At 34.6% G+C, this 144,179-nt stretch overlaps 9 protein-coding genes across 10 annotated transcripts; 5 read left to right on the top strand and 4 right to left on the bottom strand.

Annotated features, from left to right (window-relative positions):
- The first annotated feature begins 62,384 nt into the window (after window positions 1-62,384).
- LOC129944938 (diphosphoinositol polyphosphate phosphohydrolase 1) lies at window positions 62,385-67,156 on the top strand. 2 transcript variants are annotated; one of them, XM_056054597.1, is made up of 4 exons: window positions 62,385-62,483; window positions 63,577-64,074; window positions 65,748-65,903; window positions 65,970-67,156. In XM_056054597.1, exons 2-4 carry the CDS (start codon window positions 63,976-63,978, stop codon window positions 66,195-66,197), a joined length of 483 nt encoding a protein of 160 aa, XP_055910572.1. In that variant the 5' UTR covers window positions 62,385-62,483; window positions 63,577-63,975; the 3' UTR covers window positions 66,198-67,156. The 2 variants fall into 2 exon arrangements, with proteins under 2 accessions (XP_055910572.1, XP_055910571.1); XM_056054596.1 differs by having other exon boundaries at window positions 62,401-62,839; window positions 63,314-64,074.
- Window positions 67,157-73,381: 6,225 nt separating this feature from the next.
- Window positions 73,382-74,549, top strand: LOC129944936 (brachyurin-like). The gene is made up of 4 exons (XM_056054595.1): window positions 73,382-73,705; window positions 73,771-73,946; window positions 74,027-74,122; window positions 74,194-74,549. The coding sequence occupies exons 1-4, from the start codon at window positions 73,428-73,430 to the stop codon at window positions 74,499-74,501; spliced, it is 858 nt and encodes a 285-aa protein (XP_055910570.1). The 5' UTR covers window positions 73,382-73,427; the 3' UTR covers window positions 74,502-74,549.
- Window positions 74,550-75,145: 596 nt separating this feature from the next.
- On the top strand, window positions 75,146-76,236 carry LOC129944939 (brachyurin-like). The gene is made up of 4 exons (XM_056054598.1): window positions 75,146-75,447; window positions 75,507-75,682; window positions 75,744-75,839; window positions 75,909-76,236. The coding sequence occupies exons 1-4, from the start codon at window positions 75,146-75,148 to the stop codon at window positions 76,214-76,216; spliced, it is 882 nt and encodes a 293-aa protein (XP_055910573.1). The 3' UTR covers window positions 76,217-76,236.
- A 1,623-nt stretch (window positions 76,237-77,859) lies between these two features.
- LOC129944935 (brachyurin-like) lies at window positions 77,860-79,013 on the top strand. Its single transcript, XM_056054594.1, has 4 exons — window positions 77,860-78,189; window positions 78,249-78,424; window positions 78,488-78,583; window positions 78,657-79,013. The coding sequence occupies exons 1-4, from the start codon at window positions 77,891-77,893 to the stop codon at window positions 78,962-78,964; spliced, it is 879 nt and encodes a 292-aa protein (XP_055910569.1). The 5' UTR covers window positions 77,860-77,890; the 3' UTR covers window positions 78,965-79,013.
- A 466-nt stretch (window positions 79,014-79,479) lies between these two features.
- On the bottom strand, window positions 79,480-92,804 carry LOC129945216 (uncharacterized). Its single transcript, XM_056054875.1, has 8 exons — window positions 92,527-92,804; window positions 92,297-92,472; window positions 92,136-92,234; window positions 91,763-92,066; window positions 80,321-80,632; window positions 80,086-80,267; window positions 79,917-80,015; window positions 79,480-79,843 (listed from the first exon to the last, which is right to left on the bottom strand). The coding sequence occupies exons 1-8, from the start codon at window positions 92,793-92,795 to the stop codon at window positions 79,542-79,544; spliced, it is 1,743 nt and encodes a 580-aa protein (XP_055910850.1). The 5' UTR covers window positions 92,796-92,804; the 3' UTR covers window positions 79,480-79,541.
- A 4,618-nt stretch (window positions 92,805-97,422) lies between these two features.
- LOC129948471 (brachyurin) lies at window positions 97,423-98,568 on the top strand. The gene is made up of 4 exons (XM_056059478.1): window positions 97,423-97,730; window positions 97,794-97,969; window positions 98,035-98,133; window positions 98,200-98,568. The coding sequence occupies exons 1-4, from the start codon at window positions 97,462-97,464 to the stop codon at window positions 98,505-98,507; spliced, it is 852 nt and encodes a 283-aa protein (XP_055915453.1). The 5' UTR covers window positions 97,423-97,461; the 3' UTR covers window positions 98,508-98,568.
- A 401-nt stretch (window positions 98,569-98,969) lies between these two features.
- On the bottom strand, window positions 98,970-108,937 carry LOC129945214 (uncharacterized). Its single transcript, XM_056054874.1, has 7 exons — window positions 108,612-108,937; window positions 108,368-108,543; window positions 108,203-108,295; window positions 107,835-108,128; window positions 99,836-100,232; window positions 99,591-99,766; window positions 98,970-99,469 (listed from the first exon to the last, which is right to left on the bottom strand). The coding sequence occupies exons 1-7, from the start codon at window positions 108,890-108,892 to the stop codon at window positions 98,970-98,972; spliced, it is 1,917 nt and encodes a 638-aa protein (XP_055910849.1). The 5' UTR covers window positions 108,893-108,937.
- Window positions 108,938-112,551: 3,614 nt separating this feature from the next.
- On the bottom strand, window positions 112,552-113,673 carry LOC129948472 (cathepsin G-like). The gene is made up of 3 exons (XM_056059479.1): window positions 113,392-113,673; window positions 113,153-113,322; window positions 112,552-113,044 (listed from the first exon to the last, which is right to left on the bottom strand). The coding sequence occupies exons 1-3, from the start codon at window positions 113,628-113,630 to the stop codon at window positions 112,635-112,637; spliced, it is 819 nt and encodes a 272-aa protein (XP_055915454.1). The 5' UTR covers window positions 113,631-113,673; the 3' UTR covers window positions 112,552-112,634.
- A 588-nt stretch (window positions 113,674-114,261) lies between these two features.
- Window positions 114,262-115,503, bottom strand: LOC129948473 (uncharacterized). The gene is made up of 2 exons (XM_056059480.1): window positions 115,346-115,503; window positions 114,262-115,278 (listed from the first exon to the last, which is right to left on the bottom strand). The coding sequence occupies exons 1-2, from the start codon at window positions 115,414-115,416 to the stop codon at window positions 114,579-114,581; spliced, it is 771 nt and encodes a 256-aa protein (XP_055915455.1). The 5' UTR covers window positions 115,417-115,503; the 3' UTR covers window positions 114,262-114,578.
- Between the last annotated feature and the right edge of the window lie 28,676 nt (window positions 115,504-144,179).

Below are 144,179 nucleotides of genomic sequence, written 5' to 3'. Positions count from 1 at the left end.
GAAAAACAAACAAAACAAATTACAAAAAAAAGAGTGGTGTCTGAGGTGGTTACGCTACTTGAGGAGGCGTTAATGTAATTTGAGAATTGAGATTGTTTTTTTTTTTGTTAATTTTTGTTTGGATAATGTACAGAATTTCAATTGATAATCTAAAGGTACAATGTAATTTACGCAGGTACCTTGGTACATGAACCATGCCATATTAAACTAATTTGACAAATAAACTTCTTTTTGTGGAACTTGCCAGTTGTAGTTTTAATATTAGGGCTTTTTATACTTGACGGATTTCTTGTCACTGCAAAGGTATGTTTAAATAACTACAGGTTATAAGATCAATATATATTCTAGTAGTAGGGTTTACATTCTAGCAGTTACATAGGCTAGGAGATGAATTGGGTCGGATCCACCCTAATAGGTTTAAAATTCTCTGTTTTAGATTTCCATAATTAATAAATAAATGCAAGCAGCTTGGTTTTGTCACTTAAATTGCTGTACCGTGGTTTCAAAAGATTGATTCTAGCAGCCAAATTCTAGTAGATACATAATATCCGTTACATATTTTAAGAAAAGATTATATCGAGTATTTTCTAAAACCAAATTTTCTAGCAGCTATAAATTCTAGGAAATAAATACAATATTGCTGATTTAATTTCGGGAATAATTTGGTTCTAGCAGCTTATGCGTTACATATAAATTCTACAAGCTGATTTGTACCAAGTATAAAGAATCCAGTATGTAGATTTATTTATTTAATTATTTATTCATCAAGCTGTGACACAGCTCTTAAAGACTACTTAGAACAATAGTAAGTTTATATAAATAATAATAAATAAAACAAAATAAAAAAAGAATGTACAATTAACATTAACCACCGAAGTTTATTATTAATAACAATTTTTTTTTAAAAACAGTTCCTACTTAAATATAAATTAAAGTCGATAGCATTACAAACAGAATTAGCTTGTCTTAAACAGCGAGTTAAGGGTTCATTGATTCCATAATTGACCCTATAAAAGGGTACACAAAATAAACGATTATTACGTAATTCACGACAAGGAACATGATAACCAATCAACGAAAGCAAGTGAGGGCAATTGATTTTATAATTTATTAAATCTGTGACAAGCATTACATCGAAATAAATACGTCGTGATTCTAGGGATAGAATACCCAACAACAAACACCTGGTGCTATATGAAGGCATATCCGTGTTCCAACGCAATATCCGAATTGCAATTCTAGTAAAGCGTTTCTGAATTCGTTCAATTCTCGCCGAATAAGTTTTATACATAGGTTTCCAGGTAGATGAGCAGTATTCTAAAATTGAGCGAACATATGAAAAATATAAGGCTCTAAGAGTATATGGATCAGAGAAGTCTTTAGCGTTCCTGGAAATAAATCCAAGCATAGAACTGGCCTTAGAAATAATATAGTCAATGTTATTAGCGAATTCGAATTTTAAATCAAAGATTACACCCAAATCTTTTTTCTCAGTGACTTGTGTTAAGGTTGACCCAAAGAAAGAAGAAAACATAATTGGAGAGGTTGTTAGAACACCAAACGGAAAGATTATTAAGATCATTTTGCAGCTTTATACAATCGGAAATAGAATTAATGAGCAATAATAATTTAAGGTCGTCAGCATACATCAAACAAGAACAATTTTTAAGACAACTAGGAATATCATTGATAAACAAGAGAAAGAGGAGAGGTCCCAACTGACTTCCTTGTGGGTCACCGGAAGTAACAAAAACAGGGTTGGAAGGTAAGGTAAGATTTGAACTATGTAAATAAATTGGAATGAAAACCGATGCTATGCAATTTGGAAATTCATATTGAGTGATCAACTTTGTCGAACGCTTTCGCGAAATCAGTATACACCACGTCACATTGTTTTCCTTGTTCTAGAGCTTTGAGTACATAATTAATAAAAATTATAAGATTAGTTGTAGTTGATCTTCCACTGATAAAACCATGCTGCAAAGGCGAGATTATTTCTTTCACAGAAAAAGTATTATTTTATAAATAATTTTTTCGAATAGCTTAGGGCTCACAGATATTTTGCAAATTGAACGATAGTTGGTTACATCATTTTTGGATCCTGATTTAAAAACGGGATAAATAAAGGAGAGAACGGTTGAAAATATTTCAAGGGAGATTGCTAAGAAAATAGAGCATTTTTTTTTTTAAACAATAGAAGCATTTCCATCATACCCAGAGTGTTTTTCTTCATGTAACTTTAAAAGTTCAGATAATATCTTCTTTATCAACTGATAATTGGATTATATTATTCAATTGAGATGAAGACATGAACCAAGGCCTCGTTTGATTATAAGAAGGATCAAAGATGGATTGAAAAAAGTCAGCAGAAAAATTGCAGATTGTGGACGGATCACTAGATGTTTGACCATTATAACGTATAGAATTCGGAATTCCGGTGGAACTTTTTTTGTCATTTATAAAATTAAAGAAACATTAACTATTTCTTTTTACTTTAGATTCAACACTTAAAATATATTGGTTGTATAAGAATTTATTGAGAAAATTGAATTCACGATTACACCGAAGATAAATATAATAAAGATAAAGTTTGAAAGCTTTATTTTTTCGATTATTCAAATTAATAAGCTTTTTCATGCAACATTTTCAAACATAGAGAACCAATCAACCCTATTTAAAAAATTTGAGACATTAAGAAAGTTACATTTATCATAAATAAGAAAAGAAGTAGTTTCAGAAATTTGCTTTATATATTCTAAGAATTCAAATGATATGCAAAGTACAAGATGATTTTCGGAGTTAGGTAAAGGAGGTGGAGTAGGGCTGTCAATACTCACACCGAACTCAAATCAAGATAACGATTAAGTTTATTACGAAAACAATTAATTTGTTTGAGCCCAAATCCAGCTAGAGTATAAACAACCACACTCTCGCAATCACTAATAACATTAAATAGTATTAAATATTTATCATCCGGATCAAAGACCCAATTTACAGCAGGTAAATTAAAGCTAGAGATTTTATAGGATTTTCAGCTGCGGGATTCTTATGGTTTGATTTAAGCAGTTGAATATTCAATTAGATAAATAAATTGGGTGGCGTAACAGTCCGTTCGAAAACAAGGGCCTGGTGACTGACAACTCTCAACCAATTATGTGTGCGACTACTGTTGTCAGGGATGGAAGGGACCTACAGTTTTAAGCTAAATCCGAACGGCAACAAACAACAAAACTCATTTAAATATTGGATACATTGTAGCTGCGAGATACTGAAATGGATTCTAGCAGTTAAATTTTTTTAGCAAATAATATTCAGATTCCGCGTTAAGTTTTTTTTGCAAATATTTGTCAATACTCAGCTTTCCAAAAGGTTAATATGAGCTGATATTTGAAGCATCCTAAGACACTTTCATCTTTCTTTGACAAAATCCAGGCCTCAGCGTCATAAATGAGAACTGGGATGATGAGTGTATTATAGATGGTGATTTTAGATGCTCGAGAGAGGACTTTACCTCTTAATTGCCTTCTAAGTCCAAAGAAGCAGCGATTTGCAAGAGTTATTCTTCGTTTGATTTCAGCGCTGGTGTCGTTGTCTGTGTTTGTAGTGGTGCCAAGGTAGACAAAGTCCTTAACTACCTCAAAGTTATAGCTGGCGTGACGTTTTGTCCAAAACGTCGTTGTTCAATGTCCTTTTGTGTTGAAAGCATATACTTGGTCTTGCCCTTATTGACCACTGAACCCATCTTCTTCGCCTCCGTCGCAATGATCAAAAACGCTCCACTGACATCAAGCTTTGATCTTCCAATTATGTCAATATCATCTGCGTATCCTAGTAGTTGGATGGAGCTTTGGAAGATTGTGCCTATAGTGTTGACGGTTGAGTTTTGCACAATTCTTTCCAGAACGATATGGTGAAGAAGTCGCATGACAGTGCATCGGCTTGTCTAAAACTTTTTTTGACATCAAATGCATCGGTGAGACCTTTTCCGACTTTGATAGAGCAGCGTGCATCCGCAAAAACGGGTTAGTTTGACAGGGATGCTAAAACTATACATTGCTCTGTAGAGCTCTTCCCTATGGATGCTGTCATACGCGGCTTTAAAATCGATAAAGAGATGGTGGGTATCGATTTGAAGTTCCTGAGTTTTTTAAAAGATCTGCCATAGTGTGAATATTTGGTCGATAGTGGCCTTTCTTGGTCTGAAGCCACACTGATAAGGACCAATCAGGTTGTTGACGAACGGCTTCAAACGTTCACATAATACGACAGAGAGGATTTTATATCCAAAGTTAAGGAGACTGATGCCTCTGTAGTTGGCCCAATTAAGAGGGTCTCCTTTCTTGAATTCGTCGAGTTCGGGTAGGCGTAATTGTTGATCTGCGTCGACGAGGTTGAGTGGTTATATCTCCCTTACAGCGGAGTTCGGTTCGTCATTGCCGTTATATAACTTGGATAAGTGGTCTTTTCATACTCTCAACAGCAGCTGCTATATTGGCACTTAAAAATTCAAGCATTTTGAAAATCTACCAATATTTTCAATATTTAAATTCTAGCACTTAGTTTTTCTTACAGAAAAATTCTAGCAGTCAATAACAATTATACGAAATTGATTGTAAGCTATTAATGGTAACTTGTTGATGGATTCTAGGAGTAAGAGATTCTAGCACATAGTCTGGTTAGATTGATTCTTAAAAGGATAAATTATAGCTGTTAAGTTCTAGAATTCTGTTTCTTCTTACCAACTAATGTCTTTCATTTGATATTTTTCTTGTTTGAAGCTTAAGAAATATATCCAATTATAAAAAGGTACAATATCTTAAAAATATTTATAATTCTTGTGATTAATTAAATCGAACGTACATATTATCACCCACTTGACTATCTGCACACAAATGGTATCATCATAAATTCATATGTTTGCGTAATGAGCTTGCTCATATAAAAATAACAACAAAGACAACAGCAACAAAACGTTGATTTATTTATCCATATTGCGGCGGCGTCCTTAACAATTATCGTTATAAATTCGATTCGCAAATGAACACTGCAACATTAAAATTGAACTCATTAATTAGCTTCTTTATAGAGGCAACAACAACAACAATAATTGCAATGCCCTACACTGCAAGTAGTCATCATTAAAATGTTGTTGCTTTATAATACTGCCACTACTGGCACTGCTGGGGTGGCGAAGGAGTTTACATATTTATGAATCTTATAAGCAGAGTGTTAAATTTAAAAGAAGAAGAAGGCTATGTTATGCCATCATATGGAACATGATGGGACCACTGCCAGAATGCGTTGCGGTACACAAATCTCTCACCAAGAGTATGCTTGTGCTTCGTGCACGTCCGCATCAAGTGAGCCAACAACCCACCCAGACTCTCTGACTACAAAACGCTCGATGAAATTAATCTAATTGCTAGACATGTCATAATTCTGTCTGACAGCTTGAGAATTTGTTTGCGTGCATCTTTGGGAGGTGCACGGTCTCAAAAGATGTCAACACCCAAAAACAACATCACGACCAATGATCCAATGCAGTGACGACACAACGCGACGCGAAGGACGTCCACGACGGGAAATGATGCAGTATATATATTACAATAATTATAAACATATAATCCTCGCTTTTATACATACACATAACGATGGTGCAGTATGGTGCGTTTATATACTTTAATGATGAGATGCCAATTTACACGCTCGTTTATACACTGCACGTCGGATTGGACTTTCTTAATTGGGTATAAATTAGAATGGTCTTTTAAGAAAATTAAGTACAATTTTTAAAGGTTTTAGAATCTTTATAAAATATGATATTTATTTGAATATATGGATGTTTTGGATGGTCCAGAATAGTCTTCGAAAGAATAGTACGAAGGAAAATAGAACTATTTATGAAGTAAATAAATATTTCTTTAATCTATCTGATTCCAATTTAATCTCTTAATCCGGTCATAAAAACTAAGTTGTGCAAATCGAACAAAACCTTTATAATGAACTCATTCATTTATTTTGTTTTCCTATATTTTTAATACAATTTTTATTTTATAAACTGGTTTCAAATTTATGATTAATTTCATAAAATCTTGTATTGTTAAACAGATTCTCAGTTGAAAACAAATCTTTACTTATTTAAGTAGCATTTCTTAAATTTGTACAAATTGGATGAATGAAATTAATTTGAGAGATATCAAAAACCGAACATCAATTTTTACAAAATTTGCGTACTATTTTTTGTAAATTTAATTTTTTTTATAAAAAAAAAAACGAATTGTTGGATTTTTATAATAAAAACTACTGAATATCGAAAACAATATTTTCTGTGAAATAAAAAAGTTTGAAGACAATATTTTTAATTTTTAGAAAGCTATTTGAGTCAAAAGTAAATTTTTACCAAGTTATAGTATTGTTTTTTTTTTAAGTTTTTTATTTTTTGTAGGAAAACTGTCAATTAGATTTTCTCAAAATTTTACTGAATGTTGACAACAATATTTTTTAAAAGATAAAAGTAGTTCAAAGCTAATGTCTCAAAGTTTCGAAAAGATATATGAGTCGAAATTCAAATCAATTCGATTTTCTCAAAATTTATGAATATTGCAAACAATATTTCTTATAAGTGAAAATTACTTTTAAGCCATTATCTCAAATTTTTGAAACGATATTTGTGCCGAAAGTCAATTTTTACCAACTTATGTTAAAATTTCTTTTAAGTTATTAATTTATAAAAAAAAACTGTCAATTCAATTTTTCTGTAATTTGAACTCAAAGTTGCTCGGAGTTGCCAAAAACAAACTTCCATGAACATTTCATAGAAACTTTTATTTACGGTAGGCCTAAATGTGCTGTGCAACCAAAAAACACATCCATTTTAAACATTTGTTAATACCTTTCATATTAGGTTGGTTCCCGACATTTTTGGGCTGTTTTGATGGGTTTTTGAACAGTGGGGAGAGTCTGAGAAAGATGAAAACTGCCAAAAAAAGTATGGACAGTTTCTTGGCAAAAATGGTTTGCCAGCCTAAAAATGTGGAGCAAACCGAACGAACTGCAATTGGCAAATCAATAAATTCTACAAAACAAATGTCTTGGGCCGAATTTGTCAGTTAGGGGAAATTATTTTACCATCTCGTGAGAGAACACTTTTGCCCAAAACTAACAAATGTTTGAAGCGTGGAACAGCATTTCGGCAATAACTGTTGTCAATAATTGACAACTGCCAGTTTTGGACAAGGTTGGGAACAGACTTGTAATAGTTTAGTTTGATCTCTACACGAGCTAAAAATAAAATGACCGACCTAATGAGATACAAATCTGAACGCAAATCCACTTGACTTCCATATGTTTCACGTGACCCAGCCATCTTAGTCGTTGGACTTTTACCCTTCTTGCTAAGTCTACGTTGCTGTACAGCCCTTACAACTCGTCGTTCCATCTTCTCCTCCACACCACTTCGATGCATACGGGACCGTAGATCACACGAAAAACTTTTCTCTCGAAACGACCCAAGGTGCTTTCATCCGCTTTTGTCATAGCTCATGCTTCTGTGCCGTATAGCAGGACGGGGATGATAAGGGTTTCATGTAGCGAAACTTTGGTCCCTCGAGAGAGGACTTTTCTACTCAATTGCTTTCTAGCCCAAAGAAACAGCGGTTAGCAAGAGCTATTCTTCATTTGATCTTAGCACTGGTATTGTTTTCTACATTCATATATTGGAGCCTAGGTAGACGAAGTCCTCACCTACCTCAAACTTACGTCTACCGATGGTGACGTTATGACCGACAACGGTGTCGGTGTTGTAAGTCTTTTCTTGTACTTTGTCTTGCCCTCATTAACCGTTGAACCCATTTTTGCCGCCTCTGCCTCAATACCCACAAAAGCCCCATTAACATCACACTGAGTTCTTCCGATTATATCATATGCTAGTAATTGGACGGACTTTTGAAAGATAGTGCCTCTAGTGTAGAGGTGGGAGCTTTGCACTATTCTATCAAGTACGATTTTAAAAATATCGCGCATCACCTTGTCTAAAACCTTTTTTGACATCAAAAGGTTCTGTTAAGTTGTTTCACACCTTTATGGAGCATGATGCCATGGAGACATGGTCATCCTGCACAACCGAACGAGTTTGGCTGGGATGAAATCGATGAAAAGATGGTGGGTGTTGATTTGATGTTCTTGGGTTTTTTGAATCGACTGTGGACTTTCCTGGTATAAAACCACACTGATAACGACCTATCAGGTTGTTGACGATGGGCTTAAAACATTCAGACATTATGGCAGAGAAGATTTTGTAACCGATGTTAAGTAGACTGATTCCTCTATATTTGGTGCAGTTTATAGGGTCTCAATAATGAGGTTCCATTCTTCGGGCATACTTTCTTCCGACCATATCTAACAGATAAGTTGGTGCATGCTCCTAACCAAATGCTTTATGAAAAGCTCGGTTTTCAAGTCATCTGCTCCAGCAGCTTTATTAGACTTCAGCTTAAATATGGCAATCTTTACTTCGTCTAAGTCGGGAGGACGAGATTGTTGGCTTTCGTCGTCTATGTTGAATGAATCATTCTGCCTGACAGCGGAATTCGGTTCGTCTCCGCCGTTAGACAGTCTGCAGAACTGGTCCCTCCATATGATGTTTCCACTTTCGGCTTTGCAGCTTTCGGTTCATTTACCTGTGAATTTTGTTTCACCTGTTTATAAAACTTTCGAACTTCATTCCTGCTCTTGAACCTCTCAACATCCTCGAGCGCACGCTTCTCATACTCTCTCTTTTTCCTTCTGAGAAATCGGTTTTGCTCTCACCTCTTCTGCTCATAGAGCTCATGAGCAGCTATCGTTCTTCTATGCAACGTCACTTTGCGTGCCTGTTGTTTGGCTGCATTTGCCTGCCGACATTCCTCATAAAACCAGGGGTTCCTTGTTGGTAGCTGCCTTGAAACCCAGTTCGTCAGAGGCGACTTTTCTGATTTCAACTTGGCAAAGTTGCCACTGGTTTTTGATACATTGTGTTGGCGGCAAAGAACTTTGAGAAAGGTTACATGTAACTCGGTCGGAGAATGATTTGGCTATATCTTGCGATTGTAGCCGGTCGACGTTGTACTTTCTGCCAGCATCTTCCTATTTTGCCTTGGGTCTGGAAACGCGAACTGCTACCTTGGCTACAACGAGATAGTGGTCCGTGTCGATGTTAGCTCCTCGGAAAGTTCGTACATCCATGATGTTGGAAACGTGCCTCGCCTCCATCGCAATATGATCAATCTGATTGACGGCAGATTGATCTGGAGAACTCCAAGTTCCTTTGTGGATGATGAGGTGTGGAATATGCGTACTGGCTACCATGACGTTTTGCCCTAAGACCACTGAGCATTATGTTATATTTATTTATTATATATTTTGAAACTAATAAATTTTGTGCTGTTTTCGTGTTGAAAGTTCTAACAAGGAGCGTGATTGAGATTCTAAAAATAAAAACATTATAGCGAAACTTCTATAAGTGACAGTTTGGCATCTTACATTTTATCTTACAGATGAACTTCTCTCACGGAGAACTATCTAGGGATAGAAATCATATTCGTAAAAGGGGTTTATTGGAACGGTTCTTGTCAGCTTTTGAACTTTCCGAAGCATCTACCGACTATCTTCTGATTTGAAGTGTTTTTTCTACAATCAGCACTGAATAATTGAAAAAAGTGCAAATTTCTTTACAACAAGATTGTGTGTAATTATATTAACCATTACGAGCACTGTCAAATATTGCTCAGTTTTAGAAACAATCGTTTGATAATATATAACAGCCAAATAATATTTCATCATGATTCATAAAATCCCTATCTATAAAACGTATAATAGACTTATTTCTATTGTGAACTGAGCGGTCTTTCCATTTTGAAATATTCGATTAAAGTTCAACCTAAAAAAATACCTACCTTTTTTGTATTCATGTTAAAATATTTTCTTTCCTACATAAAAGTCACTTGTCATCTTCATTTCCTCCTTCTTTTCTCAAACATTGACTGCCAGTATATGTCTTCATTCCTAGATATACTATGAACTCCACAAGGATTACAATTTCTTTAAGAAGGATTTCAAAAAAGTAAAATAAAAAAAGCTTAGACCCAAGGACAAATCACCATGAGAATAAGTTGAATATGTCTTCTATACAAATTCAGCGGGGGATTTGGTGTGCCATGGAGTTAAGGATACGTGCTTCAATATAAATCAATTTTATTCTAGCAAATACCCTTTTGTGAATACGAAAATAAGGATACACTGGGATTGCTTTGGCAAATATTGCATAAACTCTACGAGTCTATACAATACGAGTATATAAATCTAAAACCTGTACCTATATTTTTGTAGCCCTGTTCCAAGCTAGCTGGCTGGCTGGCTAGCTAACCTCCTGGATGACTGGGATGATTTGAACAGGAAAAAGACGGAAGGAGGTGTGGGAATATTCTGTCTTACTTGGCAATTGCAGGGAATATAAGTCATTCCCACATCCATTTATGGTTGAAATAGCTTACAACACGTTTTACGAGAACGACACATTCTTGTGCATATTATTTTTTTTCTTGTCCTGCCGGAATATTCAGTGTGTTGTGTATAGGTATGTTTTCTATAGGATGTAAGGATATGGTAAGATTTTTTACTTGCTTGCCTGTTTTATGTGGAATCTCTTCTGAACACGAAGTAGATTTAATTTGTTCGCATGAAACTCTAACCAAACAATATTGCCAACAAAAATAGGATGAAATAAAAAAGACTTACACTATTCAAGTGAATTTTAATATTTAGCGCAATATTTTAAGACTTGAAATCGCCGGTATCGACTTAGTTTTAAAACTTAAACTTAAACTTAAACTTAAACTTAAACTTAAACTTAAACTTAAACTTAAACTTAAACTTAAACTTAAACTTAAACTTAAACTTAAACTTAAACTTAAACTTAAACTTAAACTTAAACTTAAACTTAAACTTAAACTTAAACTTAAACTTAAACTTAAACTTAAACTTAAACTTAAACTTAAACTTAAACTTAAACTTAAACTTAAACTTAAACTTAAACTTAAACTTAAACTTAAACTTAAACTTAAACTTAAACTTAAACTTAAACTTAAACTTAAACTTAAACTTAAACTTAAACTTAAACTTAAACTTAAACTTAAACTTAAACTTAAACTTAAACTTAAACTTAAACTTAAACTTAAACTTAAACTTAAACTTAAACTTAAACTTAAACTTAAACTTAAACTTAAACTTAAACTTAAACTTAAACTTAAACTTAAACTTAAACTTAAACTTAAACTTAAACTTAAACTTAAACTTAAACTTAAACTTAAACTTAAACTTAAACTTAAACTTAAACTTAAACTTAAACTTAAACTTAAACTTAAACTTAAACTTAAACTTAAACTTAAACTTAAACTTAAACTTAAACTTAAACTTAAACTTAAACTTAAACTTAAACTTAAACTTAAACCTAAACTTATTTTAAGGCATATAAAGGCTATATACAGAAATGGAAAGTTTAGTAAAATATAAAATGCTTTTTAACCTTTTTTGAAGTATGCAGCAAACTTAAGAAGTAAAACTCCACCAAAATAACAGAAGTTACATTTCCAACTTCATCGGACACCAGTGCGAGAGTCAGAGTCCATTTGGCTAAAACAAACGCAAAAAAGAAAAGAAATATAAAAACTATAAAGGATTCCAAAATGCCACCCCCAATGCGCGCAAAACGAAGCGACAAATATGCTGATTCTATGTGACTGAGTGTCCTGCCTCAGGATCGCCCTCCTTCTTGATAGTTCTTATAGTTAAATGTTTTTTTGTACATGTAACTGCAGCATGCGGGTGCAATGCAGCACTACACATATCTTCTGGCAGAAATCGCTTAACCCAACTTTCCCAGAAATGCGCCAGCCCCAGGGTAGAGCTTTTTAGTACTTAGTCGTAGTTGTTGTATCACGAAAATCTATGAATAACTCAGAGGCTCCATGGTCCTGGCATCGTTGTGCATTTTAACTTTAAGCGCTGCAGATGGCTGTGCCATTGGGACTCCCCCATTGGGAGCAATTCTTGCAATAAGATGTTTCGTTTTTAAGGCAATCCTTTAGCTTTCACCAAGACCGACCGACCGACAGACCGGGAAGATGTGTATATTTTCTTAGGCTAGAGTTGTTGCAGTTGAACGGATTATATGGTGATGTGATGATGTTGGTGGTATATAGAGCTTATGCGGTTAAAGTTTGGCCTGGGTGATGTTGGGCAATGTCAGTACTGGAATTTTTTAGCTTATGGGCGGGTGTGTTAGTTATGAGGTTGGAAGCGAGGTATTTTGCAAATTTACTGCACATGAATTTTAACCACCTCAAAACACACAATGTCAAATGGTTCTGATCCTGTCCCCATTCTGGATCTCTAAGGTTGGTTAGGTCGGTCGGTCGTTTTCATATTCCAAATATAAGGAGACAAATTGTGGTGGAAACTGTTGGCAGCTTCAGTAAATAGGTGCCATGCCACAAAGAGGCCAACCATCAGGATGCTAAATAGGGAAGGTTGTGTGCAAATATGCAATGTGGTGTGGATTGAATATTAAAATGTCCAAGAAACGATTTGTTAAGCATATTCGATTCACTTTAGAAAGTATCTCTTGGTACATCGGATATGGAATTGATTTGAAATTTTGTGGATATTTTAAGTCAATTAAGGGCATTATGAGTTCTATAAGGTTTTCCAAATCAATATCAACTTAATAGTTTAGGTTGTTTTACACAGAACAGAAAATTGAATATTCTTACAAATGTTTTAATAGTTAGTTTTAGGTGAGAACAGCCTTGTACCTTAAATGAGTAGTAGAAGTGTTCTCACATTTGAAAACCAAGAGTTATACAATATACATGTTTTAATTCTTCGAAAATTAAAAATTATATTGTAAATTCAAAACTTGTTTATTTTTTTTATTAGCAAATATTTGATTTGTTGCTTAATTGGGATCCGTAGTCACTAGTTTTTGGCGAATCCGAACAGATTTTTTGAGAAACCATCATTCTTCATTACAGTAGTACGCGTGGCACGATAGTTAATTCGTTGGACTGTCATGCCAGAGGTCTTGGGTTCGATCCCTGCCCTTGCCATTTAAAGTTTTTTCATGGCAATGACTATGGAGAGGAATTGACAAATCCTCCAAAACTGCTTCTTGTCATGACAAGTGCTTTCTCAAATTTGCCGTTCGGATTTGGCTTAAAATTGTAGTTCCCCTCCATCCCTAACAAAAGTACTCGCACACAGGAAGGGTTAAGAGCTGTATAAGTCACTAGGCCCTAGTTCTCAGCGGGCTGTTATGCAATCCAATTTATTCATTACAAAATTGACTTTCGAGAGTCTGTCAATTCCTCGCAAGAGACAGTAGCTGTGAAAAAATCTTTACGTGGTGCAATCCCGCATGACAGTCCAACGAACTAACCATCACGCCCGGTGAATGAATTGTCTAACAACAAAAAAAGTAACAGCAATAATTAAACTACAAAACAGTCAAATACTGACATTTCGGGTATCACTGTAAACTGTCACTAAAAACTGAACATATCTGGAAATAATATTGCCTATTAGCATTTTCACTTGACGCTTCTTCGTTGTGAATGAACTGCCTAACCTGGGATGCGACCCACACTGATAACTTCCCATCCCGTCTGTCGAATAGTCTTGCTTAAAAGTTTGTAGGTTTTCAAGTTGTGTTAAAAAAGCCGTCAGTTGAATTATTCTTACAAATTTTAAAATTACCAACAATATTTTTCATATAAAGAAATAGTTTAGTATGAAAATCTAGTTTTGTTAAATAGTTTTTTAGTCGAAAACGAATCTTTACTTATTTAAGTAGCATTTCTTAAATTTTTACAAATTGGATGAATGAAATTAATTATTAATTAATTATCAGGAACCGAACATCAATATTTACCAAATTTGCGTACTATTTTTTGTAGATTTTTTTTTGTTTATGAAAAAACGGACAATTGGATTTGAAGACAGTATTTTAAATTTTTGAAAAGCTATTTGAGTCGAAAGTAAATTTTTACCAAATATTACCATTTTTTATCTTAGGTTTTTATTTTTTGTACAAAACCTGTTAATTTGATTTTTCCCAAAATTTTACTGAATATTGACAACAATATTTTTTAAAAAATAAAAGTAGTTTAAAGTCCATGTTCTATAGTTTTGAAAAGATATTTGAGTCGAAAATCAATTTTTACCAACTCTTGTTAAATTATCTTTTAAGTTTTTATTTTTTGTAAGAAAACTGTCAATTCGACTTTTCTCAAAATCTTAGTTTTAGAGATAAACTTACTTACTTACTTAAGGTGGCGCTTTAGTCCTGTGTGAACTAGGGCCTCACCCAACAAACTTCTCCATCTAGCTCGGTCCCAAGCTAGATGTCTCCAGTTTCGCGCTCCAAGTTGGGTGAGGTCACCTTCCACTTGTGCCCGCCACCTGATTTGGGGTCTTCCTCTACTGCGCTGTCCTGTGGGTGCGGATTCGAAGACTTTCCCGTCCGGAGCATTGGTTTCCATGCGCTCTACGTGACCCAGCCATCTAACTCTTTGGACTTTTACTATTCTGGCTAAGTCCACGTCGCTGTACAGACCGTACAGCTCGTCGTTCCATCTTCTCCTCCACTCCCCTTCGAAGCATACGGGAACGTAGATCACACGAAGAACTTTTCTCTCGAAACGACCCAAGGTGCTTTCATCCGCTTTTGTCATAGTCCATGCTTCTGCACAGTATAGCAGGACGGGGATGATAAGGGTCTTATACAGAGTTATTCTGCGTTTGATCTCAGCGCTGGTGTTGTTTTCCTTGTTTACAGCGGAGCCAAAGTATACGAAGTCCTTGACTACCTCAAAGTTACGTCTGTCGATTGTGACGTTTGACCAAAACGTCGGTGTTGTAGGTCCTTCCTAGACGACAGCATGTACTTTGTTTTGCCCTCATTAACCGTTAAACCCATTTTTGCCGCCTCTGCCTCAATACTCACAAAAGCCCCATTGACATCACTCTGAGTTCTTCGGATTATGTCAATGTCATCAGCATATGCCAGTAATTGGACAGACTTTCGAAAAATAGTGCCTCTAGTGTTGACGTGTAAGCTCTGCACCATTCTTTCAAGTACGATGTTAAAAAAATCTGATGACAGCGCATCAAGTTGTATAAAACCTTTTTTGACATCGAAAGGTTCTGTTAAGTTGTTTCCAACCTTTATGGAGCAGCGTGAATTCTCCATGGTCATCCTGCACAAACGGACTTGTTTGGCAGGGATGCCAAAACTAGACATCGCTCTATGCAGCTCACCCCTGTAGATGCTGTCATATGCGGCCTTGAAATCGATGAAAAGATGGTGTGTGTCGATCTGCCGTAATATGAATATTTGATCAACTGTGGACTTTCCTGGTCTAAGACCATACTGATAAGGACTTATCAGGTTGTTGACGATGGGCTTTAAACGTTCACATATTACGGCAGAGAAGATTTTATAGGCGATGTTAAGTAGACTGTTTCCTCTATAGTTGGTGCAGTTCTTTTCAGGATCGGGCAAACAATACTGAGGTTACCATTCATCGTTCATGCTTTCTTTCGATCATGTCTTACAGATAAGTTGGTACATGCTCCAACTTATCTCCAGCTGCTTTAAAGACCTCGGCATTCAAGCCATCCACTCAAGCGGCCTTATTAGACTTCAGCTTAGATATGGCAATCTTTACTTCGTCTAAGTCGGGAGGACGGGATTGTTGGCTTTCGTGGTCTATGTTGAATGGATCATCATCCTGCCTGACAGCGGAATTCAGTTCGTCGTCACCGTTATACAGTCTGCAGAAGTGGTCCTTCCATATCCTCAGCATTGACTGCGGTACCACTATGATGTTTCCACTTTAGTCTTCGGTTCTAGGTTTATGTACCTGTGAATTTCGTTTCACCTGTTCATAAAACTTTCGAACTTCATTCCTGCTTTTAAAACTCCCAACATCTTCGACCGCACGCTTCTCATGCCCACTCATTTTCCTTCGGCGTTTCTCTTGCCTCTTCTGCTCATAGAGCTCATGAGCAGCTCTTGTCCTTTTATGCAGCGCCGCTTTGCATGCCTGTTGTTTGGCTGCATTTGCCTGCCGACATTCCTCATCAAACCAGGTTTTCCTTGTTGGTGGCTGTTTGAAACTCAGCACGTCATAAGCTGCTTCTCTGATTGCATCTTGGCAATGTTGCCACTGGTTTTCGATACATTGTGTTGGCGGCAAAGAACTTCGAGAGAGGTTACTGGTAACTCGGTCGGAAAAGGATTTGGTGATCTCTGGCGATTGTAGCCGTTCGACGTTGTACCTTCTCCCAGCACCTTCCTGTTTTGCCTTGGGTCTGGAAATCCGAAGTGCTACCTTGACTACAACGAGGTAGTGGTCCGAGTCGATGTTAGCTTCTCGGAAAGTTCGTACATCCATAATGCTGGAAGTGTGTCTGGCGTCGATCGCAATATAGTCAGTCTGGTTGATGTTGAGGTGTGGAAAACGCGTACTGGCTACCATGACGTTTCGCCCCGCAGCAAAATCTATGAGCCTGAATCCGTTGTCGGAACTGTTGTCGTGCAGCCTGTTCTTCCCGATTATTCCAAAAATTTCTTCCCTTCCTAGCATTAAAATTGCCCAGGACTATTTTAATATCGTAGCTAGGGCACTGCTCATATGTTTTGTCTAGGAGCTCAAAGAACATATCATTGGTGTTGTCGTCTTTCTTTTCTGTGGGGACGTGCGCACATATGAGGCTAATGTTGCTGAATTTAGCTTTGATGCGCATGGTCATCAGGCGCCCATTGATGCACCTATAGCTCAGGACTTCTTGCCTAAGACTGGCTCCAATGACGAAGCCGCATCCGCATTCGTGGTAGCAGTCACCATAGTAAATATCGCAGTTTTTCATCCTCTTTTCGCCCGGCCCATCCCATCGTATTTCCTGGATGGCGGTGATATCTGCTTTATAGCGGTCTAGGGCCTCCGCTTATTCTTCGGCCGCACTTGGTCTGTTAAGGAACCTAACATTACACGTGCATACGCGAAGTTCGTTGTCCTTTATTTGTTTGCGTTGGTTGTCAACAGTAAATCCGTCCGTATCCGAGGCTTGTTGGTGCTTCGCAACTATGAAAGCTTTTACGTGGCCAGGAAGTCACCCCGACGCACAACCCCCAACCTGGAGGGCCAGATCCTTAGTATAACTCCAAGGAAGGGGAGCCGGATAAACCGCTCCTTACAGGCCTGGGCTTCGAATATGTCAAAGAAGCCCTATAAGGTGTTCACTAAGTAGTTCAACCTAACTGGAACTGTAGACGCCACCGTTGATTCCATCTCGGGAATTCCTCTGCTGCCGTCTGGATAAGGAGAGGTGCCTCTCTCGTTTGCTGCCCCCAACAACTTTCCTAGGTACTAGGCACCCGATGTTCACCACGGGGAGGTGAGAGTAGGAGTTGATAGATAGAGGTTGGTTTTGAAAAAAACCTGTGGACGCTTATGTGTCCTCTTGAATCCACATGTCTACCATTTAGAGATAAAATCATTTTGTATTCGTAAAATTTTCGAGTTGACAATTTTTTTTTTTAATTTTTTTTTTGATTTATAAAAAAACCCTCAATTGGATTTTTTTTTTCAAAAAAATATTTCTTTGGTATCACGTTACAATGTATCATATAAATTTTAATTCAAGTCTCTAGCGTTTTAAGTTCGCCACTCAATTTTCTTGAGAGCACTTTCTGCACCTTTCTGCCTTATTATCTGTATAACAAAATGTATTTCAAGTCGATATCTCTTCTGGTTCTTGAGCTATGGACGACGAAAAAACGCCGCCTACGTACGGACGTGCACACGCCTAGACATCTCTCTAAAAATCCCTATAGACCCTGAAACGTCGAGAAATGTCAAAATGTTCAATGTTTTAGACCGCATCCATTACTATAACTTCCTATGGAAAGTTAATAAGTGCTGCCAAATTTATAGTTTCACTTCTAAGAAAACGCATTTAAATCACTATTAGCAAGAATTTTTCAGGATTTAAAGCATTTAAGAATTTCAGTTCAAGACTCACACATACTTCGGACCAAACGTAAGTATATTTCACTGGCGCGTTATCCTGTCAACTTGAACGCATTATCATTCTGCGATAATCCCTTTTGCACAGATTCCCTATCTCCAAAATAACTACTTATAAAAAAAACAATCACAAAACAAAGCAGAAAATATATACTTAAGTATGTACAATGTAAATATATTTATTTCCAACTTCACTATAATACCAAAAACATCAGAAAAGAGAAAAGAATCCACCATCAGCCCCGCACTGAGATAAATTGGCTCAGATAAAGCGACAACATAAATGTTACGTCGCCGTAATTAAATGTCGTCAATTAATCAAAAGCTGTAGTTGTCTCTAATTTTTGTGTTTTTGCTTTTGGGGGACAAATTTAGGTCCTCGTACCTCGTTGTCGTTGTTGTTGTTGTCTTTCGTTGGATTGGATGGTCTGGTCAGGCTATATAGACAAAAGCTATAGGTATGTGATCTTCGGAGAAAAGAGAGTGCCAGAGAACAAGATTTATACGTGTGCACATGTTCATTTGCGTTGCGTTGCGTTTGTTTGAGCTCTGAGGTTTTCAGTCTGTCCTACAGGTCCATTCCAATTCTGAGAAAGTCGTGGGAGCAATTATAATAAAAAAATATTTGAAAAGCGAACCGGATACCGTGCGTCGTCGTCTCCTTACCGCCGCTGTTGTCGTCATCGCCGTCGTTGTTGGTCGTCCAGCTTTGGTATGAAGCCCGATGGCGATAATTCTTTCTGGAAACAGCCCAACATCCGTGCAACAGTAACCTCCTCAGAAGTAAAGTATCAGAAACTGGTCAGTCAGTTGAGTACAAGTTCGCCATCACCACCATAGCAACCATTTGGAGGAACATGTAAGAAGATATCATAAGTCCCATCATCGGATAAAATTTATAACTCATTTCGAGAATACATGACCATGTAGCGCCGCTGCTGGTTTGGGCTGCCGCGCTATATTGCCGAGAAGTCAGTGCGCGACAACGACTGGTGGCTGCTATCTTGCTGATACTGTCGCCACCGTCGTTGGTCGTCTGCTGCTGTTGTTGCTGTCACATGCGCTGGAGCAATATGTTGGGTTAGTGTTTCTGCGGTTGGGTTCTCTTGACTTGGATTGGAAGCGTTTCGGCTTCGCAGGAGATTCCCTTTTCTCGGGAATATGTTGTCGAGTGAATTTTAACAAATTTTTATGAGATTCCCAACTGAACCCTTTGGGCGCGTATAGCGCATTGAATCTTCTTTCCTTTCAGATGACAAGAACATGACTCAGTCGTAGATGACGATGATGATGATGATGACGACGATATGGCGGGACGGCTGAGGGTGCGGGAGCGGTCATAGCAGGTGATATGGAGGTCTTTCCATAACTACACTTTTGTATTCCTCCTCCATATAGGTAAGGTACTCAAGATGAGACGAAGATAAGCATCTTCGAGGGAAAAAGGATCTCTATAAAGCATTTGTGTTAATTGTGTCGCATTTCTCAAGTCCCTTCTAGGCAAAGCTATAAGAATATATCTCCCCCGCCTGAACGAAGCGAAAGGGGCAACTTTTATGGGTTTTTCGTCTTGTTGAGTTGAAACTCTTTCTCTGTTAGTCTGGTGGAGATCGGGACACTGGGACTGATGAAAGATGGTCATGATGTGTTGATCGTGATGATAGTCATGTGATATTGCAATATGGTGTGGTCAGAGTTACAGGAAAGTGATCATCTCGGGAAACTTATACGGTAGGCAACTAATTGTCACCCACTGTGCGTGGGTTGTTGTTTGTTTTTGCTTTGTCTGAGCATAAAAATCTTAAAACTATGATAAGAGGCTTTTTGTTCAAAGTTATTTTTATTGCTTTTAATTTATTAACATACATAATTTAGAAGGAATTTGTAAATTCTTTTGATGGATGTTAACGATTTTGTGTATAGGTATATCATGCACTGAAAATAATTGTGATTCAGACGATAAATAAAATGGTTTTGGTGCGCAGTTTAAAAACTAAGCACAATGTGGAAAATTAATTGGAGAAACTCTTTGTAGAGAATTAAATTCTATATCAAAATATGTAGTTTACGAATTTGTAAATAAGTTTAAGCACATAAATATAATCATGCAAAATTAAGAGGGCATAGATGTTCACTAAAAAGATAACCTTAGTTCTTCGAAAATTTAAAAATTTAGCTCACTCTAAACATGATATCATCTATTTCGAAAAAAAAAATATTTTCCTTAACAAATTATGAAGTTAAGACAATTGTTTATGTTTTTATCCAATCTTTCATTTTACTGTGATAATTGTCGAAATAATATCTTTGTCTGGGCAATCATTAACAAAACTATAAGAGGGCAATAAACTGTTTTATAAAAACATATGAGACAATTCTGTAAAATGGTCGAATTTAATAAATCGATCGAAGGTTAATATATCGTTAACTAACTAAACAATAAATGTTACTCCTCCAAATTGGTTGGTATCGAAATGAACCTCTCTTATTTATATTATGCTATGGCTAATGTTAATTTAAATGAACTTTTAAATATTCACTTTAAATTTCTAAAACCAGACATATATTTTTTATTTTCATCCGTATCTGAAACGAAGTGTAGTATCTGTGGCGTGATGGTTAGTGCGTTGGACTGTTCTCTTATTAGTGACGAAGGTTTAATATCAGCTCATTTTCTATTCAATAATAACAAAAAGTCAGCAGATGTCGATGGTATATCCAACGTTGTACATCTCCCGAAAAGGGGAAAGGACAACTCCAACCCATAACATCTTTGGTCGATAAATCTTCTTTCGAGCATCGGCAAAGTTTTCGAGAAGATCATAAATAGGGCTCCGACTAATTGGGCTGCGGACAACAAAACAATTCCGGAATTTGAGTTTAGTGCTGATATCCAATGGAATAAAAATGCACAGGTGCTGTTTTGGTTGATTTGGAAAAGGCCTTTGACACCGTATGGTTAGAGGGTCTTTACCTAAAACTGATCAGGCTTGGCATAAGGAAGCCATTGTTGTATATACTTTATGATATGCTTAACGGTAGAGAGTTTGTTATCAAAAGTGGCAATGTAACTTCTACCACAACATTCTCAATCAAAAATGGTCTTCAACAGGGAGCCGTGAATTCGCCGATTCTCTTCATCATTTATACCAGCGATCTGATAGGTAGTCTTACAAAGGCAATTGCGTACGCCGACGATCTAATTGCGTACAGAACGGCCTGAAAGGTTGAGGCTATGAGAATTCTCTTGCAGCGTGATTTCAACAAGCTTCAGCGATATTGCGACGACTGGAAACTGAAAATAAATGTCCAGAAGTCGGAGACAATTCTGTTTTGGACTTCGTTTGGCTAGGGCCACGAGGGATACGTGCAAGAATTGGGGCAAGATGGTCAGCGAAGATCTTCACTGGCAGCGATTAGCGAGCAAAAGTGTAGTGAAGTACCTCGGTATCTGGTTAGATCAGTATTTATATTTCGACAGACATATAAATGCTGCTCTGACCAGGGCCAAAGGAGCCTTCGCTCTGACGAAACGGTTGTTTTTTAGCAATCGGCTTGACCCCAGAGTGAAGGTAATTTGCTACATGGCCCTCATACGGCCAATGATCGTTTATGGTTGTCCTGTGTGGTTTAATGTTGCCCCTTCCCACATCTAGAAGTTTCGGGTGTTCGAACGGCAGTGTTTACGACGCTGTACCGGCTTATATCGAAAAGTCGAATCTTCTTACGTGCATTCCTATTCCAACGAGATCCTATACAACGGGGTTCGAATCAAGAAATTGACAATTTCGTGATGAAACTCGTTCGAGGTCTATGTCTTCAACCAACAATTTAATTCTCGGGGCGTTTTATCCGAAGGACGAGTATTTTGAGAGTGCACGCTTGAGCGGCTTCTTTCCACCAGAGGCATTCCTCTTTTTAGAGAGATGCCGTCTGATACAGGATAGATTGGCAGTTCCGCTAATCTACCACGTCTAACGACGAACCGTGGATAGGCGACTCCTGTACAATCGGGTTGTCATACCACAAGACGGAGCAGAGTTCCTTCGGTTCAGTAGGGCTGTGTCCGAACTGCTGAAATACGATTAGTCAAATCACAAACTTTCTCTCATCAGCTTAGTATTTCATTGAACGGCGACAATTGTGGAAGAACTTACGCAACATTGGTATTTTAAAGTCAAGAAGTGTTGCCATATCTTACGTTCGCTTTCAATACGATTTTAATGTCGGGAGTGTATCCTGACCTGTGGAAGGTAGCCAAAATCATACCACTCCCAAAAAACGCAAAAGGCGTTGAATTCAGGCCTATCTCAGTCCTTTCCTACTTGTCGAAAGTCTTTGAAAAAATTTTGCAGAAACAAATCAATATTTATCTTACGGCGAGTTCTATGCTTACACCTAAACAGTCTGGTTTTCGTTAAAAGCACAGTTGCATCACAGCACTTTTGAACGTCACTGAAGACATAAGGCAAGCGTTGGATAAGGATGAGGTAACATTTTTGGTTCTGCTTGATTTCTCAAAGGCTTTCGACACAGTTAACCATCTCAATTTATGTAAAAAGCTTATCCAGAAGTTTGATTTTTTACCATATGCTGCGCAGCTTATTTATTCTTATTTAACTAATAGAACACAAGCAGTTCAAGTTGGTGATACCTTGTCTAATTTTTTGCCGCTTGCTTCTGGTGTTCCTCAGGGGTCCATATTGGGTCCTCTATTGTTCTCTGTTCACGTCAATGAATTTCCATCCTTGGTTGATAATTGTTCTTGTCAAATGTATGCTGATGACGTTCAGCTGTACCTAAGCTGCCCACTTAGACTCATTGAACATGGAGCTTTCAGTTTCAATGAAGAACTTGACAAAAATTTTAAATTGGTCCCAATTAAATGGTCTTATTTTGAACCCAAAAAAATCAAAATGTGTAGTTATATCTTGAAAGAGTCTAGATCTTGATTATTTTCCGCCGATTATGTTGAGCAATGCTCCAATCGAATAAAAAAATATTGTTTTCGAAATTCGGTACAATTATGAGAAAAATCGAATTAACAGTTTTCTAAAAAAAATAAAAACTTAAAAGAAAATTTAGAAAAGATGGTAAAAATTGAATTTCGACTCAAATATCTATTCAAAAATTTGGGATTATGATTTCCAACTAATTTTTACTTAAACAAAAAAAAAATTCAATGTTCAGTAAAATTTTGAGAAAAATCTAATTGATAGTTTTTTTATAAAAAATATAGACTAAAAAAATACAATACTAAATACTTGGTGAAAATGCACTTTTCAAAAATTAAAAATGTCGTCTTCAAACTTTTTTATTTAAAAAAACATTGTTTTTGATATTCAGTAGTTTTTTTTTTATAAAAATCCAACAGTCGGTTTTTTCATAAAAAAAAAATACAATCTACAAAATATAGTACACAAATTTTGTAAAAATTGATGTTCGGTTCCTGATAATTAATTAATAATTAATTTCATTCATCCAATTTGTAAAAATTTAAGAAATGCTACTAAAATTGGTAAAAAATTGTTTTCGACTAAAAATCTATTTAACAAAATTAGATTTTCAAACTAAACTATTTCTTTATATGAAAAATATTGTTGGTAATTTAAAAACGATTAAGAATAATTCAATTGAAAACTTTTTTAGCCCAACAAGAAAACATATAAACTTTTAATTAAGACAAATGGACAGACGCGAAGGGCAGTTATCAGTGTGGGTCGCATAAAAACCTCTTTTTTAATTAATTTTTACCTGAAACGAAGTCGTAAATTGTAATGGACATTCTACGGTCCTTAGCACTTCTTGAAGATGCTGTCGGCTTGTTGAAAATCAGCAGTAAGGAACTGTTGGAATCTCGATTCATCTTTGGCCAACTCTTCGAAGAACTTTAATCGGCATCGTATGAGATAGACAGAATATCGAACAAATGACAATACCCTCAATCGTTAGCATTTTTTAAATCTATTTTTTTCGGAATAAAAATGTAATTGACTACTTTAATTGACCAATTCACCATCCCTAGCTACTGAATCCAAAAATACTATTCCTGTAACACCTCCTCATCTAAGACGAACGGCTTAATCTTCAAAATAAGCAAAACCAGTAGCGCAGTTTTTAAAATTCAGAATTACTTGGGCAGAATTGGAATGGACTAGCAACTGACAGTAAATTTATATTTGTATTTGAACACAAATTAAGATCTGACTTGAAACTTTTTTTTGGCGAGACAGGCACAGCCCTGAAAACCAAAATCCCGAAAACCCAACATCCCAAAAATCCGAAATCCAGAGAACCCCAAATCCCGTAAGTCCAAAATACCGAAAATGAAACTTATTATCTTTGTTCTGAATTATGGATATTTTCCAAAAATTTTCATTTTATAAATATACATTTTCGGGATTTTCGAATTTCTTGATTCTGCATTTTCGGGATTTTCTGTTTTTCACATTTTGACTTTTATAGATCTTGTGTTTTCGGGATTTTGTCCCCAACCCCAGTTTTGATTTCTTGACAATAAAAGATAATTAGCACATGATTTTGGGTCGCGTCGCATACTCTCCTTTTTTTTATTCAGGATAAAAATTGTAACTTAAAGTTGCAATATTTACTTTCTTATTGCCAAATAAAACTGTACTTAATATTGAAATTCAAATGCTTAAATTCATTACATATGTTGAATGAACTGTGAGGAATTGTAAAAGTATTTGGCAAACTTTCAAGAAACCATATCTACTACCTACTTTGATAAATTTTAAATCGAGTAAAAAAGTAAACAGGCAAATTTTATTTTTGTTTACAAAAAAGAACACTACACAGGGGGGTTTGTCATCTCCATAAAGAAGCTACAGAACAATACATTGAACCTCCCCCATCTCCAATATTCCAATATTATGTACATACGAATATATGTATAATGTATATAACATATACATATTTATTTGTCAGGAACATATCCCACATTTTTAAATTGGAATCTTAAGTAGCCAAATTGTGTGTGTTTTATTGTTTTCTCATAGTCGAATGACATCCTGTCCAGTGCCAAAATACAAACACTAAACTCCAACGTCCGTCTGTAAAAATATAGAAAGAGAAAAAATGAAGGCAACATTGTCATTTCTGCCATTCTTCCTTTCACCATAAAAAAATAATGTTGAACTTTTATTTTAAAAAAAAATAATAAAATCAAAGAGTATTGCATTGTAACAGCAAATCCAAATGTCATATATCCTTTAAACTCACCCAAAATGCCCAAACTATCATCTCATAAAAGGATACCAAATTAAATCTTCCATGGAAGGATTAAACAAAAAAGGAAACAAAAATCCAACACTAAAACAACCCAATGAAGGAGTAAGAATAAAAAAAAACAACCCCCTCAATTGTTGTCAAAAAGTCTGGAAATTTAAAATTTCCTAAAAAAGAAACAAAAACCTATCGATGGGGTGTCCTGATGCTCCCCTGCATCATCCTTTTACACTAAGGCCCAAACATCGTTTCATTTTTTTGGATGTACAATTGAAAGTTCTTCTAGGTACCAAACGAAGAACAAACGTATACAACTTGTGTAGTTAGTTGGCAAATATTATCGTCGCACGGACGGACTTTCGTCGTCGGACGGAACTACCGAAATCATGAACTCTTCCAGGATCACACAGCACAACAAAAAAAAGAAGATACATACATAAAAAAGAAAGGATGAATGTAAAAGAAAACTTTTTGGCACCCATTGTGCGATTTTGTGGAGAGATTTGTTTCCACTCGACCCTCGCTTCGACAACGACTTTGTATAGCTTTAGCATAAGAATATTAGTGGCAACATACTGCAACTTGCACTTCCTCTTCCATTCACAAGCCCATAACCCAGGATCATTCGATGTATAGCACGAGTTTGTCCTTTTTTTCCTTTGGTATATCGTATATAGGCTATAAAGCTATAGGAGGAGGCTTCTTTTATTATGTGACCATGACTATACACACTGACTATGGTCCATGATGGTGGGTTCCGATGTGGTCATTTTAATTTGTCTACTCAATGTGCAGTAAAGCACAGAGCACACACTTTTAAGGAGCCAGAGGAGTGTCCTTTTTAAGGATATCTCATTTAAAGTTGTGTGTAGAGTGAATGTATGCGAGATAGAGATGAAGTTAGTGTTTTCGGGTTCCACTTGAAGTTCGAGTAAATCTTTTTGCTCTTTAGGTTGATTATGTAACTAGAAGGTACATATATCCATAGGTATATATTGGACTTTTCGTTTTCCAATGGAATCCTGCATAAATCTAATTATTTAACGGTCGTAAAATGTTAGCCAAGTCGCGCCAACCACCGACGCCATCATTTGTCATTTAGTGGAATAAATTTGCTAAGTAGAGTGTGCGGACGTCCTCTGGCTGTGAAATTGAGAATCAAATGAGATGAAACTAATAAGGCGATGTACACTTATCATTTTTTTGGATGTGTACTTACATTTAAAAAAAAGTTTTCATTTAATTTAGTTGATTCTACAAGAGGTATTAATCATGGCAACAGAAACTGATTTTTTTAATTTTTGTTTTACTAAGGGCAATTTTTCGTGCTTCGTGCATAATGGCAATGAAAAGTGAGTCGATTTTTATAAATAGTGGCATTATATTGAATCACAGCAAATGGAACGATTATAAGAGCTTAAGTTTTGTAACGTTATTTGGACAGCTGTCACTTTAAGAATAAATAAAATAGGTTACGCAACAGTCTGTTGAGAATAAGGTCCTTTAGTGACTTATAATTCTCAACCATTTCTGTGTGCAAGTAATTTTGTCAAGGATCTAGGGGACCTCCAGTCCTTTAAATCGAGTCCAAATGACTATTTGGAGAAAGCACTTTCCATGAAAAGAATTAGTTTTGGAGGATTTTTCAATTCCTCGCAAGAGACTTTTCAGCTGTCATATTTTGACATTTGACAACAAAAAACTACCATATTTTTCTAAAACGGAAAAATTGCTAAATTTCACTACAAGACATTTTAAAAATTTCGCAGTCAAAGTTTGCAATTTGAAGGTTTGGCAAAACTCTGGAATATCTTCAATGGATAGCTTCGCAGTTTCATTCATGATTCATGATCATTGAAATATTCCAACAATCATCACATCAAAAACACCAACAAGCAACTAAGTGCAACAAAACACAAAAATAGGCACAATAATTACCGTAATTTCACCACCTCCACCAAACACGTGTGGGTTTTCTCTTTTGTCTGGCTGTCTGGAGTGACGTGTGAGGCGCATCACATCAGGCATAATATTAGGCACAGGCACACAAGCACCTACTTTGCATACCGTTTGTTGTGCCAATATTGCACTCTGTGGGAGGAGGATATAAAGTGCAACAAACTCATGTTCTTCGCTTGAAGACGTAATTTGTCATCGAGGCAAATGAAAATCTCATGCAAACTTTGACAAATAAAAGCAAGAAAAAAAATAGTTATGAAGCCTGTCATGGTCCATTAAGAAAATTTCATGGCCATTGTAGGCGTACGCGACAGTGAATAATTTGTGATGTCTTAAACGTATCCCCGGTATACCTTTAACTATTCCTTTTGGCTTCATCATGGCTTACGGGTGTTGAAAATCCGTTGTTGCCTTATTTTGGTCTATCATGTATGAGTTTGTTCATCAACAGAGCTCTTTAAGCCTCATATCACATAGACTGATGCTTATTATGCTACTCCATCAGATTGAGTTGTGCTTCAGCAGCGATAGTGACACATGAGACTCCAGTCGATTTGAGGTTCTTAATGTGAGCTTGTCACACATATAAGGCATGCAAAGGGTGGTAATGAATAATTTTACGGTAATCAACTTGCTCTTGACACAAGAAAACTGATGAATGAAGCGTCTCGAAGACGTAGAAGACGATTTATGAGGACCTTAAAAAAACATTTTATCGAATCAACAATTTTACGGAGGTGGCATCAGGGTTGAAAATTATTTTAGAAAAGAAGGCAATGAACTTAATTCTAACACTAAGTATAAATGTTTACCCCAGACTTATGGGCTAGGTTAGGTTAGGTTAAAGTGGCTGTCGATAATGGAGTATAGGACACACTTACGCCAGTTTAATGCCTCATGAATCTAGAGGCCTTCTCCTAAGCTCAATGAAAACAGTTTGAGTCCTTTACGAAACGTGAGAGACACCTATTATTGAGCTTATATGTGATCTGCTTAGAGATAGCAAGTACCTTGATCGCTTTATATCTAGTGTAGGCCAGATGTTTTTTGATTTATTGAATTAGTTAAACGAACTAACGTTAGAACTTAAGACTAATATAACATTTATTCTTAGATTTATAGATTTACAATGCGTTAAGCAATTTGCAAACAAAAAACCCTAAACTGAAGTATTGAACAAATTTACTTTAAATGTTTTACTTTTAAAATCATCGCTTACGGAATATACCAAAAACTAATACTTGTTGTAAGCTGAAATCAATTGGTTAAGGGGACTGTTTTTACCATAATTCGATCTCCTTGATAAAGGACGTAAAGGAACTTGTCTTCTAATACTTGAACTGCTAAAAAATTTTAATTGTTCCAAAATTGATGGTGATATGAATGACCCAATGATTAATTTTATAATAAATCACAGCTGAATGTACTCTCTTTGTTTAGAAAGCGATGGAAGATTTATGAGCGTGAGCCTATGATTGTACGGTGGAAGTTTGAGCCTATTGGACCATGGGAGAAAACCGAGGCAGAATCTCCCTTGTACTCCTTCTATTCTGTGTATATGGACTGAATAAAAAGGAACCCATATTATTCAGCCATATTCCAATGTTGGCCCTACAATTGATCTATAAAAAAATTTAAGAATATAAGGGTCGCGAAAATCATGTGAAAACCGTTTTATAAGTCACAATTATTTGTAAAAGTTAATTTTAAGTCAAGAATAATACCTAGTTTAAAGAAAGTAGAGAGTTTAGTCAAATAAGAAGAGTCTGATTGATAATTGAAAGTCAAAACATTTTGTTTGCTACAGGCATTGATTTACACTTTTCTATGTTTAGTAAAAGCTTATTTATAAAACACCATTCGCGAAAACTATTTAGATCATCTTGTAGGAGTAAACATTCGTCAAATGAGTCAATTCGTTTGAAAATTTTAATGTCATCAGCGTAAATTAAAATAGAAGAGTGTTTTATAATAGAAGGTAAGTCGTCAATGTACAAAATAAACAGTAAAGGTCCTAAGTGGCTACCTTGTGGTACACCAGAGTTGGTATAAAAATATGATGACCGCTCATTGCTAAAAACTATGCTGTATGATCTATTATATAAGTACGAAACCCAACTAACAAATTTATCGTTAAAGCCTTGGGATTTAAGTTTGAAAGTTAATGTTTCATGGCCCAATTTATCAAAGGCCTTACTGAAGTCTGTAAAGACACAGTCAACTTGTTTTCGCTTTTCAAACGAATCTAAACAAAACAAACTGAAATGAAAGAGGTTAGCAACTGTTGACTTGCTTTTAACAAAACCATGTTGACTATCACAAATTATAGACTTACAATTAAACAATATGACTTTACAAATAATGGACTCAAATAACTTAGGTATGACGGACAGTTTTGCAATGGGACGATAATTTGTATTTCATTTTTACTACCCTTTTTATGTATCGGTGTTATGTACGAACTCTTCCAAATTTCAGGAAAAATTGAAGGTTTGAGTGATTAGTTAAAAAGAATATAAAGAGGATAGGATAAATAGGATGCACATTTTTTCAAAATATATGAAGGTACACCACCTGGATCAGGGCTATAACAAACGTAAAGTTCTAAAGCTTTGCGAATGATTTCATCTTCAGAGATCCAAAGACTAATTGAATACAAATAAGGGAAATTTTGTGCGAGGCCAATGAATCAGACGTTTGACAGGAGTTCGATACCTCTAAAGTATCTTTGAAAAAAATTTGCAAACATATTTTAATTTCTTTCATGGTCATGGCTAAGTTCGTTGTTGGAAGACATGCAGTTTGGATACCCGTCAGTATTTCTCTTACTACTAACATACCTCCAATAGTTTTTTGGGTTGTTTTTAATGTCGGTTTCAGTATTTAAAATAAAGTCATTATAAATAATATCTGCATAGTCAATAAACATATTTCTTAGCTCATTGTATATTACCAAGGCATTATCAGCTTTTGTTTTATTTTATTTAATCCAGGCCTTGTTTTTTTTATTTTTTATGTTTCTTAGGCAAGAGTCAAACCATAGAGGAGATTTAGAAATATTGCGCGGTTTTCGCAATGGTGCGGTCTCATAAAAAAGTTAAAGAGAACACAGTAGAATTTATAGCGCATAGCATTAACGTCACAGTTCTCAAACAAATGATTCCAGTTAACATTACATAACAGGTTGAAAAGTTCATTAAGTGTGCATTTTTTAAAGTCAAATTCAAGATTTTCTTTGGAGCAATTGGGAACATTACATACATTTAAATTGAAAGATAGGTCTAATGCTGGGTGATGTCGGTCTTCTTCGACAAGAACGGTATTGGCTGTACAGCAATATCAGCATTGTGTGTGTCCGAGAACAATATAAGGTTCAATATTTTGTTGAAGTTGTTGGCAATCTCATTAAACTGGCTTAGTCCACATGAGGAAAGACCGTCAATTGTCAAGAATTCGTTGGTAGCCGAGATGTTTATAGGAGATAGATAGTTCTCATGCGTCTGTTTAGTCCAGATCAAGTTTGGAAGATTTAAATCTCTTAAGACTAGTAACTCGTCTTGTGGCCCAATTTGATCGTCTATTTTATCTATGCAATTAATTAAGTTTTCATAAACGTTGTTAGGAGAGCTTGGAGGTATATATGAGTGGCGATAATGTAGCAGTCCTGTCACAGTTTTAACTTTTATGCAAATCATTTCTATATTTGATGAAAGTCGTCAACCACACTTGATAATTCGAATAGAAGAGTTCCGTATCCAAGAATGTATTGTTTAGCCAAAATAAAAAAAAGTTTCAGTCAAAATGATTATTTCGTGTGGTAGAATTGTTATATTTTTGAAGACCTTACTGATATTTGTCCGTAGTCCGTTGACATTTTGATAATAGATTAGTATTTCTTGAAGCTGCTTCTTTGATGATGTGGCATTGTCTGGATATTCCGAAAATGGTTAGAGGATGACCTTAAACGTGGTTTGCCTTCTCCCATAGTGTTCTGCATTAGCAATAGTTAACATGTAGCGTTTGGTATGCCAGCATTTGCCAAACGTGGAAGAATGGGTCGTGCTGTATCGTTCCTGGCCGTTCTGCCTTACACTTAGCTGGAATGTCGCTATGGAACGGCACCCAGCAAAGGTGAATATTAGACTGTTGTGCCAAATTCCATTAAAAAAGATGTACAGTTATGGAGTTTGAAGAGACAGAGTCCAGAGATTTGATAGCGGCCTGCCTGTCTGAGAAAATACGAATATCAGATGTTGATATCACGTTTTTTTAAGCCAGGACAAGAATTTGTTTATCTTCAAAAGTTCCTCCTGGAACGCTAGAATAATTGGGAAGGCAGAATAAGAGACTTAATTTCAGTCATTCAAAATACACACCTCTACCAACCGCTTCTATTGTTTTTGATCCATCTGTATAAAAGTGGACTAACTCGTCTTCCCGGAATGCGCTATCCCATCAGAAAGATCTGGAATGTATAGAAGCTTCTATCGAATTGCAGTTTGGGGGGTGGGTTTGTAGCCTGTGTACTTGAGAATTATGGGTGCTCATGTGAAAAATATTTGTGTGTAATTTGTGACAAATCATTCATGCAAGTCATCTTTGTATCGAAAAATAGCTATAAAAAAAGCAATGCATAGGGTCTTACAATAAAAGTATTTATTTTGATATTTAAAAAATGTATTGCATTGTAAGACGACCTTAAAAAGGGAAGACGATATCAAGCAAATTGCTGCAACAACGGTTACAGCGCCATATCCTTTTCATGAAATTTTCAATGACCGTTCACTCATTTCTTGTTGTATGTCTTCTTTAACTTCACGAATTTTACATAATTATAAGTTCTTGCATCGTATTTGGAGCATTGCCAAAAAAGTCTAAAGATGTTAAATTTCTCAATCGTCGATAATGATCACTTCTTCGAAAATTAATACCATGAGGAAACTTTTCATTTTTCACTTCTTGAAATTCAAGAATATCAGTGCGTTGTTAAAGCATAAATAAAATCAAATGTCTAAATGTTACAGTTTTAAAGCTTAAGCTGCCCAAATAGTTTAAAATTAAACTATTTTATTAATTTCTTGCAGTGAGAGTAGTTCAACTGATGAGTGTAAAGTTCGAAAATAACTCTATTTCAAACGAAAAACACACAAATCCTTTAAATGTATTTTCTAACCTATACCATGAATGACTCTCAAGAGTTTATACAATCGTAAGGTTACTCTGCAATAAAAAAAAGTTCTTATTACAGGCTTTAGTATTAATATTCCACATTAAAAATAAATTTCCCAAACGTAACGCGAATGCTACCGACAATAAATTTTTAGAAGCGCTTTTGTCAAAAACTTCTAAGAAAATATTTAGGCCGACCTCTCAAATCCAACAATATTCTAAAATTTTTCCCATAGACCAAATATTGCGAGTATTGTAGAAAAACAATTTTCTATGTGAAAAAAGAAAACCAGACCAATTCTAAGCTAAAAGTTGTAACTTAATACAATAGAAATTTAAAAGATAAATAAACTTATGTATGCCTAAGCATAAGCAATAAAAACCATTCAAAGTCACGTCCTCATATCATTTAAACCCATAAAATTGTTCACAAAAGTTATTTCGTTAACCACTTAATAAGCTATTCTCTTGTCTCATAGAATTGCTCAATAAATTGACCTGAAACTTAACCTAAATTTGAATTTCCACATTTTTGTTCGTGTAGGTTACGGTATGTAAATATATTTAAGGAAAACCCATTCAAAAATGTATAACCAACAAAAACCAAACATATGCCTATATAGTCAGTAAGTCACAGTTACTTATGTCAAGTCAAATCATTGATCGGAACCTGATATCATCGATCTAACAGTCTATATGGTTCTTTTCAGAGTTCCATTAAGTTAAACAAATTCTTTTGTTCATACTCGTATATCCACCAAAAAGACAAAACCCCCAATAATTTCCCGATGACAAATCAGAAAACCAAACCTAGAATGTCACCCGTCATGTCACCCATGGACCATGAGGCAAGTTTCAAGCGCCCCCAACATTTTTTTGTTTTTGTTTGTTTATTTGTTTGGAATTTAAGAAATTATGTGAGCTTCATGTAATAAAGTTAACTCACAAAATCGACTGTTTAAGTTAATTCAGTCATGTTGTGCAGTTATTTATTTGACATTTCAATGAGTTTGACAGTTTATTGCTTTATTTAAAAGAATCACACAAATTGGAATGGATATTCAAAAAAAATGGAATGCATTTTATTCAAATTGTTTGTTTTGCTTTGTTTTTTTTTTGTGTTTGAGAAATTCTAGAAATTCAATCACTTAGGGTATGATAATCAATTTGACATTATGGTGAGCTTTATATTTTGAATTGATTTTTGATTTTTTATTCACCACACTAAATGCTTTTATAAATTTTATCGATTTTATTGACGTTTTATGAAAATTGAAAATAAATAAAATTAATGTATCTCTATAGTTTTGTCTTATAAGTTGTTAAGATGGTTGAACTATTAGAAAGGTTTTTTTGTAAGAAATCGATGATCTTTAAAAAATTAAAATAACTTGGCATTAAAATAACTTAAATATGATACATATTACAGTCGTTTAAAATCTACTTTATTTTAAGCATGTTTTAAATTTCTCATGAAATTTCAATTGGCCTGGGAAATAACACAAAACAACATATTTTCAAAGATTTCATTTAAGAGTTTTGATCAACACATAGAATATGGGACCATTAGACTTAAACAAAAACATTTTTTTTTCGCTTTTAACAGTTTTCAAATTGTCAATATGAAACAGGGAATGTAGAGAAACTTCAACAAAAATACTTTGAAGGCTGCTAGTTAGAGGAAAAACACTTTTGCCATTCTTTGGCACAATTTAGTGCATTTGCGGTTTTTTAAAAACTGTCAAAATAAAATACCGAAAAAAAAGGCTGTCAGTTGAATTATTCTTCAAAATTTAACAACAATATTTTTCATATCAAGAAATAGTTTAGTTTGAAAATCTAGTTTTGTTAAATAGATTTTTAGTCCAATTTTAGTAACATTTCTTAAATTTTTACAAATTGGATGAATTAAATTCATTTGAGAGATATCAAGAACCGAACATCAATTTTTGCCAAATTTGCGTACTATTTTTTGTAAATTTTATTTTTTTATGAAAAAACGGACTGTTGGATTCTTATAAAAAAAACTAGTTAATATCGAAAACAATATTTTCTGTGAAACAAAAAAAATTGAAGACAATATTTTTAACTTTTGGAAATCTATTTGAGTCGAAAGTAAAATTTTATTAAGTTTTATTATTGTTTTTATGTTTTTATTTTTGACAACAACAATATTTTTTTGAAAGATAAAAGTAGTGTAATGCCAATATCTCAAAGTTTTGGAAACATATTTGAGTCGAAAATCAATTTTTACCACCTTTTGTTAAATTTTCTTTTAAATTTTTATATTTTGTAAAAAACTGTCAATTTGATTTTTCTTAAAATTTTTCCGAATGTTGAAAACAATGTTTCTTATAAATTAAAATTAGTTGGAAGCCATAATATCAAATTTTTGAAAAGATGTTTCTGTCGAAAATCAATTTTTACCAACTTTGAGTAATGTTTTGATTGTCTATCAACTCCTACTCTCACCTCCCCGCCGTGAACATCGAGTGCCTAGTACCTCAACTGGAGATTGGGTTCTAACCCCAGTGGAAAGTTGTTGGGGGCAAAAAACGAGAGAGGGGGAGAAGTGTTTCCATTAAGACACCTTGCAGCCGACCAACTAGCGGAAGCCCCAAACTGTCTGCATTAAGCAAGGCAGATATTACCGCCATACAAGAAGTGCAATGGGATGGACCAGGCAAACGCAAACTAAAAGACTGCGAGATATACTACGGCGACTGCTACTCAAGGCTAAATTTGCCAACATAAGCCTAATATGCGCGCATGCCCCAACAGAGGAGAAAGATGAAAACACCAAAGACATACTCTTCGAGCTCTGGGACAAGACATATGAGCTGTGCCATGACTATGACATTAAAATTCTCTTAGGAGATTTTAATGTCAAGCTAGGAAGGGAAGACATCTTTGGTGGAATAATCGAGAGGTACAGCCTGCACGACACTATCTCCGACAACGGATTCAGGCTGATCAATTCCTCTGCGGGGCGAGAAAATCTGTTAGCTTGTACGCAGTTTACACATTTTAATATCCACAAGGGGACATAGAAATCTCCTGATCAATCAACCTTCAACCAGATTGACCTCATTGCACTTCCCCAGTATACAGGAAATCGAACATTCCGAGAGGCCAACATTGACTCGGACCATTACCTCGTTGTAGCCAAGGTACGTCTACGGTTATCCCGATACAAGCCAAAACAAGGAAGAACTATGAGAAGATTAGACTACAGACGGCTACAATCGCAAGAGACTGCCATGTCCTTTTCCGATCGAGTCTCTAATAACCTCTTAAGAAGTCCTATGCTGCCTGCATTAAGCATTGAAAACCAGTGGCAACATTGCCTCGCAGCCATTAGAGATGCCGCCTCTGAAGTGCTAGGTTTCACACGGCCACCAATTTTTATTTGACGTTGGAGTAAAGCAACGGAAGTGAGGTGTCTATTTACCTTACCATTGCAATTTGTCTTGATTTATAGACTCATCACTTTTCTTGGTAGGGTCAATATACGTTACTCGCGCGATCGATAAGATAGAAGGATGTCACAACAGGAATGAGGATCGTATATTTTACCAAAATGTAACAAAAATCTCCTAAGTGTACCAGCCACGAACTGAAGCCTGTAAAGACGATCAGGGGAATAACGTAATAGAACCGAAGTCTATATTGAGAATATGGAAAGACCACTTCTCCAAATTATATAACGGCGATGATGAACCCAATTTCGATGTAAGGAACCTAGACAACGCAGATCAAGAATTCCGCCTACCCGACCTCGACGAAATGAAGAACAAAGCTTCTGGATCTGACGGCATCGCTGTGGAACTATTCAAAGCACCAGGTGATGACTTGGTAGGGAGCATGCACCGGCTCATCTGCAAAATATGGTCGGAAGAAGGCGTGCCCGATGAGTGGAATTTCAGCATAGTGTGCCTGATACATAAGAAAGGAGACCCTTTAAACTGCGTCAACTACAGAGGCATCTTTCGTATAAGGTCCTCTCGGCCGTATTATGTGAACGTCTGAAGCCGCTCGTCAACAACCTGATAGGTCCTTATCAATTTGGCTTCAGACCAGAAAAGTACACTATCTTCCAAATATTCACACTACGGCAGATCTTGGAAAAAACCCAGGAGCTTCAAATCGATACCCACCACCTCTTTATCGATTTTAAAGCAGCGTATGACAGCATCTATAGGGAAGAGCTCTGCAGAGCAATGTCTAGTTTTGGCATCCCTGTAAAACTAACCCGTTTGTGCGGATGCACGCTGCTCTATCAAAGTCGGAAAGATATTACCGATGCATTTGATGTCAAAAAAGGTTTAAGACAAGGTGATTCACTGTCATGCATGCGACTTCTTTAACATCGTTCTGGAAAGAATTGTGCAAAACTCATCTCAAAACAATCTTCCAAAGGTCCATCCAATTACTCGGATACGCAGATGATATTGACATAATTGGAAGATCAAAGCGTGATGTCAAGGGTGCGTTTTTGAGCATTGCGGAAGCCAAGAAGATGGGTTTAGAAGTCGATGAGGGTAAGACCAAGTATATGCGGTCATCAAAAAAGGACATTGAACAACGACGTCTTGGACAAAACGTCACCATGGACAGCTATAACTTTGATGTATATAAGGATTTTGTCTACCTTGGCACCGCTACAAACACAGAATAACTCTTGCAAATCGCTGCTTCTTTGGACTTAAAAGGCAATTGAGAGGTAAAGTCCTCTCTCGAGCATCTAAAATCACCATCTATAATACACTCATCATCCCAGTGCTCATTTATGGCGCTGTGGCCTGGATTTTGTCAAAGAAAGATGAAAGTGTCTTAGGATGCTTCGAGAGAAAAATTCTTCCGTTGATTTTTGGTCCCGTACGCTTAGATGGAGAATGGAGGAAAAGATATAACGACGAACTGTACGGGCTATACAGCGACACTGACCTAGTTAGCAGAATTAAAGTCCAACGACTTAGATCTAGGTCATGTAGAGCGGATGGACATCAACGCTCCAGCCCGGAAGGTCTTCGAATCCAATTCCGAGGACGGCCAGTAGATTAAGACCGCGACTCAGGTGGCGAACTTAGGGTGGGTAAAGACCTCAACCAACTTGGCGTGCGAAACTGGAAATAGCTGGCTAGGGACCGAGCTGGCTGGAGACGCATGTTGGTTGAGGCCCAGGTGCACCCCTGACTGTAGCGGCACCTTAAGTAAGTAACTAAGATTGTTTATAAAAAAACTGTCTATTTGATTTTTCTCAAAATTTTACCAGATGATGGGAAAGTTCATTTTATGGGTGTAAGGCGCGTTTTCCAGTTGTAAAAATAAATTGCTTCCAATTAACGCAACTGTTTTGGAAAGTGTGGAAAGTTCAGACAAATCTCAAAATATAATCTGGAAGAAAATTGTTGTTTTTTTTTAATATGAGCTGAGATTTTTTTCCGTTTTTATACACTATGCTGCTGACCTATCTTTAATTTGTAAATACATTTTTAGTCCGGGAAAAGTTATTTGAATAGTAAATATAAAAGGTCGATTAAAACGTTTCTATGGTCGCTGTTACAACCTGAAAAGTAACATCCATTTTGTTCTATTTTATTGCAATACAATTTTTCCTATTCATGTAAACGTCATGTCGGCCGGTAAAAATGCTTTATAACTCCTTAAATCAATCATTATGTACTGTACAAGTGTACATAGGTACCTTCGAATGTATTTCATATTAACATAGTAATTTCAAAGCCACCTTCAGTAGGTATCAAAGTTAAAACAAGATCCAATGATAGACAGCCCTAATAAACGCAACCATTCATTACAGTTCTTGCTGCTGTAACTCTTAGCTTGAGGCTAGCTTTTTTTTCAAGCTGAGAAAAGGAACTCTTTATCAGATCTTTCTAGGTTTTGCGCTTACAAAATACATTAAATGTAAGGATTTTTTAACATAGCAGCAGCAGCCGCAGCATCATCATCATGTGTTCTCCACCGCCTACTACAGTAAACCATCTATGCCGCCTCCGGATTTGCATCTGTATGGCAAGCACCCACCTGCATCAACCATGATCTTTCCCTTTCTATGTACATAACAACAAAACACATCCAAACAGCAGAACTGTACACACCAAACAGTGAGTACCAGTGCAGTGCAATGGCAATGCAGTGCAGCAAGTCCGCAATGGCAGTCGACCGCAATAAATATCCTTCATGCAGTAAAATCGATCGGTTTTAATGACACGTTATCAAAACCGATCTGGCCATAATTTCCCCCTTTAAATAGGCGGGGATCGTGCATTGTGACCATGTGAACGTTTGGACTTCTGTTCGCGCGCATGCACGAGAGCCTCTCGCACTCATGTGGCTATCTATGAGATGCATTGCCACAGGTTGTGATTGCCCGATTCTGGAAGCCCATAAATGAAGTGTACGATTGTGTGTATGCAGTGCTTCCGCTTGTAGCAAGTGAGTTTTTCAAGGCGTAAAAACGCACTGCACTTTTACAAACATCTAAGCTATGCATCAAGACAGTGCACATATAAGATTTTTCGGGTTATTTTCTTGGTGATGTTGTATACCTTTTGCCTATATTGAAGGAGATCGTGGTCATAAATCGTTGTTGTTTTATTTTTTAGAGCAAGAAATCGAGCGAAAGTGTGGGATGCCAATTTTGGATTCTTCCAGACAGATAAACCACGTAAATTATTGAGTTGTATATTATAAGGCAGCAATGTTTGTGGATGTTATATGTGGGCTCTGAAGAAGTGCATATATTTTGTATAAAAGGGTTGAGAAAAACAGAACTTATACAAGCTGGATATACAACTTGTCACGCAAAGGATATTTCGCCCCCAAATTGACTTAAAATAAAATTGATGCCAAAAGATGGCAAAAATGAAAATGCAAATGACTGATCAAAGATTGTGCTAAAGACACAGTCTGCAGTCTGTATGCATAATAATTGGAAGAACATCAGCTTTCGAATGAATAAATAATTCACTGTGTACCGTAATAACATGCAGAGGCTTAACAATATATTAAAACAAGTTATTGCAAAATGTTTTTAAGACAAAAATACACTCGTAAGTAGGGACCTGATATTTCGAAAAGAAACGTCAATTGTAGTTTTTGATCTGTCAAATGTTAAATGAGAGATCAAATTTCAATTTTTAATGCACCTAGGACTGAAAGCTGTTTTTTTCTTTATAAATAGCAAACACTAAAAGGGTTTTTAATACCTTTAATATGTCAAAGACACAGTGGGCATTAGGAAAAGAGGGAAGGGTTGGATAGGAGGTGTCGGTGTACATTGGTTTTAAATTTCTGAACATTGCAATGACAGGGAAAGATAGAGCGTAGCAAGGTGTTCCACATTCGCGTAGTACGGCTAAAAAAAGAATCTCTGAACTTCATAGTACGGCCGAAGTTGGGCTCAAGGGTAAACTGATGGGCATTCCTAGAAGCGCGGGTATTACGGTTAAATTGTTTATGGGGAGGAATGCAACTGGCTATTTCACTAGAGCATAGTCCGTTAAAATAACGGTAAAAAAGGGTGAGGCAAGAAACCTTGCGTCGATGTTCGAGTGATGTAAACTAGTTGATGATGTTAATGTCACTAATCATTTTGAAAGCTCTTTTTTGAATACTGTCCAAGAGGATTAAATAAGTTACTGGAGCACCAGCCCAGAGATGACAGTTATATTCAAGTTTCGGACGTATAAAGGTTTTGTAGATTGTAGCCAGATCAGACGGAGAGACAAATTTCTTGCAACGTCTCAAAAAACCTAGACATCTTTCGGCATTTTTGGCAACATCGCGTATGTGATCGCTCCACAAAAGGTGGTTGCTGATGCACATTCCGAGGATGTCAAGATTTTCCGTTTCGTTGATGCAAGTGCCACTCATAGATGGTGGCAAAGAGGGTTTATCTCGCTTTAACGATGCAACACAGCATTGCGTTTTCGAAGCATTAAATTGCACACGATTTTTTATTCCCCATTGTACAATGCTGTGTAGGTCGGATTTTATCATCCGAAGAGGAGTCTGATTTTGGAAACGAATATAAAAAGCTAAGAGTACTATCGTCAGCGAAACAATGTATTGGATTAGAAGTAGCAGACAGGAGATCATTTATAAAAATGAGGAAGAGTGTCGGAGACAAAACGGAGCCCAGGGGCACATCAGCGTTTATTTTATGAGTTTCAGACTTGAATCCGTCCAAAACAACTTGTATTGAATGGTTAGAAAGAAAATTGCTAATCCAACGAAGAAGAGATTCGTCGATATCGGAAGCACGCATTTTCGATAAGAGAGCAAGATGCCAGACTTTATCAAATGCCTTTGAAATATCAAGTGCAATAATCTTACTTTCTCCAAAACGATGTAAGGATCTGTTCCACTGTTCAGTGAGATGAACCATGAGATCACCAGTGGACCTATTGCTACGAAAGCCGTATTGCCGGTCATTAAGAAGCTACCGTTCCTCAAGATATTTCTTAAGCTGATAATTAATAAGCGTTTCCATGAAGGGACATTAGTGCTATCGGTCGGTAATTTGTGGGAGAAGAAGATTCGCCTTTTTGGGGATTGGCTGAACAAATGCAGTTTTCCAACTACTCGGAACGAGCACAGATGAATAGGATAGATGGAAAAGGTTCTTCAGAATAATAGCGGGGATACCATCAGGGCCAGCGGATTTATGAATGTTGAGATCTTGAAGAACTCTCGCCACAGTTCGAGTACGAAAAAAGATTGGTCTCATAGAACCATTTATCCGTTCAAGAACTGGGGGAGTCATGACACTATCTGGTAAGGTGGATTTTTCGGCGAACTGCCTTGAAAATAAGTTGGCTTTATCAATAGAGCTAACTAAAGGAGCGTCATTGACAACAAGCGTAGAAACCGAAGACGAGGAAGAATTCCTCATATTTTTTACAAATGAACAAAAATTCTTACTGCCTTTGGAACATTGCAGTATTTTTAGCCGAATATAGGCGTTGGAGGCCTTCCTGGCTTGCTTAAACTTTTTCCGGTTTTCCTCAGTTAGGTTGGCTTTAAAACACCGGAAGCTCACCTCTTTCTCCTTGATAACCTCTTTGCAGCTCGAATCGAACCGTGATTTAACCTCGGGTTTAATACTTTTAACCTTATTCGGGATAAACGTTTCCATTCCCGGATGAATCATACTAGAAATCATATCTGCACTGGAGTCTACGTCGCTACCGAGGAAGCATAGCGACCTGTAAAAGATCCTGAAGAAATTATTGACCGTCCCAGTTGGCTTTCTCGTACCGCCAAACGGTTCTCTTTGGAGCTCTTTCTTTAACTGGATTTGTTTGACTCGAGAAATTAGCAGATATGACAATGTGGTCCGATGTGCCTAGAGGCGACAATACACTGATGTACTTTACTTATCAGGATCAGAAGTGAGAAACAAGTCAAGTGTATTTTCTGCTCGGCCATTAACGTCTGATATACGAGTAGGCTCTTTGACAAGCTGAGTAAGATGGTTAAACTCAGCAAAAATCTCAGCACACATTACTTCGGGCGTTGTATAGCACGAATGGCGAAACCACGAAGAATTGTGAACATTTAAATCGCCCGTAATAACGATTTCAGTGTGAGGATACAGGGAGACAATTCTTTGTATAGAGTCAGACAGAGCATCAAATTCTTGAGAAGTTGAAACTCTGTCCATCATTCCTAATACATATGGCGAGACCATGGTGTGAGAAAAATAATGGCACCCATGAATAAAAAATTCAGCAGGATCAGAATCTCACCTACTTGGGTTTCACTCAATGCCAAAACAGCTGGTCTGTTAGAATTAATGTGGATGTATACAGACAGAAAAATCGATCTCAGCAAACGTCTCCTCGATATCACAATTTAATGAGCTTATCATACGTTGCCGTTGGTAGTCCAATATGAGAAGCTGAGGGAACTGTCATGTCATCAGAGAAACATTTAAGTGGGTTAGAAGACTCAGACAAAAGATCATTTATAAAAATAAGGAAAAATGTCGGAGAAAAAACGGAGCCATGGGGTACACCAGCGTTTATTTTGTGAATATCAGATCTGAATCCGTCCAATACTACTTGAACTTTCCGAAAGGTAATTTCTAACCCAACGAACAAGGGATTCATCAATGCCAAATGCACGTATTTGCGATAAGAAAACTTGGTGTCAAACTCTATCAAACGCTTTTGAAATATCAAGTGCAATAATCTTACTGTCTCAATAACGATGTAAAGATTTGTTCCATTTTTCGGTGAGATAAACTATGAGATCACCAGTGGATCTATTACAAGGAAAGCCATACTGCCGGTCATTAAGAAGCTTCCGTTCTTCAAGATCTCCCTTAAGCTGAAAATTGATCAGCGTTTCCATGACCGAAAGAAGGGATGTAAGAGCAATTGGACGATAGTAGGGTTGGCTTTGCAATTCCGGAACCTTACATTTTTGAACCTATAATAATCTCTTAGATTTTACCCTATTTGGGATAAAATTTCTCATTCCACAAAGAATTAAGTTTGTAATCATACCTGCACTGGAATCCCCATTGATTTAACATTTCGGAACATAATCGTACCATTAAAAGCGCACCATTTTCTTTGATCAACTCTTAATTTGAATGCTTGATTCCAATATCTGAATATTTATCCAATGCCTGACTTTTTCATTGAAAGCTATAACTGAACCTAATTCAATTGCTAATTTATCCCAATCAATGCAACTCGATTCAAAGTTACATGAGGATGGAAAAGATTTCCAAGCTCCCTTAAATCCCAATATAAACGATCTATCTTCTATGAAACTTTGACTCTAAAACTTAATTACACCTAAGTCTTATTTGTTTCTAGCTATCTCATTGGACTTACGTATGAAAATTTCCCCTCTGGCTAAGTCCGATGACATAACCGAGCAATCTTGGAGAATTATTACTAAACTATTAATAAATTGCTGTCGTCCTCATCACCATCATAGCGCTACTGTTAGTGTAGTCTGTCAAATTTTCAATTCAATTTCAATTTAACACAAAACCAATGAAGCGGCCAACATCTTGATCGCCTTCGGCGAGCATAAATCTCAACGTCTATTGCAAACTCCGTAAAGTTGGTAGATGTATTCCAGAAGCTATACAAACAGCGAGAGTTAAAGTCGAAACCAAGTCGAATGGCATTGGAATCGAAGATATGAAATTATAATTCGTTTTGTTGTCTTGTCACAAAAATATCGCTTTAAGCGAGTCACACGGAAAAGCCGGTAGTTTGACTTAAGTACCATCAAGCCAAGTTTGGTATTATTACCTATAAGCCATCAATTGACATTTTTTTTCTCTTATCCTTTCTCCAAACGCCCAAGCCTACAAAACACACCTCCAGCATCAATATTTGTAAGTAAGTATATAATGTAAGTATAGTAACTGGACTGGTAGGTAAGGTAAGGTAAGGTAAGGTAAGGTAAGGTACTGTAAAATTTAGCTCGGCGCAATCGAAATTAATAAATCACAATGGGAAGGGAATTTATTTGCTCAGCGTAGCGAGTGACATATCGACAGGCACACAAAGTGATAATATTAGCATAAAATCCTTCCTTTCACATGTTTTTATTATTTATGACCCGGGCTAATATGGTGGCAGCGAGAGGACGTGGAAATAATGTCCCTTTTGGCTTGCGTTGCGGCAGCTCGCGATGAGAAGATCAACAAGTTAAGTTAAATGTACTTTATACCTATGTTATGAATCGCGTGGCGCTTTCTCGAATTCTGTTTCGGAAGTATTGTTGATCTAAACCAAAACAACAACAAAACACATAAACGGCCAACGACGACGAAGACGACACCAGCCCAGCCAGCCAGCCAGCCAAAGACACGAAGGAAGCTAGTTTAGATTTAATAGATGTTATTATGTGGGATTCGGTTAGTTTGGAATATCTTCTTTGAGGTTGTCATAAAATAGAGTATAAAAAAGCTTTAATCTCGTCGATGTTATAGAAGTCAATAAAGGATGATTTTATGGCGTTGCACCGTGTGAACTACGTAAGAAGGTTTCGAATAATAAATTGTTGGCTGTCGGCTTAACTTTGACTATATATTTATGTTATCGTTAAAAAATCGATTCTATCAAGTTTTGCACGCTATGAAAAGAATCAAAATCAGCATCGTATTTTGGAAAGCCTTACTACGTGATTTCAAGCCACTGGCCTTGTAATCTGAACTTGCCTTCAAAGCATTAGGTTCAATTCCAGAATCGCAAGTGCTTTCTCTTCTTTTTTGAAACATTTTACTGACATTATTTTCACTCTTCAATTTCATATAAAACTTTCTTAACCCTGAACGCAATCACAACGAAAACTCAAAAGAGCACATATTCGAACCTCGGAACGCTCCTTTTTACACCCCACTTTTTATTACCAGTGTTTTGATGGAAAATCTATCAATAGTATAGAACCATTTTACATGAATAACAAAAACAATATCCGCAGTATGAATACTACCGATAAAGTTAAAGTAGAATCTTACTAACGATGGGTTTTTGACATTTATACGAGTCTTGAATGGATCTTATGTGATTTCGTTCTCAAATGTTGGTACTATCGATATTGCGTTTGTACCTCGAGGGCTGTGTTCGCTGAATAAATCAAAAAATCAATCTGTTTTTAGTTTTGTTAATAAAAATGGACTAACTGGGCTTATTTTACAAGAGAAAACTATACAAAAGATATTTAAATGTTGCTATATTTCTACTGAAACTTTATCTCAGTTTAGATTAAATAAATCTTTTTGGTGTTTGATTAGAAATGAATATTTTATACTGATCGATCGGAAATCACACAAAGATTTTTTTTAAGAAAAAAAAGTGTAACTACGGATTTATTTTTCTCTACAAAATAATTTTTCTATTTAATTTTCATGAACAGCTGATACTTTTATGTTCAAAAGTGAAACGAATCGTTCCACTGATTTGTGTTCCAATCTCACAAATTCCAATTAAAGATTTCTGTCACTAAACATTTTTCGGTGGATTTCAATCAGGAAATTATTTTCAATGACAGTCAATTTTATTAATAGCTATAAACAGCTGTTCCAATATGAACTTAAGACTAGGAATTTTTAAGTGTTCCTTTTTTAAAACTAAGAAAAGAAGAAAATATGTCATATCCCGTTTGGCATGTCTAATGAAGGTGTCAAATACATTTGATATATTTTTTTATGTGACTTTTGTATTGATTTAAAACTAATCTACTACAAATCTGCATTCCTAGTGGTTGATAAATAGTTCCTTAATTTCTTGATATTGCCAGCAGCTTACGGGAACCTTATGTTGCCGAATACTAAGTTAATGTTGTTGTGAGTATGTACTCAGATTTAATCGAATTTGAAGTCTCTTATTGGCACTATTTTTATTCATTTATGTTTATTCAACTCCAATAATTATTATTCACAAAGCAAGAGTAATTAAATCACACTTCCCTTAATTGTTGGCTTCCTATTGTATATTGAACAAAAGATGGAAAACATTGTGCAAGAAGAAATTTTTCAAAAAAACACATTAAGAAATAAGCATTTTTATGCTTCACACTTTCTTTAATTTTTTGTTCAAGAGAACAAAAATAAATTTATTGTGGTGTGCAACCGAATAAGAAAATACAAGCGATTTTCTTCTTCAAGGACACAGTCAGTTTTATAGAGACAGGAAGAAAAACTTGGAACTTGAAAAAAGCTAAGAAAAATATATGTAAGACAATTTAAACGTCGTAAGGGGTCCGTCCTTATGTCTGCCAATAATGGAAGTCAAGCGACAAAAGAAAAGTACAATTCACTGGTGTCATACATATTGCTCTTTGTTTTTATAACTGACAAATAAAATAGAAACAATTTTAAAATGTGCTTCATCAAAAGAAATTATGAACAAAATAATAGCTGTCACTCTGATCAAATTTGTTTTTGCATATAAAACAGCCTGCGCATTTAGCTGTCAGAATTTTCACCTATCAAATGGTTTCGTCCAGTTTTTATAACATTGCTTATTTGAAGAAATCTCCCAAAAAGTTATAACTACAAATGTAATAACATATTGACTTTTTTCAATAAGCTACTAAACTAAAAAGTTGATTTGGATAAGAAACGATATAAGGATCTTAATATATCTTAACATTTTGCTTAAGTTATTGTCACAAAACTAATCTTGTTAACATAATCCCTCTTTTCAATAGCAATGTGTCAAATGGTTTTGGAAAGTAGTATTTTAAAGACCGTCAGTCAATGACTTAAATTTGCAACGAGTTATCCATTTTGCGGTTTCAAAACTGTAGGGCTTGAATTCGACATCTGTCAAACTAAGTTTATTTAACGAATTATTTTTGTCAGTTGAAAGTCTGACATTTACGAAACGGATCGATTAACTATGCATAAAACATACACATTTTTTTACTCGTACTACAAAAATGGTGAATCTGCCAAAGCCACTTATCGTGCTTTAAGAAGAGCTTATGGTTTACATAATCGTCCAACTACGAAAGCGATTGGCAAAATTATGAAGAAATTTCAAGACATTGGATTGGTTATAAAGGGTGTCCCAAAATTAACGCAAGATTTGACTCGTAAAGTACATAGGATAGGGTTATATATGGAATGACACATCGGACAAATGGCCTCCACGGCTTTGCATGGTCATGCGCACTCTTTTGTTGAAATTTTCCATGATAAATGTGGTGAATTTCGTTGATGCAGCGTTGAATCTCCTCCTTTAATGCACGGGTGGTTGTGGGCTTGTTGACATAGATTCGTGATTTCAAATAACCCCATAAAAAGAAGTCTAATGGTGTTAAATCACACGATCTAGGAGGCCAATTATGATCACCGAAACGAGAGTACACGACCTGGAAATGTCTCATGCAGTAATTGAATTGTTTCACGGGCTGTATGACATGTGGCACCGTCTTGTTGAAACCACATATTGGATATCATCCAATTTTGGCAGAAAGAACTGTGTAATCATGTCGCGATATCGAGCACCAGTAGGTAACAGTCACTACTTGACCAGCATCATTTTCAAAAAAAATATGACCCAATTATGCCTCCAGCCCAAAATCCACACCATACAGTCACGCGTTGTGGATGCATTTGTTTTTTGACAATCACATGTGGGTTCTCCAAACCCCAAATGCGGCAATTTTGGCGATTGACAAAGCCATCAAGATGAAAATGTGCTTCATCGCTTAGAATGATTTTGCTCAAAAAATCAGGCTCCATTTGTTGATGTTCAATAATCCATTCAACGAACTCTCTTCTCTGTCCATGGTCATTAGGCTTCAATTGTTGTGTTAATTGAATTTTGTAAGCATGAAGACACAGATCTATGGTGAGTATACGCTGTAGAGAGGTTCTTGAAATTTGCAATTCTTGTCCACGACGTCGAATTGAGGTTCCTGGATTGTCAGCAACACTCTCACGCACTGCTTCGACATTCACATTTGAACGGCTTGTTTTTGGACGACCAGTGTGTTTGGCGTCTCCAACGGATCCAGTCTCCATGAATTTTTCAATTAATCTCCTCACAGTTGACGAAGTTAAAACACTATTCCGACCATATTTTGTATGAAATTTTCGAACTGCAGCCGCCAAGTTTTCACTATTTTTGAAATATTCTTTTATAATGAAGACACGTTGTTCTATCGTGTAACGCTCCATTTTCAATAACCTTATACTGTTAGCTGTCAAATTGCTTTTTTTTCAGGGTTGCCAACACTTCACTGCACAAATGGCGGCAAATTCAAATCTTGCGTTAATTTTGGGACACCCTTTATATACTGTAAGGCATCATTGTTTCGCTCGTAGCACTGAAAATATCGCTGCTGTAAGTGAAAATGCCGCCGAAGTGAAAATGTGTCGATTCCTCGTCGTTCTAAGGAAATAGGACTGTCTTACGGCATATTATGACGTATTTTGCATTTGGATCTACACCTATGTACACCCATATAAAATCCAGCTCACACAACAATTGAAGCATTTGACGGTTAACAACGTCGTCGTTGTATTCACTGACGAAGCACAGTTCTCACTCGGTGGGTATGTTAGTAAGCAAAATTGTCGTATTTGGGGTTCTGAGAATGCTGAAGTAATTGAAGAGGCCACATGCCACACAATTTTTTGTCGTACTGACTATTGATATCAACTGGCCACTAAGATCAAGCGATTTGATATCAACTGCCCACTAAGATCATGCAATTTGACACCGCAGGACTTCAATTTTGAGCTACGTGAAAGACCGTGTTTATGCAGATAAACTTTTAACTCTTGAGCATTTAAAAACCAACATTCGTCAAGTTATGGCTGAGGTACCGCCCAATATGTGTCAAAAAGTTGTCGAAAATCACCTCCAAAGAATCGATGCTTGCAACAATTCTCGTGATAAACATATTTAAAATGATGAAGTTTTTACACATAATGTAAACATTCAAACTTTATAATAAAAAGTGAGTATCATGAAAAAAAAATATTTTTGAAACCGCAAAATGGATAACACTGTAATAAAATTGTAACACTTGTGCGTTTGTTTTAAATTTTCATACTTATACAGTTAGGATTTTTAGACTCGCAATTTTCTATTTTAAAATGTGCAGACAGTACTTATCCTAATGCCCATTAAGTCTTGATTTTATGAATGTTATTTTGTTTTTCTTCTGTTGTTTCTTTTTGTGTGCATTTAAAGGCATCTTCTTGTTCTTAAAAGACCTAAAGGAACTTTTGGCTCTGGTGTGTGGAAACAACTGATTTCTTATTTTGTTCCTTATGACTGTTTTTCTTTTTTTGTACTGCTTTTTTCTTTATGGCTGTCACCCTCGTAGTTGAATATATTTAACTACTTATGAACGTAGGTTTTCTATTATTTGGTCGCCTTCGGATAGGTACTTAAGCTAATTTAATTCAACTTTGCATGAAAGTAGAAAGTTATTGGATGTAGTACAGAAGCTTTTTGCTACTTAATAATTTTGGCTATGATTAAAATAGAAGCTTACCCTAGATTCAATTATGCAAAATTTAAGAACCTTTTTTATATGCAATACTTAGTGAAGTTTTATGCTCTATGCTTTAAAGAGATTCTGCTTACTGTAAACAAATTTTATCGCGTACTATCTTTCACATATTGTACTAAAGCTAAGAATTCAAAATGGCAACAATGATACTTTGAAATATCATAATAAATGGCAGAAAAGGTTCGTTTATAAACTGTTCTATGCGCGTTCAGTTGATATTTATTTATAAAATTCCCACAGTACTTACAAGGTGCGCGGCCTCCAAGACAACCAATACGACCTCTTTTAAAAAACCGCAGATCAAGGCCAAGGTAATCCCAGAACTTGTATTTTAGCTAAGAAATATTTAAAAGATTTTTTATGTCCAAATTTTAGCACTTTCGATCTGACAGTTGTCAGATTTGAAGATAAGAATACACAGGGTTTGCTGTTGGCCTCTTTTTACTTTGCCCATAATGCATAATGCAAAATCTAAAATCAAAAAGGCAAACCTTCTGTTCGGAGGCCACGCAAATGCTCGGCATAACCTTTGGGGAGGTTCTGAGATCAACGAACGAGGTAAGTCTCTTTTTGATTTTATTATTGAAAATATTATGACCATTTGTAACAGAGACAATACTCCCACTTTCGTCTTTCCGAACTCGGAAAATTATGATGGATGGGAGGATGTGATTTATGTTACTTTAGTAAACAACCGTAATTTATTAGTGGAGAATTGGAGAGTGTCCCCTTTGAATCGATTTCATATCACAAGTGTATTCTTTTTCAAATTAATTTCCAGTCGAAAGACCCTCCGCCTTATAGAAATCCCAAAAGAACTGACTGAAAGAAATTCAGTCAAATTGCTAATTCCAAACTAAGCAACTTACCGAATCTCACAGAATCGATAGGAGACCTTGAATCAAAGGTGAAAACCTTTGAAACTTCTATAAGTAAAGCTTTTAGAGTCTCTTGTCCAGTAAAATATATCCGTAAAACGCTTCCTTCTTGGTGGAATGAAGAACTGTCCAGTCTTAGGAAAACGACGAGGACAATTTTTACCAACCGTATAAAGACTCTCTTAAAATTTACAAGCAAGCCCTTGCCAAAAGAGAAGGGTGGAGAGAATACTGTCAATCAATCGAAGACATAAAGGACTCCGCAAGGCTCAGCAAAGTTTTATCGAAGGAACATTGTAATCCTTTATTTCTAAAAAAGCCATATGGAAACTGGACAGCCTCTCCAGCCGAATCTCTTGAGCTACTGATGAAGACGCACTTTCTCTTTACTCAATTTACTCTTGCCACCTTCCTAGAAGGTGCTTTTAACAACGTCCTAACCGAATTCATAGAAGAATCGCTCGTTAAGTTCGGTGTAGAAGACTTCATTCGAGAATGGATTATTTCCATGCTCGCAACAAAACACGTGAGGGGAACACCCCAGGGTGGTGTCCTTTCGCCTCTTCTATGGCTTCTGGTCATGGAGACAATTCTCGTTAAATTAGGGAGATGTGGAGTAAAAGCGGTAGCCTATGCGGATGATTTGGTGCTATTGGTGTCAGGAAAGTACACCTCTGTGATTAGTGAAATCACGGAGTCAGCTTTGAAGAAAGTTAGCAGCTGGGCCACGAGTTGTGGACTAGGAGTTAACCAAAGTAAAACTGAACTGTTGCTCTTTACCACCAAAACTAAAGTACCGCCTTTCACGCTACCTCGACTCAACGGTCAAATCCTATCATTGTCTTCCAGTGCAAAATATTTGGGAGTTACGAGTATACTCGACCCTAAACTAAACTGGAAACTAAATATTAAAGTACGGGTTAAGAAGGCCTGTGTTGCCTTCTACGCCTGTAGCAAAACTTTCGGCAAAAAGTGGGGACTTTAGTCAAAGATGATTTTATGGACGTACAAAGCCGTAGTACGTCTAATCTTAACATATGGGTCGATTGTGTGCTGGCCTGCTCTTAGCAAAGCCTATAATATTGATAAGCTTAAGAAGGTTCAGAGAACAGCTTGCGTGCGCACCACAGGGGCCATTCGTACTTGCCCAACGGACGCCTTAAACGTTATTTTGGATCTTCTACCAATCGACCTTTTTATTAAATACATAGTTTCCTGCAGCGCTATTAGGCTGAAGGAATCAAACAGCTGGTTGTCAAAACCTTATGGTCACAGCAACACAACGAAATTGATTCCCTCAGATATTATCTCGGTAGACACTGACTACTGCACTCCTACTTTGAGCCTTAGTAAGGGTTTTAAGGTTATTTTCCCATCAAGAGAAGATTGGGAGGAGACATCGTGTCGATAGGTTTCGACATAACCATCTTTACTGACGGCTCAAAGATGGAGTGCGGAGTTGGTTCTGGGATCTTTTCTGAGTCCCTAAATGTAGCTAAATCCTTTAAGCTTCCTGACTTTGCTAGCGTTTTTCAGGCTGAACTGCTGGCAATAACGGAAGCATGTAAGATACTTAAACAAAGCCCAAACCAAAACCGAAATGCGGCTACATCTTTACAGATAGTCATGCAGCTGTCAAAACCATTAACTCGCCAACATCCTCATCTAAATTGGTCCAGCAATGTCGCGATGAGCTTGCGAGCCTGAATATTAACCTCGGTGTCACCCTGATCTGGGTTCCGGGCCATAGTGGTATCGTGGGATATGAACGGGCTGACGAGCTAGCCAGGCAAGGATCGGCCCTTCATAACTCACTTGCGGAAATGGTTAACATTCCTCTTGGTGCTATGAAGGATAAAATATTTTCTATCTACCAAACTGAATCAAACCGAAGGTGGAGCAATTTACCCAACTGCATTATATCTAGGAAGATATGGCCCACCTATAACAAAACCCGTACAAACGATCTTCTATGCAGGCCAAGGCAAGACATAGCCAGGATTGTTGCGGTTTGTACCGGACATTGGCCTATAGGAGTTCATGCAGAAAAGTTGACCAAAGAGAAAGTGAAACGATAATCCATTTCCTCTGCAAATGTCCTGCTTTGGCAAACACTAGAATGAAATACTTTGAAAAAGCATTCTTTCACAAAGATTAGAGACCTAATCTTTTTTCTCAATGCGACAAAATGGCTTTAACATAATCGCTATGAAGCTTCTCTATAAATCTATCCCTTTCTATCACAGGTCAAACGAGTTTTTGGTATCAAAATGGCGCACTACAGCGCTCTACCTACCTACAAATTAAAGAAGAATCCTACTACGAATGGGTTTTTGACATTTATACGAGTCTCGAATGATCTTATGTGATTTCGTTCTCAAATGTTGGTGCGATTGATATTGCATTTGTATATCGATGGCTGTGTTCGTTAAATGGTTGTGCGTTTCGAATCTTTTTGGTGTTTCCACCACACAAGAAGATTTAAAAATGATAAATTTTGTAAGTTTGACAGTACTTTCTAAAATGCAAATGGTCTTTCAATTTGAATTTCGCTAATTTTTGGAATTTGTTATTAATTATTCTGGCAAATATGCAACTGCATCAACTTCCAAATATACAAACTGGCCTACTGTAGATCATTTTTTTTGGCAATTTCTCACTGTACTATTTATGGAACACCAAAAAAACACGGCTAATTTAAGCAACAAATTTAAAATAACTACAAATTTGTTTGTTCTAATTACCAAATTATCAATTAATATTGTTTTTGCTTGATCCACATCACAATTTTTACATTTTGACAGATCCAAATAAAAAATTATTCTTTTTCCAAACACCAATTTAAACCCCCGATTGTCACTAAGTAAGTAAAAATGTCCAATAAGCTTTTTTCGCTCACCGCTGGAATCCAATTCAAATATCTCCTTCTGCCCACACGTTCTAAATGATACAAAAATTACACGCTCTTACCAAACTGACCTGTCTCACACCATTAGACAACGAGCTTAGTAATTAAACAAAGCCGCCTATTATGGTTATCAGTTTTCAGAGTCAATTTACACGAGCCAGATATCTTAAAAACTGATAACGAAAACGACAGGAAAGAGGTGAAGCCGATGCTTTAGAGAGGCTGGCTGGACTTCTGTGGTATGACCATCAGACCTCTGAACATCACTGAACAGCTAAGAGTTTCGTTTTATTTTTGTTCTATGTTTACTTTAACTTATAATGCTTACTCATTAATGTGCATATCGCTGAGATAAAGTGCGGGGTTATAGCTGGAGCTTACGGTTCCCGTTGCGTCCTAATCCCTATATCCTGACGAACAGCAACGGAACGAACGGACCTATTGGGTATTTTCCACACTTCATTAATTTATATTCCGCATTCGTTTGCTAATAATAATGCAATATAGAAAATTAGATCGGTCCGAGCGATAGGGAGTGCAACTAAAATCAATGTTCTTGAATATTAGCAGCATCTTATCGCGCTCGCACCGGGAACACACCGCGCACATGAGTAAATGGTTATTTTGTTGCTGTTAATGTTAAACCAACTCCCAGAACTCCAGTGTCCAGTCTTCCAGTGTGGTAGGTAGAAGGTATATGTGTACTGATATAGTAGATTCAAAAAGCAGTCTTTTCTCTCTTTGAAGATCTTTCTTTCCCGAGGGCAAATGGCCGATAGATGGAAATTAATTAATGGGCTCGCATTTGGTTTGTTGGACTTCTTTGCACACTGCCATGCCGGCCGTCGGGCGCTTCTGCCGCCACCATCACCGTCGCGTCGTCGTCCGTCGCTTGATCTTATCACAAAGGTCGCAGTCTCGGACACTTTTCGTATATAAACTACTATGTATAAACAAACAGCGATATACTTAGGAAATCTCTTATAGTATGCTCTATAGCTCCCTAGCTACTGTATTCCATCAGATGATTCCCAGTCCGGCTCCTGATCCTGAGAACCATGGATTGCCAAAAGGTGTTCGCGCACACACTTTATCACTGAATTGGTCGATCAAGCGGTGTAATCTCAAACCGTTTTAATTAAGTACACATTGGTAATTAATAGTTGTACGTATGTGTGAAGTGAGATGGTAATTTGCGCCTAATGCCCGCTGGCGGTAACTGACGTGCGCCTTCTAACGTTTGGTTTCGTATGCACCCAGTTGCGTCGCGATCGTCTTCGTTGTCTCGAGCGACCGACGACGTCTTGTATAGTCATACGGTCGTATTCCTTTGTATATGTATATTCTTTCCATGGGTAAGTTATAAGGCGTGTAAGGCGTTTGACCTTTTAGCTAATTGTCTGTTTTCAAGACAGAGAGAGAGAGTTTTGCGATTTCAATTACACGGTATTTCTAATTAACATTGAAGTTTGGCAAAAAAGATCTTGCTGTTTAAAGATTTGAATTTTGATTTCGGATTCAGTATTCAGGTACAACCAAATACTTACATGTAAATGTACCTGTGTAAACCTGGGGTATATCTAAGCCACGCATATGCACAGGTGGGCTTAAAAGACTTTCTTCAATGAGTCCAAATGAGTTTGTGAGATTTAATAACTTTTTTGTATCACTTATTGATTTAAAATTTAATACATATTATTATCAAATTTTAAAAATCACAGTCTGAAATTTGATTTTTATATCGTTTCTTATCTTGTACATTTTTGTCGATCTCAACAATCTTCACTGACAGCCATTGGGCAGGTTCAGGGACTTGAAAGTAAGTCAAGGTTCTAGTATCTGATTGGCAAGCTGCCAAAAAATTGGCAATTTAATTGAAAAGTTAGTCAAGAAAAATCTCCCTAACTAACAAGTCAACTTATGTCACAATGACATTTGATAGGTAATGTTTTTTTTTTCATTTAACTGAAAGCTGAACTTTATTACTAAGTACGTTTTTTATTATTCCATATTCCGTAGTAGCCAGATTTTTGTATTTAAAAATTGGTACAACGGAACAAATATCTGTCAGAATAATAATGAAATAAAACACACAAATAGAACAAAGTTTTGTGAAAATCAAATGTTTTAATAACTTAGCAAAAAAAACTAACAAAAACTAATAAAATGGACAATTCTCAAGAAGAAATGGTAAGCAAACATCTGGAAATTGAGATTCTATAAAAAAAAAGTTCATTCAACAATTGCTTTAAGGAGGGGGTTTGTTCGTAGACTACTACATTAACATGTGGTGTTGAAGCGAGCTTGAAGATCGCCTCAATTCTTTATATACCTGAATCGGGTTGAAATGAGCTTGATTTGACTCGATTCCCTTCGGAGAGGAAAAACCTGTGTGAAGGATTTGGTTTAACAGATAATCCAATGGATCCATGAGCTAAGTCACCTAAGTTATCTTTTCAGGAACTAGGAGCAAAAGAACAGAAATTTCGTTTTGAATGCACCAGCCCACGATTGAACCCAAAAGCGTCTGACACATATTATGCGGCACACTGGTCAGCGTCTGTACCCTGTGTGGCAGCTGAATATAAACTATGGATAGAAGTAACTGACCTATTTATGGTACGAACACTAAGTTAAACAAATTATGGCAATGAACAAAACGACTAGATTAAATACCCCAGGTGGCACTCCAGCGAAACTGGTAAATCCACTCTCTTTCGAGGTCGGTCCTATGGTTTCTGGGGAGGACCAATTATTGCTTAAAAATATTGAGAGACGGAGTTTAAAGATGCAAAGAACTCCCCCAAAAAAATTTACTTCAGTTGTTACAGCATCGACAACCTCAAACAATACTATAGATGTTAAAAACATCAGCGAAAAAGGAACTAAGATCAATGAAGAGATCGACATCATAGATCAACAGAGTTCCAACAAAGTCAAAGAAAAAGACCAATTAAAATCAAAGAACAACTTTGAAGAATGGCAAATTGAAATAGCGGCAAGAAAACAACTTGAAGTGTTAGTTCAAAGTTTTCAGCTGCAAGTGAAAAAACTCGAAGAGAAAGTTTCCTTCAGTTAAGTCCAAAATATGTTGAACCTGAATATCAAACTGATTAAGAAGAGCTCTTGTTTGAAACTGAGAAAAAGAAAAATAAGCATACCACAAAGAAGCGTAAACGTAGTCCCCAGACTCGTTCAAGAAATCAGAAAAGCTCTAAAACCGAAAATAACAAAGAGTTGATTACAGGAACTAAAGAAGCAAATAATGTGGTAGCTGTTGCTAAATCAATATCTCAATCTAAAGGCAGCACAAAAATTACACCACCACCAATTATGATCTCAATATTTGCAATTGCTGGAGATCTTAAGGAAATAAGAGAAAAATGTACTTAAAAGGTTGCAAATACACATCGTACAAGAAAGACAACTTTAAAGTCACAGTAGAAGCAGCTGAGGAGTATAGATCTGTCACTGAAGAACTGTGCAAACACCAAATACAATGGCACTCATATGAGAACAAAGCTATAAGGTCAATAAAAGTAGTAGCCAGAAGTCTTCATTCCTTGTGCTCTCCTGAGGAAGTAGTTGCAGATCTTATACAAAAAGGCTTCGAAGCCCTTGATGTAGTCAATCTATTTAAGAATGAGACAATTAAAAACTCCTCTGGAGAATCAATGACTAAGTAAGAGGTTTCTACCTTTATTCATGCTTACTTTTGACAGCAAATAAAGTCTCGAGGAGATTTATAAAGTAAGATCAATCTTGAGCATAGCTGTTAAAATTGAACCACACAGAAAATCTAAAGTTCTTCCACAGTGCAAACGTTGCCAAGCTTTTGGTCATACCCAAAAATACTGCAACCGAGAGTTTGTTTGTGTAAAGTGCAAAGGAAAACATGCAACTTAAAATTGTCCTATGAGCAAAGATCAAAAAGCAAGCTCTAGAGGCTGCCCAGTTGCTGCCCAGTTGCCAAAAAATTCCAAGAGTTCAGAAGCGAAAATACATCTGCTAGAGACAAACCCAGAAAGACAGTAAATACTGATTTAACTGCTGAAAACAATACTAAAAAGGCTGTTTAAAGTAAAAGCGATGAAAATAAGGCCTATTCTCAGATTGTTAAAAATGTGCGGAAGAATGAAGATGTTTGTTTTTTAATCATCGATATGGACGTTTTATATGGATTTTAAAATTTAGCATTTTGTTTTTTCAGCTCCCATACGATCTAGCATTATAAAATTTGAAATATAGCATTATGAAATTTGAGATTATGGCAACACTGGTGCTGTCATACTTTATAATTTTTAAATCTTCTTATGAGGTGGAAACACCAAAAAGATTTATTTAATCTAAACTGAGATAAACCTTTGGTGGAAACTTAATAAATCTTAATTATCTTTTCTATTGTTTTCTCTTGCAAAATAAGCCCAGTTAGTCCATTTTCATTAACAAAACTAAATAATATCAACAGTAACAGATTGATTGGATTGGAATGGAAAACACATAATTTCAAACGCACAACTTCTCAACGAACACAGCCATCGAGATAGAAATGCAATATCAATCGTACCAACATTTGAGAACGAAATCACATTAGATCCATTCGAGGCTCGTATAAATGGCAAAAACCAATCCATAGTAAGATTCTACTCTAACTTTTATCGGTGTTATTCATACTATGGATATTGTTTTTGTTATTCTTGTAAAATCCTACTGTACTATGGATAGATTTTCCAACAAAACACGGTTACTATATGATTTATTTATTTTCTGCACAATTCCATTTAATCTTCTGTGTTAAAGATTCCTTGTCAAATTGCAAAAGAAAAAAATAAGTTCAATACAAAATGCAAATAGTAATGGAATTGTACCTTGCTTAAAGTGTGTTTTGTAGACAACAATGTTTTTAATAGTTTTTGTACGTTGAAATGAGGTTAGTGAACTAAAGTTTTAAGTTTGAAATTTGTGACACTTGAAAAACTAACTAAATGCCTTAGTCAAAATTTAAGTTTAAAGAATGTAGTTGATTGCAAATTAAGTCCCTTATATTGTCTGAATCTTCGACTTGACAGTTGCTGATAAATGTCTTCACTTTTTTTATAATTCACAAGCACTCAAGGGGTTATTAGTACCCATTATATGTTTATATTTAAACACAGTACGAGCGTTAGGAAAATAGGGAAGGATTTAAAAGGAGATACCGGTGCACATTGATTAAAGTTCTGAATATCAAAATGGAAGTGAAAAACAGAGTTGGCCAAAGCATTCCACATTCTCGATGTGCGATTTAAGAAATAATCTCTATACTTGACAGTACGCCCGAAATTGAGCTCAAGGGTAAACTGATGTGCATTCCTGGAAGTGCGAGTGTTACGGCTGAGTCGATTAAGGGGTGGAATGCAACTGGCTAGTTCAACAGAACATTGTTTATAAAAATATCGATAAAACAACGAAAGGCATGAAACATTGCGATTATAGTTCTATCGCCTATTATTTCAAAAGCCTTTTTTTGTATTCTATCCAAGAGATTTAAACTTGTTTTAGGGCACCTGCCCAGATATGCGTATTATATTCAAGCTTTGGACGGATGAAGGTTTTGTATATTACAGCCAGATCAGAAAGGGTGAAACATTTCTTGCACCGTCGGAGAAATCCTAAGCACCTGGCAGCATTTTTGGCAATACCAAATATATGATCGTTTCATAAAAGGTGATCTGTGATACACGTACCAAGTACTGACAGTTGATTAGTTTCTTGGATGCAAGTGCCACTCATAGATAGTGGCATCGGGGGTGTGTTACGCTTTAACAACAGAAGACAGCATTGAGTTTTTGCAGCATTAAATTCTACACGGTTTTTGATTCCCCATTGGACAATGCTGTCAAGATCAGAATTTAATGAGCTTATCATACGCTGCCGTTAAAGTTCCACATCCGAAGGACAAGGATGTGAATCTAAAAACGAATATGAAAAGCTGAGACTATTTCGTCAGCGAATCAGTTTAATGGATTAGAGTTGACAGACAAGAGATCATTTATGAATAAAAGGAAGAGAGTCGGAGACAAAACGGAGCTCTGGGGGACACCAGCATTTATTTTATGAATTTCAAACTTGACACCATCCAATACAACTTGTATTGAACGGTTAGAAAGGTATTTTCTAATCCAACGAAGAAGAGATTCATTAATATTAAAAGCACGCTTTTTTGATAAGAGAGCTTGGTGCCAAACTCTATCAAATGCCTTTGAAATATCAAGTGCAATAATCTTACTTTCTCCAAAACCATGTAAAGATTTGTTCCACTGTTCGGAGAGATGAACCATGAGATCACCAGGGACCTATTTCTATGAAAGCCATACTGTCGGTCATTAAGAAGCTTCCGTTCTTCAAGATATTTCTTAGGCTGAAAATTAATCATTTCCATGACCTTGGAAAGAAGAGACGTAAGTGCAATTGGACAATAGTTTGAGGGGGAGGAGGATTGGGCTTTTTTATGGACAGGCTGGAAAAATGCAGATTTCCATCCACTCGGGAAGAGACCTGTAGAATAGGATAGATGAAAAAGCTTACGACGTGGTTTTGCAAGCGTTGAAGAACACCTCTTAAGAGCAATAGCGGGGATACTATCCGGGCCAGTGGATTTGTGAATGTCAAGTTCTTTCAGTACTCTTGCGACTGCACGAGTGCGAAAGAAGATTGTCCCATAGAATCATTTACGCTCTCAAGAACAGGAGGATCCATGACACTTTCCGGTAGCGTTGAATTAACAGCAAACTGTGCTGCAAGCAAATTGGCTTTATCAATCGAGCTTCCATAGGGAGTGTTATTGTGGACGAGCGTTGGAACAAAGGATGACGTGGTGTTTCGTACGTTTTTTACAAATGACCAGAAATGTTTACTACCTTTGGGACATTGTAGTATTTTTTGCCTTAATTTCTGATCATGCAATTATTTGGTTCGTCGAATAAGACCATTACAGGTCTTTCTAGGTTGTATAAACTTATTCCGGTTTTCCTCAGTCGGGTTGGCTTTCTAACAACGGAAACTTACATCTATGAACCTGTTGAACGCACGGAGCTACTCAACAACGGTCATCGAACGCGCCTAATAATATATACATGAGCCCATATAACACTTCCATAAAATGTCAATCAAAAATGTCAATAGAAAATTGTCATATTCATTCTCTCAAGGTGTAAAGTTAAAAGTAAATAAACGTGTTGTGTTTTAATTTTTAATTTTAATTCTTTGAGTTTATTCAAAGTATATCATGAAAAACGTTTAGATCGCAATTTTTTTTTTAATTTTAGAAAATTCATATTACCGTTGAGCAAAACACGCAGAAAGTGACAAGTGACTGTGTTACACAAATTTTCCGTCAAATTACTTGCCCGAAACTGTGTTCACACGCTTCAACTTCAAATATCAGAAAAGACAAGTAAAAATGCTACTTATTGTCATTTTCTTCAAAAGTGACAAATGTTCTCATAAAATGAAATTCAATAAATTTCGATTTGGTTCTTATTACAGTTTAAATTAACGTATTTTACTATCCCGGAAATACAGATTCGGTACAAATAAATTTAAAAAAAAACAGCGAAATTAAATTTGTCTAATGTACTAAAAAGTTCAAACATCGACTACATACAATAAAATGAAAATTAAACTACCCGAAAATTTCACTGTATGGTGTGTGTCTACGATATCATTAATTCGCCTTCTTTTTACTGTAGCTCATTCAGTGATGCCAAAAGTCAAAAGAATTTTAATGTATTTTATGCCTGTCCACATTTCAATCATCATTATTTTAAATTAATATTCAGGTTTAAAGATGGTTGAAAGTTATTTTAATGTTTAAAAATTATATGCATTTTTTGTTTCAACCTCAAATAACTCAATAAAATATTGCTGAACGAAGGTCTTAGTTTTTTTAATGAATCTCATGCGTACAACTAAGAGAGAGTTAAATAACTCTTAAGTTTTGTTTGGCAATACTTTGAACTAGTTTCTTAACTCTACGTCATATTTGTTTCATTAGTTTGTTTGTTTGTTTCATAGTTGAGAACTAGGGCCTAGTGACTTACAACTCTCAACCATTCCTGTGTGCGAGTAATGTTGTCAGAAATGGAGGAGACCTGCAGTTTATATGCCGAATCTGAACGGCTAATTTGAGAAAGCTCTTTTTCATGACAAGAGTTACTTTTGGAGGATTTGTCACTTCCTCGCAAGAGACAGTACCCGTGAAAAGACTTTAGATGGCAAATGCAGGGATCAAACCCAAGACTTCTCGCATGACAGTCCAACACACTAACCGTCATGCCACGGGTACTACTACACGGGTTAGGTCTTACAACTTAAAATAAACTTCTGGTCCAAAATGTTTTTAAAGTTATTTTTGCTGATTTCGATTGCTAAGCACACTTAAACGTAAGCCTCTGAAAGTTTACTTAAAAGCTTAACACATCGTGAAATACCTTTAATAAAACCAACTTTGCTAATAAATCCGTTCACAAAACTAGGTTAAAAATATATAATGTTTTTTTTTGTAAACGTGCTTAAGAGGATTTTTTTACAGAGGTACATGTTAAATTATTGATAATTCCATCTTGTATGTTCTTAAATGCACTTAAAAATTAACAATTTATAAAATTATTAATTCGTACGACAGTTTTTTATAAAGAAAACTAGCTGATTTCAACTACTGATTTTTGACACTGAGTCAGAACACCTGCAAGTTAAGTTAAAAACTTAAGCCTTTTACAAACAAGACCTAGAGCCTGTTATATGTATAATCTTGTAACATAACTTACCGTTTAGATGGATTGACTGTGTTTCAGGAACAGATATTTCACTTTTACTAACCTACTATTTCAAGGTGAGCATTATGTTGTAAGAACTGAACCACAATTCATTTTTAAATAGCCCTTATCTGACATTGAATAACTTCTTCGATATAGTTGAATGAAAAACTGCATGAAATAATGTGCCATTGCAGTTGAGTTTATGCGTTTTGGCATCACTTATGTGACATTTGTTATTTGTGTTTTTTTTTATTTGATTGGGCAATCATCGCCATCGCATCGACCGTCGTTTTCGTTGTCCGGTTTCGGTCCATCTCCATTCGGCAGCTAGCGGAAGATTTCGGAGCGGATCCCAGATTCCCCGGTAAATACAACCAAATACTAAAAAACAAACAAATTTGCAGCCATGGATGCTTGCCCAACATATCAAAAAAGATAGTTTTTGTGAAAAGAGCATTTTCCAAAAAAAAAGAAAAAGAAGACAAAAGAGATCCAACAACGACGGAAAAAAAAGAAAAGAATCCATCCGAAAAAGTCGGAAATCCGAATTCGCCATTTCTTTAAATTTTCTTATATATTTTGCATCATTCATTTCGCCTGATTTCTTTCGTGCGGTGTTCTTTCTCTGTCTCATCGAAATTTTCTAAAGCCAAATAAGAATAACGAAGAAAGGGACAATAATAGTTTTTTATTAGATTTTTATTTTGCAAAAGTGAATCGGTTACCCTGGTTACAAGACGAGATCGAGGAATCGAATCGAATCGAATTGAGATTTCGATCCAGGTATATGGTGGCACTGAATCGAGGAATCGAATTCAAATGGAATCGAAATGACATTTCGGTTTTATTTGTGTGCGTACTGCTACTTTTAAATAAACTTAAAATTTTGGAACAATGCTCTAAACACAAAGACGAGCGCCAAATTAAATTCAGCTTAGAACCAAAAATACTCCATTTAAATGGACTATTTTTGCTTAGAACAAACAAGAGGGAAAAAACTTATCGCACGCACACAAGCAAAACCTCACACACCAATAACTCGATTCCCCGATTCGGGTTTACAAACAAATTTTCGATTCGATTCACCTCTTGCAGTGGGATTGGATCGAGTAATCCTATTTCGATCCGATCCAGGTCTATATGGCGCTAAATCCTGATTCAATTCGGATTCAATTCTCCTTGTAAACGCGGTAGGTGTGTGACGTTTCTGACGCGACAAAAACTTGAATAAGAAAATCTTCGAGTCGAGTTGGACTCGTACTCGTACCGTACCGAGAAATTAAGCAAAATACAAAAAGAACTAACGAAAAATGTGTATAAATCAAAGCTAAAACAAACGCAAATTATATATTATTTTTTTGTTAAAAGAAGATTTTCTTATTTGTACGGTTTTGATTTGGTTTTTTTCTTTTTCGGACTGCGTGTCGTTTGTTCTTTATTCTGTTTCTGATAAGAAGAGCAACCAGCAACGGGACAAACGATATTTTTTCTTGAATTTTTTCTTCTTTTGCGTGTGGAATTTCTCTCGCAAATCAACATGTTTACCATTCGAAAACAATAAGTAAAACGGCAACAGCAACACTCAAGGGAAGCCACCATCTCATCTCATCATCCAAATCCATCGCCCATCGTTGTCGTCAAAGTCGTAGCTAGCTGCTGCCGCCTCCTCCGCCGCCGCCGCCGATTGTGCAACATTTTCTTCATAATTTTTCATCGTGTGGTCTTTGGTCATCGACCACCAGCAATCAGCACAACAAATCAAACTCTGCAAATCCTCGCTAAACGAATTTAACTTATTTCGTCAATTTTTCTTAAAAAAAGACACATCCCACGAGAAGAAGAAACCAGCTGCAAAAATGGTCAAGGAGAAGCCAAACTCAACTCGAATCTACGACAAGGATGGATTCCGAAGGCGTGCCGCATGCATTTGCGTTCGTTCGGACGCCGAAACAGAGGTGAGTCAGAGTTCAGAGACCACCAGCAAGAGTGCTCTCGATTTGTTTTTTTTTTTTTATTTGTATTTCGTTTGCCTTTTTTTCTTTATCGCTAATTTGTTAAACTTTTTCCGGAAGTAATTAACGTTTGCCATTTTGACTCGTATGTACCAATACCATGCTCGATAGGAAATTTGCCATCTGGAAAAAATTATGAATTCATGTTTTATGTGTGGTTATAACAAATAAATTGCTAAAAAAAATGTGTGTGAAAAGTGTTTCAGGAAAACATGCGGAGTTGTCATTACATTAGCAAAAGCCGCCGCAGCAGTAGCTGTAGCAGCTGTCAAAATGGTGATTTCTATTTGACAGCGACAGCCAGGCAGCCAGTGAAGTGAAAGACGAAGACGAAAGTGAAGAGTGAACGCAATTCGCAGGCTGCGCGTGGATACCGGCCGGCGAATTGAAATTAAATTTTTAAAATTGTATCTATCTACCAACACAAACTAAAAAGCCGAAGCTCCATAAACACCTGCAAGATGTTTGCATCTGGTCTTTCTGATTCTGCTTCTGACTTTGCCTCTACCTGATGCCATTAAAAAATATTAATTTGGAAAACTGGTATCAAACCAGTAAACTGCATTATAGAGATGCACAAGAGAAACCAAATTTATGTTTCCATTTGTATTTGGTCGAAGAAATCGATTGATTAAAAATGTTGATATTTTAGGTTTAACATTGTTGCGTCATTGTTGAATGCCATAATAATTCCCGTCCTTGAGAAGGCCATGGTAACTTTGGGTTATTGATAGGCATGCATATGTACCTACCTAGCAATAAATAGTGTTTAATGTCATTCCAAACAGGATGTTTGAAATTCGTTTTTTATTATGAAACCCATGGGGATAAGACTACCTATGCAACCAAAATGGAAATATCGTGTTTTGTTACATTGCATGCAAAAGAACTTATGTAGATATAAGAAAAGGTATATGAGGAAGGCAAAAAAAGATACTTATGGTTTTATGTTTCATGCTTCATTCTTACTGCCCCTTCTTGCGGATCATATTCCAAAATATATTGAACTTGACATTGGAAGGTCCATTATTTCAGTAGCTTTATTCATATCCTTTTTGTTTGTTAAGAGACAAAAAAAGGTGTATTACCTACAATAAATGTAAAAGTTTCCTTATCATCATGAAGACGATAAACAAGTTCATTGTCACGAAGATAAAACCAGATTTTTTAAAGAGAAATCAGTGGAAGTTTCTTTTAATATTAAAAGGAAAGTACCTATGTCATTAATAATGCTCAAAATCTAAGTCAAATTGCCACAAGAACGATTGCAGCATGATATACCTACTTTTCAGGAAATTTCCAAGTCCAATTCGCACATTTGCAGGTTTATGTCCTCAACCTTGGTTACTTTACGAAATCCATGCTTAAGTTCAATGGAGAATTGACATAAACCATACCTTCTACTTAAAACAAATTAAAACGTTTTAAATCACAAAAAAGGGGTTTCGTCTCTTTGAAAAGTAACAAGTTCAGACTTGCAAAAAAACTATGATTGGCGAATTTCCTTAATTTTTGTAGTGAACTTTCCTTAAGCCTGAAGTTTGACACATGTATATGATACAAAATTCAGTAAATTATAATTCCACTAATAAACAAACTTATTCTCTATATTAAAGGTTTTACTGGTGACATCCTCTAGGCGCCCTGAAATGTGGATAGTCCCAGGTGGTGGAGTTGAGCCCGAAGAGGAGCCATCTGTTACTGCTGTTAGAGAAGTACTCGAAGAAGCTGGTGTTGTTGGCAAACTTGGTCGATGTTTGGGTGTTTTCGAGGTAAAACTTTTTGATTTTTGTTTTAAGTTTTAATACTCCAATTAAAATCTAATTTTATATTTTAAGAATCGAGATCACATGCATCGTACAGAAGTTTTTGTCATGACCGTTACTAAAGAACTCGAAGAATGGGAAGACTCACGAAGCATCGGCCGAAAACGCCAATGGTTTTCGGTCGATGACGCATTGGCTCAACTTGCTTTGCATAAACCCACACAACGGCACTATCTTCAACAACTAAGGCATTCGAAGAACTCAACATCCTCACCTCCACCATCGCCTACTACTGCGTGAAACTAGAGATGCCCAAACAATAATAACAACAACAACAATAACTTAAAATATTTTGTTTTTCTTCTTTTTCTTTCATAAATAAGCTGACAAAATTTCTTACACCGAAAAAAGGGGCACGCGAACAAACTGAAGAAAAAAAAATATAAAAACTAAACTGAAAAAGCGAAAAAAAATATAAAACAAATACTTATTCTAGGCAAAAAAAAAAGCTAGTATGCGAAAAAAAATATTCTCAATTTTCTACAACAAAATCTTAAAAAAAAAAAATCTTAAAAAAACAAACAAAAATATTAAAATCTTTGTTTAATTTAACTTATATAAATGTATGCGGATAAAATAAACAAAAAAACACGAACACTTCCACTGATAAAACAACAAAAATATATATAATTAAAAAAAGCTACCACTCACACGTAACTTAACAAATTAACATGATTGTATTTTTTTTCCTATTTTAACGAGATTGTTTAGATATGATTTTTGATCTTAAATATTTTGTTTAGCTTTATGTTTTTGACCTTGGAAGTAAATCGTTGAGGTGACATTTATGTACCTCTCATATCCGGGAATAAATAAATATGTAATAATAATTTTCTATGTACCAAACTCTTTATGTCGAAGAAATAAAGAGATCGATACACAATTGAATTAACTTTAATTTGTTAAGACTTCCTATTGTTATCCGGAAAAAAAAGAAACAAACAAAAATTCACAAAAAAAAAAAACAAAAAATATACAACACACACGCCTTTCACGAAATCTGTTTCTTTTTATTTTATTTCAATACTCTTAAAGGGCCACGTTATGGAAAACTTTTTAATTTTCTTTTTTTTTAGATAATAGATATCTTAGATTAAGTCCTTCTAAAGGAAAACAAAAAAAAAGGAATTATTATTCATTATTATAATTATTATACTATGATAAAATAAAAAAGAAACAGAAAACAACAGAAAAAATAATAAATAAAAAAAAACTACAACACGAAAAACGTTTCTGTGTTTTTCTTTAGAAATTTTCAAAAAAAAGTTTAATCTTAAAGAAAAAGGGATCTTAAAAAACAAAGAATTCGAAGGATTTTAAAAGAAAATTGAAAAACATGAACAATTATTTCATGCAAATATTTACTGTCGTTCAAAATAATGAATGGCATTTTGAAAGAATTATTGATTTAATTTAGAATAAGTTTTCAAATGCTGCAATCATATTAAATTTTACTTGCTATTGAATACATTTTTCTAAAATCAATTAACAGCAATGAAGTAATTTCAATCTTTTAAAATTACTTTTAATAAAAGGTACACACAAAAATGATGCTTAAATGGTTTCTTCAAATACAAATATTCAAAATCTTTTGTAATGTCACAAGGATGGAAATTGCAAAATTTCAAGTCGAAAATTTGAATAAAATCTGTTAATTAAACTCTTAACATGATTTTACAAAAATCCATTAATAACACAAATAGCAAAATGCATTTAATGGATAAATGGTTTGGGACAAATTATTGAATTTTATTTATTTATTCAGCTTAATACAAGCTTAACATAACATCATAACTTAACTTAACACTAGCTTAATTTTTTTTTAAGTTCTTGTTATCAGTTTTCAACATTAATTCATGTGGGCCCAAAGGCCAAACTAACAATTTTGATTTTATTAAAATTAAAAGGGACGAGGAATCCGGACTCAAAAAGGCAAAAAGTAGAGGGTATCTTTCAGATGAGATTTGGAAATGTTAAAGTCAAAGACTAGCATAGCAGCGTTGCAGTGACGAAGAATTCTGGACATTGGTTCAAAGTGCCCGTAGTTAGCGCGGTGATGAGGGATATAGAAGAGGGAGACAGGTCGCAGATTTCGAGGGTTGGTGCTAGGATGAATATCACTCAGGAGTGCTGGGGAATCTATATTGCCCATTAACAATTGGTGAGCAAATAATATATCAGCGTTTTTGCGTCTAATATATAAAAAATACTGCAAACCTATCAGGTTTAGTCCATCGGCATAAGGAGGCAAGTTGTATGTATCATCCCAGAAGAGGCCACGTAAGGCAAATCTAACGAAACGTCTTTGAACCTTTTCAATTCTGCGTGAATGGTTTTCATAAAAGGGAGACCATACTTGACATGCATATTCAAGATGAGGATGAGGACGGACTAGGAAAATGTAAAGCGCTTTAGATACATAGGGGTTGGAAAATTCTTTTGACCATCTCTTAATAAAACCGAGAGATCCATTAGCTTTATTAACTTCCCCTAGGAAGTAATTGTAATGGGTCCGATTTGTCAAATTGAAAATGTTGACATTTCTTGACGTTTTAAGGTCCCTAGGGTCGAAATAAAAGATTTTTAGAAAGATGTCTGTGCGTGCGTGTGTACGTACGTTCGTACTTCCGTACGTTCGCGAAGTTTTTTCGTCGTCCATAGCTCAAGAACCAGAAGAGATATCGACTTCAAGTAAAGTTTGTTGTACAGATAAAAAGGCAGAAAGGGCTCTCAAGAAAATTGCGTGGGTGGTTTTTTAACCATAGCAGTTTTAAAAAGGTGAATACAAAGAAGTATGTTTTTTTTGAAAAAAATCCATTTAACGGTTTTTTTTATAAATAAAAAAAATGTGTCACCTCCAAAATTTTACGTCTAAAATATGATTTCATCTCCAAAACAATTTTGTGCAACGAAGAATAATGTTTTTGACATCTGATAAAATTTTAAGAAAAATCGACAGTTTTTTTCATAATCTAAAAAAATCTAAAAAAAAAATACTCAAAGTTGGTAAAAATTAAAAAGCGATTCAAATATCTACTGAAAAACATGAAATAAGAAATATATTTATAAGAAATATTGTTTTCAACATTCTGAAAAATGTTGAGAAAAATCGAATTGAAAGTTTTTTTACTGAAATAAAAACATAAAAAAATATAATAAAAGTTGGTAAAAATTGATTTTCGACTCAAATATCTTTTCAAAACTTTAAGATATTGGTTTTAATTTACTTTTATCTTTCAAAAAATATTGTTGTCAACATTCAGCAAAATTTTGAAAAAAAAAAACAAATTGACAGTTTTTTTTATAAAAAACTAAAAACCTTAAAAAAAATTTAACAAAAGTTGGTAAAAATAGATTTTCGACTCAAATATTTTTTTCAAAAATTTGAGATAATAGCTTCTAACTAATTTTTACTTATAAGAAATATTGTTTTCAGCACAAGGACAAATTTTGAAAAATATCGAATTCACAGTTTTTTTACAAAAAATAAAACTCTAAAAAAAAACAATGCTAAAACTTGGTAAAAATTTACTTTCGACTCAAATAGCTTTTCAAAAATCAAAAATATTGACTTATTTTATTTCACAAAAAAATATTGTTTTCGATATTCACTAATTTTTATATAAAAATCCAACAGTCCGTTTTTTCATACAAAAATTAAATCTACAAAAAATAGTACACAAATTCGGTAAAAATTGATACGAGTACATATAAACAAACTTTTAAGCAAGACAAATCGACAGACGGGATAGGTAGTTATCAGTGTGGGTCGCATCCAAGCCTCTTTTTTTTATAATTTACAGGCACTCAACTGGTTATATGATTATATTTAAACACAGTGTGAGCATTAGGAAAATAGGGAAGGATTTAAAAGGAGATACCGGTGCACATTGGTCTTAAAGTTCTGAACATCAAAATTTGAGGGAAAAACAGAGATGGCCAAAGCATTCCACATTCTCGATGTGCGATTTAAAAAAGAATCTCTATACTTGACAGTACGACCGAAATTGAGCTCAAGGGTAAACTGATGAGCATTCCTAGAAGTGCGAGTATTACGGCTGAATAGTTTATGCCTTTAAGGGGTGGAATGGAACTGCGTAATTCGACAGAACATTGTTTGTAAAAACATCGATAAAACAACGAAAGGCATGAAACATTGCAGCGATGTTCTAGCGATGTAAATGTTTCGATTATAGTTCTATCGCCTATTATTTTAAAAGCCCTTTTTTGTATTCTATCCAAGGGATTTAAACTTGTTTTAGGGGCACCTGCCCAGATATGCGAATTATATTCAAGCTTTAGACGGATGAAGGCTTTGTAAATTACAGCCAGATCAGAAGGGATGCACGCACCGTCGGAGAAATCCTAAGCACCTGGCAGCATTTTTGGCAATATCAACTATATGATCGTTCCATAAAAGGTGATCTGTGATACACATACCCGGTACTGACAGTTGATTAGTTTCTTGGATGCAAGTACCACTCATAGATAGTGGGAAGAATGAAGCTTTAAGTCGAATGAGCATTTTATATAACTTAAACTTTTCATCGATTGATTTAAATTTAAATAAGGTGGGATTAAAATCATTGTTTAGAACCAGTGCTCCACTATCGTAAACGTTCTCATTTTATTTTTTGTTCTGTAATAGTTAAATGTTAATTATGTTTTGTATTTTGTGCGTGTGTTATCCTAATTGTATTATTTTTTATTAACAACTAACACGTCATGCACTTATGATGAGCCACTGATCGTAGTTTGACGCTTGCTATAAGCTTACTACTTTCTGAAAAATTCTGAAGTGTAATTGCCTTTTAAGACTGTTAAAAGCTCCTCTTAATTTGACTTGAATGATTTGGGACAGTTTTCAAAATCCAAAGGCAGGAAAACACTGACAAACAAATTTTCATGTTCGATTTCTAGAACTAAGCTGATAATGTAAAAATAAAATTCTAAATTGATAGCAGATATAAATAACTTTTCTGTTCAAAAACTTGAGCGTCTCAAGTCTTTTTTAAAACCTAACTTATGTTAAATTTTGATTGGAAAATACTTTATGTTCACATACATATGTAATTCCAAAATTATTAAGTATTAAAAAATGGAAGTTACTGAAGTTGTTTTCTTGTTTACTAAGAAATGTTTGGTTTGATATAAAATTACGTTATCATATTATATTATTAAAGAAAGCCATTTTTACAATTCTGGACATTTAAAAATGAAAATCTTTGGCTTAATACGACTTAAGCGCATTTACTTTTTACGCTGATGGTTGTTCGCTTTCGTTCGTTAAGTGGGTTGTCACGAATACAAATTTGGTTTTGAATCTAATATCTAATCATGCTCACAAGACTCGTTTGGAATTATTTTTAAATAGAAAAGTAATGGAATTGCATACAATATTGTGGGAGATCAATTTATTTGGAGAAAAACCAAATTCCGCTGAAGAAAATTCCTGTGCTTTTTTTCAATTGGTAAAGTGTCTTGTGTGCAGATAATACGAAAGTTCTAACAATTTAAAAAATATGGTTTTGAAAAAAAGCCCAAGTTTTATTACATTTCAGACAACATAAGGGACTTTTGAACATACATTTTGACCAATGCAACTTCTACTCTTTCAAGCGTCATACATTTCAAACTCGGAACCTTACTTCACAAGTCCTATCTTATGCTGATTGTGTAAAAACTAAGAAAAGTATTATTGTCAAACAAACACTCCTCAGGCAAGCTACAAGTCCAACACGATTTATATTTTGTATGGTAAAGAAATATAAGTTAGACCTCTTCCAATTTGACAGGAAACTTTTTCACACAAAAAATTAAATGCAATTGTGCATGAAATAAATACTTCATAGAGTAATTAAGTTCAGCTTTCAGTTAGTTAAAAAATCATGATTAGCTGTCATTTTGACACAAGTGGACTTCACATGATACTTAGGGAGATTTTTGTTGACTAACTTTCCAATCAACTTTCCAACTTTGCCTTACTTTCAAGTCCCCTATGTCGTCTGAACCTGACCAATGTATTAAGCGACACTTTTTTCGAAAATAACTTTTTAATGTGGAGCTATATTAGAAGTTAAGCGTCACATTTTGGCCTAAGTTTCGCTGCCCTACCATGTATACAAAAGAAACTAAAGAGGAAATAAAATTGTAGCAACCTTATTGTTTTAAGCAACAAAACGTCCACAAACAAATGTTGTTAGATGTCGCATAGCTTAACCGAAATTGTCGCTTAGTACGCCCTTCCATCTTATGAAAGAATGAAAGTAAGTAAATAAGCTCCTTGATTTTTGATACATTGGGCAGTCATTTCCAGTCAACTTCAGTACCAACAAAATTATTGTCTACAAAACACTCCTCAATAAAGAAATATTAGTTATTTCTTTTCCAAACTGACAAGGAACCCTTTACAGAGGTTTAAATGAAGTTATGCAAATAAATAAATCATAGAGTAATAAAGTTCAGCTTTCAATTGAATGAAAGAACATGAACTGTCATTTTCTTAGAAGTAGACTTGACTTAATAGTTAGGGAGATTTTTCTTGACTAACTTTCCAGTCAGCTTTCCATGAAAGATGTCTTAATTGTAAGGTATTTTTTTGACAGCTGGCCAATCAGATACTTGAAAATTAACTTTTAAGTCCCTGATGTCGTCTGAACCTGCCCGTTTTAAAAAACTACTATTTGATATGATTGATTTAAACAGTTTTTAAATTACTGAATACAGACAGATAAAATAGAAAGAAGCTTATGAGACAGATTTCTTTTAAGAATGCACGGTGAATTTTGAAAGACAACTTGTTTGATTAAAACATACAAAAGTAAAGAAAGTCCAAGTTTTAAAAAAAAAGTATTGTCATTGAATTGGATTTTTATTCGAAGAAAATTGGTTTGAAGAAAGCAATATGAAATACAATTAAAATAGAAACAGAATTTCCTTTAAAAAAATTGGTAGGGCAATATTACAGATGGGATGTTAGAAAAAGTGGGAACGAGTCATATGTACATTTTCAATCCAATCTTATCAAAATCATTTAAAAACCAACCTGTTAATTATAAGCCAGTTTTTTCTTGTTATAGCTTTGTATTAATCCAGACTATTTTGATTGTAAAATTAATCTACTGTGCAGACAAAACTTTTCAAGTGGAACTTTTCATATAGCTATTCATATGTAACCTTGTATTTTGTATTTCACGTCAAGATAACCCACGTTTAATCGATCGTTTAAAATTACGAAAAAGGTGTCATTGGTTACTATAATAATAATTGACAATAACCTAAATCGTATTTTTACGATCATCTAATATGCCATAAATCAAAATGTGTCTGATATCAATGGCCATAATCTTATCCTTAATCCAAAACACAAATTCTACTCATAGCTTTCTTTTGTTTCTGTCAGACTTTTCTCCATAAATAGGTGGGCAGACGGTTTAAGTGACCAATTGGTTCAATTTTTTGAAACCTGAAATGAGGTTGTTTATTGTGATATTTGCATTGCTAGCTAGCACAGTTTCTGCCCATTACGATTGGGAAAATGTTCAACCGCGACATGTTGACTCTCTTTTGAAGAAACTACCGCGAGGAAAAGCCATTGATGGACGCATTACAAATGGCGAAGCAGCAGCTGCAAAACAATTTCCCTACCAAGTTGGATTAATGCTTTACTTGGACAATGGAAGAGCTTGGTGCGGAGGAACTTTAATATCAAACCGTTGGGTCTTGACTGCAGCTCACTGTACTGATGGGTAGGTAGTGATAAGATTTAAATTATCTTTATCTATGGACTTTTTTTTCATTTCGATGATTCAAGAGTTAATGGTGTTGATGTTTATTTGGGAGCGACTAATCGAACAGATAGAAGTGAGGCCGGACAACAAATTATTTACGTTGGTAAAAAATACGTCTTTGTGCATGAAAAATGGGACTCAAGTCAATTGGTGAATGACATTTCCGTTCTTAAACTTCCAATTCCAATTGATTTCAATGGTTTGTATAAAAGAGATTAAACAATTCAACAATTCTAAATTTTAATGAGTTTTTATTTTTCATCTTTTTAAATTATCTAGATTATATTCAACCAGCTGCTTTGCCAAAATTAGGAGAATCGTCACTCTACACGGGTGAAAAAACCATCGCTTCTGGATGGGGTCGAGATAGCGATTGTAAGATAAAAGCTGTTTTCTCATTTCAAAATATCAGAATGTACATATCTATGTTAAAACCTTATTTTCAGCTGCTAAAGGTGCATCTGAAATCTTACGTTGGGTAGAAGTTCCAATTATGGCCAACAATGTATGCAACCGTTACTACCAGGGCTCCGTAAAGGATACAAATATTTGTATAAGTACAAAAGGAAAGAAATCAACTTGCAATGGAGATTCTGGTGGTCCTTTAGTTTTGAATGATGGAAGTAATACTGTTATTGGTGCAACTTCGTTTGGAATTATTTTCGGTTGTGAAGTCGAATTTCCAGGGGTATTTACAAGAATAACTTCGTACTTGGATTGGATTAAAGAAAAAACTGGAATTTCAAATGAATGAATTTAAGACGGTATTTAAACAATACAATTAAAAGTAATGTACAAATGATTTGGTGCCTTATTGTTTAGATTAAAAAAATGTGTTTTGAAGAAGTTTGATATTTGGAAGCTTAAGAATTTGTAAGGTGATTTCTTTGATAATTGGTTGGAGTCAGAGTGTACATCTTAATATTTTATTCAATAGTAGTTTTAGCCACCCAAATTGAATAACATTCCAAATTTTATGAAAAACTGAAACACCTAAAGATAAAATGTTAATTTTATAAAGTAAAAAGCAATAAAAGGAGAAACAGTAATCTTCAGTTTAAATACATTCTTTAAAGTTGTTAGTAAGTTGTTGTTGGTTTGTAAAGCTTTGGAATGGAATAACATAATTATGCAATTTCCAACGATAACAATAGAAGAAATAACCCATTAAAACTGTCCTTATCATAAAAGTCAGTATTTTAAGTATTCAAGTCAGGCAGGGAGAAGTGGTATCATTTTGATGTGCTTTTTTTCAATTGATTACGCCATGAAATGTAGAAATTCCATTTCTTTTTAACCTTAACCCTGATGTCTTACAATTGAACCTATACACACTTTTTACTATAAATGTGCAATGTAAGAATTATTTCTAAATAGTTCGGTTTCTTAAACAGCACAATGATTGTTCCCCTGCTTATTCCTATTGGTTTTCTAGTTCATTTCTCAGGAGCTGAGAATGAAGATGTGGATTGGGCAAATGTTCCATCGCAAAACGTTGACGATCGCATTAAAATTAATCCTGATATCAAATTAATAGTGTCTTCCGAAGAAGGGCGTATAACGAATGGAAAAATTGCTGAGCCAAAACAGTTTCCCTATCAAGTAGGCTTGTTGCTGAATTCGGATAGAGGAAAGTCATGGTGTGGAGGAACTTTAATTTCTGATCAATGGATTGTATCGGCTGCACACTGTGCTGAAGGGTAAGTTTTTTAATCATAGTTTCAATAGAAGACTGCTGAAAACAAAAATCTTATTTAAGAGTGAAGAGCGCTGATGTGTATTTGGGAGCTACAAATCGAACAGATCGTTCTGAGGTTGGACAACAGATTGTTAAGGTGGAGAAGGACAACATTTTCGTTCACGAGGCTTGGGATTCTGAAAGATTGCTGAATGATATATCGCTTTTAAAACTGCCAAGTCCCGTAGAGTTGAGTGGTAAGTTACATAAGTTGCGAGACATTTAACTAGACTGATTTTCGAATTTTAAATATTTCAGATTATATAAGGCCAGCAAAGCTGCCAGAATCTGGAGACACTGCTTCGTACCAAGGTCAAAAGGCAATAGCATCTGGATGGGGTCGTGATAGTGACAGTGAGTTTTAAAAAACGTACCAAACTTTATTCAATGTAACTAATCTAGTCTTCTTTTTTCGTACTAAAGCTGCTAGAGGAGCATCTGAAATGCTCCGATGGATTGAAGTACCAATAATGGCCAACAACTTCTGCAGTGTTTATTATATGGGAAATGTTAAGGATTCAAATGTTTGCATTAATACCAGAGGAAGAAAATCAACTTGTAATGGAGACTCTGGTGGTCCACTTGTTCTAGCCGATGGAAGTGAAACCCTTATAGGAGCGACATCATTTGGAATTGTTTTTGGATGTGAAATTCAGTTTCCTGGAGTATTCACAAGAATAACATCTTATTTGGATTGGATAAATCAGAAGACTGGAGATTCTAGGCATTAAATAGTTTTATCGTCAGTCAATAATAGAAGAATACAAAAATACAAATAAAATTGTGATCCAGTTGATACTATTTCATTGTCTAGATTTGTGCTCATTCAATGTAAGAAATCAAGCTTTGCAAGTTTGGTCTCTTAGATCCAGTTTCTATTTCTGAATTTAATCACCCCTATGCGAGTGTTAAGTATCAGTTGGTATAGTTGAAAAATATTTTCAAACTATGGTTAGTTAGAAAATAAGCAATGGCAGGTTCAGTCAAAATAAGGGACTTCATTTGCAATCAACTTCATTATTTGAACGTACATTTTGATAAAAACAACTAGTTAGTTTTTCAAGTGTTGTGCAGAAAAAAACAAATAAATCATAGAGTAATAAAGTCCAGCTATCAGTTAAACGAAAAAACATGATCAACTATCATTTTGATAGAATTGAACTTGACTTAATAGTTAGGGAGATTTTTCTTCACTAACTCTCCATCCAACTTTCCAATAAAGTTGCCTTAGTTGGAAGGTCATTTTTTGGCAGCTGGCCAATCAGATACTTGAAACTTGCCTAACTTTCAAGTCCCTTATGTCGTCTGAATCTGCCCAATTCTAAATTGATAGCTAAATATTTTCTTGCTATTCACAATAGTCCAAAACTCTTATAAATTGTATGTTTTAATATTGATATTTTTCAACTGGGTTAAACATCTAACTTTCTCACAAGCTTGGGTTAGCTCAGCATATTATGACAGAAGGAGCGTTTAAGTCTTATAATCAGAGGATCTTAAACTGGCTTTATTGAGTGTCAAAATGAAACCAACTGGAAAATGCACTTGATTTTAGTATAGTTAAAAAAAGGAAGTATATGTAAGTTAATTTTGGTTACTGCAATTAAAAAAGCATTCACGTATTTCTCGAAAACATGTCATTTTATTTTTAAGTAAATCTTTTGGAAGAAATTTCACTTTATTTAAGGCGTCAGTCCAGAAGTTTAGTTGATCCAATCCAAAAATGAAGTTACACATGGTAAGACCAGCTGGACATCTTACTTCACATCCATAACTTGATCCATACGAAGTTACACCATTTAGAGTGTCAGTATTTTTTCCACTACTAAATGTGATTTGATGAAGTTTAATATTGGAAGTTCAATAATTTGTTAGGTGATTTCTTTGATTTAATACAATCAGTTGGATTCAGAGTGTGCACTGTGACGTGTGCTTAATGTTTTATCCAATATTCGAAATTTTATGAAAACCTGAAACACCTAAAGATAAAATGTTAATTTTATAAAGTAAAAGGCAATAAAAGGAGAAACAGTAATCTTCGGTTTTCAAGACATTCTTACATGTTATATAGTCGAAGTAAGTAAGTTGTTGTTGGTTTGTAAGGCTTTGCAGTGGAATAACATAATTATGCAATTTGAAACGATAACAATAGAAGAAGAAATTCCTCTAGTAACCCATTAAAACTGTCCTTATCATAAATGCCAGTATTTTAGTATTCAACTCAGGCAGGGAGAAGTGATATCATTTTGATGTGTTTTTTTTCAATTGATTACGCCATGAAATGTAGAAATTCCATTTCTTTTTAACCTTAACCGTGATGTCTATCAATTGAACCCACACACTTTTTACTATAAAAGTGCAATGTAAGAATTATTTCCAAATAGTTCGGTTTCTTATACAGCGCAATGATAATTCCCCTGCTTATTCCTATCGGTCTTCTAGTTCATTTCTCAGGAGCTGAGAATGAAGATGTGGATTGGGCAAACGTTCCACCGCGAAGTGTTGACGATCGCATTCAAATAAATCCTAATATCGAAGAAGTTTCTTCTGAAGAAGGACGTATAACGAACGGAAAAGTTGCAGAACCAAAACAGTTTCCTTATCAAGTAGGCTTGTTGCTGTATTCAGATGAAGGAAAGTCATGGTGTGGAGGAACTTTAATCTCTGATCAATGGATTGTTTCGGCTGCACATTGTGCTGAGGGGTTAGTTTTTTAATTAAAGTTTTAATCGAAGACAACTTAACACAAAAATCTTATTTAAGAGTGAAAAGCGCTGATGTGTATTTGGGGGCTACAAATCGAACAGATCGTTCTGAAGTGGGACAACAGATAGTAAAGGTCGGGAAGGACAATATTTTTGTTCACGAGGCTTGGGACTCTGAAAGATTGCTGAATGATATATCGCTTTTAAAACTGCCAAATCCCGTAGAGTTGAGTGGTAAGTGAAATAAGGTATTAGATATTGAACTTGAGTGATCTTCGAATTTGAAACATATATTAGATTATATAAGGCCAGCCAAGCTGCCAGAATCTAGAGACACCACTTCATACCAAGGCCAAAAGGCAATAGCATCTGGATGGGGTCGTGCTAGTGACAGTGAGTTTTAATAAAACATACAAAACTTTGATCAATGTGACTAACCAAATCTTCTTTTTTTCTTACTTAAAAGCTGCTAGAGGAGCCTCTGAAATGCTCCGGTATATTGAAGTACCAATAATGGCTAACAACTTCTGTAGTGTTTATTATGCGGGAAATGTTAAGGATTCAAATGTTTGCATTAATACCAGAGGAAGAAAATCAACTTGTAATGGAGACTCTGGTGGTCCACTTGTTCTAGCCGATGGAAGTGATACACTTATTGGAGCGACATCATTTGGAATTGTGTTTGGATGTGAAATTCAGTTTCCTGGGGTATTTACAAGAATAACATCTTATTTGGATTGGATAAATCAGAAGACTGGAGATTCGAGTCATTAAATACTTTTATCAATTTAGAAGAACACAAATATACAAATAAAACTGTGAAGCACTTAATAGTGTTTCGTTGTCTTGACTTGTGCTTCTTTAATGTGAGAAATAAAGTTTATACACATTATTTCTGAATTTAATCACCCCTATGCTAGTGTTAAGAATCAGTTGGTGTACTTGAAAAATATTTTCGAACAGTGTTTAGCAAGAAAATAAGCAATTTTAAATTGATAAAATAATATTTTCTTGCTATGGAAAATAGTCAAAAACTCTTATAAGTTGTATGTTTTAATATTAATATTTTTCGATTGGGTTAAACACCCAACTAGCTTGCGTTTGCTCACTATATTGAGGCTGAAGGAACATTTAAGTCTAATAATCGAAGGATCTTAAACTGGGTTAATTCAATGACAAAATGAAACCAACCCAACAATTTATTTGATTTTTTAAGTAAGTATCGTTCAAAAAAATAAAAAGTAAAGGGAAGTTAAATTTGGTTACATGCAATTAAAAAACCATTCACGTATTTCCCGAAAACAAGTCATTTTATTTTTAAGTAAATCTTTTGGAAAAAATCTTACTTTATTTAAGGCATCAGTCCAGAAGTTTCTTTGATCCAATCCAAAAATGAAGTTACACGTGAAAAACCTGCAGGATATCCTATTTCACATCCATAACTTGATCCATACGAAGTAACACCAATTAGAGTGTCAGTTCCTTCCACTACTAAAGGCCCACCTGAATCACCGCTGCAAGTCGACTTGTGAGTTCCCTTAGTACCAATACAAAGTTGTGAAGTTGGTCTACGTCCATAAAAGACTGCACAAGCTGCATTTGAAATTACAGCAACATCAGTCCACTGAAGGGTTGGAGAAATGCCCTCACTATCTTTAAATAATAAATAATAATAATAAATATACACATAAAGAATTTAACAAAAAAATTGTCTGCAGAAACTTACTATCACTAACAAGACCCCATCCTGAGATAATTCCAGTTTGTCCAGTGTATAAGGGCGCTTCACCAGTAAACTTTGGCAATTTAGCAGGTTTTATATAATCTTAGTATTTTTTAAATGGAAAGAAATTATTTAAGTAGCAAATTAAGTTTTTTAAATGCAAAAATCTTACCAGAAAGCGTCACTGGTTCGGGTAAACGAATCATGGAAACGTCATTCACAATAGAATTAGCATTGTAGTTTTTGTGCACAAACACGTTATCCTTATTTCCCGGAACTTCTATCACAACTTCTCCAACGTCTCCATTTGGATTACTCTTCAAACCACCAAGGATGACTTTGATTTGAGATGCACTAAAAATGTATAGAGTATATTAAACAGGTTACAGGTGTATAAAAAGTCTCACCCTTTGGTACAATGAGCTGCAGTAATAATCCATCTAACTGAGAGCAAAGTTCCGCCACACCAATAATTTCCATCAGTATGAGTTAGCAAAAGACCGACTTGGTATGGGAATTGCTTAGCGATAGCAGCTTGACCATTTGTGATACGACCTTCAAATTGATGACTTCTTCGCAATCCAAATTTAGCGTCAATGTTTCTTGGACGAAAATAGGTCCTGCTAAATGAACCTCCTACGTCAACTACCAGTAAGGAAATTAAAACGACAAAACTGACGACGAGGACGGAGAAATTCATGTTCCCAAAAGTTTCAAATCTAAAATGTTCAATAAGAAATGTTTGAATGCAATGCGTAAATTATTCTCTGGATATGATAACTATTGATTATCACAAGGGCAGTCTTATGGATACTTAAGACAATATGTGGTTAAAGATTAGCAGAATAAATAATATTGACTTTTTTTGAAGAGGGTTTTAGTGTGTAAAATATTGATATGATAAGAAAATACGAGTAGGGATTAGTTTTGTTAAAATACTTCTTACTGAAACCTGCGGGCCTTTGGAAGTCAAAAATATGTATAACAAATTTTGTGGGTGTTATTCTTGAATTTTTTGAAGGTGATGAGACTTAAGGCCCAACTTTGATGATTTTTTAAAAATAAATGTATGTAATAAATATATGTAAAAATAAATGTAAAAATGAATTCATGAAATCATTTGTATAAAGAAAGGTGTTGGTAACCAAAAGAATATTAGACATATTTCCCACACCTGAACATAAGGGGTTTTTGAGATTTCTTAGAGATCCTTTGAGAATACAAATCTATTCCTTAAAGATTTATTCTATGAAGATTTTTCTTGGGAAATACAAATTTTTGAGAGATTTCGAACGAGTGAAATATTTGAAGCTGCATTTCTGTTAATGCTAAATAGTCAGCTGCCAAATTGTGTTTTTTTTGCATGTTGTCAACACTTAACAATAATTTTAATAGTTAATATTTAAGTTGAACATTTCAAATACTCTTTGGGATTGTCAAATCTTCAAAAACAACGGGGCAATAAGTTAGATGTTTGCAAGGTTTTTGGATGTTAAAAAACAATATAATATGTTTATCAGGCATTTAAACGAAGTTCATCAACGTTCTAAAATGTTTTGTTACTAACTTTTATAAAAATAGAATTCAAGTCTTGAGTAAACTGAAACAAAAACTAACTTTTAATATTCTAACTATTACTACTATTAACAGAATATTTTATTTAAATTATTACCAAATAGAAGATGCACTTTTTTATACTGATCACTTTTTAACAAGCGACCTTCTAGTAAAGAGCTGTATTTATATATTTGAATTTAGCTTAATTAACTGAAACTAAGTTTTGTTAATTGTTTATCAGTTACATTTAAATTAATATGTGCATATTCAAATTCTAAAAGAAAAAAACCATTAAGCCATAAGTATACTATATTATTTTTACAAATTAATGTGAATTTCAGTAAAATAATGAGGAGAAGAATGAAGGTAGTTAGGGTTTATAATTATAGTCTTATATCATACATTTGCATTATTCGAAAAACTTTATCTGTGTCTTTTAAGACGTATGTTTAAAGCCCAGGCTGTTTTTATATAATTTATTAAAATGCACCTTGGTCCATCTAGTAACTTTTTGTATAATTGATTTATTTTAATACTGATATCTGTTTCCCGCTCCATCGCTTAACATAATGGCTGCGTTAAATCTCAGACAGATACCTTTTTGTTAGTGTAAAATACAAGCTGATCAAAAAAAGCTGAGCTTTCAAAAAAGGAATACAAATGTTACCAAGAATTTCTGGGGTATGAAGGTATATGTCAGAACAGCTGATTCAACACATGATTGAATTTCAAGAAACTTGAAAATTGATTTCAGCTTTTTGTATTTTTTGGTAAACATAAAGATACTGTATTTGTTGGTAAACAAAAAGATACAAAATGCTATTTAAATTTGTATTTGAAGATGTTCTGTACATAATAGACGATGAAGAAGCTACTTGCCTCCGAATTTTAGGAGGTAATTACGGAGATTTCCCAAGTAAATTTTTAATCGTATAAAATTCCAATTGAGCTAAGAAGAAATTTAACATAGGTTACGTATTGAGATTATCTCTTGTTTATTAAATTGTTACGCACCTATCATCATCGTCCGACGAATCAGTTGAATTATCCATTAAATGTTTTATCTTACAACAATTTTGACTTCGAGCTTAAATGTTTCTCTGCTTTTTGTGAACAGCTGAAAGTTGTTTTTATTTTTTGACAGCTATCTCAATACAGCTGTCCAACTCTTTCAACAAGGTATATAAAAATCCACCACGAGATTGAACGCAGCCAAAGTCAATACCATACTTCGGACGAAATGAGTTGACTTTTTCCTGAACATAAACAATATTGAAAACTTATCTTCAAAGTAAAAGCCCATCGTTTGTAAAACTGACGAAAATGTGTCTGTGTAGCTGAGAGTAAAAATAAACACGCTGAAAACAATAAATGAAAAAGCGGCTGGGATGCGACCCACACTGATAACTTCCCATCCCGTCTGTTGATTTGTCCTGCATAGAAGTTTGTCTATATGTACTCGTATCAATTTTTACCAAATTTGCGTACTATTTTTTATAGATTTTATTTTTTATGAAAAAACGGACTGTTGGATTTTTATAAAAAATTACTAGTATCGAAAACAATATTTTCTGTGAAATAAAATAAGTTTGAAGCCAATATTTTTAATTTTTGAAAAGCTATTTGAGTCGAAAGTAATTTTTTACCAAGTTTTAGTATTGTTTTTTTTAGAGTTTTATTTTTTGTAAGAAAACTGACCAATCGATTTTTTTAAAAATTTTATCGAATGTTGAGAACAATATTTCTAATAAGATAAAATTAGTTTGAAGCCAATAATTCAAATTTTTGAAAAGATATTTGAGTCGAAAACCAATTTTTACCAACTTTTATTAATTTTTTTTTTGGTTTTTATTTTTTGTAAAAAAACTGTCAATTCGAATTTTTTAAAAATTTTACTTAATGTTGAAAACAATATTCTTATAAGAAAAAATTAGTTTGAAGCCAATATTTAAAATTTTTGAAGAGATATTTGAGTCGAAAATCAATTTTTACCAACTTTTATAAATTTTTTTTAGGTTTTTTTTTTTTTGAAAAAAAAACTGTCAAATCGATTTTTCTCAAAATTTGTACTAATGTTGAAAACAATACTTCTTATAAGAAAAAATTGGCCAATAGCTATTATCTCAAAGTTTTTAAAAGTTATTTGAGTCGAAAATCATTTTTTTCCAACTTTTGTTAATTTTTTTCCGGTTTTTAATTTTTTGTAAAAAAAATGTCAATTCGATTTTATCATACTTTAATTTAATGTTGACAACAAGATTTTTTGAAAGATAAAAGTAAATTAAAGCCAATATCTCAAAGTTTTGAAAAGATATTTGAGTCGAAAATCAATTTTTACAAACTTTCATACATTTTTTTTTAAAAACTGTCAATTCGATTTTTCTCAACATTTTTCAAAATGTTGAAAACAATATTTCATATAAGATAAAATAAGTTTGAAGCTTAAATTTCAAAATTTTCAAAAATATTTGAATCAATATTCAATTTTTACGAACTTTGAGTAATATTTTTTTTAGATTTTTATTTTTTATAAAAAAACTGTCAATTCGATTTTTCTCAAAATTTTATCAGATGTCAAAAACATTATTCTTCGTTGCACAAAATTGTTTTAGAGATGAAATCATATTTCAGTCGTAAAATTTTTAGGTGACACATTTTTTTTTTTCAGTTTTATTGATTTCTAAAAAAAACCGTTATATTGACTTTTTTCAAAAAATATACCTGTTTGGTATCCCGTTACAATATATTATATAAAATTCAATTCAAGTCTCTAGCGTTTTTGGTTTGTAAGATATTTAGGGTTAACCAAAATTTTCACCTTTTTTCAAACTGCTATGGTAAAAAAAACCACCCACGTAATTTTCTTGAGAGCCCTTTTTGCATCTTTCTGCCTTATTATCTGTATAACAAAATTTATTTGAAGTTGATATCTCTTCTGGTTCTTGAGGAGGACGAAAAAAACGTCGCGAACGTACGGACATACGGACTTACGGACGTACGAACGTACGTACACACGCACGCACAGACATCTTTCTAAAAATCTTTTATTTCGACTCTAGGGACAATTTGACAAATCGGACCCATTACAATAACTTCCTATGGGAAGTTAATAAGAGTTCCTAACTATACATTTCTATATAAATGGTGTTTCAAAATTTGGATTTAAAATCATTTGTGTAATGAAAAATTTTGGTAACCAAAAAAATAATAGGGTCATGTTGTTATATTGTTTTTAGAGAGTTTATGAAGCTTTGGCTCAAGACATATTTCCTGCAATTGGACATTGGGGACTTGGAGATTTCTTAGAGATACTTTAGCAATAAAAATCTATTCTTCGGAGATTTCTTTCATGGATATTTTTATTGGAAAATAACCATTTTTTGAGAGATTTCGAACGAGTGACATATTTCATGCTGCATTTCTGTTAATGTGAAATATACAGCTGTCAAATGCAGTTTTTTTAACTGCAATTTGTATAGTTACTATTTTAGATGAACAGTGGGAGACTCATCTCACGGACTTCAACTTGCCATCGATTTTACAGCTCAACATTCCACGCACTAGCCTAGGGACAATTTTACACACAAAGTTTAGATTATTCACTTCAAAAGGTCCGATGGGTTCAGCAATTAAAGGCCATCCGCTTAGCAGCTTTTGAGCAACTAAGCAGCTTGAAGTGGATGACGATTTTTTGGCGAAAAATCACAATTTTTAACAAGGCAAATTTTCATCACCGCTGCTTTGGCTTCATTGTTCCATTTTTCTTCGAAAATGAGACTGGGAACAACCTTAACGTCTTTTTTGCCTCTGAAATTAAGGACATGGTTTTGCAAAACCTCTGGCCAATATCTTTTAAAGAATCCGTGAGCTACTGTCGAAAAGCATCAACAACTTCTTCAAAAATTAGGGTAACATAAGTCTAGCCGCACCAGCCACTTGATAGACATTGTATGAGCAGTGGAACAGATATTTACATCGTTTTGGAGAAAGTAAGATTATTGCACTTGATTTTCTTATCGAAAATGCGTGCTTTCGGTATCGACGAATCTCTTCTTCGTTGGATTAGAAATTTTCTTTCGAACCGTTCAATACAAGTTGTTTTGGACGGATTCAAGTCTGAAACTCATAAAATAAACGCTGGTGTGCCCCAGGGCTCCGTTTTGTCTCCGACACTCTTCCTCATTTTAATAAATGATCTCCTGTCTGCTACTTCTAATCCAATACATTGTTTCGCTGACGATCGCTATCTTAGCTTTTCATATTCGTTTCCAGACTCACAACCCTCCTCTTCGGATGTGGAACTGCAACGGCAAAATATGATTAGGTCATTAAATTCCGACCTACACAGCATTGTACAATGGGGAATAACCGAGATAAACCCTCTTTGCCACTATCTATGAGTGGCACTTGCATCAACGAAACGGAAAATCTTGACATCCTCGGAATGTGCATCAGCAACCACCTTTTATAGAGCGATCACATACGCGATGTTGCCAAAAATGCCTCAAGATGTCTAGGTTTTTAAAAACGTTGCAAGAAAATTGTCTCTCCGTCTAATCGGGCTACAGTCTACAAAACCTATATACGTCCGAAACTTGAATATAACTCTCACCTCTCGGCTGGTGCTCCAGTACCTTATTTAAGCCTCTTGGACAGTATTCAAAAAAGAGCTTTTAAAATGATTGGTGACATTAACATCATGAACTCGTTTACATCGCCTCAACCTTTTTTACCGTTATTTTAACGGATTATGCTCTGGTGAAATAGCCAGTTGCATTCCTCCCCTTAAACAATTTAACCGTAATACCCGCGCTTCTAGGAATGCCCATCAGTCTACCCTTGAGCCCAACTTCGGCAGTACTATGAAGTACATAGATTCTTTTTTTAGCCGTATTATGCGAATGTGGCGCCTTGCCACGCTCTATCTTTCCCTGTCATTGCAATGTTCAGAAATTTAAAACCAATGTACACCGACACCTCCTATCCAACCCTTCCCTCTTTTCCTAATGCTCACATTGCGTCTTTGGCATATTAAAGGTATAAAAAACCCTTTAAGTGTTCACTAATTATAAACAAAAAAAAATGGAAATGTTTGTATAAATTAAGCCATGAAAAATTATTGAATATTCATAATATTAAAGGTTAAAACAGAAACTTGTATTATGACCACCCTTTACATTTAATAAGACTTATTTGTTCAATACTACAAGAAAAATAATAATGTTTTTCAATTCGTTTTAAAGTTATGTTTTAAATTCATATATCATCTATATCAGATGGAGTTTAACAATTAAACAAAAATATTTTTAAAAGCTTTAAAGCATCGACATTTATAAGATAAAAATAACATTAAAAATCAATATCCTTTTTTCTGCATTTAATTTTTCTCATTGTGAAATAATTAAAACATTTCGACTGTTAAAATTGTCTAAGACCAGTCTTACTTTACGTTTCATTGAATTCGCTCAGAAAAATGCAAATATTAAAAATATTTATATTTCTATCACTAAGTGCAATAAGAACCATTTTAGCTGAAAATAATTCCAAAATTCAACAATTGATTGTAAGAGTTCATTTGAAAAGTGATTCATCGTCAGTGTATTACATCGGAAATGGTTACAAATTTGTATCTTATTTTATGAAAAACGAAGGATCCATACCAATTTCGACATTTAACACTCAATTTAAAGATGACTTAAGACAATCCGTTAAAATTATAATAATTTACCAAGTTCCTAAAGAAAACCTTCAAAATTCGTATTTAAAACTATTGAAAAAGATTATCAAGAGCCTTCAAGTTAGGAAATTTGTTATAATTTCAGCCAGAAGCACGGACATTTTGATAAAATACTTTTCCTTCTTTCACGAATTAAAATTTACTAGAATCTTTGGAATACTTAGCAACTCGTCGACATATTGCTACCTTCCTTTCGCTCAAAATCCAGTACAACAACTTGTCGAAAACGAAACGCAGCTTCCTGATGCTTTGAGAGATTTTAATGGTTTCGCTATTCGAACATCGGCCTATCAAACTGATTTGCCCAGATCGTTTTGGTATCCAGACCCAAATAAAGATGGAGAAAAACGTATAGGAGGAACATTTGGAATGATAATTGTTAATTTTTTAAAAAAACACAATGCATCTATAAAAGAAGTTTTGGTCAACAAAGATGAAACAAAGGTTTTCTTTGAAGAATCCATAATCGATGCCTATGTTAATCATAAAATTGATATCAGCATGAGCTCGGCTTACCGCCATAATGATTTCGATCTAAGTTATCCAATTTTATTTCAAGAAAAAGCTTTGATGGTACCTTGCAATGGATATCTGAATCCAACGGAATATTTCCAGAGGCCATTTAGGACAACAGTATGGCTTTGCATTGGACTAGCTATTGTTTTCATAACGATTTCCAAAGTCGCCCTCAACTCGCTGACCAATTCAAGACCAGACATTTGGGGTAGTTTTACAGAAATCTATCTAACATTGTTGAGTACTTCTTCTGGACGACCAATAGTTTCAAATTACCGTTTTCATTTGGTAGTCATTGTCTTTGGCTTTGTTATTGAAAGGTTGTATGGAAGTTACTTTCAATCATTTCTAACAGTTTATATAAAAATAAAACAATACGATACCGTCCAAGATCTTATAGATAACAATGTTCAAATTATATTACCAAATAGTTCATGGGATTCGTTGAAAAATAATGGACATTCAAATGGTTTAGAAAAGATTGTCATTCCAATTCATATTTTGGAATTTATAAAACAATGCTTAACTATGCAGAATACTAGTTTCGCTTACGGATTAGATGGTGATCGATGTCAGTTTTTGATTAATTTTCAGTCACTTGTTAGGAAAAGCCCATTTCGAAAAGCTAAAGAAGTATTGGGTTATAATCAAATTGGATATTTGCTACCGTTTCATTCACCATTTAAGGAAATTTTAAAAGATTTTATAATTGAAATACAACAAACTGGGTTAATGCAGAAGTGGGATTCCGATGTTATGTATTTGGTAAAAGCGGCAGGCTTTCACATGGAGACAGAAGAAGTGAGTGAAGACGCATCACGTACGCCTCTGAACATGTATCAGTTTAAATTTGCTTGGATAAATTTGACAATTGGATTAATACTTGCAACTTTTGTTTTTTTTTTGGAATGGCTGTGGAGTTATGTCAAAGAATTAAAATGAATACTTATACTCATAGACATTGTGTTGTAAAAATAGTTGAGAATATTTTATTTAAATAAATACATTATGTTCATAATTACGAACTTGGAAAAAGTCATTAATAATTTTAAGCAATTAATAACAAAACTAACCACAAAGTAATATTTAAGTACAGACGATTTTTGGATATTCTAATATTGACAAACTTGTTCTGTCCTGTAATCTGGCAAGTGCTATGATAGCAATACAATAATTGTCAACCAGGCAAGTAAAGAAATTTTGTATTGCTAAATTCATATAAATTTATATTAAATGGTTATCTGATTCCATTTTGTGTCAGCGCGAAAAGTCTTATGATTTGACAGCAATTGACAGATGCTTAGGCAACAACATTGGCTGCGTTCAATCTCAGACAGATAGGGTATCCGGATACCTTTTTGTTATAGTGTTTTACGTGTAAAATAACAGCTGATCAAAAACAGCTGAGATGTCAAAAAAGGAATGCAAAGGTAACCAAGAATTTCTGGGGTATAAAGGTATCTGACAGAAAAGCTGATTCTACACATGGTTGAATTTTAAGAAACTTGAAAGTTTATTTCAGATTTTTGTATTTGTTGGTAAACAAAAAGACACAACATGTTAGTTGAAGTTGCAATTTCTGCTCATTCCGAAATAAAACCGAAATTCTTCCAAACTACATATATCTAGGTATTGTCACTTCATAATAGTCCTCATAGTCCGACGAATCAGTTGAATTATCCATTTTGACTTCGAAGCTTAAATGTTTCTCTGCTTTTTGTAAACAGCTAAGTTGTTTTTATTTTTTGACAGCAATCTCAATACAGCTATCCAACTGGTTCAACATATCCACATATTTAAGATACCCTATCCAACACGAGATTGAACGCAGCCATTTAACAATTTTAAACGTCCGATAATGGCTGACCATGACGTTGCTTGAAGTATTATGACACAAATCTGTATGTTACACTTTTGACAATATTGTGAAATCTTACCGTTGTCTGTTCTTAGCCATCAATTCTCAAACAAACGAATAACATTTATGAGCTTTAAATGTAAATAAACTGTTATACGTCGATGTGTTCAAATGTTGTTACAGCAAGATTTTTAAAGAAAAAGAGGCTGGGATGCGACCCACACTGATAACTTCCCATCCCGTCAGTCGATTTGTCTTGCTTAAAATTTGTCCGTTTATCAATTTTTACCAAATTTGCGTACTATTTTTTGTAGATTTTATTTTTTATGAAAAAACGGACTGTTGGAATTCTCTAAAAAAATACTGAATATCGAAAATAGTATTTTCTGTGAAATAAAAAAGTTTGAAGACAATATTTTTAATTTTTGAAAAGCTATTTGAACCGAAAGTAAATTTTTACCAAGTTTTAGTATTGTTTTTTTTAGAGTTTTATTTTTTGTAAAAAAAACTGTCAATTTGAATTTTTTAAAAATTTTACCAAATGTTGAAAATAATATTTCTTATAAGATAAAATTAGTTTGCAGCCAATATTTAAAATTTTTGAAGAGATATTTGAGTCAAAAGTCAATTTTTACCAACTTTTATACATTTTTTTTTAGGTTTTTATTTTTTGTAAAAAAACCTGTCAATTCGATTTTTCTCAAAATTTTACCGAATGTTGAAAACAATATTTCTTATAAGATAAAATTAGTTTGAAGCCAATATTTAAAAGTTTTGAAAAGATATTTGAGTTGAAAATCAATTTTTACCAACTTTTAATAATTTTTTTTCGGTTTTTTATTTTTTGTAAAAAAACTGTCAATTCGATTTTTTTCAAAATTTTAGCGAATGTTGAAAACAATATTTGTTATAAGATAAAATAAGTTTTAAGCCTAAATTTCAAGTTTTTGAAAAGATATTTGAATCGATATTCAATTTTTACCAACTTTGAGTTATGTTTTTTTTAGATTTTTATTTTTTATAAAAAAAACTGTCAATTCGATTTTTCTCAAAATTTTTTCAGATTTCAAAAACATTGTTCTCCGTTGCTCAAAATTGTTTTGGAGATGAAATTATATTTTAGTCGTTGAATTTTGGAGGTGACAAATTTTTTTTTTCAGTTTTTTTGATTTATAAAAAAACCGTTAGATAGATTTTTTTCAAAAAATATACTCTTTGAGATCACGTTAAAGTTTATTATAAAAAATTTAATTCAAGTCTCTAACGTTTTTGGTTCGTAAGATATTTAGGGTTAACCAAAATGTTCACCTTTTTTTTAAACTGCTATGGTAAAAAACCACCCTCGCAATTTTCTTGAGAGCCCTTTCTGCATCTTTCTGCCTTATTATCTGTATAACAAAATTTATTTGGAGTCGATATCTCTTCTGGTTCTTGAGCTATGGACAACGAAAAAAACGTCGCGAACGTACGGACGTACGAACGTACGAACGTACGTACACACGCACGCACAGACATCTTTCTAAAAATCTTTTATTTCGACTCTATTGACCTTGAAACGTCGAGAAATGTCAAAATTTTCAATTTGACAAATCGGACCCATTACAATAACTTCCTATGGGAAGTTAAAAATGGTCCAATGATTCAACAGTTTTATAATGAACACCAATACATCAGCCCAAGACAAAACAGTGCGGGTTTTTAGTAAGTACCTTTTAAAAGAGATGCTTTTTCGAAAAAATCGTTCTGCAATTCAAGCAGCTCAAAGGGCCAAACTGCTCAGCGATAAGGAAGCAGTTGGCCCGCACCTTCAATTACTGAGTCAATTGAATCTTGAAGGTAAAATTGTAAAATATTCCCCAGGTATAGGTGCATTCAATTTTGTCCATTAGGATATTATTCTCACAAAGTTTTTCATTTCGACCAAAACCATATTTTTCAAAAACAAGAGAGTTTGCTTTACATAAGTTTCAATATATCGACTCAACTCGTTTCCTGGAGTAACAATTCCGTCAGATTTATTTTATCAGATTTAAAATGATTTAAAACACGCCCTGTAGTCTTCTACTTCGTGTACATGGAGGTGATTCAATATAATAACAATTTATATTTATTATGGCTCTATTTATTTAAATCCATTTTTCAATAACAAGAAAAGAATTAAATGTTCAATTTTTTATTTAAATGTTAACAACACCACTGTTCTGAAAAATCCAAATCAAGTAAGATGATACACGTGTAAAAACTCCTGGCCATCCCTGTTCACATCCGAGTTTAACACCAAATGACGTCAGTCCAATTATTGTATTGCTCCTATCAGCAAGGACTAATGGACCACCAGAGTCACCATTGCAAGTGGATTTGGCATTTTTGGTGCTTATACAAATGTTGGTATCCCTTACTGATCCGCTATAGTAGGAAGCGCATGCTGAATTGTCCATTATAGGCACCTCAATCCAACGAAGTTTGTCAGTGGTTCCAGTTGCAGCTGAAAAAATATATATTAGTTAACGTTTTAGGAGTAAAATATTTTTAAAGTTTAATATTGTTCACTTACAGTCACTTGTACGTCCCCAACCTGAAGCGATGGAATTAACACCAACATAGTTTGAAGGAGTGCCTATTAGTCTTGGCAACTGAGCGGCTTGAATGTATTCTGAGAGAAACAAACGTAGTTAGGGATACACAAAAACAATCTATGATCTTATATTTTCCTACCATTGAATTCTACAGGATAAGGCAATCTGATCAAAGAGATATCATTTTGAACAGAGCTTGGATTCCAATGTTCGTGAACAATAATATTCGCCCGGGCAACGCGAATAACCTTTTGTCCTTCTTCGTAACGATTGAGACGATCAAACATTCCAAGGTGCACATCAACCGAAACAATTCTAAAAGTTTCTCAGTGTTTTTATTGAGTTAATGATTGTTTCAATCAGACTTACGAATCAGTACAATGTGCAGCAGTTAGAACCCATTGATTTGATATCAAAGTACCACCACACCAAGCGGAGCCTTTTTCCAAGTGCAGCAATAGTCCAGCTTGATAGGGAAATTGTTTAGGTTCTGCTATTTGTCCATTAGTGATACGACTTTCTTCCTTTGCACCAACGACGTCAGGCTGAAAAGGTGTTTCTTCAACCGGAACAATTGTATCCCAATCAATTGTGGCAGCCACAGAGGCAACACACAAAACAAAAACTAAGAATTTCATAATTTTATACTGATCAATATTTTCATAGAAATTGGAATATTTATAAAATACCAAATCACTCGTTTTTTGTTGACATGGGGATTAAGGTTAGTCGAGGAGGTTCTTAAAAATGGAATAATCTGAAAAGAAAAGATCTAAGATAACATACAAGTAGAATGCTTGAGTTCAAGAGGTATATAGGCCTGCATAAGTGCATACATACGCGGGCTTTTGTTTTATAAACACCAGCTCTTGAAAAATACGTAAGCATTCAATATTTACTTTTTACGTCTTTCTAAAAACTTAAAGGAAGAGAATGAGATAAACAAATATTAAGTATCTAATCTAGTTTATGATTAAACTATGATATGATAAACTATGATATGATTAATTAATTTTAATCAAAGACAGAAATAAATGTTCATTCAAATTTTATTGCAGGAACTTGAACTATCAACACTGTTAAAAATTAAGTTTTTTGGGCGTCATTTAAAAAAAAAAACTTTTTTTGACCCCCATTATGTTTTGAATTATTTATTTTTTTTTTGTATGAAAACAAAATTTGTATTTTACTTTCCAAATTTTGTTGGCAAAAGAACCACTTTTAACTGAGCACTGGACCTAGAACATAATCAAATTGATGATGATTTTTGATGATCAAAAATACCATTTTGTTTTTTTTTTTTTTTATTTAAAAAAAAGAGGCTGGGACGGGCTAATAACTTCATAGCCCGTCTGTCAATTTGACTTGCTAAAAGTTTTGTAGGTTATCTAGTTTGATTAAAAAGGTTGTTAGTTGAATTGTTTTTACCAAATTCGCTACTATTTTGTGTAGATTTAATTTTTTTTGAAAAAACGTACTGAAGGATTAATAAAATATCAAAAATAATATCGAAATTCAATTTTTACCAACTTTTAGAATTGTTTTTTTTTTATATTAAAAATTGTCAAAATTTGATCAGATGTTAAAAACGTTATTTTTTGTTGCACAAAATTGTTTTGGAGATAAATTTTAAATTTTTTGTTTAGTATTTAGTATATAAAAAAATGTTAATTGGATTGTTTAGTATCACGTTACAATATTGTACTATATAAAAATAAGTCGGATTTTCCTTCCTAACGCTATAACTTCAGAACGAACCGATTTCCACGATTTTGCATTCGTTGGGAAGGTCTCGGGCTTCGTGAGGTTCATAGCAGACAAAACTCAGGAAAAATTTTAACAGAAAAGCGGTAAACTTCAAGGGTCCTAAATTCTAAACCAAATCTTACTTTTGGGAACCTTTTTTAGTCAAGCATATCTCTAGAAACGTCAGAGATATCTTCAAATAACGTATGAAATCTACAATAAAGGAATGATTCTGATTAAGGATCAATGCTTGACTATTGCATACAAGCTTTTGATTGAAGTAGAAATGATTGCGACAAATCGATCGAAGCACGTGTATTGAACCAAGAATTAAATCGAGAGCTGCAATACAATGTTGATATATTGCAGGAATTCGTTCGAAATAATTTTCCATTGATGAATGAACAGCAAAAACAAGTATGCGAAACAGTAATGCAAGCGTTGGGCAATAATATTGAAGGTCTATTCTTCCTGGACGAACCTGGAGGAACAGGGAAAACATTTGCCATTTCATTGATTTTGACCACTATTCGATCAAGATGTGACATAGCTTTGGCGTTAGCATCATCTGAAATTGCGGCAACTCTTCTAGATGGTGGTCGTATTGCACATTCTGCGCTTAAGATTCCACTCAATTGAAACACAATTGATACTCCAACATGCAATATTTCCCAACTAGTGCAATGGGAAAATTGTTGAAGCAATGTTAGCTCATTGTTTGGGATGAGTGCACAAAGGCACATAAGAAATGACTTGAAGCACTGAAGGACTTGGCGGCTTGATGATATTGTTAGCAGGCGATTTAAGGCAGAAGTTGCCAGTAATTTCCCGTGGAACGCCTGCAGATGAATTGCGTGATTGCCTCAAGGCATCACTTTTGTGGAATAACGTAAAAACATTATCGCTTATCACTAATATGAGACTTCAAACGATGAAAGTGCTGCACAATTTTTCAAGCAGTTGTTATGGAAAAGTGCCAGTTGATGCGACAACTGGATTAATTGCTCTTACCAACCATTAGCTCTTATTGAAAATGTTTTCCCAAATATTAGTGAGAATTATCAGAATTATGCTTGGTAAAGTCAACGAACAATTCTCGACGCAAAGAAAAATGATGCACACGCACTGAATTTCACCATTCAATCGAATATCGCAGGCGATTAGGTGACATACAAATCCGTTGATTCCATAACAAATCCCGATGATGTAGTAAACTATCCAATGGAGTTTTTGAACTCTCTGGAGTTACTAGGATTTCCAGCACATTCCGCGACTTTGCCACGGTACTCAAATTGCTGTGAAAAGATTTATTATTAACGGAAAGTACCCAGGTGAAAATGTATGTACTCTCGAACATCAATGATTCCGACTGATCTTCCATTTGACTTCAAACGATTGCAATTCGTTTGCCTTACGTTCCGCTTTTTTTTTGTTAACGTCAGACCAAATCACAAAAAATGTTGTATACCAAAGAGCACTTCAATGAAACGTAAATTTGCGGACAACTATAACGCTTCGATTCAGTATTTACTTTGGATTGACTTTAATTTTTTACTTAGAATAGTTCAACTAAATTACACTTCATTTTTGTAATCGAAATAAATTAATTACTGTTGTAAAATGAAATAAAATGTTTCCCTTTCAAAAATAAAACAAAAAAAATAAAAAAAATAATTCTAATAGTCTCTATCGTTTTTGGGACGTAAGATATTTAGGATTAAACAAAATTTTCAACTTTTTTTAAACTGCTATAATAAAAAAAAAAACACCCACGAAATTTTCTTGAGAGCCCTTTCTGCATCTTTCTGCATTATTATCTGTATAATATTTTTTTTTGGAGTTGATATGTCTTCTGGTTCTTGAGCTATGGACGACGAAAAAGACGTCGCGAACTTTTAAATATCTTTTATTTCGACTCTAGGGACTTTGAAACGTTGAGAAATGTCAAAATTTTCAGTTCGACAAATAATAAAATAAAATTCCACAAATAAATATTAAAGTAATGGGTCCGTTACAATAACTTACTATAGAATAATTTTGTTTTTAAGACTTGATATCTCAGAAAGGGCCGAATATTTTTTTAACGAAATTTAAATGTAAATGTATGTATATACTAATCGCTAATTGAAAAACGCAATGCACGTTTCATATCTATTAATGAAAAGGCTTTGAATCTCTTGACAGCTGAAGTGAAAAGAGATTCTAAAACGTGTAATTTGTGACTAACACTCAAAAGTTTCTTCCCAACTTATTTGTTTGCATTTAATTGTTTTTATTTTATATTCGGACAAACTATGTAAATACTTAAATGCACCTTTTTCCTAAAATTCATGAACCAAACTTTTTTATCTCTACATTTTTTAAGTTTTGTTGACTTCTTTAAGATCAAAAAATATATATTCTAGCATCAGTTCCAATCTACGAGTAAGCAGGCTGATATTGAGTCCGAAAAATCTACGTCAAAAAAAGCCAGATAATTCTTTATATCAGATTCTTTTTCATTTTCTAGGTTTTTGAATTTTTGTAGCTTTCTTCACATTAAAAGAAATAGCAACAAAAAAGAATAAATTCTTTTTGGAAGAAAAGCTAAGTATCAAAACAATTTCTTACATTTCTGCGTAAAAGTAACCGTCTAAACTTCTGTGTTTTACTCTTAAATATGGAATATGTATCTGCTTGGAAAACTGTTGAAATCTTGGAATGGAGAGATTCGACCAAATTAAATAGTTAGACTTTATGTTCCTTGCTGGACAACAGCGTTCTAAAATAATTTAATACCTAAAGTTGTCACTTTAGCCCTTGAAATGTGTACATTTAAGGTTAAGATACACATTATGTTTTTTAAATGTTGTAAGAAAAATTTACAGTACATTAAAGAACATTTTTAGGTGGTGAGTGAAAACTCGTCCCCCTTCTGATTAGAAGTGTGGATCCATCCTTGCTAAATATTTAGTAATTTCAACTATCTTAAAGGCTTGAAATCAGTTTATTTCCTCATCCAGTAAACTTGTAAGAACTTTGAAACGATTTTTTAAATGAATTTATATTCTAGCATGGCAACATTTAAAACAGTTTTAAAGTAACATCTTTAAATTAAAAAACAAATTATGGTTATATACACAAATTTTTCAAATATTTTTGAAAATGTTAGGAAAGTTCTTCGATTAATATGTAGCCATTTATATGGTGAAACTTGTAAACCATAACGATATAAATTTTAAGAGTGCTTATTAAGTGCCTCTCTTATGTCCCCAACACATTTTTTTAAATTCCACTACATAAAGTCTACTATTAAGTGCCGTCTTCTATTCTAAAAATTAATTAACTCTAATATAATTGTAAAATCACAGATTACAAACAAAACGAAGCACACGAATGTAAGTGCCTGCTCCTTAAAATTAATTGAAGAATGTCTGGCTATTTTCACAACCACTCAAAATAATATTAATTTTCAACAATCTTGTCAAAAACCAATTGAAGTGCTGTACTTTGTTTCTAAAGTATAAATATGTTCAAAAAATTACATCAAACCATCAGTAATAACTTACTTTGTTCACAATGAAGTTCTTAATTGCTTTTGCACTTTTTGTTGCCTCTGCAGCGGCTTTGGACTGGCATCAAGTCCTGCCAATGACCGTGGATCATAGAGTTCCAGCTCTTCGTTCAGCTGGCGATAATGGTCGCATTACAAATGGAAATCTTGCATCTCCCAAGCAATTCCCATACCAAGCTGGTCTTATGTTGCACTTGGCAAAGGGATCAGCATGGTGTGGTGGTACTTTGATTTCGAACCGTTGGGTTCTAACTGCCGCTCATTGTACTGATTCGTAAGTCTCAAAGTTGTCTTCTATACAAAACATAACAATATGAAATTGAAAAATCAATTTCAGTATCAACTCTGTTGATGTGTACCTTGGAGCTACAGACCGTACCAACCGCAACGAACCTGGCCAGAAGATCATCCGTGTTGACAAGAAAAATGTCATCGTTCATGAACAATGGAACCCAAGCACTTTGATGAATGACATTTCTTTGATCAAATTGCCAGCTGCAGTGCAATTGAATGGTAAGTCTTTTAATTGAGACAGTGTCATTCATCTCATATTCTAATGTTCCTGTATTCGCCTTTAGCTTACATTCAACCTGCTAAATTGCCAAAGATGAATGGAAAATACTCCAACTATGCTGGTGTCAAGGCCATCGCCTCCGGATGGGGCAAAATTGCTGACTGTAAGTCAAATCCTTTTTATTAATTATAAAATCTTGATTTTTTTCTTTTGATTTCTTCCATCAAAGCTGCAACTGCTGCCACTGACAAACTCCGCTGGGTTGAAGTTCCAATCATGACCAATTCCGCTTGCAGTCCATACTTCGGGGGATCTGTAAAGGATACTCATGTTTGCATCAGCACCAAGGGAGCCAAATCAACCTGCAATGGTGACTCCGGTGGTCCACTTGTTTTGGCCGATGGTAGCAACACTGTTATTGGAGCTACATCCTTCGGTATTGCTTTGGGTTGTGAGAAGGGATGGCCAGGTGTATTCACTCGTGTCACCTCATACTTAGATTGGATTCAAAAGCACAGTGGTGTTGTTAACAAGTAAAACTTATAAAATTGTATACGATTTTAAATGGTTCAATAAAAAAATGAATTCTTAAATTAAATATTTATGGCTTTTGAATTTTTTGCTTTATAAAACTGACAATTTGCATGAAGTTCTGTTAAAATTGACAGAAAAGTGCTTAGTTGATTTTCCAATACTCAAAGAAATAAAATTGACAGATCTTTCTTAGTGGAAATATAGGCCTTAAATTTAAACCTTCTCATCTATTAACTGGAAATTCAGATTCCTCTTAAGAAAAAAGGATTAAAATAAATTTCATACAATCCATTTTGAAAACATATAATGCCGTTACAAAATTTTCCATATTATGCTCTGGGAATGCCCTTTAAGATACAAAATTTGGTTAGGAAACGATTTATTTAAGAGAACATAAAATAAAAACAAACTTCTCGCCTTAATCATTTTTTTATTCGTTTAAAAACAAGAACAAATAAAATTAAACTACTCATAACGGTAGCCAAGGCCCTGTGTTGAATCCACCAACTCCCCACTTCCACCAATATTTGTTTCATCGTCCGATGACTTGTATTCAATTTCAATGCCCGTTTCATCCAATATCCAATCCAAATATGACACAATCTTCGTATAAGCTGCAGGATATCCCTTATCACATCCAAAAACACTTCCAAACGAAGTTAATCCAATCAAAATTCTCTTCTTGGAGGATTTTTTTCGCACAACCAACGGACCCCCAGAATCCCCATGGCAAGTGCTCTTCCCATTCATGCCACTTGTGCAGATATTTGTCGATTGGTATGTAAACGGAAAGCTTCGAGAGCATGTTTCGACATCTATGATTCTAAGCCTTACGTAACGCAATGTGTTACTTATGGCATGTACTCCGGGTGCATAGCGACCCCAACCCGAGGCAATTGCTAATTTCTCGCTGAAATCCTTGTATTCGTAACTTCGTCGGGGCAAGGCTATCGGTTGGATTCGCTCTGAAAAACAAATTACCATCAGAGAGTGAGTTAGTGTAAAAGAGGTTTGAATGCAAACAAACTCTATGTTTGTCCATACACATATGTGTATTTATGTGCATACATGCTCATGCTTACTCACCTGTGAATGTAATAGGCTCAGGGAGCTTGACCAGCGCTATATCGTTCCTTAATCGCCGGGCATTCCACTCAGGGTGAATTAGAAAATTTCTCTTCGTAACTTCGATACGTTTCTGGCCATCCTCGTCTCGATTGCGAATCTCGTGTGCACCGAGAAATATCAAAGCCCTCCGCACTCTGTGAAGCATTAAAGAGTATCGTGATTAGGCGAAATCCTGGCTGCTCTAAAACCCTTCCGATACATACGCATCCACACAATGTGCCGCAGTCAGAATATATTCATCGGAAATCAACGAACCACCACACCAATAAAGTCCCTGGGCTCGTTGCAACATCATCCCAGCCTGATAGGGAAAGGCATTCGGCTTTGCCATAGTTCCTCCGAATATCCTTTCCATGATGGCATCCGAACTACTACCATCTATACTTGCTCCTGATGGTAGCAAATCCATTTGTAAACGTTCACTTTCAAGATTAAATACCATAGGTTGACCCTCCGTGGAGTACATGGCCACCATTTGCATTGGCTTCACTTTTGTCCAGTCGACACACTCTATGGCTCTGATTACAAGGCACCAGAGTGTGACATCATAGATTGAGATTACCGTCATTTTGCTATGTCGTAGCGGTAGCAGTAGCAAGACTTTTTAGAAGCGCGTTGTTCATAGATATATCAGCTCCACGTTGCCGGTCTTGTCTGCTTGTCTCCTCCTGAGTGATGTCGTCTGGCTGAAGTCTGCAAGTGGTGCAGAAAAACTAAGCTCTTTGGGTGATTAAGAGGCGGCTTTATAGGTTGCGGTTTCACGCACCCTAATCGTTAGCATATATTAGATATTATTCAGGTGGAAAAGTGAATAGATTTTCAAAGCTGAGCAATCTTTTTCCTGGGTATATACGAGTGATAGTGGGTAAGGGAATAAAAAGCTGGAATGTCTTGTCGTTGTCTTGCCTTGTCTTATTTTGCCTCTGATGTTGTGAAATATGATTCGATGTTATAATCGGTACGATGACGATTGTAAAAATTAATTGAAGACCACAAAATCTTACTGAATGCGGGGTTTTTGTGGTTTTGTATATGCCTCGTTTTTATTGTTGGGTCAGCAACATAAACAAAAACTGCACGACAGCACTTCTATGGATTGTGCGAACCTGCTCTAGTATTCCAAACAGACTGCCATCTCATTGTAGACATGCAGATTTTTAACAAGAAAGCAGTTCTCTCTCTGACAAAATTTGCAAATTAAAGGGTTTAAATAAATATTCCAAATTTAAAGTGTTTAAAAACATTGAGGTAAGTCCTACTATTTTTCCGAAAATGTAATGTTTTTGTTAAAATAAATTGCAATTCACTTTTTCCTTTGCCTCCGAGTAGCATTGGCTTCGTTCAATCTCAGACAGATAGGCTATCCGGATACCTTTTTTTTTAGTGTTTTAGGTGTAAAACAACAGCTGATTAAAAACAGCTGAGATATCAAAAAAGGAATCCAAAGGTAACCAAGAATTTCTGGGGTATGTAGGCATCTGACAGAACAGCTGATTCAACACATGGTTGAATTTCAAGAAACTTGAGCAATGATTTCAGCTTTTTGTATTTGTTGGTAAACAAAAAAGATAAAAAATGTTAGTTAAAGTTATTTATTTCGAAAGTAAATGAGGAGATATGAAAACCAACACAAATCCGACCATGACCATGATAGGTTCGAACAAATACTACCTTTCATGGAAAATTTAATCGGAACTGAATCGGATTGAAATAGAGTGTTATTGCACTGTGATTTGAACTTTTATTAAGCTTACTTACGGAGCTTATTTTTTCTTAGAAAGAAAATTTTATTATCTATAAAGGTTCAGACGGTTCTTGTGAAAAGTACAAGAATGGGATAGCTTAGTATCTGCTTTAATTTTGTTTTTAATTTTAATCAAATCATTTATTTCAAGATGATGTTGTATTAATCAACTAAATCCTCTGATCAATAATTTCTTTCCTAAACGCATAATCAAATTCATGGAAGGATTTATAAGTTTCATTATGACTTTAAGGCATTAACTTTAGAACTTAAGTAGCTGATCTTTGATGTAAAAATATAGAAATTACAAACAAAAAATAAGCCTTATTTATTGCTTCACGAGAGAAAGGATAATGAAAAAATAAAATAAACACCAAACCAAAACGGACACAATTTTATATCGTCTCGTTTAATTTGTCTTCTGAGCTAAGAATGTTGCTTGCTTTTGAAGACCCTCAACTCAATTCAACTGAACCATTCATTTGTATAGTGTTCCATAAAATCTATACTAGATATAGTCGCCTCGTATACCTATCTGTACACTGAAAAGCAAATGAGTTTCTTGTGTTTTTCATTAAAAACGGATGGATTGTCCTTGGGGCATAATATTGAGAGACGAAAAGAGACGACATTGAAATGAGCAGAAAATCTAAAAGCAAAACCACCATCAAGGCGCTCTAGCTAGCTTTGTATGTATGTTGGCTTTGGCTGGCTGGTTGTACTGTACAGTTCAGATACAAAGAAGAGATTGGGACTGTTATAAGAAAGTCAGGACATAGCTTGATAGTAAAAAAAATCATATTCAAAACAGTTTCAAGGGACTTCTTTGGTTTCCGCCAAAGGATATTTGCGTTTTTTGTAAGTAAGGATGGCATAAATATATAAAGATTAAATCGGCAGAAAAGAATAATATGAAGTTGGAGTTTGGGCAGAGATGAAAAGAGGAGGGAAGGGAAGGGCTATGAGGGTTAAAAAGGGTATATTCCCATGGTAAACTTAAAAAAATACGGTTCATATAAGAAACGAACAAATATCCTTTATACCTACCCAATTGTAAGTGGGGTTGGGTAGGTTATGTCAATGTGTTGTGTTATGATTATACTTGTGATATAATAATAAATTTTGTGATTTTTTTCTGTTTGGCTTTAAAACGATTTACTTTTTAAGAAGAATTCAAAAGATTTTTCCTATGGGAGACATGGAAATAAAATAAGGATATAGTTAAAAGCTTGATTTGGTTTAGATTACGGTTAGAATATGTCATTTAGAAAATAAATTTGATATGAGATAATAATAATTATATTATAATGAAAGCAGGCATAAAATACCAACATTTAGTAGTAATTTCTTAATGTTTCATCTGTATTCCTTGAACGCTAAATTATACCAAGGCAAGTAGTCAGTGTTGCATTTACCATTAATATTAAACTTCAAACTTTTCTGAGTGTAAGACAAACCTTCAAAATGAATTGTTGTCTGTTTGTTTCTGTATTTTGATTAACGCAATACCTACCTACGTTTTCAAAGTTTTTTGAAGTCTTGATGGTTTTTTAAATTTACATCTTCGAAAATGCAAAAAAATACATAATACGCTGTATTTAAGATTACGGTAAAACGGAAGGTTGTTCTTGAAAAATATTTTACGATGTTTTCACTAAATACTTTGTATTCTAGGTACAGTTTAAATCATACAAGTATCTCACTTAAGTGTTCGTAATTTCTCGTTAGTTATGATGAATTTTTATAGGTTTTCATTTGAATCTATATGAAGTTATGAAAAACTTTGAATGTAATTCATTTATGTTTTTGAATAGTTCGTTTTAGATTTAATTTTAAGTTCTGGTTCCAAATCCAAACTCCGATTTTAGCTACATATATGTGCTGAAACTGAGAAATACCCATTTCCAAGATTATTTTTATATATTTTTCATTATATTCCAAAATCTTGATTTTGTAAACTTGAAACTACGAATTCGTAATAAGAACAAACATTTCTTTTATACAGTTATGCGTTTTTCTGTTAAGAACCGTTTTATCATAAAGGTTTCAGTTTTCTTTTAAGGTTTATATATACCAGTAGAAGACACAACTAATGAGGACATTTTGAGAAAGGTACTACCTAAACATATGTATTTAAACAAAATAATGAATTAAGGGATTGTAAATTTGGAGCATCGTCACGAATTTGATTAAAAATGAATTTACATAGTCTGAAAAATCCTTATACATGTTTTTTTTAGAATTATAAAGTGTTGTATTTCAATTTTCAAAAACCTGACTTGATAGATTGACTTTGATGTCGAATTCGAACCAAAAGCTAGAAAACCTTGTTGGCCAGTGTAATGAAGTGCAGCTTTTAATTAAGTCATTTACATGATAAGTTGAATTTTTGTTGACGAAAGTATACACTACGCTTAAAGGTAAAGGAGATTTTTCCTGACAATGGAAACTAGAAACTTGCCTTAACTTCAAGACCCTTGTTGTCTGAACCTGTTTAATTTCTCGTTCTACAGAATTAAAATTTTGTCTGCCACTAGGCCCTTTATTGGCCACTACATGTCAAATGTATGCAATAATATGAAAATCGTTTACACTGGGCCGGATTGAGGGGTGGGCAACCGGGCGGAAGCCCCGGGGCCTCCACAAACGGGGGGCCTAATAATAGAGAATTTTTGTTTCAAATTCCAACTAGTAAACACTAGTAAACATCTTTTCCTTTGAAATGTAATTTTGTTTACTCTTTTAAATTTACGTACAGCCTACAGTACTTTGTACATACATGATTATTTAATTACATTAATCTTAAATAACAGAAATCATTGATCTATATTTGTTCACTCCAATCAGTAAAATATCAAAATCTCAATAAAATTGTTGGCTCGCCAAGAAATGGAAATTTCCTGAGCATTTTAGAATTGCTAGCCGAGTAAGAACCAACCCTGGCAACCCATTTAAAAGAGCATGCAAACAAAGGGAGTGGTCATGTCAGTTAACTTTTGTCCAAGATTTGCGAAGAACTGATTGGTTCTATGGGTTATAAGGTTCTAACTGAAATAGTATCCAAAATCAAAATATTATTCCGTATCAGTGGACTCTCCTGACGACTCCCGACGTAGCTCACATCGATTAACTAACTATAGTTGTTCGATATATGGACTGATCGACGCCAAAAGAAAGGTTTCTTACCTTTTTACCAAACTAGAGTCATCAAATAGACATCATGGATTGCCGCGGCCAATCATATGACAATGCTGCAAAATGAGTGGCAAGTACAAGGGGATGCAGGCTCTTATTTTGGGGAAAAATCAGTTATCGGCGTTCGTTCGTTGTTGTGGTCATTTCTGAATTTAGTGGAAAAAGCAGCAGCTAACCTTTTTCAATCGGCTTTTCTGTTCAATTCTTTGATTTCGTGCAGAATTTGTACACGTTTTGCAGAGCCAGTACAGAGCGGCATCGAATTCTGATTAAGAAATTATCGGAAAAGAAAAGCCGCCAGTTTTTAGTCTTGAAAAAACTCAGCGACGATCGTTGGTCTTGTCGAACTAGAGTTACGAAAGCCTTTTGGAAAATTGAAGAAGCTCTAACCAGCATATTTTCCAATAAAGAGCAAAAAGACATAGTGAGGAATGAAGCAACGCACCTTCTACAGAAGATGAGTAGTCTCGAAACCGCTTTGTTTGCAACATTTTGGAACGATATCTTGGAGCGATTCAACTCTACAAACAAGATGTTGCAAGACCCGAAAATGATTCTTGAATCGGAATTGTGTGCACTAGAATCGTTGAAAGCATTAGTGGAATATAAACGAAATGATTTTGATAAATACGAGGAAGCAGCCAAAAAAATATCTCATACTGATGAAAATGTACAATCACGCACCCGCATCGGAACGAGAAAGGTGAGGTTAAATCCGCTCGATTATGGAAAAGCACAAGACGCAAATCCGTCACCCAATTAAAAATACAAAGTATCCGCTTTCATCCCAGTGATTGACCAACTATCTGTTTCTCTTGGTGAGAGATTGCATGCCTATGATGCTGTACGTTCGAGATTTAGATTCCTGAACCACATCTAGATGATGGATGCTGAAAATTTGCACGCTACAGCAGAGGCATCGGTGAAAGTGTATCAGGATGATTTAGAGACAAGTCTGGGTAAAAAGTTGGTTCAATTTGTGTCTTTGATTGACTCGTACAAAAAGGAAAAGTACTATGGAACTGATCAATTGCCGGAACTAATTTATACCAAATTCTCGAAAATCAAAATTTCAGAGCTACATTCCCAAACTTTGAAATTGCATTCAGAACGTATGTATTTGGTGTTGATGGTAACAAATTTCACTTTTTAAAAATTAAAATTATAAAAAATAGGCTTCAAACCACGATGGGACAAAAGACAAAACCGTCTACCGAAGCTTTCTATTCTGAGCAATGACAGCGATTAACTCCGAGGACTGGATTTCAATGAAATCATCAACGATTTTTTGGCGAAAAAAGCTCGAAATTTTAGATAGTTCTTTTTTCCGTTTATATTTATAAAGGGTGATTTTTTTGAGGTTAGGATTTTCATGCATTAGTATTTGACAGATCATGCGGGATTTCAGACATGGTGTCAAAGAGAAAGATGCTTAGTATGCTTTGACATTTCATCATGAATAGACTTACTAACTAGCAACGCTTGCAAATCATTGAATTTTATTACCAAAATCAGTGTTCGGTTCCAAATGTGTTTCGCGCTTTACGTACGATTTATGGTCTACATAATCGACCAAGTGAGCAAACAATTAATACAATTGTGACCAAGTTTCGCACTCAGTTTACTTTATTGGACATTAAACCAACCACACGAATGCGTACAGTGCGTACAGAAGAGAATATTGCGTCTGTTTCTGAGAGTGTTGCTGAAGACCGTGAAATGTCGATTCGTCGCCGTTCGCAGCAATTGGGTTTGTGTTATTCGACCACATGGAAGATTTTACGAAAAGATCTTATTGTAAAACCGTATAAAATACAGCTCGTGCAAGAACTGAAGCCAAACGATCTGCCACAACGTCGAATTTTCAGTGAATGGGCCCTAGAAAAGTTGGCAGAAAATCCGCTTTTTTATCGACAAATTTTGTTCAGCGATGAGGCTCATTTATGGTTGAATGGCTACGTAAATAAGCAAAATTGCCGCATTTGGAGTGAAGAGCAACCAGAAGCCATTCAAGAACTGCCCATGCATCCCGAAAAATGCACTGTTTGGTGTGGTTTGTACGCTGGTGGAATCATTGGACCGTATTTTTTCAAAGATGCTGTTGGACGCAACGTTACGGTGAATGGCGATCGCTATCGTTCAATGCTAACAAACTTTTTGTTTGCCAAAAATGGAAGAACTGAACTTGGTTGACATGTGGTTTCAACAAGATGGCGCTACATGCCACACAGCTTGTGATTCTATGGCCATTTTGAGGGAAAACTTCGGAGAACAATTCATCTCAAGGAATGGACCGGTAAGTTGGCCACCAAGATCGTGCGATTTGACGCCTTTAGACTATTTTTTGTGGGGCTACGTCAAGTCTAAAGTCTACACAAATAAGCCAGCAACTATTCCAGCTTTGGAAGACAACATTTCCGAAGAAATTCGGGCTATTCCGGCCGAAATGCTCGAAAAAATTACCCAAAATTGGACTTTCCGAATAGACCACCTAAGATGCCGGGGTCAACATTTAAATGAAATTATCTTCAAAAAGTAAATGTCATTGACCAATCTAACGTTTCAAATAAAGAATCGATGAGATTTTGCAAATTTTATGCATTTTTTTTTTAAAAAAAGTTCTCAAGCTCTTAAAAAATCACCGTTTATGTGTTTGCTCAATACTAAAGGAATCTACTTACTTTCACAATAAATTGTTTAATGAAAAACTTGAGTGAAAAAAATTGGTTTACTTTATTTTGAAAATTTGGGGCGAGAGGGCATTCGCTTCCTTATTGCCCCGATGCCTCTGGACTGGACCTATAAATTTGGCCCTGGGCTTACGTAAAAATGGAGAACTTTACTATAGACCAAAGAGAAATATACCTACATAATACATATATTTCTCTATGCTATAGACGATCGTTACTGCATCCGATTTCTGCAATCAGAATGAATGCTTCCATAATTATTTTTGTCATGATACAATGGGGACATTAATCCCTACTTTATTGTTTCATTAATGCCAGATGTGGGTTTTAAGTGTATAGGAAGTTTTTTTAGATTACTTTTGGGAAGTCGTTTTTTAGTATAAGGGAAATTTTCGGATCACAAAAATAAATCCACATAAAGCAGGACTACGCAAAAACATTTACTGTACGATGAAAAAAATTATTTTCGTTTCTGAAAAGTAACTCATATTTTGAAAAAAAAAAAAAAAAAAAAAGAAATGCATTTCCATTAAAAACCTTTATTATATTTTATAACGCATAATCAAATCATATTTTTGTTAATCCAACTGAGATATTTACTAACTCGTGTATAAACTGCAGGCCAACCACGTTCACATCCCCTAGCAGACCCAAACGATGTTATGCCCACTATAATCGGATTCCGTTGGAAATTTTTTTCCAAAACTATTGGCCCACCAGAATCACCATTACAAGTTGAAACACCACCTCTTCCGTTTGTACAAATATTCGTATCATATACCGAACCCATGAAATATAGTCTACAAACAAAGTTACTTAAAATTTTCATTTTACCATATCTAAGCACCGGACTAACTGTATGGGAATCTATTTTTTTTTTTTTTGGAAAACAAAAAAAAGGTTACAAGAGTACGTTTACTTTAAAATCATATATAACTTACTATCACTATCACGTCCCCATCCTGAACCAATAACACTTTCATTATTAAAGTCTTTTGAGTCGTCTCTAGGAAGGTTAGCAATTGCGATATTTTCTTTAAAGACAAAAAAAAACATTGAACCAGGTATTCAGATCTTTGGATAAACATAAGGGAATAGGTACTTACCAGAAAGTGGTACTTGTTCAGGAAGTTTTAAAATACAAATATCATTTGTATTTTGCTGACTCGACCATTTCTCATGGATTTTAATATTATTCCCTGAAACAACCATTTCTTTTCTACTGGGTTCCGTTTTGTTGAATATTTGTACTGATCCTAAAATTACTGTCATTTCTTTGGCTCTTAAATAAGAAATATTTCACACATTATATCCTTAATCAATGATTTAAGAAAAATTGTATTTAAGTACCTTTCACAACAATGAGCAGCAGTTAAAACTGATTGTTTTGAAATTAAAGTTCCACCACAAAATGTTGATCCTTCGTTGAGTCGTATTACAAGACCGGCCTGATACGGAAACTGACCACTTTTAGCACTTTGTCCACCAACAATTCGGCCATCAGGAAATAAAGATTGTCTAGGATGTTGTGTCTGAGTAGAATTAGTTTCAATATCCAACGTTTTATATTCGTTCTGGTCTTCTGAAGCCACAAAAGCTACAAAAACTAAAAATATCGTTAAAGTCTTCATAGCGTTAAGGTATTACCAATAACTGAATGCTTTTTTTAGAATTTACCTCATTTATATTGGAAAACTTAACCTTTATCCATACCAAAAAATTTATGTTGCATTTTGTAATATTTGATAAACATTTTAAGATAACACATTTATGTTATCGACTTTACAAAGATATATACAAAATTCAACTTGACCTTATAAATAGCCATAACTTTATTTTATGAAAAAGGATAGAAAAACAATTAATTATGCTGCAATGTGGGCAATAATTCATATCATTTATGTGTTTGTGATAACGATAATAGGCCCCAATGTATTTAATGCAAGTTCAAAATATATTATGGTGTTTACAGGGCCTGAAATTGTGAAAACAATAATAAAGGTCAATAGCAAATTACACGGAAATTTTGCTGTTTTAATTTAATTTTCTGACTTAAGCTTTTCCTTTTTGCAAAAAAATTGATAGTTAGGTACTTATAAAAAGAAAAGAGCTACATCACTGCCGTTTCAAACAAAACAATGACCCTTAGAGGTGTACTTACGGTATTCTAACGAATACTTTATTTTATAGAATTTAAAAATATAAACAAAACGAAGCCGCCAAAAGTCAAGACTATTCAAGAAATTTCTCTACAAGACAAGTTTTTACCAACGCTGAAGAAGATATGCTGGAGAATTACTTACTTCGATGTTCAAAAATGAATTATGGTTTAACATACATCTAAAGTCGAACGTTAGCATTCCAATATGGTACGCTGCTAAAAAAATGCCCTAATCAGTGGACTGAAAATAGAAAAGCTGGGATCGATTGGATTAAAGGCTTCACAAAAAGACACACCAATTTTTTTCCTGCGAAAGCCTGAAAACGCCTGTTTGTCTCGCTCAACAATTTTTAACAAGCACAAAGTTCTAGAACTCCAAACCAATTACCAGAGAGCACTTATTAAGTTTGATTTCACTCCCAACCGTATATTGAACTTAGATGAAACAGGTCTTACTACAGTTGTACAGGCCGCAAACGTCATAGCAAAAAAGGGCCAAAAACAAGTTGGACAGTGTGTTTCTGCTGAAAGAGGCCAGTTGATAACTATGTGTGCCATCGTCAATGCAGCTGGCAACACAATTTCTCCAATATTTATCTTTCCGCGAGCTAGATATCACGTTAGTATGCTTGCTGAAGCACCCATTGGTAGTGTAGGATATGTTAATAGCGCAGCGCCACTAGTGGTAGGATGACGGGAGTGCTTTTCATTAAAGTTCTTGAACACATCCAAAAAATAATAAAAAGAGGCTGGGATTCGACCCACATTGATAACTTCCCATCCCGTCCGTCGATTTGTCTTGCTTAAAAGTTTGTCTATATGTACTCGTATCAATTTTTACGAAATTTGCGTACTATTTTTGTAGATTTTATTTTTTATGAAAAAACGGACTGTTGGATTTTTATATAAAAATTACTGAATATCGAAAACAATATTTTCTGCAAAATAAAATAAGTTTAAAGCCAATATTTTTTATTTTTGAAAAGCTATTTGAGTTGAAAGTAAATTTTTAGCAAGTTTTAGTATATTTTTAGTTATATTTTTAGTAAAAAAACTGTCAATTCGATTTTTTCCAAAATTTTATCGAATGTACAAAACAATATTTCCTATAAGATAAAATTAACCTTCCGAAGGCAAGGCTTTTTTGACTTAGTGAATTACATCTGCTGTTGTTCATCGTCCCATAAACTTTTATAAAAAAAAACAGTAATGAAACTGAAAATCAATTATTATAATTTATTAAAGATCGAGTATTTACATTAAAAGAAACTGGAAAAGGTATTCTTTTGAGGTTTTATAAAACTTAGTGGGGTGATGGGTAACCCCACTTGGCATCGGAGGGTTAAATTGAAGCCATTATTTCAAAGTTTTGAAAAGATATTTGAGCCGAAAATCATTTTTTACCAACTTTTATTAATTTTTTCTTAGGTTTTTATTTTTTGTAAGAAAACTGTCCATTCGATTTTTCTCAAAATTTGTCAGAATGTTGAAAACAATATTTTTTATAAGATAAAATAAGTTTGAAGCCTAAATTTCAAGTTTTTGAAAAGATATTTGAATCGATATTCAATTTTTACCAACTTTGAGTAATGTTTTTTTTAGATTTTTATTTTTTGTAAAAATAGTGTCAATTCGATTTTTCTCAAAATTTTACTGAATGTTGAAAACAATATTTCTTATAAGATAAAATTAGTTTGAAGCCAATAATTCAAATTTTTGAAAAGATATTTGAGTCGAAAATTAAGTTTTACCAACTTTTATACATTTTTTTTTAAGTTTTTATTTTTTTTAAAAAAACTGTCAATTCGATTTTTCTCAAAATTTGTACTTATATTGAAAACGATATTTCTTATAAGTAAAAACTAAAAAGAAGCTATTATTTCAAAGTTTTGAAAAGATATTTGAGTCGAAAATCATTTTTTACTAACTTTAGTTAATTTTTTTCGGTTTTTGATTTTTTTGCTTGAAAAACTGTCAATTCGATTTTTTGAAAGTTAAAAGTAGTTTAAAGCCAATATCTACAAATTTTGAAAAGATATTTAAGTCGAAAATCAATTTTTACCAACTTTTATTAATTTCTTTTTGAGGTTTTTATTTTTTGTAAAAAAATCCGTCCGTCCGATTTTTCGCAACATTTTTCAGAATGTTGAAAACAATATTTCTTATTATATAAAATAAGCCTTAAATTCCAAGTTTTTGAAAAGATATTTTAATCGAAATTCAATTTTTACGAACTTTGAGTAATGTTTTTTTTATAAAAAAACTGTCAATTCGATTTTTCTCAAAATTTTATCAAATGTCAAAAACATTATTCTTCGTTGGAAAAAATTGTTTTGGAGATGAAATCATGTTTTAGTCGTAAAATTTTGGAGGTGAGGACATTTATTTTTTTCAGTTTTTTTGATTTATAAAAAAAACCGTGAAATTGATTTTTTTTTTAATATACTTCTTTGATATCACGTTACAGTTTATTATATAAAATTTAATTCAAGTCTCTAGCGTTTTTGGTTCGTAAGATATTTAGGGTTAACCAAAATTTCCACTTTTTTTTTCAAACTGCTATGGTAAAAAACTACCCACCCAATTTTTTTGAGAGCCCTTTCTGCATCTTTCTGCCTTATTATCCAAAAAACAAAATTTATTTGAAACCGATATCTGTTCTGGTTCTTGAGCTATGGACGACGAAAAAAACGTCGCGAACGTACGGATGTACGTACACATGCACGCACAGACATCTTCCTAAAGATTTATTTTATTTTGACTCTAGGGACCTTGAAATGTCAAGAAATGTCAAAATTTTCAATTTGACAAGTCGGAGCCATTACAATAACTGCATTAAAGCCGCACAATAGAAGCAATCAAGTTCTGCCGAGAAAATGACATTGTTCTGGTTACTTTTCCCCCTCACTGTACTTATGGTCTTCAGCCTCTCAATGTCGCAGTTTTTGGGACCATTTAAGCAAAAGTTTCCTGTGGCGCAAAATGACTGGCTACTAAATAATCCTGGAAAAACTATTACCACAGATAATAAATTTATTTAAGATGATTTTATAATTGTTGTAAGCAAAAGGTGTTCAAATGTGCCCGCCTCCCCCCTTAACTGGAAAACCGCTCTACAATAAAACACAATTTACAGAAATGCAATGATAATATTATTAAACTATAAGATATTAAAACTAGTTGCCAAACTTTGGTTGTATAAAAAAAAACCATCACATCTCTCCCGTTCTCATTGTGAGTTCAATCCAATCGAGGTACGCTGCTACTTTCGTAAGTACCGACACATTTTCGCATTTCCTTCCATACGATGTAATCCCAACTAGAACGTGCGTCCCAGTTCTCTCATTTATAACGACAATCGGTCCACCAGAGTCACCAAAACAAGTAGTTTTCTCAACATTCCCCTCGAGACAAATATTCAAAGTTGCGTCATAGTGAAAGAATAAATTCTTGCATGTGGCATCTGCTTCGACTCTCAGTTGAATCGAATGCAATTTCGAAGGTCGTGCAATGGAAGTATTGCTTGATGTACGTCCCCAACCGATTGCCACAAGCATTTGTCCAGGTGAGACATTGTGGATTGTCTGTGGGTTATTCGGAAGAACGATTGGTTGAATGGAATCTGAAAGAAGAAAATAAAATTATATGTATTTGAATTTCTTTGGTTTTGGTTTGGTCAGTGCCACACACAGCATAGAGCTTATAGTAAAGCGAGACTCTTATGTCTTACCACTAAATGTTATGGACTTTGGTAGTCGTATCAATGCAATGTCGTTAACCGCATACCTAGGCGTCCACAAACGATGTAGAAGCATATTTCTTGGTGTAACGTCTATTGTCATGGTATTCGAAAGGTTACGTATATCATGAGCTCCAATGTAAAGGGTTGCAAGTTGAATTCTTCAAAACAAAAACAAAAAATCGATTTTTGTTACGGTTAAAAATATCTCTTAAAACTGTTTTTTATACCCCTTTAAACAATGCACAGCTGTTAAGACGAACATATCTGTTATGAGAGCTCCACCACACCATCCTGTCCTGTGTTTTGGTTCTCGAATTGCAATTCCCACTTGATAGGGGTGTGTGTGAGGCACAACCTCTTGTCCACCCACAATTTTAAGGTTTAAATAAGAATTTTTTAAAAGCTCTCCATGAGCAAGGACAAGGACATAGACAATTGTAAAAGCTATCACTGTTTTCACCCACATGTTGATTTCAAACTGATTGACACTCAACTAAACTAAGCTTTCACCGAGCTATGATGTTTTATTTTGTTTTGTTTTTGTTAAGATTGAATAACATGTGCGTGTGGATGAATAAATTATTTCAAGATTTGTAGGTATAATTAGGTTCCGAAGCATAAAGTAAGTCATTCAATGCCAATGATCTGGCAAGTGTCCATCATTGTTTTTACTATCAATTTTATATAAGTAAGTTTAATCAACGTTATTTACAACCGTTGGACTTTCAAGAAGTGGTTTCTGGTTCAATGGAATTTAACTCTTAAATAATTTGTTCCTGTACCTCGAATGATATACCTACAAAGTTGAAGTGTGAATATTCATTCAGAAATAAAACAAAAAGTTCTAAACTTTACTACCTGCAGTCTTTTAGATCAACATTTTGGGCGCGTTTCACAGTTGGATTCAATTTAAAGAGAACCAAAGAAAATCTTCCATTTCTCAAATTTCTTTCCAAAGTATCCAATTAACGACATAGTGCCCATGAACCACTATAAACTCAAGTGAGCTCAATATAACTATTTCCTGTGACAAAAGATGTGCTAAAGGTCTACACTAAATGGCGACCATAGCCACACAAAAAAAGAAACAATTTCAATTAATTTTAAAGTATAAACACTTAACAAATACATATATATTTATTTTATAATATTCCATGGACAGTGTTGATGGGGAGAATGAGTTGGTTGTTTGGAATACAAAAAATACAAATAAATTCAAAATTAGGTATTTCCTAAAATGTATATCAAAAGAGAGAGAACAATAAAATATATAGTTTGACCACTTTGGAATAAGTCTTAGAATAGTTTCCAACTTCCGTCTCTTTTTAAATCTTTTAGCTAAAAAAGACAGTCCATTTGTTATGCAAGACGGGCTATAGTAAAGACGGGAAAGTTAAGGTACACTATTCTCTTCTTAAAGCAACGTTTCATCACTGCATTCCATGTCATCAGCCTCATTAACATCTCCTGCCTTGGAATAGGTAGTTTCATCAGCCTTATCCTCTACATAGGTTGTTGTGGGTGTCTGGGGAACACTTTGAGATGAGCTAAATGGTTTATCCTCAAAGCTCGCATTCAGTCGATCAATAAAGTCGTCTAGGGAAATTTTCTTCAGAGCAAATCTACGCCCGAACGTCTTCTTGATTTTGTTTCTTCGTGATTTTACTGTTGTTTTGGTTACATTGAGACCATCCGAACAGGACAAACTGCGTTTGATCTTCTTGGCTCCAATAAAGCAGAGCTGTTTGTTTTTGTCAGGGGTTGGTTCCTCGAATATGGTTTCAAGATTCGATGGTCGAAAGTTGCCCTTGACCTTATTGTCAAGGTAGATTTTTTTGATTTCAACATTCAGATTGCGTCGTGGTTTCATAATTGAACGTCGCTTAATCCGCAACAGAGAATTCTCCTTCGATTTGGCCATTCTAGGAGGTAGACTTCGTCGAGAACGCGGTGGAGTGTATTCCGCTTCAGTTTGATCGGAGTAATCGGCTGGAAATTCATCTCCTCCATCAGTGAGTTCTCCAGTTGTGGCCATTGTGAAGGAAAACGATTGGTTTGTTGTGGAGGGTCGACAATTTTCGATGGGAGAGTCGAATGCGGCGTTAGAAACAACACTGAAAAGTAAAATAGTTGCTCTCTTTTAACCCAATTTATTAAAAAGATATATTTTCGATTACTTACGGTTTTTCAGGAAAAGTTTCACTGCTACTATACAAATTTATTGATGAAATTCCCAATACGATTCGTTCCATTTTATTATTGCATTTTTGTGTTTTTTTTTGTTTAAATTATATTTTGTTGATTTTTGTGCTAGTTTATATTTCCCTATTGACAGTTCGCTGCTCAGTGCTCTCAAAAAGGGAATAAGGTGAGTATGCGCTCTAATTTTGACAGCTGTGCTGTTTGGTGAGGTGTGTTTCTGTTTCTGTAATAGTCGGTACTACAGTGTAGATGCGGATTTTATACTTATAATGCAGCACATACAAGTTTCATGGAATTTAGATGAATTAACGTTGGAGGTTTTATATAAAAAACTTAAGTAAACAAAATCTGCACGAGACGTGAAATGAAAATGAAAAAAATGCAATTAAAATTCAAAATTTCTTAAATTGAAAAATTCTAAACTAAAAAGAGGCCAACCAACCAACGATTTTACACCAATATGCCAACATTTTGTGTAAGATACACAATTTAAAGTCAATGGGTATATTTATAGTCACATCTTAAACCCGAGTTTATTTAAACTGGAGTCTTAATTTAACAACCAGGTTAGGTTAGACACAGCTCGCCACCTGAGTTCTATCTTGTTCTATGTCTATTTTTCAAAATGTTGGGAAATCGATTTTTAAAGTCAAGATCGAAAACTTTTGTTTATTTTATCAAATTTATTTTTGGAAGTGATGTTTTTCTGAAAGCTTTAAAAATTTTGTTTTAAAAACAATTCACAAAATTCTTTTTTCTTCTGTTCTAAAATAATGATAAATAAAAATCCAAACAGACTGCATTTTGGATATTGAAAAAAATTATATGGAGTGAAGATGAGTAGATAAAATTGGTGGATATTGAACAATAAAACCTAATATAGAACATGACAAAAATTAGCAAGGATATTATAGGAAACCAGAGGTATTTTGTATTAAATTAAACAATAACAATTTCATTTTTCACATCAGATTTCATTAGGTTCTCTAAAGGGTAGTATGAAAGGAGACAAGAAAATTTTAAATATCTTGGTATGTTTGTACTTTATTTCGCAAATAAATGATCTGTGTAGTTGAATAATTTATTTTTTCTTAAACAAAACCCAAAGGAGAAATTCTTTTATATTTGTATGTATTATAATATTAACTTTCTGTCACAATTCCTTCTTAAAACCTTGGAAAGATTGATTGATATCCATTTAAGGGCAAGTATTGATACAAGACTTCTGTCTTCGTCTCAACATGCCTACTGTAAAAGTAAATCGGTGGAAACAACGTTACACACGTTAGTACGCACCGCCAATTATTCCCTCCATCATAAAGAGTTCACTATGGTTGCTTTCCTTGACATCGAATGTGCCTTAACAACGTGGACACATCTGCACTAACATCTCTAAATGTAGGGTTTCGCTTCGGGAGTTAATTCATTGCTTATTAGCAGAATAATTAACTCAAAACTGGGCAACTCTTCTGACACACGTTTCGTTAGTAGAGGGACACCGCAAGGTGGTATTCTATCCCCTTTCCTCTGGAACCTAGTGGTAATCCTAACTAGTCTAGATGCGGAGGGTTTCAGAGTGATAGCCTATGCGGACGACGTTGCTATAGCAGTTTCAGGAAAGCATCTTTACCCGGTAAAAGAACTCTTACAAAATACCTTAGACAGACTAATACTTCGAGCTGATCAGTGTGGACTGGGTGTTAACTCACACAAAACTGATTAAGTCTTATTTTCAAATAGATACAAAATTCCATTTGTCAACCCTCATTATATTAAAGGAATCCAATTAAAATTCTCAGACGAGGCTGAATGCCTTGGTCTTGTCGTAGATAAAAAACTTAATTAGAAACGCAACGTACAGGAAAGAGTCAAAAAAGCTACTATAGCTCCCTTTTCTTGCAAAAAAGCTATTGGTAATAAATGGGGCTTACAACCCAGAATCACGCATTGGCTTTACATATTCGTAGTCTAGTCAGACCGATTTTAATGTACGGTATGGCAGTATGGTCGACTGCTTACCTATGTATAAGCGGATCGCTTCGCACGACCCCATCGCATCGGTGGGACTGGACACCTTGATCTACCTTACACCTCTTGACATATTTAGCAAACAAATAGCTGCAAGCTCTGCTATTCGCCTCAAAGCTTCGTCGCAGTGGACTAACAACAATATTGGCCACTCCGTAATTCTTAATTATTTAGAACCAATTCCAAAGTAAACAGACTACACCATCCCCCAAATGCGATTTGACATAAACTTCCAGATTTCTATACCTTTCAGATTTTTCTGGGAGGACAGGGCATGTCAAATCCCTGGACTCTGTCTCTACAAACTCCATAACAGTCCATAACTGTCGATCATCTCTAATGGAGATTGCACAACAGTTTAATATTCACCTTTGCTGGGTGCCGGGCCATAGAGACATTCCAGGTAACTGTAAGGCAGATGAACTCGCCAGTACAGCCCATCCTACCACGTTTGGCAAATGCTGGCATACCAATCGCTACTTGTAAACTGTTGCTAATGCAAGACGCTACAAAGAAGGCAAACACCAGGTGAAACAACATTACCACGTGTCAGGTCATGAAAAACATCTGGCCAACACTAGATTTAAAGCGTTCAAGGTGCTTGCTATCTCTAAGCGGTCACATATAAGCTCGATAATAGGTGCCATAACAGGATACCGTCTAATAGGAAATCACGCCACGCGGCTAGGCGATTTCTTAAATGACTTTTGCAGAAGCCTCTCACGTTTCGTAAGGGACTCAAACTGGTTCCATTGAGCTTAGGAGGAAGCCTCAATTTGTATGGAATTTAGATCAATTAACGGTTTTCGAATGAGCAACATGAATTTGTAAAAATAATTTTGCTTCTATATCATTTAAACATTACTTTATTATCAAATTATTATCGAACTGTCAAAGATTGTAGGGGATTTTTTGCAAATAAGATAAATATATACAATTTAGCAACACTAAAAATTAGCAACACAATTTTGCATATGATGAAATAAGTTAAATTTCAAAATCTGTTTTATTTTAGTAGCATTTTTGGAAATATTTATGTATTAATACAGATTAGATCTAGGACCATTATCTTACCTTAACAACAAAATTGAGCATGGAATGGAATTTTGAAGTCAATTTTTTCACAAGATATCGCGAACCAACCGAATATCAATATTTACCAATTTTGTGTAGTATTTTTTGTTAATTTAAATATCGAAAGCAATATTTTTTATCGAGAAGAGCGCGATCGAGGAGATAAAGGGATGTCACAACAGAATTGAGGTGCGTACATTTTACCAAAAGGTAAACAAAACCTCTCGAGGGTACCAGCCACGAACCGAAGGCTGTAAGGATGATCAGGCGAACATCGTAGTAGAACCGCAGTCTATGTTAAGAATATGAAAAGACCACTTCTCCAAATTATATAACGGCGATGACGAACCCAATTCTGCTGTAAGGGAGATAGAACCACTCAACCTCGGCGACGCAGATCAACAATTCCGCCTACCCGACCTTGACGAAGTGAAGATAGCTATATCTAAACTTAAGTCAAACAAAGCTGCTGGAGCTGACGGCATCACCGCCGAACTATTCAAAGCAGCAGGCGATGACTTGGTAGGGAGCATGCACCAACTCATTTGCAAAATATGGTCGGAAGAAAGCATATCCGATGAGTGAAATTTTAGCATGGTTTGCCCGGTACATAAGAAAGGAGAACCTCTAAATTGTTCCAACTACAGAGGCATCAGTCTCCTAAATATTGCATACAACATCCTCTCTGCCGTATTATGTGAACGTCTGAAGCCGTTCGTCAACAACCTCATAGGTCCTTATCATGTGTGGCTTCAGACCATGAAGGTCCACTATCGACCAAATGTTCACACTATTTCAGATCTTGGAAAAAACCCAGGAACTCCAAATCGATACCCACCATCTCCTTATTGATTTTAAAGCCGCGTATGATAGCATCTATAAGGAAGAACTCTACAGAGCAATGTCTAGTTTTGGCATCCCTGTCAAACTTATCCGTTTGTGCAGAATGACGATGGAGAATGCACGTTGCTCTATCAAGGTCGGAAAAGATCTCATTGATGCATTTGATGTCAAAACAGATTTTTGACAAGGCGATACAAAAACTCAACCGTCAACACTAGAGGCACAATCTTCCAAAGGTCCATCCAATTACGTCTTGGACAAAACGTCACCATGGACAGCTATAACTTTGAGGTAGTTAAGGACTTTGTCTACCAGAATAACTCTTGCAAGTCGATGTTTTAGAAGGCAATTGAGAAGTAAAGTCCTCTCTCGAACATCTAAAATCACCATCTACAAGACAATCATCATCCCGGTTCTCATTTATGGCGCTGAGGCCTGGACCCTGTATGCATAGATGGAGAATGGAGGAGAATATATAACTGTACGGGCTGTACAGCGACACTGACCTAGGTAACAGAATTAAAGTCCAACGGCTTAGATGGCTAGGTTATGTAGAGCGATTGGACATCAACGCTCCAGCCCAGAAGGTCTTCTAATCCAATCCTATAAGGGACGGTGCAGTAGAGGAAGACCTCGACTCCAGGTGTCGCACGCAGGTGGGTGAAGACCTCAACCAGCTTGGCGTGCGAAACTGGAGACAGATAGCTGGGGAACGAGCTGGCAGTAATATTTTTACAAGACAAAACTAGCTTTTAGCCAATATTTTAAATTTTTACGAAGATATTGCAGTCGAAAATCAATTTGCTTTTAGTAGTTTTTAGGTTTTTATTTTTTGTAAAAAATATTGTTAATTACATTTCTCTTAAGATTAAGGGCATAGAAAAATATACTTCGATAGATATATTCTTCTTTACATAAAATATTTCGGAGGTAAAATTTGTTGTTCGTATAATATTCGAGGTGACAAATATTTTGTTTCAGTTTTTTCTGATTTATAAAAAAACGTTTTTTCCAAATTATGCTTGTTGCGTATCAAGTCATTTAGCCTTATTAGTTCGTAAGATATTTTGAATTGACAAAAATTAAATTTTTTTCAACTGCTGGTGAAGAAATCACACACTCAATTTTTTGAAAATTCTTTCTACATTTTTTTGTCTTCTGCCGACATCTCTCTTGGATCTTGAGATATGAATGACGAAAAAAGCTTCCCGAACTTACGAACGTATTTTAATATAGATCCTAGTGACCTTGAATTGTCGAGAAACTTGGACTGAATAATTTGAAAATTTATTGTTTAGGTACATCTAAACCACAACTTTAGTCAATGTACGATATGTTTACATTGATTTATAATCACCACTCATTTCGACGCATCTAAGGCCCTAATTTTAGACTATTGTCTGATCTAAATGTCCAAAAATCGTTTAAGCTTGAGTATTTTTCTTTTTAATGAGATATGGGGTTCGTTCTTAGGCTTTTTAGCTCAATTGAGAAGGTTATTAAACAAAGTTTAAGATAAACACGAGGATATTCAATTGACCAATAAAGCAACCTAAAAATAACATTCTAAGCATATATATTAATACGACTGGATACTAAATGCCTTGAAAAAGTACTATAAATTTAAAATTTCACTTCATACCTTTCAATTTATAGAATAAAAAACGTACATATCCTTTGTGTATTTCTTTATTGGAAACATGTCAATAATATTTTTTGTACATTGTCAAAGTCCTAGGAGAAATGAGAACTTTCAGGCACTTATTTAAAGTTACCATCATAATATTGAAATCCCTTCAAATCAAATCTCTTCCAACATCTTTATCCCTTTTTACACAATAAACACATCACAACAACACAATCGTCAATACACAATAAAATCCCATCCAATATAAACATACCTATCAGCTATGTACTGTCATCCGCCATCACCTCGGAATAAAACGAGCAGTGCCGCAAACGTGGAGGTTACTCTTTTTCTTCTTTCAAAAACCACAATCCGTTTGGAGTTACCCGAAATAAAATCCTTCCAATTGCAGGCTCTATCATCAACATGCCAGACGGGTAGAACCATTTTCGTTTCTTTGACGATGACGCTATAATGTCGATGGCAATGGCAATGGCACTGGCAACGACAACAAAAAACCCCGTTGAAAGAAAATTTACCCCCCCCTCCAACCAAAAATCAGTAATACTTTTTTCCCTCATTTCTTGTTATGTGGGAGATGGCGTCAAAACTGTTGTCACGGTAAAATGGTGAAATTATTTCGAGTTCACTTTCAGAGACATAAAGTTCTATGCAAAATATTATGCAACCAACACAAGAACATTCAAGGCTCATGCTGAGAGCTCATTTCATGCCCAATAAATAAGAGCAGTTCAAGACTAAAAAACGAGGACGACGACGACGACGAGGATGACGATTACTATGACTACGACGACAAAGCTCTGTATGATGTTGTGATAGGATAATCTTATATAGTCCCCTATTGCTTCATTTTGGGAATATATTCGTTCAACACAAAATATCAGCAAGCATAAAAGCAAAGCAAACACTGATTTAAGAAGCAGCGCAGCGTGACACCTATAACAACACCTTTTTTGTCGGGATATGGAATTTTGTGATGAATCCAGAGGGCGCTTCCCTTTTCAGCTTTATTGTTCCCTTGGGTATGTATAAAGAGTGTTCTATAATAGTGAAGACATGGCGTGAAATTCCATTAGATTTTTGAATTCATGTCGTCAATCACATCGGATGTAGTGCCTACAAGAATTTTGAACGATATTCCTCAACAACGTATGCTATTTGTATAGCACTCGCTTAAAAGTAACGTATTTTTCGGAAAATAAACATTTTCACTCAAAATTTGTGTGAGTAAAGTTACACGTGCGTAAAGTCTTGCGTGAATAAGCCTAGTACATACTTGTGAACCATCTCGTGAACCCATACAAATTTCAGTTTTTGGTTCACCCGTGAACTTGCTCGTGAAGCTGAGTGGAGAACAAAGTGGAGAGTTTTCGTTCACGGGCAATTCACGTGCAAAATGTACGGGAACTGTTGGTGAAGCTGAAGTCAAATGTTCACAACGTGTACTCACAAGTGTGTACCAGTGAGCAATTTCAAAAGTTCACTTTCTCCACTGGCGAACGTTCACTTCACGAGGAAGTATGTACTAGGCTATAGGAGCGATATGCTTCGAACAATATTTTTCCTCTAAAATTTAGTGGAGACTTTTTTATGTCTGTTTGGTAATCTGAAATCTTCACCTGTTTTCGTAAAACTTGGCTATTTTTTGTACGATACAACATTGTGAGTATTTTACTTTATCAAACACATTTTTTAATTCAGATATCACAATTTTGCTCGTGAATTGCGTAACACCTGTCAAAAATTGGAGACAGCGTGAAAATGTGTGAGAAAACATACCTTCATAATTTTCCCGATCTGTGCACTATTTCGTTCCACCATAGTTAACGCTGTAATGAGGTGAGTTTCATCTTGGACACATTTTTGAATCAATGTAAACATCGCTTTAGCCAAGGAAACATTTCAAAAAAGTGCCTTGCACAGCACTGAAAATAGAGATTTCGAATAGAATAAGATATGATCTAAATTTTTCGAAAGCCAAGAAAAATGAACAACTCGCCTTCGTACATATATAGAACCGTTGGAACTATTATCGTGAAGCTCTACGGGGACGACACACATTAACTAGTGTAGTTTTCTTTTCGACTTAACCTTTGTATATATCCAATCAGCTTATCATCCTTTCTTCTTAAAACCTTGGAAATATTGATTGAAAATTACATCAGACATAACTTAAAACCATGTCTCATTTCCACAGCTCAACATGCTTACTCTAAGCGAAAATCAGTAGAATCAGCACTTCATTCGCTGGTGCGTATTATTGAATATACCCTCGAATACAAAGAATATAAACTAGAAGCGTTCCTAGATATTGAAGGAGCTTTCAACAACGTCAGTTACCAGGCAAGAAATCACTCATAGATCTTATAAGTCTCATGCTCAAAAACAGGACAATAACTTCTAGCATGAGAAGTTTTAATACCACCAGATCGGTGAATCGAGGCGCCCCCCAAGTTGCGGTCCTTTCGCCTCTTTTATGGAACATGGTAGTAAACGACCTACTAACATCATTGGAAGCAGGGGGTTTCAGGGTGATTGCCTATGCTGACGACGTTGCAATATCTGTATCTGGGAAACACCCCCAAGTTCTGTTGGAACTCCTACAAAATGGCTTAAATAGGCTAACAAAATGGGCTAAGCAATGAGGCTTGGACGTCAATCCACATAAAACAGAACTAATACTCTTTTCGAGAAGGTATAAAATTCCTCAGATTAGCCCACGCAAGATTAAAGGAAAACCATTAAGCTTTTCCCACTAAGCTAAATATTTAGGCCTCATTATAGACAACAAACTAAATTGGAAGGCAAATATTAATGAAAGAGTAAAAAAGGCTACTGTAGTGCTTTTTACTTGTAAAAAGCCCATTGGATCAAAATGATGCTTCTCAACAAAAATAACCCACTGGCTATACATTTCGGTAATCAGACCGATACTTATTTATGGAGTTGTCGTATGGTGGACCGCACTGGACAAGATGGTAAATCTAAATAAGCTCATCAAAGTCCAGCGGTCAGCAGGTATGTGCATCACAGGAGCACTTCGCTCAACACCAACCACAGCACTGGAAGTGCTTTTAAACCTAACACTTCTTGACATCTTCTCCAAAATGGTGGCAGCCAACTGATGTGTGAGGCTTAGAGCCACCTCTCAATGGACCAGTAACAATACTTGACATACTGCTATTCTAGACAGTTTTAGATCTATCCCAGATCGCTTAGACTATACCACCCCAAAAATGGTATTCGGTAGAAGCTTCCATGTGTCCATCCCTTCAAGATCCTCCTGGGAAGAAGAGAGACCTCTGGAAGACGATGCGGTACACTTCTATACAGACGGTTCAAAGACCGATTACGGAGTTGGAAGTGGTATCTATTCGGAACAACTGAATCTCAGTCTATCATACAGACTTCCCAATCAATGTTGTGTATTCCGGGATAAAGTAATGGCGATTAAAGAGGCACTATCCTGGCTCAAAGAAAACGTTATATCTTGCAAGGATATACGAATCATCTCGGACAGCCAAGCCGCTCTTAAATCTCTCGCGTCTGTGTCCATAAACTTTCAAATAGTTCTCGATTGTCGATCATCTCTGAATAAGATGACGGAACAGTTTAATATTCACCTCATTTGGGTGCCGGGCTACAGAGACATTCCGGGAAATTGCAAAGCCGATGAGCTTGCCAAAAACGGAACACTTCTGCCTAATGTTAGGCAAGAACATAACATAGGAACACCTCTTGCTTCATGAAAATAACTTCTCAACAAATATGCTGTAGAATCAACATATGCTAGATGGTCACAGAGTACCACGTGCCTAGTAACCAAGCAAATATGGCCAAGCATAGACTTAAAACGGTCAAAAGGCTTCATATCCCAGAGCAGACAAAGTATAAGCTCTACAATTGGAGTAATAACAGGACACTGCCTCATAAGAAGACATGCTCTGAGGCTAGGGGTCTACACAAATGACTTCTGTAGAAGCTGCATGGACGAGGAGGAAGGGGAAACAGTCCAACACCTTCTATACATGTCCAGAACTCTCCATTAGAAGAATAACTTTCTCGGTAATCCCTTCTTCGATAATACCAGTAAACTGGCAACGATTGACACAAAATGTCTCTCTAACTTCATTAAAAGTACAAAATGGTTTGTTTAGGTTCATTACTCTCCCATGAGTAACCTCATTAGTGGTACCACAATGGACCCTTGAGGTCTAGGTGAGTCAATGACAGCCTGGACAGCCACTCCAACCTAACCTAACCTAACCATTGTATATGGAACCTTCACTGCCAAATTACGGCTACATAATAAAATCTTTCTTAGCTGCTCTCTTCTTACAGGAAGAAGCTAAGTTTTCTGCAACTTTTAGTTTTATGGGGTTTTTCATTGGTAAAATAAATCAATTAATTTTTTGTTTAGATCTGTCAAAACAGACATTTCGATTTGTTCTTACATTCCATGGGTAGAAGAGATTTAAGATCAAATCAGCAGATCTGGAATTTTCAACAGATTTACCCCTCTTTGCACTAATACAAATAAAACGTAGACGAAGTTGCAATAATACAATGACAAAAAAACCGAAATCTAAATTTACCAATGAAAAACACGGCAATCAAAATGTTGAAAATTTGAAACATACATTTTTTTTTATTTTTTCGCTTTAAAAGTACAAGAAATTTTTAAGAAAATCAAAAGTCAAAAGCAAATTGAAAAAAGTTTCCTTCAACAATTCCTTTCTGTACCCGTGGAAAAGTGGACTTATCACATAAAAAGAAAAAGCAAGGTCAGAAAAGGAAAAAAGAAGAAAAGTACACGTAATGATGATGACACGCCTCAGACATTCCTCGAAATTAGATTATTTTAATTAGGAGCAATTGGGTTCTCCGACAACGGTCCTTGATTTGTATTTCAAAGAAAAAAAAACAAGGTAATTTCCAAAATGCTATAATTCCTCTTGGGACAGTTTTCAATTAAGTACTTATGTCTCCCGCATCACTGAAATTGTCTGCCCTTTCCATATTAGGTATTTGCTTACGTGACAAATGCCCAAAATCCTATTGTCAAACAGAAAATACCCCAAACTCAAACATTTTTTTCCCTAAAAACCTTCATTGTCAGCAGAAGGAAAGGCAAAGTAAAGGCAAGGCCAAAATATAAAACCCTTATACAATCTATTCTAAATCTAACAAAACGTAGAAAAATAAAAACCATGTCCAGCTAAAGTCCAAAATTAGCGTGGGATTTCAATTCATTCAACGCAAACACACTCAATGCTCATCCTCAATAGGTAGGTTTAATATCAAGACCAGAACCAAGACCAAGACCAAGACGACCGACCGACACCTTCTGATTCTCTAATCCGAAAATTGATATCAAATCACATTACGTGACTCGAATTGAAGGAGAAAAGAATTCCAATGGCCCCTCTGGCCTGACTCAATTTTATCCTTCTGTGTTCTGTTCAAAGATCCTTCACATTTTCCCACACCTTAGGATTTTCAATTTTCCAATTTTTCTCTTCGTATACCGGAGCTGAGACTGACTGCCATAGCCATATTCAGCATACCCATTATCCTTGTGTGACATACCCACCTAAACTTGTGACAAACAGTAAACGCTCTGTTAGCACAGTGGAGCACATACAGAAGCAAGAGTTTATCCGAATGAATTCTTTATGTGTGTTGACATCGTTGCAAAAGATGCTCCAAAAAACATTATGATTCTGCTTTGTTGGCGGAATTCCTACCAGCTATCTCCATAGACACACGCCTCTTATGCTCCGCTCACACCATGCACACGTAATATAATTATGTTCTTCTGATTAAATTTTATCAAGCACTCACTTCGAATGAATATGAGGGGTTGGAGGTGTTGGAAGGCTTTAGACATCAGCGTCAGACAAAACAAAAAAAGGACGAAAGAAGACAAAACCAAAAATAAACTCCCTTCATCAATCTGTGGGAAAGCGACCGCACACTACAGCTACAACAACTAGATACTAGATGGCGGCTCCTGTTTTTTGCAGTGAATATAAGTAAAACACATCCAGCAAGGATGGTTTTGCTGGATAAGGTAAATGAAGCAAATCCGAAGGTCCTGTGACCTGATTTTTAATTAAATCCAATAATTCGAGAAAATTAAACTCAGGTTTATTTATGTTTATAGATAAACATAGACTCCTACATATAGACAACAACTAAAAAAGAAACAACTTAATGATCCTTTTTGGATTATCCGCATCAGTTCATGTGCTATATTCGCTTTTTTACTGTTTCACCGAAATAATAATTAACATCCCTGTATTGTGTTCAGTTTGTCTTCGTGTCGTTTTTAATAGATATTGTCCTGGCGATTAATTACAATTATACACTTTATCCTCTCTTGCACACAGTTAATTGAATTAATGTCTATTTAGCGATGGATGAGTATAGGTTACAGTTACGACAGTTTACGGTTGCGGTGTGGTGTGGTGTGGTGTGGGTGGGTTATATATACATAAAATGACCATCCCTGGAATCAACAACATTCATGTTGGGGAGTTATGCTGTGATGTTATTTCGAGCGCGTGGAAGGACATTTTTATTTTTGGATCACGTGATTGACAGCTAGACAAATGGTGGGTAGATGTATTTGTCTGAAAAGATACAATAAATTGAACTGGCCATTGAGGCAGTGATGCATGATGGTTGGCCCATTGGATACGTCAGAGGAATCTTGCCGCATCTTGTTGAAAAATCGTGAATTTAAAAAACATCTCATTGTCAAGTTAACTCAGTTCAATCCGACTTATTGATTTAGGTTGAAGTGAAATAATATAATAGTCTTGAGCTATAGGTGCATCAATGAGAGCCTTATGCACTTAGCACTAGCCTGATATGTGCGCACGTCCCCACAGAAGAGAAAGACGACAAGACCAAAGATATGTTCTTCGAGCTACGATATTAAAATAGTCCTGGGCGATTTTAATGACAAGCTACGAAGGGAAGACATCTTTGGTGGAATAATCGGGAAGAACAGCCGGCAAAACAACACTTCCGACAGTGGATTCGCGGGGTGAAACGTCATGGTAGCCAGTACGCGTTTTCCACACCTCCACACCTCAAGATCCACAAAGGAACTTGGACTTCTTCAGATCAACCTACCGTCAACCAGATTGAACAGAGATTGAAAAAGAGAGGGCAAAAGAAGCGTGCGGTCGAAGATGTTGAGAAGTTTAAAAGCAGGAATGAAGTTCGAAAGTTTTATGAACAGGTAAAACGAAATTCACTGGTACATAAACCTAGAACCGAAGGCTGCAAAGACGAGAGTGGAAACATCATAGTGGAACCGCAGTCAATGCTGAGGATATGGAAGAACCACTTCTGCAGACTGTATAACGGCGACGACGAACTGAATTCCGCTGTCAGGCAGGATGATTCATTCAACATAGACGATGAAAGCCAACAATCCCGTCCTCCCGAATTAGACGAAGTAAAGATTGCCATATCTAAGCTGAAGTCTAATAAAGCCGCTGGAATTGATGGCTTGAATGCCAAGCTCTTTAAAACAGCTGGAGATAAGTTGGTTAGGAGCATGCACCAACTTATCTGTAAGACATGGTCGGAAGAAAGCATGCCCGATGAATGGAACCTCAGTATTGTTTTCCCGATCCTGAAAAAAGGAGACCCTCTAAACTGCACCAACTATAGAGGAATCAGTCTACTTAACATCGCCTATAAAATCTTCCCTGCCATAATATGTGAACGTCTAAAGCCCATCGTCAACAACCTGATTGGTCCTTATCAGTGTGGTTTTAGACCAGGAAAGTCCACAGTTGATAAAATATTCACATTACGGCAGATCCTGGAAAAAAAACCAAGAACACCAAATCGACACCCACCATATTTACATCGATTTCAAGGCCGCAAATGACAGCATCTACAGTGACGAGCTGTATATAGCCATGTCTAGTTTTAGCATCCCTGCCGAACTCGTCCGTTTGTGCAGGATGACCATGGAAAATTCACGCTGCTCCATAAAGGTTGGAAACAAGTTAACAAAACCTTTCGATGTCAAACAACGTTTTAGAAAAGGTGCAGCGCTGTTCAATTTTTTTAACATCGTACTTTAAAGAATAGTGCAGAGCTCACACGTCAACACTAGAGGCACTATCTTTCAAAAGTCTGTACAATTACTGGCATATGCTGATGACATTGACATAATCGGAAGAACTCAGCGTGATGTCAATGGGGCTTTTGTAAGTATTGAGGCAGAGGCGGCAAAAATGGGTTTAACGGTTAATGAGGGCAAACAATAATACATGCTGTCGTCCAGAAAAGACATACAATACATACATACATACCGACGTCTTGGTCAAAACGTCACCATCGACTGACGTAACTTTGAGGTAGTCAAGGACTTTGTCTACCTAGGCTCCGCTGTAAACGCAGAAAACAGTATCAGCGCTGAGATCAAACGAAGAATAACTTTTGCTAATCGCTGTTTCTTTGGGCTACGAAAGCAATTGGGTAGCAAAGCCCTCTCTCGAGGGACCAAAGTGTCGCTATATAAGACCCTTATCATCCCCGTCCTGCTATACGGTGCAGAAGCATGGTCTATGACAAAAGCGGATTAAAGCACCTTGGGTCGTTTCGAGAGAAAAGTTCTTCGTGTGATCTACGGTCCCGTATGCATCGAAAGGGAGTGGAGGAGAAGATGGAATGACGAGCTGTACGGACTGTACAGTGACGTAGACTTAGCCAGAAGGGTAAAAGTCCAACGGGTAAGAAGGCTGGGTCACGTAGAGCGCATGGAAACCAATGCTCTGGCCCGGAAAGTCTTCGAATCCACACCGACAGGACAGCGCGGTAGAGGAAGACCGCGGATCAGGTGGCGCGCACAACTGAAAGGTGACCTCACCCAACTTGGAGCTCGAAACTGGAGACATCTAGCCAAGGACCGAGCTAGATGGAGAAGTTTGTTAGGTGAGGCCCTAGTTCACACAGGACTGGTAGCGCCACCTTAAGTATGTAAGTAAGAAATAATATATGCATGTAACGCAAACGCGTGTTTCATGGATTTTGACAAAGATCCTTATGTCTCGAGTAAAGTCAGTCAATATCCATGGTACCTTATATTATAACTTGGAAGTTTGCTTCCCTTATTTTATTTGCTTTAGTCTTCCCAAAAAATTTTGAAAACACCCTTCAAGCCTTTGTGATTTTAAGATATACTCATGCAAACCACTGAATGCATTCATTTCATAATTTTCTACAAAAGTACTTAACCTTCAGCTTTAATTTTATCGAAAATTTGTTTTATTTTTTATCTTGAAAACAGCTTTGTGTTTTTTTTAAGACTCCTAAGTTTAAGCAGTACCTTATTATCTCCAAAACAATTTCTTGATCATAATCATTGGCTGCGTTCTATCTCGTGTTGGATAGGGTATCTTGGATAGGCGGATTTGTAGATACCTTGTTGAACGAGTTGGATAGCTGTATTGAGATAGCTGTCAAAAATAAAAACAGCTTTTACCTGTTCACAAAAAGCAGAGCAACATTTTAGCTTCGAAGTCAAAATTGTTGTAAGATAAAAATTTTAATGAATAATTCAACTGATTTTATTTCTAACTCCTTCTTATCAAAAATTGACCCGTGTTCTTGAAGAACTTTTAGAATTTCTTGAAAAATTGGTTTTCGGAGCTGGTCCTTTCTCTTTGTGCACTCCTCCAAGAAGAGCAGAATGGATTTATGTTTCCAACCTTAAAAAAAAGGGAATAGAGTGGTTCTTCCTTGGGGTTTTAAATCCCCTGAAAGAATAACTTACATTTTCTTTCTGCAACCTTATTTGTTTTTGCTGCTTTCTTATAATTCAACCATGTATTGAATCAGCTGTTCTGTCAGATACCTACATACCCCAGAAATTCTTGGATACCTTTTGATTCCTTTTTTGACAGCTCAGCTGTTTTTGATCAGCTGTTATTTTACACGTAAAACACTAACAAAGAGGTATCCGGATACCCTATCTGTCTGAGATTGAACGCAGCCATTGGCTTTTATCTGTTTCTTGTTTGTGCAGATCCCGAGCTGTCAAATATAAATGTGAGTTTTTTTTTAGCTTAGAACATCAATGTTTGCGTTTTATATGTGTCAATAAAAAATGCCATCTCCAAATGTAAAATACGTTGCGTCATTGCAAACTGTCAAACATTAATTTTTAACTCAATGCACAAACTAACAAATTTAAGTGAAAACATACGAATATTCGTAACTCGGTAGGCTCCTTTAGAGCCACAAATTACAGACGCTTTAAATTTCCTACGAATTTAGTCAGCATTTAAAACTTCGAGTCGAAAAACTTTTAAGAGTGTGGTATTCGCTGTAGATAACTCCGACGTTTAGCTTTTGTTATCCTGTTGATCTTTATGTGTGTAACATACATCATTACTCATTATACGACATTAAAAAAGTTTCTTGTCTGCCCATTCTATCCTGTGGTATTAACAGTCAAGAAGTTATTAAAAACGACACGAAGAGCTAGCAGAAGTATAAATTCTATAATAAATCAAACCGTGAATACAAATCCACATAATAAAGTCAAAATTGAATAGAATATGCTTCCATCTGCAATAATTAATCTCCGAAATATCAAATCTTCCAACAAGAATCAAAATAATAATTCTTTGTCTACGACACGACAAGACTCTACAACGACCGACGCGACTATGATGATTGCTGACAGATAGAGAGAGAGTGTGAGAGGTGCTTTATTGGCAACAACACCACATCCAAAAAACATAGTCGAAATTTAAATAGTAATTCCATTCAACACGCTCACAACTCGAAAATGATTGATGACACTTTATGCCTGTCAACAACGCAAGGACTTCCAACTTCCCAAGTATCCCGCGTCATCATCATAAACAGAAACACTTTCAGTCATAACACAGAGAAAAATCAAACCATCCAGAGCCAGCAACGGTATGTAGTTGGTATATTTTATGGTAAATTCCTTGCATCTACAAAACATTACACACATAAATCCTCATTGTTTTGAGATTTTAACTTGTCATGCAACAAAATGCTGCTGAGTCATGCAACCTTTTGAAAGTTTTCTCCTTCCGAGTAAACTTCCATTTTCATCCGGGCCGAGCCCCCGTGTAGTATCACGAAATGAAACAATACTCGTAGTTCCATGTATTACTGTATCTACATGTCTACCATCTAGCCCCTCAATAAAAATGGAGGCAGGGGTTATGTTTTAAGTTGAGAAGTCAACTTTTAACTTTTTCTTGGAAAAGAAAGCCCAAACTTGAAGACTCTAATGACAACATTATCTCCAGAATGAAAATCACCCTCGTTCTATAGCAATAAGAAGATTCACCCGCATAACTACTATAAATGCAACCCCTTAAATTTTATTTGGGGTTTCGAAATCCAAAGAGAACACAAGAGACAAGACCAGGGGTGATGATAAAATTTATGACTTGGAAACCGGAGTTGGCTGGTCAAAAGAAAAAAGTTTCAATGTGGCTTGGCCGAATGAAACGTTCGAGCCAAGAACCAAAGTGAATTTGATTGTTCTTTTTAAATGGATTTCATGCTGCTGAATAGCTGAATGAGTGTTAAATAGAAGAAGAGACTTGTGCAGTGTGTTCCTTGTGCCGTGCCTTGTGCAGTTCGTTGCCATCACTTCTACTTTTCAAATTTTTGCCACTCTACGTCTACACTTTACGAATATGTACTAAAACTGTTAGTCAAACTGTCTCGTTCAGGAGTTCAGTTTTCATTTAATTTTCACCAAAAGAGTCATAAAAGTTTTTAATGAATGTTTTGATTGCACCGAACATATACTCTTGATCGCATATATGTATGCATGATAAAGAGAAAAAGAGAAAGAGAGAGCTGATGGGGGTTAGTTGAAGTGAGAAAGGATGAGAAGTGCGATATGAAATGTAGATTGCAGATACAACATGAAATTGAGGAAATTAAATTCATTTGCAGTGCACCGGAAAATATTTAACGAAGTTTTCCATGAAATGGGTTTATGGCAAAATATAAAGTTTTCTGAATTTTTACGCGAGTCTTCATCGTCATCACCGCCAAGGGGGCCAAGTTCGCGTGGGTTTTGAAGGGAAGGGGCTTTTACTCCTTTTGGCTTTTTCACACCTGATGACTTTATAAATGCTACTATAGCTGATATGATGTAACATGACATGTTGGAAAGGTGTAAATCGGAGTATCTCGTATATGCATGTGGAAGTAGGTCAAGAGGGATTCAAATTTTATAAATTATTCTGCAGGTGTGATATGAGGTAATAGTTTTAAGGTGCAATTTATTAGAAAAGTTTTAAGTCAGTTCGTTAGGGAATTCTATATGTTGAAATCAAGCTGATGATGGATGGTTTACGGAAATAGACGGATAAAGTGATTTGCATAAAATTATAAGTGAGAATTCAAAGGGCTTAGGTACAAAGTTTATGACTTTAATTAACTGCATAGCAAGATGTACGATCAACTACACTCTAATATTTAGATTTAGAGAGAGAGAAAGCTTGCAGAAGATAATTAAACCTCAAAAATAAATAATGTTCAGCTTAAAGCTAAAGGGAAATTAAATCAAATATCATTATCAAGTTTAGAAAATCCTAACACAGTCAAAGAAGATTTCAAATAACATTCATAAAGCTGCACTCAAATCAATTTTGTTGTGAAATGAATGTAAAGTATTCTCCAATAAGAGGGCAGCTGACACTTTTGACGCTATTATCTTTTAACATGTGACTTATGAACTGTTAAAATTCATTATAAAAATTATCTTCTGTTTCTCGAGCATCAAAAGAAAAACTGATCAATTTGAATATGTAGTGATGTAAATGATCGAAATCACCGTGGAAATGTATCAAAATGATTCGTATTTTCATAGAAAAACTGTCTTCACTACTGAGGCCCATTTTCACTTCGGAGATGGTAGAATTGTCAACGTGTCACTATTTGGTGCGAATTTGTCATTTAAATTTTTTAAAAAAACCTTTTTTGCAGGTGCATTTTTTAATCTTTAAATATAGGAAATATTTTTAAGCAGACTTTTTTGAAACATGATTTTGTGATGTAAGATCCTTAGACGTTTTTATTCGGAACTCGTGAAAGATAAAGTCTATGTGAATGCTCTACAATTGATTTAAGAACTTAAAGATGGTTTAGTGAAGTTATCGAGGGCATAGAACCGGAAATGTGTTGGCCATTGAAAAATTAATGAAAAGGATATACCTAGTGCTGTAGTACCCGTAGCATGATGGTTAGTGCTTTGGACTATTAGAATTCTCTTTCAGCGTGATTTCGAAAAGATTCAGCGATATTGCGACGATTGGAAACTGAAAACAAATGCCCAGAAGTCGGAGACAATTCTGTTCCGGACTCCGTTGGCTAGGACCAAAGAAGATACGTGCAAGAATTGGGGCAAGATGGTCATCGTTGATCTTTACGGGCAGCGATTAGCGAGCAAAAGTGTAGTGATGGCAACGAACTGCACAAGGCACGGCAAAAGGAACACACTGCACAAGTCTCTTCTAGCCAGGGCCAGAGGAGCCTTCGCTCTGACGAAACGGCTGTTTTATAGCAGTCGTTCAACGTTGCCCCTTCCCAGATGGAGAAGTTTCGGGTGTTCGAGCGGCAGTGTTTAAGACGCTGTACTGGCTTATATCGAACAGGTCCTACACAACGTCCTACAAAAGAGGCTGGGATGCGACCCACACTGATAACTTTCCATCCCGTCTATCGATTTGTCTTGCTTCAAAGTTTGTCTATATGTACTCGTATCAATTTTTACCAAATTTGCGTACCATTTTTTGTAGATTTTATTTTTTATGAAAAAACGGACTGTTGGATTTTTATATAAAATTACTGAATATCGAAAACAATATTTTCTGTGAAATAAAATAAGTTTGAAACCAATATTTTTAATTTTTGAAAAGCTATTTGAGTCGAAAGTAAATTTTTACCAAGTTTTAGTATTGTTTTTTTTAGAGTTTTATTTTTTGTAAAAAAACTGTCAATTCGATTTTTTTTCAAAATTTTATCGAATGTTGAAAACAATATTTCTTATAAGATAAAATTAGGTTGAAGCTAATATTTAAAATCTTTGAAAAGTTATTTGAGTCGAAAATCAATTGTTACCAACTTTTATACATTTTTTTTAGGTTTTTATTTTTTGTAAGGAAACTGTCAAATCGATTTTTCTCAAAATTTGTCCTAATGTTGAAAACAATATTTCTTATAAGTAAAAATTAGTAAGAAGCTATAATCTCAAATTTTTGAAAAGATATTTGAGTCGAAAATCATTTTTACCAACTTTTGTTAATTTTTTTTCGGTTTTTAATTTTTTGTAAGAAAACTGTCAATTCGATCTTTTTAAAAATTTTACTGAATGTTGACAACAATATTTTTTGAAAGATAAAAGTAAATTAAAGCCAATATCTCAAAGTTTTGAAAAGATATTTGAGTCGAAAATCAGTTTTTACAAACTTTTATTAACTTTCTTTTAGGTTTTTATTTTTTGTCATTCGATTTTTTCAATATTTTTCAGAATATTGAAAACAATATTTCTTATAAGATTAAATAAGTTTGAAGCCTAAATTTTAAGTTTTTGAAAAGATATTTGAATCGATATTCAATTTTTACCAACTTTGAGTTATGTTTTTTTAGATTTTTATTTTTTATAAAAAAAAACTGTCAATTTGATTTTTCTCAAAATTTTATCAGATGTCAAAAACATTATTCTTCGTGGCACAAAATTGTTTTGGAGATGAAATCTTATTTAAGTCGTAAAATTTTTGAGACGACAAATTTTTTTCGGTTTTTTTTTTGATTTATAAAAAAAATATTATTTGGATTTTTTCCAAAAAATATTCTTCTTGGATATAACGTTACAATATATTATATAAAATTTAATTCAAGTCTCTAGCGTTTTTAGTTCGTGAGATATTTAGGGTTAACCAAAATTTTCACCTTTTTTTTTCAAAGTGCTATGGTAAAAAAACCACCCACGCAATTTTCTTGCGAGGAATTGACAATTCATCCAAAAGTAATTGTTTTTATGAATTGTGCTTTCTAAAATTAGACTATCGAATTCGGCATTTAACTGTATATCCCTTCTATCCCTGACAACAGTATAAGCACAAAGAAATAGTTGAGACTGACAGTTTTCCGTCACTAGGCCGTCACCGTTCTCAACGGACTGTTGCGCCAACTTATTTAATTTTATAAACCTATTGCTGCAACCGTATTCTTGCAAATTATCTATAAAAGTTTTCATATCTTAAACATTGATTGATTTTTACAAGAGATACGTAAAGATATTTCTTATTTCAGAATAAAACCTCTTATTTGAAAACCCTGAATATTTTTTTTAATAAACTTTACTTTCAGAACGTTAAGAGTATTTTTTTAGATTATTCGAATATTAAAAAATATCTTTTCCTTGTAACAGCAAATTTCTACATACTACAAAAAGTTTTTCACTTTAATATGATTAAGGGATGACCCCACATACAATACCAATTTTTGTCACATCTTTTTTGGCAATAGAGCACGAAATTAAAATCAAATTTATTGCTACACATCTTCAAAAAGTGTTTTTTGTACCTATAAAAACTAACAAAAATCCTTAATAAATCAGACAAAAAAATTCATAAATCCTTAGGAACACAAAGCACATAAGGAAACAAAAAAAAATTCGCAAAGAAAAATGAAAGTTTCAGTTTATCCTTGTCAATGTTTAGGTAATAAAAAGAAATCCAAAACATTTTGTTCGCAAGCAAGGATCTTTATTTAAAGAAAAAAAAAGTTACAGAAAGAAATTCTATGCCAACAAAGATCCTTTTTCTCTTCACATACCGAAATTTAATATTCTTGAGAGACTCTGAAGATTTGTATCCATCTTTTGCATCGCTAGAGATGTGAAGTTAGAGTAGTCCTATATAGTAAGATGTATGATGCTCACATACATACTCGTATGTAGGGATGTTCATCATGACCTCGGATTTGAAGGATATCATCAAAATAATATCTTTGTTATTTCAATAGAAATCGAAAATCCTCTTATCGACTTTGGTTGATATATAGGGTGATGTGGGATTGTGGTGGGTGGAGATGGTGACTGGCATGCGGGCGGAAAACAAATCGAATTGATGCTACTGCTGGTAGTAGATGCTACTTCCGTCATTTTTCTTTCCTTTTTACTTTTACTTTATATTCTCTGTGATGCTACTTATTGCAAATTGTAGAACTACTCAGTATTTGGTATACAGGGAGTTTTTTTTTTAGCTATAACAACAAAAACAATATCATATAGATTTAAGGGAAGCCTTCGAGGGTACGATAGATGGTGCGGGTATGGACTCATGTATCTTACAAACATCAGCTTTTAAGAATAAGATAGATTTGTATTTTTTTTTTGTTTCTCATAAAAAAGAATAACAAAAAGACTTGATCTGTTTATTATTGGAAAATTCGATAACTTTATATGAGTAAGCATAAAAATGAGCATACATTTTATGTATATGAGTTGAATTGTCGTACATATGTACATGTATTTGTAAATTATTATTTTTGAAAATATTGACAGAATATTTCTTTTACGAAACTTGAAATAAATGAATATATACTATATAGTTGAATATGTTGGATTTGCTGTATTCTGTAGGGCTAGCCGATATTTCTGCTATAAGCTCGGTCTCGTCAAAATCAAAATATGTCAGTCTCATTTCGGATTAATGGTCATTCCCATCAATATGAAACTCGTAGGGATTACACGGAAAGTTTTTGGAATAGCAATAAATTGTGGATAACTTTAATATAAGAAACTTGTCAAAAAGACAAATTTACTTTTAGCCAATTATCATTTAACAGTATGAATTTTATGAGTTACTTTGAGACATCACGCTTCTAAAAACCAATTATGCATATATTTAACCACCTTAAAATTTCAACTTGGTATTTTTTAAGATATCATTGTTTTTCACGGAAAACTTGACACAACATGGCTCCGTTTTTTAACTCCCATAAAAAGTTATTGTAAAATAGGACCTTTTTGTCAAATTGTCTTTTTGTCGGCCATGTTTGAAGAACCTACAGTGATATAGACTTTAAATACGAGTAAATTTGTTCTGCAGATTTAATATCAAGAAAGGACTTTTATAAAATTTTATTGAATTTAACTTACTTCTTAAACAGATTTGCAAATAATTTTATTCATAATTCAAAAAACATAATCAAACAAATACTTGTGATTTCAAATGTTTACCAACAAAAAATTAAATGAGCTCCAGAATACTTCTAATAAAAAAAAAACATTTTCGACATTTATAAAAATTTAAGAAAAAAATATATTGAAAGTAAGCTTAACCAAACACAACGAAACATTGGTCAAAAATTATGGTGAAATGTACACAAACTTTAAATTAACATTAATTAAAAGGAAAAAAAAAAACAAACACAAATTTAAATAATTTATTACAAAAAAATTAATTAAAGTGTGGAAAAACAAGAAGAATAAAGCTTGAGCGTAAGATATTTGCAGGCTGGCTGAAGGAATCAATCTATCCTTTTTTTCAAAACTGGTCCTTTTATATAGAAAACCCCTTTTGACTTTTATTAAAATTTTGACGTCATACCAAATTATTACTAACTTACAAAAATTCAACGGACATTTTTTTAATTCAGAAAAAAATCGGAAAAAATAATATTTGTCATATAAAATATTTTCGAACAAACAATTATAATATCTCCACAATAATTGTATGCAACTTAAAATTATACGTTTTCAACATTCACCAAAATTTCTAAAAATCAAATTGACAGTTTATTCACAAAAAACTAATAAAATGGTTAAAAACTCGATCAAATATCACATGAATAAACAAAGAAATTGATATCAACTTATGGCAAGGATTAAAAGAAATAAGTAAATTGGGTGTCGCAAAAGCCCGTTGAGAACTAGGGCCTAGTGACTTACAACTCTCAACCATTCCTGTGTGCGAGTACTGTTGTCAGAAATTTGAAAAAAAAAATTAAGATGGCATAGGCAGGCATCGGATCCAAGACCACTGACATGACAGTCGAACGCACTAGCCACGGTTACTATATGGCAAACATTAAACATTCGGAAAATGTGATTTTAAGCAAACGTGCCATTACGATGGTAGAGAAGTCACAAAAATTGGGTCCCTGATTCCGTCTACCGACGTGTATGTCCTCGCCCTTACAGCTGAAACCATTGGGCCGATTCAAATTCAAATATTTTCATAAGCCCACCGATGGATTTTTATTAAATTTTGTCAAAAAATTATTTTTTTAAGCCTTCATTCTACAAGTAAAATATTTTTGTTTTGCTCCGTAAGGCCGTTAAAAAACAAGGTCTTTTTTGATTAATTTAAATGGCGTTTAAATTTTTGAAGAGAAACTTATTTCCCATTCACTGTCTTTTTTTGTCTCATGAAATAGCTTTCATTTACACTATTTTCTAGAAACGACTCAAAATATTTCTCATAATCTGATAATATTTTGATCTTCATTTCTGTAAAACGTGTTCGAGGAGAGATTTTCAAACATAGTAATTTTGAAAATCTTTTCTGTTACTTTGTTCTAACATTTGCTTTGCAAATGTGTCTTTAAATGTAAATCCCCTCTTATTAACATCCCATAGGAAGTTATTGTAATGGGTCCGATTTGTCAAATTGAAAATTTTGACATTTCTCGATGTTTCAAGGTCCCTAGAGTCAAAATAAAATATTTTTAGAAAGATGTCCGTCCGTGCATGCGTGTGTACGTACGTTCGCGACGTTTTTTCGTCGTCCATAGCTCAAAAACCAGAAGAGATATCGATTTCAAATAAATTTTGTTATACAGATAATAAGGCAGAAAGATGCAGAAAGGGCTCTCAAGAAAATTTTGTGGGTAGTATTATTAACATAGCAGTTTGAAAAAATGGTGAAAATGTTGGTTAACCCTAAATATCTTACGAACCAAAAACGCGTGAGACTTGTATTAAATTTTATATTAGGTATTGTAACGTGATACCAAACAAATATATTTTTGGAAAAAAATCAAATCAACTCTTTTTTTTTTAATAAATCAAAAAAAAAACTGAAAAAAAAAAATTTTCACCTCGAAAATTTGACTAACAAAAAATGATTCCATCTCCGAAACAACTTTGTGCAACGAAAAATAACGAAAAATCGGATTGACAGTTTTTTTACAAAAAATAAAAATCTAACAAAAATAATAAAAATTCATTTTTGACTCAGATATCATTCAAAATTTGAGATTATAGCTTACAACTGATTTTAACTTATGTTACCGTTTCCAACATTGCTAAAAATTTTGAAAAAAATCGAATTGACAGTTTTTTGAAAAACAATGAAAACATAAATTAAAAAAAGTGGTAAAAATTGTTTTTTTTTGACGTAAATATTTTTTCAAAACCTTAAGATATTGGTTTCAAACTAATTTAGTCTTTAAAGTAATATTGTTTTCAACATTCGCTAAAAAAAAAACAATACCTAAACTTGGTAAAAATTTACTTCCGACTCAAATAGGTTTTCAAAAATTAAACACATTGTCTTCAAACATATTTTATATTTTTTTAATAGAGATATCCAGTACCTAATTTTTTTTATAAAAATCCAACAGTCCGGTTTTTCATAAATCGCGATATCTCTCAAATAAATTTCATTCATCCAATTTGTATTCGTTTGTATAAGAAATAAACAAAGTTAGGAAATGCTACTAAAATTGATAAGCATTTGTTTGACGGGATAGGAAGTTATCAGTGTGGGTCGCATTCCAGCCTCTTTTCTGTTTTTTATCTTTACACAAAAAGTTATTGTTAACAGGACCTACATATTTGTCAGTTTTGAATATTTTGGCTTATGGAATAAATTAATAGTTTTTTTCGAGGATGACAAGTGGTCTTTAAAGGTACGACAGTTTATTTGCAAAAAAAACTACTAAAACTAGTAAAAAGTCACTCGAGTATCACGAGAATAAATAAAGATATAGGCTTCAACTTTCTGTTGTTTCTTTAACTTGAAAAACTCCCTAAAGACTTCGATGAAATTTTGTTAAGCTGTTAAGTTCTAGGTGTTTTCATGCGCGTTTCATTAAAAATTGTTTTTTATAAACTTTTCTTCTTTAATGGAAACAACTTAGTAAGAAAATTGTTTAAATTAATTGCCCAAAGCACACTGTCACAAATTTTTCATATGAAACAATTAATATTTTGCTTGATTATGTATACACATTTTCAGACGTTTTAAAAGTGATGTTTTTAATAGCAAAATTTTTAAGTAAATAATATCTTGACTAATGTAATATTAATTTGATTTCTTTTAAACGCGTTCAAGAAGAAATTTTCAAATACAGTATTTTTTAAAATCTAGCCAGTCCTTGATTTGTTAGTTGGTTTTTTTTATTCTTGCTTCCAATGATTTGAATGAATTTTTAAGTTTATTTGCTTAGACGTGTCGTAAAATGTAACTTAATTTTATAATTTTTAGCAAACTACTTGGACTTCAGGGTATTTTAAGTTAATATCCAACAAAAATTTGTTGTGCGAAAACACACTAAAGCAAAAACACACATTTTTTTCTAATTAAATAAAAATAATGTCAGATTTTATCAATATCTTGATTTTGTTATTTTAATTTATTGATTTTTGATATTTAAAAATGTGTTTTAATATTGTGGGCCATCGGTTTTTCGAAAAAAAAAGTTTTGAGTTTTGTTGGAATTTAGATCATTGGAAGTATGAACAAATGGAGCCATAAACACGAATATTTCATATTCCTAAGAACTTGTACTCGAAGAATTGATCCCTTGAGCCATAGCGCAGACGTTAGGGCCTTAATTCGTGAAAATTTTCGCTAAAACTCGCTTAAAGGTAATTTAAAAAATTAGTAAGGGTTATGGGTAAGTTGAGGAAATTTGAAGACGTAAGCTTAGAGCTGTAATAATGGGTATTTCTTCGACGCATTTTCTTGAAAAGATTAAAAATGTTTATTCACTTTAAGGAATATAACTAAAAAAAATTACGTTTACGCCCTTGCTGGCTCTTAAGTAGTGATAAGCGTATGCTCATTCAAATATGAAGTAAAGCGGAAGTCTTTATTTAGTTTTAACATACTTTCTAATTCGATATGAGCTTGGTTGTAATGTTTTTTTGATTTTTGACTTAAAGAAGAATTGTTCTTATTTTTCTTATAGCTTAAATTTGTAAAGATTTATTGTGGGCAAGTTCTTACCTACTCGTAAAAAATTTGTGCAAATTTGTTTCGATTTTAAAATAAATATTAATAATAATAAAAAGTTCAATGTGAAAATCAATAATAATGCCGATGTTTGTAGTATTATTTTTAATTGCGTTCGTAATTTTATTTTTAACAGTTTCTTTTTCTGGCAATATCAGTTTCAATGTTGCAAATTAAATCTAGGAAAATATATGAAAATGTTCAAAATCGTTTAGACTTTGACGAAGACTTTGGCTAAAACTTATCATAAAACGGCAGAAAATAAAACAATATGTATATTTTTTTTTTCAAAAGTTATAATTCGGGTGGAACTTGTTAATTTAATTCAGAAGAAATATGAAAAGTGTGATTGACAAGTGTCGTAAAATGGGTAAAACACACTGATTGCAGCATACCATCTTTCATAAAAACATATTTAATTATATGAACACTTTAACCTCTTAAACAATTTGTTAAAATTGGTTAAGTAAATGGAAACGAATGTGATAGATGAAGCCTTACCAATGTATCCTCGATCACCTTTCAAAGTTCTGAAATCCATATTTGGAAAATCTTATTGTAGTAAAGTTATTCTAAAAGAAGTTATTCAATAAAGCTCAATATTATCTCATTTGTGTTTTGGCTTGAAATGTCTCTTCTTTTTTAAATCAAACTTCTTTCATTTTAATTTATTCGAATATTTACAAACGCACAAAAACCTATCAAATAAAATCTTGCATAGATATTTCTAAGGACAACGATGAGAGTAAGGGTTTTACTAATAACAAATTGCTATTTTCTCAGAACATTGTTTTATGTGTTCGTCTATAAAGAACACACATTTTTAAAGAAAGAAAATTTATTAGATCCCCACTTGTGCTAGAAGAAAAAGAAACAATTTATAAACATACATTTATCAACATGTTGCTGATGAGTTTATCGCAGACAAAATGCACAAAGTACTTCAAACTGAAGTGACAATATACGACATAAGGACTCGAATACAATCACGTATCCTTTTCAGACATTCTCCTGTATAAAGACACATTGCAAACATCAAACATACATACAAAAACTCAATGTCGACTTCGACAACTAACTAAGTATCTTGTCTTGTCTCTTACCTCACATCCATCCCATCAGATCCTGGTGTGTTCAATTTATTCGCTTCAATGCAGCTGCTCCGCAAATGAAAATAATATTCTTCAATTTTGGAATCGTTAATCCCAAAGTGCTTCTCTAAGGATTCTCGTTTTAATTTGTACTAATTAAAAAGTTACAAATTCTTTCGATAATGTCCTTTGAAAATTAAAAAAGTGAAAAAAAAAGAAAAACAAATAAAGAAAGTTGTATAACTTCGACAGGACGAAAAAGAAAAAATAAAGAAAGAAAAGACGAACTTCTCTTTATTTCCATTGCGAAAAAGGCAAGAAATGTTTTTCATTCAACTGCATCACCTGGAGAATGAAATTCCGTAGCTCACTTTCGCCATATTGCTGATGACGAACATGACGACGACGAAAACGACAATGATGGTGATGATGAGGGAATGTAAACGGGACACGGGATCTTACAGGTAGGTAATCAAAGAAAACTGAAGGATGTTAACTTGGTAAAACACCTCAACCAACCCACCTACTCCCAAACACATACATTATATTTATACATAGGTAAATATACCTATCTGGTAGACAGCAAAGAAAATAAATCTTTTCATCTTTAACATGAAAGATTCGCGTTCGGCAGTGGAAACTTGCAAGATAAAAATCAGAGTATGGCGATAAGTGGGCATAAGTTGAATAGGTATGGCTTTTCATCTTAGAAGAACAGGGCTGGATTATTGTTATTTTTATATAAAAAAGAGAGTTTTTAAGTTTTTGTAATTTTTGTAAAAAAATTACGGTTGCTTCAAAAAATTTGGTATCAGAAAATTTTCTAAAAATTACACAAAATTTTA

The sequence above is a fragment of the Eupeodes corollae genome, chromosome 2 (assembly GCF_945859685.1).
Source record: "Eupeodes corollae chromosome 2, idEupCoro1.1, whole genome shotgun sequence".
Lineage (NCBI taxonomy): Eukaryota > Metazoa > Arthropoda > Insecta > Diptera > Syrphidae > Eupeodes > Eupeodes corollae.
This window is presented reverse-complemented; position numbering and strand designations above follow the sequence as displayed.

Excerpts from the sequence above, each read along its gene's own strand:
- LOC129944935 (XM_056054594.1), top strand. The coding sequence starts at position 77,891 with ATGATAATTCCCCTGCTTATTCCTATCGGTCTTCTAGTTCATTTCTCA. Across the intron at positions 78,425-78,487 it reads AAATCCCGTAGAGTTGAGTG|ATTATATAAGGCCAGCCAAG; the intron begins GTAAGTGAAATA and ends AACATATATTAG. Across the intron at positions 78,584-78,656 it reads ATGGGGTCGTGCTAGTGACA|CTGCTAGAGGAGCCTCTGAA; the intron begins GTGAGTTTTAAT and ends CTTACTTAAAAG.
- LOC129944938 (XM_056054597.1), top strand. The coding sequence starts at position 63,976 with ATGGTCAAGGAGAAGCCAAACTCAACTCGAATCTACGACAAGGATGGA. Across the intron at positions 64,075-65,747 it reads GTTCGGACGCCGAAACAGAG|GTTTTACTGGTGACATCCTC; the intron begins GTGAGTCAGAGT and ends TCTATATTAAAG. Across the intron at positions 65,904-65,969 it reads GATGTTTGGGTGTTTTCGAG|AATCGAGATCACATGCATCG; the intron begins GTAAAACTTTTT and ends TTATATTTTAAG.
- LOC129948472 (XM_056059479.1), bottom strand. The coding sequence starts at position 113,630 with ATGTGGGTGAAAACAGTGATAGCTTTTACAATTGTCTATGTCCTTGTC. Across the intron at positions 113,323-113,391 it reads GCTGTGCATTGTTTAAAGGG|AATTCAACTTGCAACCCTTT; the intron begins GTATAAAAAACA and ends TTTGTTTTGAAG. Across the intron at positions 113,045-113,152 it reads AAAGTCCATAACATTTAGTG|ATTCCATTCAACCAATCGTT; the intron begins GTAAGACATAAG and ends TTCTTCTTTCAG.
- LOC129948471 (XM_056059478.1), top strand. The coding sequence starts at position 97,462 with ATGAAGTTCTTAATTGCTTTTGCACTTTTTGTTGCCTCTGCAGCGGCT. Across the intron at positions 97,970-98,034 it reads AGCTGCAGTGCAATTGAATG|CTTACATTCAACCTGCTAAA; the intron begins GTAAGTCTTTTA and ends ATTCGCCTTTAG. Across the intron at positions 98,134-98,199 it reads ATGGGGCAAAATTGCTGACT|CTGCAACTGCTGCCACTGAC; the intron begins GTAAGTCAAATC and ends CTTCCATCAAAG.
- LOC129944936 (XM_056054595.1), top strand. The coding sequence starts at position 73,428 with ATGAGGTTGTTTATTGTGATATTTGCATTGCTAGCTAGCACAGTTTCT. Across the intron at positions 73,947-74,026 it reads AATTCCAATTGATTTCAATG|ATTATATTCAACCAGCTGCT; the intron begins GTTTGTATAAAA and ends TAAATTATCTAG. Across the intron at positions 74,123-74,193 it reads ATGGGGTCGAGATAGCGATT|CTGCTAAAGGTGCATCTGAA; the intron begins GTAAGATAAAAG and ends CCTTATTTTCAG.
- LOC129948473 (XM_056059480.1), bottom strand. The coding sequence starts at position 115,416 with ATGGAACGAATCGTATTGGGAATTTCATCAATAAATTTGTATAGTAGC. Across the intron at positions 115,279-115,345 it reads GAAACTTTTCCTGAAAAACC|TGTTGTTTCTAACGCCGCAT; the intron begins GTAAGTAATCGA and ends TTTACTTTTCAG.
- LOC129945216 (XM_056054875.1), bottom strand. The coding sequence starts at position 92,795 with ATGAAATTCTTAGTTTTTGTTTTGTGTGTTGCCTCTGTGGCTGCCACA. Across the intron at positions 92,067-92,135 it reads TTGGGGACGTACAAGTGACT|CTGCAACTGGAACCACTGAC; the intron begins GTAAGTGAACAA and ends ATATTTTTTCAG. Across the intron at positions 79,844-79,916 it reads ATGGGGTCTTGTTAGTGATA|ATAGTGAGGGCATTTCTCCA; the intron begins GTAAGTTTCTGC and ends TATTATTTAAAG.
- LOC129945214 (XM_056054874.1), bottom strand. The coding sequence starts at position 108,892 with ATGAAGACTTTAACGATATTTTTAGTTTTTGTAGCTTTTGTGGCTTCA. Across the intron at positions 108,296-108,367 it reads TGAACAAGTACCACTTTCTG|AAAATATCGCAATTGCTAAC; the intron begins GTAAGTACCTAT and ends TTGTCTTTAAAG. Across the intron at positions 99,470-99,590 it reads TGAGCCTATTACATTCACAG|AGCGAATCCAACCGATAGCC; the intron begins GTGAGTAAGCAT and ends TTTGTTTTTCAG.
- LOC129944939 (XM_056054598.1), top strand. The coding sequence starts at position 75,146 with ATGATTGTTCCCCTGCTTATTCCTATTGGTTTTCTAGTTCATTTCTCA. Across the intron at positions 75,448-75,506 it reads GCTGCACACTGTGCTGAAGG|AGTGAAGAGCGCTGATGTGT; the intron begins GTAAGTTTTTTA and ends ATCTTATTTAAG. Across the intron at positions 75,840-75,908 it reads ATGGGGTCGTGATAGTGACA|CTGCTAGAGGAGCATCTGAA; the intron begins GTGAGTTTTAAA and ends TTCGTACTAAAG.